Source organism: Vidua macroura, chromosome 10 (assembly GCF_024509145.1).
Source record: "Vidua macroura isolate BioBank_ID:100142 chromosome 10, ASM2450914v1, whole genome shotgun sequence".
Classification (NCBI taxonomy): domain Eukaryota; kingdom Metazoa; phylum Chordata; class Aves; order Passeriformes; family Viduidae; genus Vidua; species Vidua macroura.
Window position 1 is genome coordinate 21,832,900 of NC_071580.1, and position 116,496 is coordinate 21,949,395.

At 52.7% G+C, this 116,496-nt stretch overlaps 4 protein-coding genes and 1 long non-coding RNA gene across 8 annotated transcripts; 3 read left to right on the forward strand and 2 right to left on the reverse strand.

Moving 5' to 3' along the window:
* The first annotated feature begins 9,056 nt into the window (after positions 1-9,056).
* On the forward strand, positions 9,057-11,070 carry LOC128812033 (uncharacterized). Its single transcript, XR_008438577.1, has 2 exons — positions 9,057-9,145; positions 10,902-11,070. It is a non-coding gene; the product is annotated as an uncharacterized LOC128812033 (long non-coding RNA).
* PTTG1IP (PTTG1 interacting protein) lies at positions 10,148-19,418 on the reverse strand. Its single transcript, XM_053986146.1, has 7 exons — positions 19,322-19,418; positions 16,782-16,834; positions 15,708-15,816; positions 13,004-13,109; positions 12,834-12,899; positions 12,417-12,463; positions 10,148-10,903 (listed from the first exon to the last, which is right to left on the reverse strand). The coding sequence occupies exons 1-7, from the start codon at positions 19,392-19,394 to the stop codon at positions 10,860-10,862; spliced, it is 498 nt and encodes a 165-aa protein (XP_053842121.1). The 5' UTR covers positions 19,395-19,418; the 3' UTR covers positions 10,148-10,859.
* A 13,576-nt stretch (positions 19,419-32,994) lies between these two features.
* Positions 32,995-58,167, forward strand: LOC128812046 (diacylglycerol kinase beta-like). Of its 2 annotated transcripts, none has more exons than XM_053986167.1 (25): positions 32,995-33,192; positions 38,226-38,477; positions 40,635-40,711; positions 41,675-41,840; positions 42,567-42,797; positions 43,547-43,717; positions 44,050-44,099; positions 44,686-44,760; positions 44,861-44,980; positions 45,860-45,977; positions 46,273-46,361; positions 46,687-46,803; positions 46,916-47,014; positions 47,163-47,276; positions 47,362-47,435; positions 47,547-47,638; positions 47,736-47,795; positions 48,003-48,092; positions 48,434-48,594; positions 49,544-49,608; positions 50,499-50,589; positions 53,174-53,375; positions 54,587-54,707; positions 54,794-54,854; positions 55,316-58,167. In XM_053986167.1, exons 2-25 carry the CDS (start codon positions 38,411-38,413, stop codon positions 55,412-55,414), a joined length of 2,610 nt encoding a protein of 869 aa, XP_053842142.1. In that variant the 5' UTR covers positions 32,995-33,192; positions 38,226-38,410; the 3' UTR covers positions 55,415-58,167. The 2 variants fall into 2 exon arrangements, with proteins under 2 accessions (XP_053842142.1, XP_053842141.1); XM_053986166.1 differs by having other exon boundaries at positions 47,547-47,621; positions 47,710-47,795.
* Positions 58,168-60,121: 1,954 nt separating this feature from the next.
* ETV5 (ETS variant transcription factor 5) lies at positions 60,122-73,127 on the forward strand. 3 transcript variants are annotated; one of them, XM_053986168.1, is made up of 13 exons: positions 60,122-60,177; positions 60,713-60,849; positions 61,006-61,093; positions 61,212-61,259; positions 61,366-61,416; positions 66,269-66,398; positions 66,506-66,763; positions 68,350-68,609; positions 69,294-69,353; positions 69,750-69,818; positions 70,170-70,342; positions 71,094-71,195; positions 71,340-73,127. In XM_053986168.1, exons 2-13 carry the CDS (start codon positions 60,805-60,807, stop codon positions 71,559-71,561), a joined length of 1,506 nt encoding a protein of 501 aa, XP_053842143.1. In that variant the 5' UTR covers positions 60,122-60,177; positions 60,713-60,804; the 3' UTR covers positions 71,562-73,127. The 3 variants fall into 3 exon arrangements, with proteins under 3 accessions (XP_053842143.1, XP_053842144.1, XP_053842146.1); XM_053986169.1 differs by lacking the exon at positions 60,122-60,177 and adding an exon at positions 60,351-60,415; XM_053986171.1 differs by lacking the exon at positions 60,122-60,177 and having other exon boundaries at positions 60,595-60,849; positions 70,173-70,342.
* Positions 73,128-91,879: 18,752 nt separating this feature from the next.
* Positions 91,880-113,958, reverse strand: BOK (BCL2 family apoptosis regulator BOK). Its single transcript, XM_053986548.1, has 5 exons — positions 113,495-113,958; positions 112,239-112,604; positions 108,279-108,407; positions 98,075-98,238; positions 91,880-93,006 (listed from the first exon to the last, which is right to left on the reverse strand). Exons 2-5 carry the CDS (start codon positions 112,459-112,461, stop codon positions 92,881-92,883), a joined length of 642 nt encoding a protein of 213 aa, XP_053842523.1. The 5' UTR covers positions 112,462-112,604; positions 113,495-113,958; the 3' UTR covers positions 91,880-92,880.
* Positions 113,959-116,496: the final 2,538 nt, after the last annotated feature.

Here is a 116,496-nt window from a genome sequence, read left to right on the forward strand (position 1 = left end):
TCCAGCAAGTTCAATCCTCTTTCTAAGGCATATATTTCAAAACTTTGGGCTGACCAGTTTGAGGGTAATTTCCCTTTTCCCTTAATTGGTAAGGTCTCCCCATCTATGATGGCATATCCTGAGGCTCTTTTTCCATCTACTACTCTCGAGGAGCCATCTATAAACCAAATTTTTCCACCTGCTAAAGGCTGTTCTTCTAAATCTTCTCTTACTTTTGTTTGGAGATTAATCAATTCCAGGCAGTCGTCTTCTAAATTTTCAGTGGGTTCTCCCATGAGGAATTGTGCTGGATTAAGAGCACTTGATGTAGCCAATTCTAAATTATCTGTGTTCATTAATATTATTTCATATTTTAATATTCTAACACCAGTTAGCCACTGTTGGGCTCTTTGACCCAAAATTGTTTGGAGGTCATGTGGAGTATGTACCTTGATTTTTCCCTGTAGTGTCAATTTTTGAGCCTCCTCTATCAGGGTGGCTGTAGCCGCTACTGCCTGTATGCAAACTGGCCAGCCTCGAGACACTGGATCTAACAATTTAGAAATATAAGCCACAGGTTTTCTGCAACCTCCCCAATCTTGAGTGAGTACACCATAGGCTATACCTCCTTCTGCACTCACAAAAAGATCAAAGCTTCTTCTCAGGTCTGGTAAACTCAGGACCGGGGCAGAGGATAAGGTATTCTTTAGGCTTTCTAGCTGTTGTTCATCCTCTGCTGTCCAAGCTATAGGATCTGGGGCTACCAACTTATCATATGAGAATTTTACGCTCTGCGTGTACTGATCTAACCACAACTTGCAATATCCAAACAGGCCCAAGAGCTTTCTTACATCTCTTTTTGTTTTTGGAGCTGGAAGTGATAGGATACCTGAGATTCTCTCGGGGCTCAGCTTCTTATACCCCTCCCCAGTTATATGCCCAAGGTATATTACCTCTGATTGTACAAATTGCAACTTCTCCTGAGAAACCTTCAGTCTTTTCTCCCCCAGAAAGTTTAAGAGATGTATACTGCTGCTTTAACTTGGTCTTTCTGCTTTCTGGACACCATTAGATCATCTACATATTGCAGAATCTGTACATCTCCTTCGGGGACAAACTGTTCTAACAAACTCTCTAAAGCTTGTCCAAAGAGGTTGGGGGATTCAGTGAACCCTTGAGGTAATCAGATCCATCTAAGCTGTTGTTTTCTTTTTGTATCTGCGTCTTCCCATTCCAATGCAAACCAATCTCTACACCCCTCTGCTAGAGGACACGCCCAGAAAGCATCCTTCAGATCAATAATAGTGAACCAGGCATGGTCTCTTGGAATTCGGCTTAAAAGACTCTATGGGTTGGGCACAACTGGGTGTCTAGCAATGGTCCTCTTGTTGACCTCCCTTAAGGCTTGCACCAGTCTATATTTCCCTTCAGCTTTCTTTACTGCTAGTATAGGGGTATTGCACGGTGACATGCAAGGTTCTAAAATTCCCTCCTGCAACACTTGTTCAATCACTGTAGCAAGCCCCCTGCTTCCCTCTAGGGAAATGGGGTATTGCTTAACCCTTATGGCTGGTGTGCCATCCTGCATTGTTATGGTTATCGGCGGGATATCCAAGAGCCCCCGCTCTCCTCCTTCAGCCCATACCTTCGTATCTATCTCAACGATATCCCCTTGGGACAACTTCATTATTTATACTACCATTTTTCCCTCCCTTGGGATAATTCCAACCCCCGAATGAACCTGTAAGTCTCTCCCTAATAGGCTTTTCTCCAGTTTAGGCCGATAGATAAAATTAGCTTTGCACTGCCTTGAGTTTCCCATTATTTTGACATTCTCGATTATTGAGGCCCTAAATGGTTTTCCCTCAGCCCCTAATACCTCACAAGATTTCTTCCCAGTTACCATTCCCTCTGGTAATTTGTTAAGACAGGACTTATCTGCCCCAGCATCAACCAGAAACCCAAATTCCTCATTTAGGGGTCCCACCTCAAAATTTACCAAGGGCTCCTCAAGATGTTTCATCGGGTCCCCTAAAGTATAAAGCCCCTGACACCCCTAATCGTCACCTCTAAGGACTTTTTCCAAAACTTCCTGTTCTCTGGCTATGGCCTCATCAGTACTGAGCTTTTTACAAGACCTCCTGAAGTGTCCAGTCTCCCCACAATAATAGCAGCGCCTTTCACCAAGAGGGACTTGAGATCTCTCCGTTCCTCTAGATTCATTATTTCCCCCTGTTGGTACTGACCTCTCCTTGCTTGTTCCTGGTGGTGGACCCAACCACCCTTTCTTCGCCCTAGGTGGTGGCACAGGATTACTTACTCCCACACTCTCCCTAGCTACAGTCACCATAACTCTGGCCTTAGCTTTAGCTCTTTCCTCCTCTCTCCTCAGATACACCTTCAATGCTTCTCTCAACAGTTCATTAATGTCCTTCTCTTGCCAATCCTCCATATTTTCCAATTTCCTTCGTATGTCCGGCCGAGATTTGGTAACAAATTGGACCTTTAATAGCACCTTACCTTCCGTGCTACCTGGATCTGTCTTAGAATACAATTGGAAATTCCGCCGTAAGCGGTTCAGCCAGTTGGCTGGGGTCTCATCCTTCTCCTGTGCACTCTCAAATGCAAGTTTTGCGTTAGTTCCTTTGGGAACTGATTCTCTAATTCCCTGAATTATCAATGACCTGTACTCCATCATGACCTTCCTTCCTGCTTCTTGGTTAGGATTCCAATTAGGGTCCACTAGGGGCAATTTTTGCTCCCCGGTGGGCACTTGGGGTCCGGGTCGATTATCCTTCTCCCAAATTCTTATGCTTGCCACCCGCATCATCCTAATCTCCTCTGGGGAAAACAGTATGCTCAAAATAGAATTCATCTCCCCCCAAGTATAGATATTTGGTCCTAAAAGTTGATCCACCTGGTTGGCCATGCCCTCAGGGTCCTCAACAAGGTTCCCTAACTCCTTTTTGAACCCTCTCACTTCAGAGGCTGGTAGCGGAGCATTTACAAAACCAACACCTCCCTGTACTCCCCCCATAGGAACTTCTCTGAGGGGGAACAGCCTCTCTAGCTTTGAAGTCTTAGAGCGAGTGCAGCAGTAGGGCCCTTCCTTGGACATCAAATTCTCCACTCGAGAGTTGTTAGTGCTAGCGTGGGCCTGAGGAGAATCAGTATTTATTAAGAGGTTATTGGGTCAGAGGGCTCCCGTGCCGGAATCAGACGGAGATGAGGAGACAGAGGGAGAAGGACCTGGGTGCATAGTGGATGAAGGTGTAGAGAGTGCAGCGGGTGAAGGAAGCCCCTGTGGCGGAGGGGCAGAAGCAGGTGAAAGGGCCGGAGGGGGTGGTAAAGGGATAACAGCCGGGGGAGGAACTGACCCCGACCTCCTTCGCCAAGGCTAGTGCCTGTCCTCCCTCGTCAGGACTTGCCAAGCTTGCAGGACTTTTTACTTGCCCGACTCCTTCTTGGGACTTGTGACTTGCCTGACCTTCTTCTATCAGGACTTAACACAATTGCCTGATTTGTAGTTTTGCCCACTCTCCCTTACCAAGGCCTATGCATCAGGACATAAAAACAACTAGACCCCAGCCTCCTTCACCGAGGCTACTGCCTGACCCCCATTAGCCAGGACTTAACACAAAAACAGCCTGATTTGCTAAGGTTGCCTAACCCCCCCTTGTTAGGGCTTACCTATCAGGACTTTGGGGGTTTGTGTGCTGCTCACACTCTATTTCCTCCACACGCCTGGAGGGGGGGCCCTCTTTACCCTCTAAGGAGACGCCTCACTCGCACAGGCTCCGCTCAATTCCCCCCGTTCCCGGCCGGCCCCATCGGGAGTCCGAATACGCGGTACTAGGGGCCCGCACTCCTTTCGAGGGTCCGAGCTGCCAGCCCTCGTCTCACTCACTCCTCACTCGCTCGCCTCCTTCCCCTGCCACCGGATACTTCTCACCAGTCCGGTGCTCCCCTGTGCCGCAGGTCCCGAGCCGATCCGCCGGTCCAGAATGGCCAGCTGGACCCCGAGGTCTGAGATGGCCGGTCTTGGGGTCCTCTTCTGGGCGTGGCCAATCCCAGACGAGCCTCCACGTGATATAAAAAGGGCAGGAGATCGTTCTCCTTTAAGATGCCTTTATTAAAGTGACCAGCTCGGGTGGGGGCCCGACAGGTTGCGCGCACGCCGCCGCTGCTTCCCGGAGTGGCACAGAGGAGGAGGAGTGCAGCTTTGTCCGCTTGACACGTGGGCAGAGCCAGGGATTCCGTCCTCACGGGAGCGGCAGGATTCCGCAGTTCGACTTCTAGTCAGGGGTCCTCATTCCTTTGCAGTAGTTTGAGTCCTTCAGTTTTGTTGTGGCTCGCTGTTTTCGGGGTTTTTAGTGTAGCATTTTAGTGCTACACAGGGCCAGGTGAGAGCAGGGCAGGAGGTTGGTGCTGACAGAGCTGCCCTTGCAGGGAGGGGCAGAAAGGGCTCCGGACTTCTTCAGAGGGAACCCCCTAAATATGAGATCCATCCCGGCTGAGTCCACTTCTCCCACAGGCAGTGCCCTTGAGCCGGTGGCCACGGCTGCCTCCTCCAGCCCTAGGGGTATTGTGGGGCCAGGAGAGAGGAGGTTCTGCCCCAAACCTCCATCTCGGCCTCTGCCCTCACCCTGGCCGTGAGGAAAGCACATCCTGGTCCCTTCAGAATATGCTCAGAGTCTTAAAGGATTTTCCCTTTCCCATTCCCTTTCCTGGCTGTGCCCCCTCAGAGATGAGCAAAGTGGCACAGGAGCAAGCAGGAATGGCCTCTGTTGGGGTCTTAGGAGCTGGGTTTTTTGTTTTTCTCTAAGGAATTTTCCCCCATAGGTGTTGCCAGGACACAGAAATGACTGGATACTTAAGAGAGACAAAAGAAGTCGGCAGCTCAGGGGAGGGGTGCAGCTGGCTACTCTCTCTTTACCTGAGGCTTCCCGTGGAGGGCAGAGATACCTCGAGATTTGGATTGGGAAAACGGCGTTGGGTTCAGCCTCTTGTGCTCTCGACGTTTGGAGGGGAGAGAGGCTGCGGCCGCTGTGGGGAGAATTCGTCACCACTGCGGGGTTCTGCCTTCTGCTGCCTTTCTTCTACCGTGAGTGGAGCTCTGCTCGTAAGAGCGACCATTGCATTGAGACCTTATTAACACCCGACCTCACTAAAAGAGGGGCTTTTCACCATCTGCTCGGCGGCCTCTGGGAAAAGCCCTGGGATCCCGAGCCCGCCTTTCTTTTCCCTTCCCTTCCCTTCCCTTCCCTGCCGCTGCCCCGCCCCTGCCGCTTCTTGGGCACTGCTCCGAGCATTCCCTGCACTATAGCTCTTCGTTCCCTGCCTGCCGAGACGTCCCGTGGCTCCCGCCACAGCTGTGGCGTTTGATACATCTCGTTTACCAGCCGGGATTGTAAAGCAAGCCTTTCTTCCATCCCTGCCCGCCTCGGTCAAGCCACCATTACCGCGTGGTCGCCGAGCTCGCTCCGCAGCGCCCCCTGCAGCCGCGGGGGAATCACCGCACCTGCCCTGCCCGCCGGGAGCCAGCAGCGCCCCTGCCGGCTGTGCCCGGAACTGCAGCGAAGGGGAAAGTGCCTGCAGCCCAGAGAGGCTGGTTTGGTTCTCTGCTTCTGTTTGTTGCTGCTGCCCGAGTTACTGGTGTTTGTTGGCCTTGTAATGCGTTCGTGGCAGTCACCGTAACCATTGTGTGTACTTGCTTGTATTAACTGTTACAGCTGTTGTAGCACTTTGTGCTGGAAAATGAAGTATTGAGACTTGTCTAGAAGAGGCAGGCTCAAGAAAAATTTATTATTGATAAATAACACAGAGACTAGAAATTTTCGGTTCCCCTGAAGTTGCTGAATAGAGCTTTAGGACTAACTAGCAAAAAAAGATAACAGGATGTAAAGGTATGCGCAAAGGAGGATAAACGTAGCTGGAACCAGTGGAGAAACAGATAGAGGACTACAGAGGGGTTTTTTGCAACTTATGTAACACAAAACAATAGTACATGCCCAAAGAAGAAGTTCAAAGAAAGATCACCTGTAATATTGAAGCATTTGGTGAATATGACCACCAGACACCCCTTTAGATGCCCTCCAGGACCAAAAAAGGCTTTCCAGTAGAAGGCGAATGCATGCAAATTAGTTCTGGGAAAGTGGTGTTTGTGTATTCGTTAGCACATTGTAATGAATTAGTATGTTCAGGATGGAATAAATACCGTGTTGTGAATTTTCACCACACACAACAGATTAAAGGAGACACCCTTCTGTGTGTCCGATGCTGATAAAGAATGTCTGCTTTCTAGTGCTTCAAACGAAATAAAAAAGTTTATTTTACAACTAATATCCTAATAGCAATATCCTACCCTCTCCCCAAGATTCTACAACTATATGCTTTCCCTCCCACAGCTCCCACTCCCCCAGTCTTGAAGCGATGTGCAAACGGGCAGAAGAAACCAGGCGAGGCCCTTCTCAGCATCCTGGTTTTCAGTTTGGACGGGCCACGGAGGATCCACATCAAATCAGATCACGCGGGGGCGGTGCTGGTTGTCCCCTGCGGCCATCGCTTCATTTCCCCGTGGCAGCCGCCATCCCAGCCCGTTTCTTCTCAAGTCCTCCATCTCTCTTCGAGGACGCTGGCGGGGCACAGGGCTCGGTGCCCTGTCCCCATCGGCGAGTCTTCGGCGCCGGCCACCTCCAGGAGCCGCGTCCTCCTGCGCCTCCTGCTGCTGCCGCTGCCGCCAGCGCAGCACGAAGGGATGGAGGCGGCGGGGGCGACGCGGGGCCACCCCGGCACGGTTGTCCAGCCCCTGCAGCAGGCGGATGGCCCCAATGGGCTCTTGGCAGATCGGGCAGGTGGCAGCGGCGTCGGGGGCAGCCTGGGGCTGGATGCAGGCGTGGCAGAACACGTGTCCGCAGGGCTCCACGGCAGCAGCGGGGCTCTGCAGGAAATCCACGCAGATGCGGCAGACCCTGACGGCTCGTGGCGCTGATGGCTCTCGCCTGACCTCCGCCATTGGTGCTCCCGGGCTTGGCTCCTCTCAGCTGCTGGCAGGACTCGAAGGCTTGGCTTCCACTGGCAGCACTCAGAGGTTCCTCAGCGTCCCGTGGGACTCAGAGGCTCCTCTGTCACTGGCAGGACCGGGAGGCTCCTCAGTCTCTGGCAGCACCCTGAGGTCCCTGAGTCACTGCTGTCATTCAGAGGCTCCTCAGTCACTGCTGTCATTCAGAGGCTCCTCAGACACTGGCAGCACTCGGAAGCTCCTCGGCTGCTCGTGGGTCACAGCCTGAGTGCTCTGGCTCTGCTCCACGCTGGTGGTTATAGTTCCGCAAGTGGTGTCATAGTGATCATGAGTGGTGACATCACAGAGCTCTGAGGGACACACCCAGGAGCTCCCCCATCCACAGAGACAGGTGCTGTGGCACAAAGCCCACCTGGCAGTGGCCTGCACACCTCCGTGCTTGCCCAGCTCCCTTCCAGGCGGTCCCTGCTGGGCTGGGGCTGTGCCAGTCACACCCACCAGGACCTGCAGAGGACCTGCTCTGCAGAGCTGCTTTCCATGCCGTGTCCTGGGGCTGCACCTCCCCAGAGGCAGGACTGCTCGGCCCTTGGTTGAACTTCGGCAGGTTCCATCAGCCCATTTCTCCAGCTTGTTGAGGTCCTTTTGGGTCCTCTGGTGTCTCAGCAGCTTCTCCCACTGTAGGAAATGCAGCAAACTTGCTGAGGGTGCCCTGGGCCCCATTAATCAGGCCACTCTCAAGAAGGAAGAGGACCGGTCCCAGTACTGACGCCTGGGCTACACTGCTGATGATCAGCCTCTATCTCAGCTTCATGCTGATGATCAACATCCTCTCCTTAAAAACCAGTATCAACAGTTAAAATCACTTCCTCACAGGGCAGAGCTTATTTGCAACGTTCTGCTTCCCCCAAGCCTCCTGCTTTCTCCAAACTCATTGGAAATGTCTGGGTGGTCATTTATCAGCCCCAGTGAGCATTTTCCCTTTCAAATACAGCCGCTCTGGAATACAGTGAAGGATCTGTTGAATCTTTTGCCTCTTCCACCACTTTTCCTGAAATATACCTGGTATTTTCCTGCTGCAAATACCATTGTAGCACTACACACTGACACCACCTCTTGGAATAATTTTGTGCCCTTTGCAAAGAAACTGAGGTTGTTTGGCAGAGACTCTGCAGCACCAGGCACCTCCATGGCCCTGCTGCTGCTGCTGCTGCCACCATAGCCTTGCTGTGAATGGAATGGAAGAGGCTGTGATGACAGCAGGCCACCCCAGCACAGTTATGCACCTGCAGCTGGGCGGCCTGTGGTCACAGCTCAGTCTGTCCCTGGGATTTCACCTCTCACAGTGCTGGCTGTTTATCCCACCTTTCCTAGCACATGGTTGGAATTGGCCTAGTGCCAGCTGTTTGTGGCCTTTCTGTGCAGGACTGCAGAACTCTCCTTCTGCTCAAAGCCAAGCTCCCTGTTACATCTCATTAAGCCCTTCTTTCCAAGTTCCCTTGTGCATCCTCCTAGTGCCCACAGCAGGTGCTGGGGCACCGTCCCACTCCTCAGGTGTGATGTCCCCATCACTATCTGCTTCCCCATCCCAGTCAGGACAGCTTTCCATCGTGGCAGCCTTGCAAAAGCACAGTTAATCCTCATGAAATGTCTTTTTAGCTGCCAGGCTCCACTCTCAGTTACACTGCAGATGCTTCTTCCCACACCTGAGCTGGCACCTTGGCCACCTAAGGACACAGCTTCACCTCCCCACCATGGCCCAGCCAAGCCAAAGGGTTCACCAGCTTTTCAGGGCATCAGCGGCGTGATCCCTGAACAAAGCAACCTTCACAGGAGGAATTAGAAACATCAGGAGTAGCTTCATCCCATGCTATGGGAGGCAGCCCTTAGGATGAGGCTGCTGGAGTTCAGGACGAGCTCAGGATGAGAGCAGAGGACACAGTGCCTCTGTCCTGGGACACTGGGTGCTGCCCTGGCAGCATGGCATGGCCTCTGCTTGTCTCCAGGGCATGGCCACATTCCATCCACCATCCATCCTGGCTCCCAGCAGGTCTCTACTGCCCTGGCTCAGCAGAGGAGGACAGAGCCAGTCACAAGTGGGGTTTCAGGAAGAGGAACTTGCTTGCAGGAGTCCCCCATCCCTGATAGGTTTGGAGACATCAGCCCTTAGTGCTGGGAGCAGGGCCAGTGGGAGCACTCAGGGAACCCAAAATGAATTTACTGGTCCCAGTCCCAGGGCAGGAGGGGGACTGGAACCTGCTGCAGCCCAGCAGGGGAAAGGCAGCTCAAAAGGCTTTAGCACCAGCTGTCCCTGGACATCGCTGGCTCTCAAACAAAGCCCCCACAGCTTTCCCTGTACCTTTGGCTGGCAGAGGCACCACAGGCCCTTTGGGCCAGCCCACGCAGGATCCCTATCAGCTCTTTCCCTTCTCTTTCCTGGGCTCCACAGTTCATCTGCCATGCACAAGGAGATTCCAGCCAAACGGGGATCTCTGTGAATCATCACCTCCCTGCCGCGCACACCCGGACCCGCCGCTCTCGGCACCGCCCGCGGCTCCTGCCTGGGGCAGAAGGTGGGAGAGCAGCCACCACGAGAGCTTGGCAGAGTCAGTGCCTTTGTTCCTCCCCCCCGCGACTCTTGTGGCAGCAGCCAGCGGCAATCTGGATTAAAAGTCACCCGCGAGTCCTGCCCTTGGGGCGCGCTGGCAGCAGCCGGGGCTCCCGGCCTGAGAGGCGTGCATGGCCGGGCCTGGCAGGCACCTGAGCAGGCAGCTCCATCCTCCTTCCCGCCCCAGCTCCCTCCCACTGCTCGGGCTGCGGGCTGAGCCCCCAGGCCACCCCACATACACCGGGGCTCTCTCCTACAGCTGCCAGGGGACAAAAGGCCAAACTCTTGCCAGAACACCCAGCTCCTTCCCTAGAGAGCAGCCTCACTTCCAGCCCAAGCTCTTCCTAACACTCAACACCTCTGGCAACAGACTCAACTGACTCCTCCTTTCAAGCCCAGCAAGAGCCCGAGGCAGCTTTGCTTCTGCCTCCCCCAGCTACTCCCAATGAGGCAGAGCCACATAACAGTGACAACTCCATCAGCCACTCCTCCCAACCTGTGCCTGCCGTGCAAGCAGAATTAAACTCTTTCAGACCAGAACAGTAATTGAATCAGTTTAATATACAGTCAGCATATTGCAAATGTACTTGAAACTTACAGTCTTGCTAACAGATGTGGCCATTGAGCCCAAGACCACCTTTCTAGAAAGGCACAGAGAGGTAGGAGAGTTGGGGCATTTCCCCAGATTAGTTGCAAGTGAGAAGGTGCACATAAGACCTTCCTCCTGGAAGCACCAGATCACCAGAATCTTGTGCTCTATGAGAGGACTGCTAATGTGCTGGGATGAGTGCAGGCACCTGGAGTGACAGCCAAAGCCTCCTGCTGACCCTTCTGTCAGGAAACTCTTGCTGGCTTTTGCATATACTAAAAGGAAAAAACAGGAGGGCAGAGCAGAAGAGCCTAGCTCTGTGTGCATGAAGTGTTCGTGGTGAGGCAGGAGTGAGGGAGATGTGTGATATTGCTTTTGCCCTTGGCTGGGACAAGGACTGTTACGTGCATTGCTTTGGACACCACAACCAGTCACTGGGGGGAGTGAGAAGAAATGCTCCATCCTCCAGTATTGCCACCACGGTTTCCTGCACCAGCAGGGCAAGAGCAAAGCCCTGGCCACACCAAGCACCTGTAGTGGGGACAATCGTGCCACCAAGCATTTGGGTCATCTTCAGTGGCACCATGGTCGTGGGGGGAAGCCTGGAGACTTTTGGCTCTGCAGAAGGCACCGTTCACCAGGGTGGGTGGGTGTGTCTGGAGATGCTAATTCTCAAATTTTGCATAAGGGTTCTCTTCCTTGAACAGGCCTAGAAGAGAGGAGAGATTTGTTCAGACAGCAGCTCCCACAGTGGTCACAGCCAGCAAGAAAACCAGTCCTGGGAAACAACTCTTTGTCATTTAAGCATCCTCAAGCCTCCCAGATGCAGCTCTCCCAAAACACCTGCTCTTATTTGAGCAGTGCCCACAGTCAGCACTGTTTCAACTCTCCCCTTCTGCACAAGAGGAGACATCCACTGAGAAGCTTGACCTGATGGCAAACTCCTCTCCCAGGCAATCCATGTACAGTCCAGGTAAAGTAGCCTGCCTAAGATTCCAGAGTGCTCCCTCTACACACCCCTTCTGTCAGAGTGGACTTACAAGCAGAAAGCTCAGACCCAAATTAAATCGAAATTGTTCTTAGACTTGCTTCCCTGCTCCTGCATTGAGACTGGGAAACAGCAAGGCAGGGTATGGGGCTGGCTTTTGGGCTAGCAAGGAGCCACGTGCCATGCTGTTTGCTGCTTTCCCAGCTCAACACTTTTGAAGAACAGCCACAAAGGACAAGATTGCAAACTCTGGGGTCAGGCTGCAGCAAGACAGCCCTGACACGGCAAGACAAGCCCAGAGCACAGCTCTTCCACAGGCAGGTGCTTCCTCCACCAAGAGCTCCTTCAGGCACAGCTTTGCCTGCTCTTTCTTCCCCAAAGGAGCTGGCCCATCCAGAGGCCCTGGGATATCTTGCCTAACCTGGACTGCAGCAGGCAGCAGCTGCAGGCAGAAGAAAGGTCTCTAGCTTTCCCTACAGCCCCCTCAAAGCCAGAGACCACCAGGTGCAGCATGCATAAGCCCAACTGCCCCACAGCCAGACACTGGCAGAGTCCCTGGCAGCCCCAATGTGCAGGCTGGAGGGACCCTCCCCAGCACAGAGCAAGTGGCTGTTCCCCGCTTCCTTCCAAGCTGATGTTCTCAGGTAGGTCCAGAGCTGGCCCAGGTCCATGGGACTCACCTGAGGGACAGTCCAGCCCCAGGAGGGAGGTTGTGCACTCCCATCCCCAGGGGACTGAGACACCACTGCTGGCACAGAGGACCAGAGGGATTGGGGTGGGATTGGTGCCTGTTCTGTGCTCCTGCAGCTGTGGGCATTCTTATTCCTACCTGGCCCCACACCCAAGGCTGCTGGCTCCCCAGCCACTTGCTCACCACAGGGCTACTGGAGGGCTATGCCTGAAGGGTAACAGCATTATGATGGTGCTGTGTCTGCCAGCTTGTGCTTCTCCCCTCCAGTCAAGCTCAATCAGCTTCTCCCACATGGTAAGCTTGGAGGACACATTCTGGGGAACATTATACATTTCCTCTTCCCTGCCCAGGAAAAATAACCCTTGTGTGGGCTCACATACCATGACCCCATCATCTCTACACCTACTCTGAGCCAAGAGAAGCAGGGACCATGTTTTCCCTGCTGGCCAGGTCTCATCTACAGCTGTAACCATGGCAAGGAGCACAGTTACAGAGGCTGCTTCACCTAAAGCTTAGTTTGAATCACTCATGTCAGCACTGTACCGTATTTTCTTCGGATTTCATCATGCCGTGATTTCATCTCTGCTCTCCTGCGAGAGGCAAACAGAAAAGCCACGAGTCAGTAACTGGCAATACAAAAGGGAAAAAGAAGAGCCAGAGCTCCTTATTCCCAACCAAGGGAGCTCCAGGCTGGCAGGTTTGCTCAGCCTCCCACCTCAGGGTGGCTCTGGGGACCACACGTCAGCAGTCCTTGGGGAGCTGTATAATACACAATACTTGTGATGCTACATCCACGAGTCATCCCAGCATGACATTCCTAATGAGGCTTCTGTGTGAGCTAGGGCTGAAGGAGCCACTGACTGCATGTATTGAGCCCCTTGTGCCTCCTGGCATCACGTTTGATGGCACAGACAGGAGCCAAATCATTCTGCAGCCTCAGGGCCTGTGGTACAAACTCACCTCTCCTCCTGCCGCACTCGCCTCTTCTCCCGCTCCCTGGCTGCTCTCTCATCATCCTTGTCTGGCCTGGCAGACAGAAAAGCCCCTTAGTGCACTCAGCACTCAGCTCTGCAGCAGCACATGGCTGCATCTGAGCTGCTCCCCAATCAGGGGACCCCCTTGATACTTGCTTTTTGTTCTTTTTCTTACAGCAGCAGCAGCAGCAGCAGACCCCCAACATGATCAGAAGTGTTCCTCCCACCACGGACATTGCAATGATCAGGGCTTCAAAGTTCACTGAAGGATTTGACAAAAACGTGTTTAGCACACACAGACACAGCTGCCTGGGGTTACGATATAGGATCACAGAATCCTTAATGTTGGGAAAGCACTCAAAGATCATCAAGTCCAACTGTTCCCCCAGCACTGCCAGGTCTTCCAGTAAACCATGTCCCCAAGTGCAACAGCTCTGTGTTTTTTGAATGCTTCCAGGGATGGGAACTCTACCACTGCCCTGGCCAGCCTGTTCCACTCTCTGACCACCCTCTGAGTGAAGAATCTTTTTCTTAATATCCAACCTAAACCTTCCCTGGTGCAACTTGAGGCCATTTCCTCTTATCCTACAGCCACTGTCTCTTGTCCTGTTTACAAACATACAGCTACTGTCACCAGCAGCTTCAGTCACTGGGCTGGAGATGTGCAACCACCTGGGAAAGCAAATGGACATTGTTAGCTGTAGATATACCTGGTGTTGGTACCCACAAATAAAGACCAGCTGAGCACATGTACCTGCTAACAGGAGTGCTCAGTTACTGGCTATGAAGAAAGGCAAGGACAAATGCACTCAGGTCAAACTCCTCTGGCAGAAACAGGAGCAAAGTTATCTTAATCACTAATCCAGGTAAAAAGTAACCATCAAGGGAAAAAACCCAACAACTGAAGGCTTCAGGGCTAAGGAACAACCTCTGACAGGGAGGAATTACTGTCCATGGGAGCCAGCCTCAGAAGTCATCTCTGATGAGATGAGCACTTAGAGGTGTCTGAAGTCCTTGGGCAAGAGATAAACTGAAACAAAATCTGTTGGGATTTATCAGCTTGGGGCCAGTAGTGCTGCTCAGGCAGCTGAAGGCCAAGTCCTGCTTCCTGCACCTGACTGCCATGTCTCCCCAGGGCTGGGGGGATCTGCTTGCCCACACACAGAACAAAACCTGCTGGAACATGGTGAGGCAGCAGCCATGAGCCCTGGTCCCTGCTCTCCTACTCAGCTCCTGCAGTAATGGCAGTAGAGACACCAGCCAAAACTGACACATCGAGATGTCAAGGATTTCAGGTGGCAACAAAGAGGAGCTCCTTCCAAGTGTGATTCAGGCTGTTCAGAGACTTGTGCCTGTGGAAATATTTGTTTAGGAGCCACTTTGCACACAATAACCAGGCTACAGCAATCTCAGTGCACCTGAACCTGCTCAGAGCACTTTTGAAGGTTGTTTAGTCCAACTCCCTGCCATGGGCAGGGACATCTTTCAATAGACCAGGCTGCTCACAGTCCTATCCAACCTGACCTTGAATGTTTCCAGGAATGGGACATTCACTATCTCTCTGGGCAACCCTGTGCCAGTGCCTCATCACCCTCATTGTAAGAAACTTCTTCCTTTTATCTGTTCTAAATAGATCCTCTTTTAGGTACTCCAGCCTGAGCTGACTCCACCACTGAAATTGTTTTCAAACCTGCAGCAGCCTCAGTGCTTCTGAAACCCTTTTGGGGTTTCAGGATGAGCCTGGGGTTCAGCTCTCCCCCTTCTCACACAGAAAGGTCTGTGGCAGAGCACCAGGCACTCCTCCAGCTGATGACAGAGGCCAAGTCACACACACCAAAAATGCACACTCATGTAAGAGCTAATCTCTCACAGGACTAATCTCCTCTACAGCAAGTTTTACAAGCTAAGGAATGTGATCTTCTATAATGAAACCTTTTGTGAAGCTACTCACATCAAAACTAGTATTTCAAGGCCTTACAGAAGTTTCAGAAAAGCATACCACAGGGCTCACAAAGAGGAGATTCTTCCTCCACAAGCATAAGAGCAGTTTGAACTTTTGTGGGCAGACAGGAGAGCTCAGCCTTGAGCACAAAAGATGATAGGCAACAGCAATTCAGCTCCAGGCTCCTCATCAAGGGGGTGGGTGAGAGCAACCAGGCCCCAGCTTGCTTTCTTCCTGCTCCAGCCCCCAAAAGCTGGCTCCTGTCTGAGCATGAACATGCACTAAGCTCCGTCTAAACAAGGCACCAATCTCTCCAGAATTCCTTCAGAAAATACAAGCAGCAGGGAGGAGAGGCAGCTGTCCACCAGAAAAAGCTCCCAGAGGAGACCTGCATGTGCAGGAGTAGTTTTAGAAGAGGTTTTTTCTCAGGTGGGTAAGAGCTGAGCAGGACCACGGTACACTCGGCACTAGAAGCACACACAGGTTCCCAGAGAAGTCACCACACCTCTGGTTCCAGGAGCCCACCTGGGACAGCAGCCACGTGAAGAGCCAGAAGCGGTACACAGAGTGACATGCCAGCCACAGAGGAGAGATCTTCTGGGATTCAGACACCAGGAAGGGCTGCACAGGCCCACAGAGAGCCTTCCACGCCTGTTCCCAGGCGCTAGCCACGTCTGGAGCCTCCATCACACCAAAGCATAAGGGAGGCATTTTGTAGTAGCTAAATCCTCACGGGTCCTACTTGCCAGAAGGCAGGGAACTGCTCATACTCTGCTTCCCCGCCCACACTTCAGGGAGTTTGCAGAACCTTGACTGCCTTCAGCTTGTCATTGCTACACTGGCAGAGAGATGGGGAGGCAGGGGAACCTCCCACAGCAGCAAGCACTCACACAGTCACCAGCCCAGGCTGGCACTTACCCCAGCAGACTCCCCAGCGCGCAGAACGGAGCTCACACAGGTCGGCTGGGGGAAGGATTCTTCGGACGGGGTACTCCATGCACCTCCGGCTGCTGGCACACCACAGGCACTAGAACACAGGAACCAGGCAGCACAGCGTCACTGGTGCACTGCCAGTGACCCACGCTTTGCTTTGGCAGCCACAGCACAGGGCCTCCTCTGCTGGCTCACGAGAACCAGATGTCGCCCAGCGCAACAGGGTGCTCAGGAGTGAGAGCTGTGTCAGCACAGATCACACCAGGAGAGGCAGGAGAGGGGAGTGCAGAGTTCTAGGGCAAGTAAAGATGCTGAGAATCCTTCTCTTGGCTTAGAATCGTAGACTATCCTGAACTGGAAGGGACTCAAAAGGATCACTGAGCTAACTACTGGCCCTGCCCAGGACAGCCTTAAGAATCCCACCATGGCTTGCACAATTAATAAGACAAATCCTTTATGTTTATTTTTGGGATAAGAAGAAAGCCTTTGAGACAAAGCACTCTACACACACAAAGCTGAGAAGCAGGAGAGGTGTGCATGTGCCCAGCCACTACCAGACCATCTGCAGAGCTTTGCACGTCCTCTCCTGGTGGCTCCAACCCCCAACCCCAGCATTCAGAAGGGTTTGGTCAAACTGGTTCTGCCTACATCAGCTGCAAGATCTGACTCAAGTTCAAGTTTGCTGATATCTGTGATAAGGCAGCAGGGACTGGCAGGACACCAGTACACATCCTGCATCCACCCAGAGCCATGGCACGACTGGTGGAGGGGAACTTGACCAGCCAGCCCAGCCCTCTCAGTCCCTTCTCCAAGCACGCCACCCATCCATCAGGAAGCAGCTCAGCAATTTCATTACTCCAATCAAAAAGCATACAACAAAACCCACCCAGTTTCTAGCAACCTCCTTCCAGAGCACCAGAGAGGGATTGCCCTCTCACCCTCATAGGTGGGTGGAATTTGCAGCATGTCTGGGACAAGGGCAGGGGACCAGCCCTGCTTCCAGGAAGGAAACTTTTTCAGGCATGGTGAAAGGTTGGGAGTCTCACTGCTGCTACTCACAGTGACATTTTTCAAGCATTCTTCACAGCTCCTGTTCGTATACTGGTGACAGTCTGCAGGAAGGAAAAAAGACATCTCAGGACTTTGAAGAGCTGCAGTGGTTTAAAACTCTGGGCTCCTCCAAGCCTGCTCCTACCCACCACTGGGCCAGCAGCAGTGCATGCTACTGCTGCAAGAGCCACCAGCTTCAGCACATGCTCCGTGTCACGGTGGGAGGCCCAAATGCTAATGAAAGTTCATCTGCCTTGCTCTGCTGACAAAGCCCTAAGCTCTGAGTTCCTCTCTTGGGTTTTATTTCCCTAAAAGCCTGAGCATGTACTGTGGCAGCAGGGCAGCCAGGGGACACAGCTGGAGTTGGTCTGGAGGGACCCTATGAGGATGAGGGCAAGCAGTGGGTAGGTGATACAGACCTGTAGCACCAGATGATGGAGCAGCTCAAGCAAACAAGCTCCAGACACAGAAGATGCCACCAGGAGAAACAGAGGAGCACATGGGGACACACAGAGCTACAGATCCTGCAGGAGGCATCCTGCTGCACATGAGGGCCGTACCCTACCCCAGCCAGTTCATCCAAATTTTCCTTCAGCAAGACACAGTCCAGGCAATGGGAGCAGCACTGCAGCCAAAAATCTGTGCTCGTGTTCAAAACCTGTTTCCACCCCCATGTGGCAGAGGAAGAAGACCCCAGTTCTACAGACACAGGTGGCTCTCAGGACCAGAGCCACCATGGATGAAGGCATCCCCACAGGATGCATCCAGCTGGGCAGGGGAATGGAAAAGGTCTGAACCTGAGCACAGGACAAGTTGGCACAGTCCAGCCCCCATTCTGAGCTTAGCTACAGCTCCCAGCAGTGCTCCTGCAAAATGTCTTCACCTGCAATTCATTGGTGTGCTTCCCCAGATCTGCAGGGAGGGTGGTTTGCCAAGTCCTCAAGAATGAGCCATTTAAAACTGACTCCTGCTTAAGAGTCTAAGCAGCAGCCTGTTTGACAGTGGTTTAAAAGGAAAACTCAAATCAATTTGCCTGACCACTCACTGCTGGATGAAGGATCATTGCTTTGCAGTGTCGTAATCAGGAAAAAATCAATCCCAGAGGTGCTTGTTTTCCACTCTCACAATCAGCAAAGCTGGATTTTCTCTCACCAGCTGGCAGGAACCCTCAGCTATGACCCACTGTCAGCAGTCACATGCTCTGTATAGCCTTCCAAACAACTGGGCAATTGATTAACATAGCTCAGATAAGGGTGTTTACACACCAGAGAGCCTGAGATTGCAGATTTTAAACACTCTGAAGCTGCATCTTCCCCATTTCTTCAACTGAGGCCGAAAAAGCACAGCAGGACTGTTCTTTACCAGGAGTCACAAAACACCCTCCCACACCACAGGAGGCCAGTGGCGGGCAAAAGTAGAACCTGTGGTTTTAACTGGGTTTTGCTTTCCCCCAGGATATCCCCTCTCCTGGCATCCCTAGCTGGGGATCATCCTCCAAGTCAGAGTCAAAGGCATCCACTCATGGCTGTTTGGGAATGGGCTGCTTCGAGGACACCACAGCCCTTCAGGATTTGGTTTGTCCAAATGTCCCATTTCAGGTGACCAGACAGCTCACATGGCATGGCACAGGAAGCACTGCACTCCTCAGGGACAGCGACAGGACAGCAGCTCTTGCTGTGCTGGAAGCCACCTGGGTAATGCTTTTACAGCTGCCTACAGGAGGAATGAAGTGAACGGAGAACAGTTCCCAGCTTGGAAGAGGCGGCAGACTTCTTAGGACACTCTGAAGGCAGTCGTCCCCTCCCTTTGCTACAGCTTCTTCTCCACCTGGTGCAGCACCTCTGGGGCTATGATCCGTCCCCCAGCCACTAAGAAGGAGCAGCTGAACACCCGCTGCTCCCCACCCATCTTCTTCCTGGTCTGAGGCTGCCCCAGCTGCTCTCCCCCACCCTCCAAAGGGCCATCAGCAGGAGCCTGGCTGCCCAGTGACTGCCCCCTGGTCAGGGAAGGTAAGCAGCTCTCTCACCTGAGCTGTTACCATCACTAAACCATTGAATCATAGAATGGTTTGGATAGGAAGGGTTTTAAAGACCATCTTGTCCCACCCCCCCCGCCCACCCCCGCCATGGCCAGGGGCACCTTCCACTAGCCCAGGTGGCTCCAAGCCCCGTCCAAGCCGGCCTTGGACACTTCCAGGGATGGGGCAGCCACAGCTCCCCTGGGCATGGAAGTCCCATTGCAGTGGAAGCCGGAAAAGCAGCGAGCAAAGCTCCACTTCCAGCATCCATTCAACTTTCCCGAACTCCAAGGGACGCTCCAGGCTGCACCGGATCCCACCCTGCGGAACTCCAGCGCGGGACACGGCCTTCCCTGCCAGCCTCCCTGCCCATTCTGAGCGGCCACAGCTCCCTGACCAGTGGCCACCCGCACCCGCTGGGTGCCGACTTGCATCCCGCACCGGACATCCCACAGGAACGGGGTCCGAAGCAACTGCCCGGCCGGGATTTTGGGGTGCAGGGCGAGGAGCGCGGGCCGCGGTCACCGCTTACCTCCGGCCACGTCCTGCGCGGCGGCGGGTAGCAGGAGCAGGGCCAGGGCGCAGAGCCGGAGCGCCGGGGCCATGGCGGAGCGGGGCCGGGCCGCGCCGGGGCGGCACCGCCGCTATGTAGGGCCGGCCGGGGGCGGGCCGGGGGCGGCCCCGCGGGGCTGCAAGGCTGGGGGGCGGCGGCTGCAGGAGCTGGGGCGGGCGGAGAGACCTCCGGGGCTGCCGGAGCTTACCGGGACCCCCGCCGGCCCCTACCGGGACCCCCGCCGGCCCCTACCGGGACCCCCGCCGGCCCTTACCGGGACTCCCGCCGGCCCCTACCGGGACCCCGCCGGCCCCTACCGGGACCCCCGCCGGCCCCTACCGGGACCCCCGCCGGCCCTTACCGGGACCCCCGCCGGCCCCTACCGGGACCCCCGCCGGCCCTTACCGGGACCCCCGCCGGCCCCTACCGGGACCCCGCCGGCCCTTACCGGGACCCCCGCCGGCCCCTACCGGGACAGCGTCGGCCCCGCGGCCGCCCGCAGGAGGGGGCCAGACCCCCGCGGGAGCAGGAGGAGGAGGCTGACGAGGAGGGGGAGAGAACCGGACTTTCCACAAACTCCCCGGGAGACTCACCGCCTGCCCCTGCGCAAACCCACCCCAAAGGGTCCCGCATCCCTTCCCGCACCGCTTCATCCATCTTTATAGCATGGAAGCTCGTTAAGTGTAAATTACATATTAGTTCTCATGACACACCGCGATGTGATGAGATAGTGGAGTTTTATTGAAGATTTCGGTATTGTTTGTGCTGAAGTAAAACAAACAGCCCGGCCCTGGAGAGAAGGACTTTGCTTTTGGGAGGCTTAGAGCAGTCCCTGAGGGATAAAGAACAGCTTTTATCCCTGGGGTGACCGAGGTACCGCAGCATCCCGGGCTCTGAGACCCTCGCAGCCTCATCTGGTGTCGCAGGTCAGTCACTGCAGCCAGAGGGACTCAAGGACACCTGGATCCATGGACAAGCAGCAACAGAGCAGCTTTGCCAAGTTTTCCTGTGACTGGAGATCTGTTAGTGTGGGTGTCAGTGCTCAGTGAATCTGTGCTGTACCTGAGCAGGTGATGGATGTAAGAACCTCCTAAAAAACCCCACCTGGGTGCCCTGATTTGGCTGAGACATCTCACACCCATGAATAAATATTTACACTTGTAATTCCAAGCTTTGCATCCAAACCTGGCACCTGGGTCAGCACGGGCCAGGCATGAGTTTTGTGACACACAGTGTGCTAGGAGCTCCCTCCTGGGCAAAGCCAAACACCCCTGGCCTCACACCCGTGTGTTTCAACATTCAAGACATAAGAAGCTGCATCAATATAAGCGAGGATTTTCACATGCTGTAGGTCAAGAGTGAACTGGGTGCTCCCCTGGCACCCCAAGATGCTCCCCCTCGAGGTGCAGGCAGGAGCAGGCAGCCTGGCACAGGCAGCGGGATGGCGAGACGTGAGTTACCCTGGTACTGGCACTGTGGCCAAACTCCCCTCCCTTTAGGGTGAGGGACTAAGCAGTGCACAGGTGTTTCTCTCTGGGAAAGCTGTCCGGGTTCTGGAGGGCAGGTGGGGGCTGAGGGGTGGTGTGAAGGTACCCGTAGTGGGGGGGGGTGGGAGGCAGCTCAGCAGAGCAAAGCGTGGGTGCCAGGGAAGAGCTCTGTCTTGGAGAGTCACTGACACCTTGGCATGGAGGCAGCTCAGGGAGAAAGAAGCAAATATTTTAGATTGCCCTGAACAAAATGAAGAAGATAACTAATATTTTTCAGCAAAACCCCAAAGAAAGCAATCCCGTAGCTTGAACAAACAGCGACACTGGCCACCCCTGCTGCTGCCGGCTGGGTCGTGGAGCTCGCCATCCATCTGCTCAGAAAGCTTTGCTCTCTCTGCCGTGTTCTTGGTGTCCTTGAGAGCCAGATGGACTGGCTGCCGGTGGCAGAGCTCCTGCAGGCTGGGAGCATAAGTGGCCCAAGGCGCTCGGTCGGCTGAACCACGGGATGCGGGGGCTGAGCCTGGGAAGTGCGTGACACAGAGGTGCGTTCCTTCCTCCGCCACAGGCGAGCGCTCTGGTGCCAGCAGCCGTCTCCTGCCTGCCGTTCAGATTTTGGCAGCTCCTCATAAGAAACACGGGGCTCTTCACGTGTGATGGAGACTTGGGCTGTCAAAGACATGGGACCTGTGCATTTGCTGCTCCAAAAGCAGCTGGCGCTTGAAGCTGGGCAGGCACTAATGATCACCCTGGTGTTTGCTGGCACGGGGGAGTCTCCCTGAAGCCCCCTCTGGGGCTGAGCAGTGCCCTGACACCAGAGTCGCTGCTGGATGGTTTGGGAAGCAGGAGGAAGCACCAGCCGAACCATTTCTGTTTGCAAAGCACTTAATTCCTTTGTCCTGGGTCTATCCCTGGAGCAACAAACCTGGACTACAAATCATCCCAGTGGCATGGGCAGGGACCCAGGCAGCAGGAGCAGGCAAGGAGCTGACAGGAAAGTCAGGGGAGACTGGAAAGCCACTCTGATCCCAATGGCCTTTCCTCTCCCTCTCCTTATTTGTCTCTGAAGGGGATTCTCAAACCCTTCAAGATGGCCTCAAGTGGTTTCCAAGGCGACAGTGCTAGAGTCATCACTGCCATGGAAACCCTCTCTTTGGCATCATATAAATATTTCCCTTGAAGGAGGCTGGATGAGTGGGCGATGCACTATTTTCTAGCACTCCCTGGCTGCAACAGGACAACCTTCAGGAGATGGGAGGGAGCTTGGGAGGTTAAAATTAGCTTGCCATTCTGGCTGGCAATGGAAAGAGGTGATTGCTGATGTTTCAGCCCAGAACCTGGGGTTATTTGTGTCAGCAGGATCCAAATGAAAAAGATTTCTCTGCAGGGAGACAAAAATGGAAAGAAAAAAAAAAAAAAAGGCAGGAGGGGAGGAAGTAATGTTGAAAACTTGTGCTTTTTTGCCATTCTTCAGAAAAACTTCTTAAAGTTTTCCTTTAATCCAAATCCCACATCCTTTAGGGTCAGTGCAGGCAGATGGGTGTCTTGGAGTACTTCACCCTCACCTGGGAGCATATTCAAAGCCAAAGTGTTTTGCTTTGCTTTTAATGGTCTCCTTTCTGTCCCACCAACTCACCCAACACCTTCACATGAGCACAGGGAGAGGTGTCTGCCAGCAGCCCTGAGCATAGGCAGTGGAACAGGTAACCCCAGAATACCCTCTGGTGCTATGGTGTCCCCACACCGGGACTCCCTACAGTGGTTCTGCCATGGGCTGCAGCCCAGCAGCCCCTCCAGCCCTGCCCACCCAGGGTGCTCTGGCTGTGCTCTGCTCAGCCCTAGGGCACAGCTCTGGAGAGGCTGCTGGCATTCCCAGTGCTCTGCACGGCAGGGACACCACCCCAGCACGTGGCAGTCCCGCTGTCACCCACCATGCCAGCTCTCAGCAGGCACCAGCCAGGATGGATTTCTGAGCTGCCCTGGGAGCTCCCAGAGTGAGGAGCCGGTGTTTTCATAAACAGAGACGTCTGCCTTCATCACTGGGGCCAAGCTCTGAGCAGGGCAGGGGTGCCAGCAGCGCGGTGGGAGCTACGACGAGGCTCCGCAGAGGGCGTCTCTGCCCAGGCTAGCGTAAACACCTCCTGTCCCCGAGCAGATGGCTCCTCTCACATCCACGCTCCAGGCAGATACCAAAGGGCTTTCCTGACAAATAAAGCACTGCCGCACGCAGGCCTGGAGTGCTTCTGGCTTTCCTGGAAGAAGGGGATGCTCCCTCCTTCTTGGACTGCCCAGGCTATTTTTAGACCTGCCAAGCAACCAGAGGATGGGGAGACACCGTGTCCCCCTGCCACTCCCTCACCTGCTGGTTGCTGGCCTTTGGCAGGGGCTGGGAATGAGTGCAGGGTCCTGGCTGGGCTGGAGGATAGGGGTTCCTATGATGACCCCCCAGCACCACCCCAAAAAGTCTCCCAGGAGGCAGAGAGCTGCTCCAAGACCCACTTGCTCTCCCCACTCCGGAAGGTGCTGCCAAGGAAATTTGGAGACCAGCAAGGTCAGACCCCAGCACCTGTTTTCCTCTTTCTCCCTTTAGAAAAAAAAAACCCACCCTAAATCCAGAGCAAACAATTAAAATGTTCCAGCTGCTGGCTCAGAGCAGCGATCCCAGATAAAACCCCAAGGATCTGCCAGCTAAAAATAGCCTGAGCCCCATAAATTAAACAAAAGCTTTTTGCTGGGCTCTTGGAAAGCCAGTTCCAGTGCAGTTTTCTCTATGTAAGGTATAACTCTAATGGTATTTGTTATTATTAGCCCTACCTCCCCCATGTCACCGACCTTCCCAGCACCATTGTTTAGGAACAGGAATTTTACAGAGCCAGACTTCTTCCTCCTGGCAGTTCCTCTGCTGGAGTGGGATTCCACCTCAGCCACTTTCCTGCCTTTTTATATCAGTTTAAACCTTTTTTTCTCTTTTGGGCAACTGATTATTTGATACTAAGACATCCTATGTTTTATAGGGCCACCCTCATTTAAGGCCTGTCTCAGACATCTGCTTAGTTTTTATCCCTATCAGCTGTCCTGGGAGCTGTGGACCCTTAAATGAATTCCTGCTTGGAATGCAAAGGTATTGGGCAGTCCTTGGCAGATACTGTGCAAGCCAACATGCATGTGGGGGCTTGTCTCAACTCCTTTCTGTCACCAAGCCTATTCACAACATTTTCTCATATTATATTTTATACAGATGTGATGTTAGACAGCCAATGACTTGCAGCTCTCTGGGAGTTTTCTCCTCCAACCCTGTAAAGAGCTGCCAGCATCCCAATGCTTCAAGCACACGTGGCCAGCTCACAAGGATGAGTTCTCTCCAGTCCCCCTCCAATGCTTTTTCCCAGCACTCCATGCTAGGTGTGAGGAGCACATCCAACACCTGCTTTCCCATCCCAGATATTTAGGCTTTGTTGCTTTTTTTCCATGGGCTTTTGCAAAAGTATTTCACTTACTGCACCCGGAGCAACTGCATCCCAAAGCCACTGAGATCCCTCGCTCCATCCTGGTGCTGGGCTTCAATTTTTTTGCTGCACTTGCCAGTAGTTCTATGGCTGAGTAATCCAGCCCACATCTCCAAGAGGTGTGAGCAGGGTTGGCAGCTCAGAAAATCCACACTGCCTTTTCCAAAAGCAGTGAAAAGCATCATCTCCTTGCTGAGTTTTTCTCAGCTTTCCATCCCTGCTGACTCCCAGCAGCAGGAATGGCTCTTCTGAAACCACACAGCAAAGCTTCTCCTTGCTGAGCTGTGTGCAAGAGAGTTTCCACAGGTGCCACCCACTTGTCTTGTTCTATGTCATCACGGGCCCCAAATTTTTTGGCTCCCTGCAGTGTTTTTTAGGCTGACAGACATTTCTGGGCAGGGTGTGAGGAAGAGGACACCTCGCCTGGTTCCTGCCCAAGGACTGGAGACAGCCTGAGTGCTCTGCACCCGCATCCGCTCCACCCTCAGGACCATTCAAGGGTGTGCAGGAGGAAGGGTGATGTTCCCATTCCCACCATGTCCTTGGGTTTGTAACTGTGTTTGTAAACATGCCTCTACCTGCCCCCTCAGCGGGGCACAAAAAAAAAAAACCCTCAACATGCTATTTTAAGTCAACTCAAACAAAAAAAAAAAAAAAAAAAAAAAAAAAAAAAAAAAAAAAAAAAAAAGTCAACTCTGAGGCTGTTGTGTCTATATTTAGTTGGAACTTTTCTGTCCAGGATTCAGACTCTATTTGGAAACCCTGTGCCTTGGCATGCAGCCAAGCATCTCAGTTTTATACAGTAATCCCTCAGCATATGGCAAACGTTTCTCTTCCCCCAGTGACTGCGGCAGCAGCAGCCTGGCATGGAGGGGTTTAAGCTGAACCCAAGATAAGCTGTCTGGCTGAGGATTTGCATTGTAGACCCAGAAAGTTTTTTAATAGCAACATCTTTTTGGAAAACAAAAATCACTCAGGGTGCCCCCTACCCTAGACTCCAGGGCCAGGAGGGCTTTTTTGGGGTGCAGGCCTTGGGACATTTCTACTGGATGCTGGTCTGGGGTGATGGGGATGAAGATGTGGGACATGCCAAATCACATCCCAAGGTCTCCCTGTCTGGCTCAGCTGTCAAGGTGGGTAACAGCTTCTGGCTTATTTTGCCTCTCTCTCCACTGAAAATGTAATAAAAATGCTCATCCATTATTCTGAGATTTCACATGCCAGGACTTCTAGGATTGACACAAATGTTGCCCAGTTCATGGTGTAGTTCCCAGCATGTGTTTTGTCCTAGATGGTATTTCAGTGTCAACAATTTTGTCCTGACACCTGTAGGTGTCTGAGGGATGTTCGGGGAAGCAGCATCCTTGTGAGCCCTGGTCCTCTCCTCTCCTCTCCTCTCCTCTCCTCTCCTCTCCTCTCCTCTCCTCTCCTCTCCTCTCCTCTCCTCTCCTCTCCTCTCCTCTCCTCTCCTCTCCTCTCCTCTCCTCTCCTCTCCTCTCCTCTCCTCTCCTCTCCTCTCCTCTCCTCTCCTCTCCTCTCCTCTCCTCTCCTCTCCTCTCCTCTCCTCTCCTCTCCTCTCCTCTCCTCTCCTCTCCTCTCCTCTCCTCTCCTCTCCTCTCCTCTCCTCTCCTCTCCTCTCCTCTCCTCTCCTCTCCTCTCCTCTCCTCTCCTCCTTTTCAGATGAAACAAGTCTTGTGACAGCACCTCTCATGAAAACTCAAGAAACCTCTAATGAAAGTAATTGAGAGTAAACTTGCAGGTTTCTGAGTGCCATGCACATTTCCCCACTCCGTGGCAGCTGTGGGATAGGGAGAGGCAGAAGCCAGATGAGAAAAGGTGATCACACAGTTATTTATACAGCCCTTCCAAATATTTGAGCCTCGTGACACGCATGATGATGTATAACAGAAACATCTCCTTCAAAAACCTTCCAAGTTAAATCCCACATCCGTATTTTAATTCAGGAGTTCAAGGGATTTAAGGAAGTGTATACTTACAGCGATTCTTATCGCTGACAGTGAGGAGCTCTTCTCCAGCCAGCCCTCACAGACAGTGGCCAGGGCTGGGGACAGAGCTGCAGCCCAGCACCACGACTCTGGGGAAGGGGAGCCTCAGTAGGGACAACAGGCTGGACCACCTGTGGGAATAACACAAAGGGGAAGGGTCTGTGGGGATACACAGGATCAGCACCTTTGATTTGGGGACCCCCCCTATCCCCAGCAGAGGGGAGACTCACTGTGCCCTGCAGCCTGGTGCTCCACGCTGCTCAACATAATAGAGTTTCTGAGAAGTTTGTTTAATTTTGCTCACTCAAGAGAGGCCAAATCATCTGAGGGAGTGCTGTGAGCTCTGCAGGGCCCAAGGGCTGGGGGTGGCACCAAACATTTCCTGGGCAGGCCTGTCATGGCAAAGCTCAGTTCACACCAGCATGCCATGCTGGGACCACATGCTCCATCCCAAGGCACCCACCTGCAGGTCCCTTCCCCTGCTTCGGGGACCCCCATGGACACCGTGGTGTTTGGTTCCCCTTGATCCCACAAGGTATCCCCATCCCTGGTGAGAAAATCCTGAGAAGAGGCAGCAGAGCACGTTCCTGCATGCCCAAATGTCTGCCTCAGCTGAGCCAAGCTTTACAGAGCATTTTCAACACCCACCAGCGTGTTCCCTACAGCCCTGTGACTCATCGATAGCCACTTGACTCAGCTCTACCCTTTCATCATGCCTGAATGTGGCATTTCCTAAACCACATGGGCTTTTTCTGCTGCTATTCCACACCTACAGGCCCAGCTGCTCCCTCCCAGACACGTTCTGTGTGGTGCCCTCCTGCGCTAGGAGTGCCCGCTGCCCGGTGACACGTGCTGCCCTGAGATGACACAGGGGGTTTGTCACAGCGGATTTTATCCCCACAGTGTCCCCGCGATCCTTCTTCCCACAGACAGGGATTTCCTTCTCACAGTTATTGTTTCACGCAGCTGCCTGTGTCCCTTGGGGTGCAGCAATGCAGGACAAGAAGGGTGGAGATTTGGATAAAGGCTGGTGGAAAACCTGTTCAGTCTTTCAGTTAAGGATGCAGGATCCATGTGCACATTCCCAGGTAAGAGGGGTGTCCGTGGGAACCAGGTACATCACCAGAAGTGACCCACAGCTGGATCAACACATCCCAAAAGATGTTACGAGTTTCCCAGGAGCTCTGTGCTGCGGTGAGGATTTCTGTTGCAATCCTGATTTTCTCGCTCTCATCCTGGGATGTTGGAGCTTGTGGTGCCAAATGCTGCCCCAGCGTGTTTATTAGTGCTGATTGTAAAACCTTGGCAGTAGCACTCACAATCAGGTCTGCAGAAATCCTGCCGGATCCGCTGCCTTCCAGACAGATGGGCCTTATTAAGAGGTGTCACACCACTAATAACATCTGACAGCTCCTGTGCTCCCTTCCCTGCTCTTCTCCTCACATTCTGCCAGCGAGGCAGTAGCCAGAGACGGAGACAGGAGGCAGGATCCCTCCGTTCCCACGCCTGCCCCAAGGGTGCAGTGCTGGGGCTCTCCTTTGTGTGGATTCCTGCACTCTGAATTTGCTCCATGCTTTTCCATTGCCCTCCTCCTCCCACCTCCTTTCTCCACGATGGAGGCACCCAGCTGCACCCATGGGTGCAGTGAGGTGTCACCCCCAGCACTGAGTGCTTGAGGTTGCAGATGATACATCAGTATCTCTGTACAAGAGGGGGTTGTCCATGTATTTTGTTACATTTTGGATTTTTTTTTCACTGGGCTGAAAGAACCTGGTGCTCCCTGCCAATGGTCATGATGCTGTGACACGATCATGTTCTGTTCTTGCATTGTCTCTCTGCTCATCTCAAGTCTAGAGGAGGCCACAAAGTTGGTTGGAGGGATGGAATCCCTTTCCTATAAGGAAATGGTGAGGACTGTTCAGTCTGAGGAAGAGAAGGCTCCAAGGGGCCCTTATTGTGATTTTTCAGTACCTAAAGGGTCTCCAAGAGAGCTGGAAAGGGACTTTGGACAAGGACAGGGCTAGGTGATAGGACAAGGCAGAATGGCCTTACGCTGACAGAGGGCAGGGTTAGACAGGATTTGGGGAAGTAATTCCTTCCTGTGAGGATAGTGAGGCCCTGGCACAGATTGCCAAGAGAAGATATGGATGCCCCCTCCCTGGAAGTGTTTCAGGCCAGTTTGGATGGGGCTTGGAGCAACCTGCTCTGGTGGAAGGTGTCTCCACATGTGGGGATGAGATGTTGGAACTGGATAACTTTTAAGGTCTCTTCAAACCCCAGCCATTCAGCAATTCTATAATTCTAGGATCACCTTCTACCAGCTCTAGGTCACTTGAGGGGAAATAGGACAGGGACAAAATTTAAAGTACCCATAGGTGCTCTGACTCGCCCCACAACACCACTCTCAGTCTCCCAGCTCCCTCCCTCCTGGGTTTCCCCAGCCTGTAGTGAGTTCCTGGGCTCAGAGGCAGCCATGGCTCTCGAGGCTCCAAGCTCTCAGCACGGAGTCCTCCTCCAGCCTCGGGAAGATGCCGTTTCGCCAAAATCTCTGACTCACACCATCTTTCCCTGACAGCAGGCTGGTTCTGCAATTGGAGCTGGGCTTGGGCACGAGCCACACAGCCCTGGAGAGCTGCTGCTGGCACTGCTATGGATGTTCCCTCCGACTGTGCTGCTGCAACTCTCTCTTGCTTCCTGTCGGCCCCATGGCTTCCCAAATCAGAGTTATTTCACCCTCCAGGAAGCCATCCTGCCTAGAAGTCATCCATGCAGGCTGCTCTCCAGGTGCAGAGGCAGGGATGGAGTCAGCTGGCAGCCAGCAGCCAAGCTGTTGTTCCCTCTGTGATGCCCAGCACCCCACGGCGTGGGAAAAGCCTACTGGGGTGACACCAAGTTCTTTGGGAAAATCCACAGTAGTGAAAGAGCAAGTGGCTGCCCTGCCCTGCCACTGGCTCATCTCACTGCCTGCAGGACCCCCAGCACAAGGCCCAGGGGCACCCATATCACCACCACTGGCAGCTGGGAAGGGGCCAGTTCGGCCACTTTGGCATCTCCTGGCTCTTCAGTCAGGTCCTTCTGACATCCCATCCCATCCCTGCAGTGTTTTCTAATTTCCAACCTAATCTATCTCTCTCCAGGCTCACTGAGACTTAATATAACACTGGCAACCACCCGTGAGCTCATCCTTCTCCCAGGGAGTAGAACTGTACTGAGCAGAACTGTGCAAAAAATTATCCTGGAAATTTCTTCTGGTTTTATGGGGTTTTATGACCTTTCCTGTGGTCACTGAGAAATAACTGGGCAGTGAAGGGCTTCCCAAGCAGCTGTTTGTCTTTGGAGGAAGAGCTGGGATCAGGAGAACCTGGGCTCATTTTAATTTTATCTTGACTGCAGTGCTCGTTGCTCTGCAGTTCCCATTTGTAATCACACGTTCAGTAAAATAATCAAGTTATAATTGCTTGGGATTCCTTCTCTCCTACGTCACAGAGCCCAGGAGGGGAAGCAGTGCTACAACTGAGTCAGCAGCCAGCCTTGGCGTTGCCTTGGGCCAACATTTCACGAGAAAATTAACCAGAGTTAAACCAAGAAGAGAGCTGATAAAAATCTCCCAAATCTGCCCAGGTGATGAAAAGACATTTTTAACCTCTCCTTTTCTTGTCATACTGAAAAAAACATCTTCTTCCCTCTGAGTGTCCCCAAAATAAGGCTGGATCAGTGCCCATCCCTTGCAGGGCAATCCCCTCCGTGTGTCCAGGGTGGTCAGGGAAGGCTCAGCCCTTTCTCTGCTGATCCCTGCTGGGTTTGGGCTTTGCCAGGGGCACCAGTGAAAAAGAAAGAAAAAAAAGAAGAAATCACTGAGCATCAGAACAAGGAATCATAAGTGACTCAGGTTTAAGAAGAACAATTTTTGCCAGGCAAAATGTAATGGCTTTTTTGGACAGGGATAGAAAACAGGGCTGCAACTCTCATTAACTCATCACTTGCCTTAATCTGGAGAGTAAGGCTTGGACAGACCTGGCCTTGAGGCACTGGGCTTGGCAGAGGTGTTGTGCCAAGGGGCACCTGCGGACACACCTGGGAGTGGGGGGTGGTTGGTGGGTGGTGGGTTATCCAAGAGAGCCATTAGCAGAGCAGAGAGAATACTGGGAAACTGTCAGGGAGGCATTAAAAATCCCCAGGGTGGCATCCCCATTCTGGCACCTTGTCCTTCCTGCTTCTCCAAACTGGGCTTTTCCTCCTGCCTGTGCAGAGGCAGCGCTCAGAGGCTTCACAGCTCCTGCCAGCACCCTTGGCCCATGGTCACTGTCACCCCAGCAAAGGGATCTTGCTCCTCCCTCAGATGTGGAGCACCGTGGGTTGCATGGTCAGGGCTTTCAGACTTGGATATCAGTGCTAAATAGGTCTCCCCCTCCCAGAGCTGACGCTGGTGTCCCACTAAGGGAATCAACCTGGGGGTGAATCTGCTGCTCAGCCCTTTTAGGGGCTGGGAGCGTGTCAGGACACAGCATACAGATCTGCAAGGAAGACACATCATCACTGGGGTTTGTGCCTAACAACAATAATTATTTGGTCTTTCAACCCTTTTAATTTACTAATTAATCCCTGGAAGGGATACTTACTCTGATGCAGGGAAAGAATTAAACTCTCTCATCTGGTAGTGCTGAGAATTTTACCAACAGCCCTGGCAGAGCATTAGCAGAGTCAAGGCAGAGTGGAGGAGTCCAGCATCTCACTGGGCCAGCAGCTTGTCATGATTGAGCCAGCCACTCTGCCTGGAAAAAATATTCATTCCCCACTCCTGCAGGGCAATTTCAATGGCTGGGAAACTGGTGAGAGTTCCTGGCTGTCTGGAAAGCCCTGGGAGACTGCTGCTGGCTGGAAATGATGGCAGGAGGTAATAATGTCCTGAGTGTGTTGCTCCTGTGAGGGTTGGGATCAGCCCTGAGCTGGGGAAAGCATCATCTGGTGTGAGTTTTCTTTTGGGAAAATGGCTCTGTGTCTACCAGCTGAGCCCTTGCAGGAGGAATTTCACCAGCCCTCGCCAGGTCTCTTCCTGCCCAGCCCAGAGACCACGTGCCTTGGCACCCTGGATGCAGACAGCAACGAGTGTTTGGCCAAGAGACTTCTTCATCTTCATCTTCACCCTCCTCTCACCCAGGTGTTAGGCAAACTGTTGCATCCATGCAATAGCTGATAATGATAAAACTAATTTATTATGCATTTCCTACCCTGCCTCCCCCGTGGTGGCTGGGCTTCCCCTACATCCCACCCCAGCCCTGCACTGTGCCCTGAGGCCCCACTTCTCCATCCTCATCCTGGTCCCCAACCCAATCCCCATCCCTGGCATGGAGAAGCAAGCCAGGAAGGATGAGGACAGGGCTGGGACACTCAGGGGAGAGGAGATGTCACCTGCATGGATGGGAGCAGGGAGCTCAGGGTCCTTTCCCACTGCTCTGGGATGTGAGACTTCTCTGTGCTCCAGCACAGCCCACCATCAGAGACCAGCTAGCTCTTCGAAGGGATTCTCCTCTTTCCCAGGCACAGATGACAAGTGACACTGTCAAAGTTAATGGCTGGACTCAGTCTTAGAGGTCTTTTCCCACCTAAATGATTCCATGATCCTGTCTCCCCTAAAACTGGTGTGGCTCTGGGGACTCCACCATTCTCAGCATCTGAGCCAAGAACCCCAACCCATCTCTCTGGGGTTCCATCCAGAAGAGAGGGAGGGAAGATGGGTCTGGGGCTGGAGAGATCCCCCACATAGAGCAGGAACATCATCAAGGACTGAACAGCTATGGCTGTGGAACCTGCTTCTGTTTCTCTCAAGAAAGTTCAGTCCCAGCTGTCAGTCCCCTTCTTCTGCTTTTTTTGAAGTTGGAGAACTACGTGCATGGATCACTTCTCTAATTAATATAAATATAGCGAAACATAAATAATAGACATGCCTGAAATAGTGTCACTCCCAAGCAGGCAGGCAGACGCGTCATGGAAAGAAAATAAAAATGCTTTTTATCTGTTTTGGCATTTTTTGTTTGTTTGTTTTCAGTGGTTTGTTCTGTTCCTGAGGAAAGAGCAACCTTTGCCAGGGATGAAACTGTCTGAAAGTGAGAGACTGAGGTGTAGGGGGAGGGAAGGCCCAAGGAAGAGTCCCAAGGGGACCGGGATGGGACAGAGACGGAGATAGGAACAAGGATGGGATGAAGATATGGATGGGGACAGGGATAGGGATGGGGACATGAACGAGAATGAAGATGGGGACGTGTGAGGGGATGGGGACAAGGATGGGGTTAGGGCTGGGGATGGAGATAGGATAGCGTCAGGGCTGCGGGGCACTGTGCGTGGTCATCGGGAAGTGGGGAAAACCCTGCCGCTGTGGGGAGGTGGGAATTCATCGCAAATGAGTTTTATCATGGAAACACGTCTCCCGCCGCCCCCGCAGCCGGCTGCTCCCGCCCCGGTGCTCCCCGGCCCTGCCCCGGACCCGGCAAGGGGCGGGGGCGCGGTCGGGGCCGCCGGGTTCTTCCCTCCAACTCCTCCTCCTCCTCCTCCTCGTCCTCCTCCCCCTCCCGCCCCGGCCGCCCGGTGCCGGCGGAGGCGGGCGGAGCGGAGCGGCGGGGCGGGCCGGGCCCGCTCGCATCCCCCATCCCCGCCCCGCCGCGGAGCGCGGAGCCGCCGGGCTGAGCAGCGCTGCCAGGCATCGCCAGCCCCGGAGCCGCCGGGCTGAGCAGCGCTGCCAGGCATCGCCAGCCCCGGAGCCGCCGGGCTGAGCAGCGCTGCCAGGCATCGCCAGCCCCGGAGCCGCCGCCGGAGCGCCCCGGCCGGTCCCGCCGATGGCACCGCGCTGCCGCCGCCAAGTAAGGGGACAGCGGCGGGGGGACGCGGGGCTGGGCGGGGGGGGGGGGGGGGGGGGCGGCGGCGCCTGTGGGCTCACCCCTTTCCGTCATGGGTAAAACCCCCGACCCGCGCGAGATCCCCCTCAGCTGCCCTCGGAGTCCGCGATCCTCCCCAGGGCCAGCCCTGACCCCCTTCCCCAGCGGTTTAGGGAGCGGTGCCGGCGCTGAAGGAGTGGGGCAGCGCTGGGGTTGGGGAATCGGGGTTCCCAGGCGTGTGGCTCCGCTCCTGAGAAAAGCTTCCCGAAGGGTGGAGAGAGGGCAGCGTACCCTTGTCCGCAGGGTGAGGAGGATGGCAACCAGCCCCTAAAGCAGCCCAGGGGGCTCCACCACCCTACACCACCCTACACCACCCTACACCACTCTACACCACCCTACACCACCTTCACTGGTGTCTCAGCGTCTGTTAGTTCTCAGCTTGGCTATAAAACCACCCGTCCTTTGGCTGGGCAGAAGAACAGCCCAATCCAGCTGTTCCTGTGTTGCCAGGCTGGAAAAACTCGTTAGTGTCTTTCTTGTTAAGTAGAAATTGCCGGGGCCGTTGGCTTTGGAAGACGGGAGGGCTGAGGTGGTGCTGCTGTGGCTGGCCCGTGGAAGGGGGCTGGATGTGACTTGTTCTGCAGGTTGTGTTGGGGGATGAAAGGGGAGAAGGCATTTCAAAGCTACCAGGAAGCAGCGTTATCCCGCCCAAGGTGTGGCTGTAAGCCACGGGACTCGTGGCCAAAGGATTCCTGCAGGGAGAGAGAGCCAGGGCTTCCGTCTGACAGGTTTGTAGGTGTCCTGAAGTCCTGGGCTTACATGTGCAAGGTGATGGAGGTGGGATCCTGGGGTGGATCCCAGTCCTTAGGCTGCAGGCCCAGCATTTGCTGCCTGTCTGGTGTGGGAAAGGGCTTTTCCATGAGACAAGGTCTGGTTTGACTGGGACCTGCAGGGCCAAAGGGAAACGTCTTGCTCCGAAGGCATCCTAGCTCAGATCCAGTCTGCTCCGAACTCAGCCAGCAAAATTATTCTCTAAAAATCCAACAGTAGTAAGTCAGGAAGTTGTTGGTGTCTCTGGGGTACGAGCTGAGCTGTCCTGCCCCTGGCAGGTGGGCGAGTTCCAAGGGAGGCTGTGCTGGGTCCCCGCTGTCACAGGGTTGAGCCAAGCTCTCCCGGCACCCAGCTGGGAGTTGGTAAAGCCACAGCCCAGCCCTAGGGCTGGAGGGCTGGCTATGGCCACCCACCTCTCCCTGTGTCACTGTGGGGGAGAGCACGGATGCTCTGGGCACCCCTGCCAGCGCCTTTTATTGCCCTGGTGCCACGAGGGTGCAAAGTTGGTGTGAGGTACCTGGACAGCATGCCTTGCTCTGTGTGGGTGGTGGTCAAAGGGTCAGGGGAATGTGTAGTCAGCAACAGGTTTGGAGAATGGAAAAAGCCGATCCTGAGTGTCCTCTTGGGCTGGCAAAACGCAGAAAAGCGCCTTCTCCTGTCGCTGCAGAAAATAGTTTGAGCGTGACTTGGTTGGGGTTTGTTTGCTGCAGTGGGACAGGAGGGATTTATACTCCACCCACCGCCTCAGGGGCCTCTCCCCATCCAACACAAAAATAGGCTGATCTTTCCAAAAGATGGTGGGGGAGGCCTGGAAAATGCCATTCCTGCAGGGACCTGCCATGCTTCTGCCCCAGGAGATGTGGCACGTGACTGTGGCTTCTGCAGGCCCGGGCAGGGAAGTGGGGAAGAGCCCGGCGTCCTGCCGCGCTGTATCCCACTGCTGCCAGGGACCCCAGCCTCTGCACGTGTGTGTGTGCTCAGCAGGAGTGTTGCCTCCTCGTGCCACCTCCTGCAGCTCAAGGAGCCGATGGTTTTCCTTCCCAAAGGGCATCTGGAGCAGAAATCTCCTGCGGGGCAGGTGCTGCAGCCCCATCCGCGTGTTCCTGTGAAGCCGGTCGGAGGCTGGAGGCTCTGCCAGCACCTGGAAGCTGCCAGCCCGTTGTCTCTGGTTCTGTGCCCCTGTGGGCAGAGTTAGGTCCCCATCAGTAGCTGTGGTCCTGGGGGGCCGGGCGGGTGGCAGTGGAACAAGGCCTCCCAATCCCACGGTGACCCCCCGAGCACCATGCTGTGGGATGCAGGAGCTGGGTCCTCCATCCACAGCAGCACTGGGCAGCCAGAGCCTGGGGACTGGTGAAGAGGCTCCAGACAGGGATGTCTGGCTGGGAAAACAGCTCCTCTGCCATCCCTTCTGGGATTCCCCATCCTTGAATACCAGAGGTGCCCACGGAGAGCCCTTTCTTAGGGATATGGAGGTGTCCCACTGCCTGTGGCTTGGTCCTGCCACATGTCCAGGCTCCACTCGCCATTGGGGGCTGGCCCACGGCTAACTCCCGCCTGGCATTTCCCTTGTTGACGTATTTCAGGCCCTACATGGCTGGGCCCTGGCTCCCATGGAGCTGCACCCATCGATGCTCCCAACAGCACCTCCTTCATCACTGCAGCTGGCAGGATGTGCCATGCAGCTCCCCAAGAGCTCCAGCACTGCTAATTCCCCCAGGAAGGTTTGGGAGGCTCCAAGGTCCCCCCTGTCCGTCCTCCCCTGCCCTGAGTCACGCCATGCCGGTGCCCACGCGCACGCCGGGCACGGAGCAGGGAGGGGAGAGGGGCTGTGCCCGGTGAGTGCCTCCAGGCAGGGTAATCCAGTGTTATTTGTAACACTAGTAGGGAGCTATTTTTAGCGAGAGGCAAATTTGATTTAATAGAACATAATTTGCCGCTGACAATTCAGAGGGCGGCCAAACGAGGAGCAGCTGGATTCCTGAGGAGGCTTTTTCCTGCCCTTCCTGAAATCCGAGGCTGACTTGCCAGGAGTGGCATTTGTTATTCCAGCAATTGCTCGGGGAAAGCCCCTTGGGATGGCCCAATTAGCTCTGCTTTGCTTTCCTTCTGGTGCTTTGTGCTGCCCCATCACCCATCAGTAAAAGAAGCAAGGGAGATTTTTGCTGCCCTCAGTGCCCCCAAACTCCTCCTGGGAGCTGAAGCCAGCCAGGTCCCCCCGCTTTGCCTTTTCTTCTAGCTAGTTCTGCACTCTCAGCCTCTCCTTGGATAAGTTTAGGATAAAAAAGAGCTTCTGATCAAATCAAACAGCTTGTGTGCCAGGAAACACAAAGTCTGTCTGCGTTCCTGGGCATTTCTTACAGTCTGAGTTCTCCTGGACCAGCCTCTGAGGTACTTTGGGACGAACCCATTGTCCAGGATAGGAGCAAACACCATGTTCTTTCTTGTGTTTTCATCAAGATGAAGATCCCTCAAAACCAAAGCCAGTGTGTGAAGACATTGGGTAGCTCTTCCCTAGCCATAGCGCTGTTGTGTCCAGCCTGTCCCCAGCTGGTGGCATGGGGACAAAGAGCTGCCAGGACGAGCTGGGATAGCCACAGGCTGGAGGCGAGTTGCCATGGGGCTGCAGGGCCCCAGTGAGGGTGGGAAGGTGAGATTTTCCCCAGGATTGTATGTTATCCTACCAGGAGTGCCCCAGGGCAGGGCAGGGAGGGCACTGCTCATCCCCTGGGCAGGAACAGCATCTTGTGGGGTCCCCAAGCCCCACAGCTCTCCAGGGAGCCTTAGAGGCAGCCAAGAAGTCCCAGGCCATGGAGGGGTGGAACAAGAGCCCAGTGACTTTGTCCTCCTGGGAGGAAGAGGACTAAGGAGGGTTGTGACGTTTAACTCTAGCAAATGCGTAGCCAGGGTTTTGTGGGCTCCTCTCTGTGTGCAGTCACTCCTTGCAGCTGGAAAACCCTTTGACAGCCATCCAGGCAGATGCTCATCCCTGTGCTGTTTCCTCAGGGCTCACCATCCTCCCCACAGCTCCAAAGAGGGTTTGCTCCTCCCTCTGCCAACACCAGGCTTTGCCCCTGGGACCATCTCTTGCCCTGGAGCATTTTCAGCAGCTGAATATAGAGCCAAAATAGCATTAGTACTGAAATGTGGGCAAAATCCTGAGGATGGGGGGTTAAGTGACTGCTCCTGGTGCACCCCCATATGTGAATGTCCCTAGGGACTCTGTGTGGGGTTGGTGTGGCACGTGGGACCCGACGGCTCCCCAGAATTACTTGTTCCTCTTAATCAAAGGCATTTTCCTGTGAATGGAAAGATGCTGGGGCATGTGGGTGCTCCCCAAGCATCATCCCAAGTCCTATGATCTTTCCCAGCTCATCCTTGCTCTGCTTCCTCCAGTCTGTCAGCTTAGGCTGGTGGAAACTGGGAGCAAATATTTAGCAGGGAAACACCCCTTAAATGGAGATCAAACTCCTTGGAGAGCAACCACCCCCTCCAAATGCTGCCCTTTGCCTGATGACCAATTTGCTTAAATGAAAAAGAATAAGAATTTTTGAAGCCTAAGAATGGGTGGGCTGGAGAGAGCCCTTTGGTCAGGGTTTTTCTGTGGCACAGGTTTTTCCCTTGCATCCAGTTTTGACTACAGATTTTCATTTACAATGATTCTCTGGAAGTAAACGCCAGCTTCAAAGGTGCAGGAGTAAGCTGGAAGTTTCTACTCTCTTGTATTCCCTGCCCCCAGTTTTTGCATCTTCTTTAAAGAACTGTGCCCTTCCTTCTGCTCACCTTGCTGGGTTCCCCTGGGAAATGCTGGGGGTGAGAAGTTCCTTTCCCTGCCCAAGGCATTTTCTTGACCTCTGCCAGCCACATCCTCTGGCCAGTGAGAGCTGTGGCTCTTGTGTGTGGCACCAGGCTGGCTCCGTGGCAGAGGAGCTTTCCCAGGGACACCAAGCCCCGAGAATGCTCACACAGCAAGGTGCCCTGTGCTCCTCCTTGTGCTCAGCCCCGTTTCAGTGCAGCCCACATGCTCTGCTCCCTGGAGTACGGATTCCCCAGGTCTGCAGTGGGGCAAAGCACCCTGGCACCCCATTTCCAAGCTCACACACCCACTACTGAAGGTGACTGTCCCCAGGGACAGCAGGACCCTGTCTCTGCCTCCTGCTGAGCCCCTCCTCTCTCTCTGTCCCCTCCAGGGAGAAAGGTGCTGAGCAGGTGCCCCGAAGCTCTGCAGCTGGCTTCTCACAGGCTCAGGAGAATGATGCCAGCAGTCCCAGAGCCGCCTGTGCCGATGTGACCGAGCGCTGTGTGGGACCTGTGGCACCGAGGCTGGCGCAGACGCAGCGGCTGGTGGCCCCTGCCGTGTCCCTGCTGCCCAAAGATGAGCGATGGCATGTGGATCTCGCTCAGCCCCACCGAGTTTGCCCAGCTCCAGCAGTACACAGACTGTGAGTACCCTGGGATGAGAAGAGCCGGTTGGATGTGCTGAACAGTCCTGTTGATCTGTGCTGGACTGGTGTCCTACCTTTCCTTAGTGTTCTCCTGGAAAACTAGGTGATTCCTTAGATTTTTGGGCAAGTCCCTGCCCCCTCACCCTGGCTGGTTGGGGTCCCCCTGCCTGCCTGGGCGGGAGGATGGAGCTGAGCTTTGGGGGCCGGACACGTGAGCGCAGCTCAGTCCGTCTGAAGGCGGCCAGCTCCCACGTTCCTCAGCAGAGTGAAATGCCAACCAGGAAAGCAGACTGGCTTTTCCCAAACACACAGAGCTGTTCCACAGCGTGCTTTGGGCTGCCAGCCCTCTGCGGTAATTTTCCTTAGTGCTTTTGCAGAGCAACGCTCTGCTGCAGCTCCTGCTGAGAAAAGGAGATTTGCAGCAGCACCGAAGGGGTCCTGGAGCTGGGGGAAGCTGGAGAGAGAGCCTGGGTGAAGCCCAGGGCTCCAAAACCAGGTCCCTGAGGTCCTGCCTGCCAGAGAGCTGGAGTGTGGGTGTGCTTTTTACAGCAGTTGATGGAGAAGCGGTGCAGCTCGTGAAGGTGCTGAGAGCAGGGCAGGGTAGGGCAGGAAAGCCACAGGATGAAGGGAGAAGGGGTGTAAAATCACAAGGGCCTTGCTTTGCAGAATTGGCACGACCCTGGGGTGAGCAGGCTGGATGGGAGACAACTGAGAGCCAAAGGGGACACGGTGAGCTCTCTGAGGCTGTCCTTGGGGACGCTGTACATCAAAAGGGTGAGGCTGGGGACAAGTTCCTCATGTTCCCCAGTGGGGCCATGCTCCTGCCCACCAACCAGAGACTCAGGCAGGGCTGCAGGCAGAGGTGTGTGTGCAGTATCCCTCTCTGCATCTCATTCTGCCTCTCTGGAGGATGATGGACTTTGCTTTCCTGAATCCCAGACCATGAAACACCATCTGCAGCGCTGGACTCAGAACAGTGATGGCATCTTAGTTTCATTAACCAAAATGTGGCCAGCAAGGCTGCAGCAGGGGCAGCTGCCTTCTCCCCTGTAGGATGGCTCAGCAATGGGATCTGGGGCTCCTCTGAGGAGGGCCAGCATCCCTCTCCTTGTGTGCCCCTGACATCCCAGACAGCTGTGGTCCAGTGCCAAGTTCTGTCCCCAGCAGAGGGCTGGGGGGATCAGAGCCAGCTCAGCCCCCACATGGAGAGAGGATTTCCCGGTAATTAGCAAGGCTGGTGTGTCTGAGAACTTTTAAATGCACGTGCCCAGGGATGTGTGTGAAGGTGAGGGCTCAATGTTCACTCACCTTGATCTTTTTTTCCACTTTTCCCTCTTTTCCTATTTTGAAATGAAGATTGTCCCTCCAGACGCTCCAGCCTTAAGGACACTCAGCCAGGGAAAGTCTTTACTACTTGTGTGGAAGTTTGCATGGACCAGTCCAGTGATAGGACAAGAAGGAATGGCCACAAGCTACACTAGGGGAGGTTCAGATTGGATATTCAGGAAAATTTCTTCTCCAAAAGGGTAGTCAAGCACTGAAACAGCCTGTCCAGGGCAGTGGTGAAGTCACCATCCCTGTAGGCATTTAAAAGCCATGGAGATGTGGGACATTTCTATCTTAGTGGTGAACACAATTGTGCTGGTTAATGGTTGGACTTGATGATCTTAGAGGGCTTTTCCGACCTAAATGATTCTGTGATTCTATGAATACAGTTCTATTTCTGCCTCCTGGCACCTCCTGGAAATACCAATGAGCAGCCCAAGGCAGCCTCTGGGATGAGTGGCTCTGCCAAGGGGTGCCAGCAGCCACCTGCACTGGGGCAGGGACATCCAGGGTGTGTTTAGCACACCAGAGCAGCTGGGACTGGAGTGTCCATGCCTTCCTTGCTTTGCTCTGGCTCTGTGTTTATTTTCATACTGGTAAGAGGAAGTTCTCTATATATGTAAAGCTCCCAGGCCAGTTTTCCATATCTGCCCTGCCCTCTGAAGGTGGAAGGGGAAGCAGGGCATGGCTGGCCTCTTCCAGGCACGGAAGGATCCAGAAATTGTATATCCAGCAGATAAACCCCTCTGCACCACCCTGCTGGTGGATGACAGAGGCAGCCCAGCGGGGCCATGCTCAGCTCATGCTCGGGTGCCTTTGTCTCCCCAGACTCCACCAAGAAGCTCAAGGATGTTCTGGAGGAGTTCAATGGGGATGGCGTCCTCTCGAGGTACAACCCCGAACAGGTATGGCCCTGTGCCCGCCCGTGTCCCCCTGTGCTGCTGGCAGCTCCCAGCCCCCTGCAGCTCCCCCCAGCCCAGCTCCCCCAGCTGGGGGCAGCCAGGAGAGGGCAGGGCTGGCTGTTGGTCCCCACCTCTCCCCGTGCTTTTGCACCCAGGACTTGATTCCCCGGCCATCCCCGGACCGTGCCCGCTGCATGGCCATCCCACCCCACCTAACCCTGCTGAAAGCTTTTTGGGGCATTGCCTTGCCAGGCAGAACCTGGGAGGGATTTACTCTCCCCCTAAAAGCAAATGACTTGGCCAGCATGGGGATGGGACAGCTCTCTGCCTTCTCGCTCTCCTCCAAAGAAGGCTGGGATTATTTTTTTCCCAGCGGTGCTTTCAGAGGGACCTGTTGGTGTGCCAGCAGGACAGAGCTTCTGTGGGGCTGTAATCACCAGAATCAAGGCACAATGAGAAAAATCAGTGGGCTGAACATGCAAGGAGGGGCACAAAGGTACCTTGTTATTCCAGGGCACCACAGCCCACCTCACTCCAGCTGGGGCCACAAAAGCCATTGAGAAGTCATCATCCTCACACAATGGCAATGCCCAGCGGGGAAGGAGGAGGCAGAGTCCTCAGGAGGAGGATAGTCCCCATGGGGCTGGGGCTGGGCTGGAAAGTCCCACTGCTCTGCCCTTTCCTGCCACTCCCCCAGCTCCTGCCCTGGCTGCTGTCCCTTCTCCCAGCACTGCTCACCTGGCTCAGCCACACTGGCACTGGGCATTTCTGGCTGTGCTGCCTCTGGGTCCCTTTAGGTTACCTCTAACCACTAGGATCTGGGAAAGCAGCAGCTCTGGGGAGGGCTCTGCAGCTCATGTGCCCAGTGAGGGGTGCCCAGGGCATGCAGCCCCATGCCCACTGGCAGCTCTGCACCCTCATGGTGGCCCGGGGCGCCTCCATCCTCCTCCTCTGTCCGTTCCCCAGCCCATCGACTACGAGGGCTTCTGCCTCTTCATGAAGACCTACCTGGAGGCCGATGTGCCCGAGGAGCTTTGCCAGCACCTCTTCACTTCCTTCAAGCGTAAGATCTGCCAAGCCTCCCCCGAGGGCCAGCAGCAGAGCCCTGGTGTGGCACAGCACAGCAGCCTCGGTGAGCCAGCCCTGCCACCCAGCTGGGCCCCGGGCAGCACGCTGGGCTTGCTCCCACACTGCTCACAGGAATGAAGGCTGGGGGGTGGCACCTGAGGAGGTGGCACCTGAAGGGGTGGCATAGGGGACAGCTCACAACCCCCTCTGTTGCCCCTCTGTGCTGCTCCAGGGAGGGATTTCTCCAGGATGCAATGGCACGTGCCCTTTCCTGTGCACATTCAGAGCCCAAGTCACTCTGTCAGCATCTCTGTGCAGGCTGAGGTGGCCTGCGACTCTGTCACAGGCACTGGTGCGAGCAGCCACCCTGCACTCAGCTGCACCCAGAGCAGGCTCTGTGTGCCAGGCACCCAACTCTGCCTCCCCCAGCCCTTCCCGGGTGGATTCGTGGCTCGTGGAGACATCTGCTGAAAGGACTATAAATTGCAAAGGGAAAGGGAGAACATCCCCCAGCTCTGGCTGGTGATGGAGGAGCACATCCTCCCTGCCTGGTCTGAGCACTGTGGTGCCCATCACCCAGGGATGTGGGCACTGCTGGGGGCTACTGGGCCAGGCAGGAGGGTGAGGGGCCACCTGTGGTGCTCCTCAGAGAGCTCTGGGGCTGGGATGCCAGGGCAGAGAGGCATGGGGCTAGCAGAGGGGACCCAGGGCAAGCACCCAGCACCAGTTCCTGGAGCAAGGGGCACGGACACCCTGGGGTCACTCTGCCCTTGGGCATGTCTGCTTGCAGGGATTAATGGGAAAACCCTTCGAAGTGCTCTGGGACGACACACTCCCGAGCCCAAGAGCAACACTGCTGAGCCACAGCCAGCATCCCTCACCCTGGCATCGATCCCCAATGCCTCCCCCAGCTGGTCCAGATCATCTTCCCAGAAATCCACCACTGGCACCACTTCTGCTCACAACTCCTCAGGCTCTTCCAAGATCTCCCCCGTGTCTCTGCTCAGCCCTCAGTCACCAGGTGAGCTTGGCTGGGGCTCCACTGGGAGACTGGGGCAGTGACAAACCCTCCCCAGTTTCTGGTCAAGTCCCCAGCGTGGTGGCAGTGACCTCCCAAACTCACTGGGTTCCTGGCATCTTGACACTTTTGCTTGGCAAACTTAAGCTACAGATCCCATCCCACAGAGCCCCCATCAGTCAATGTCTTAATTACCTGGCAGCATCTCGTAGGGAGGGGAAATGGGGCAGTGAGTCACAGCTGCCCCTGGCCCCAGCCCCTGCCAGCCCCCGAGGAAGGGCCCCTCTGCCAGGAGCATCCCTCCTGCTATTGCCATGGGCATCAGTGAGCGTGGGCTGTCCTGGCACCCTGGCAGCTGCCTTGCTGCCCACTGAGCTTCTCCCTCCTTCTGGGTGGATGCTTGTTCCCATCAGGATACGTTTCCATGGACTCCAGCTGCTCATCCTGCCCATAGCGGCAGTGATGGAGGTGTGGCAGTCTGCACCCCGAGGAATGAGTGGCACTGCCCAACCCTGAGCCTGTGATGGCACCAGCCCCACATCTGCTTCGTGCCCCCAGGCCTGTGATGGCACCCGGCCCCAAGTGCCCTTTTAATGCCCATTCCTGTGTCCCCTCTGTGTCACAGCCTTGGCCCTGTGGTGTCACTCAGTCCCACGCTGAATGGGTCCCTCCCGCAGAGTTTCCGTGTCCCACCTGGTGACAATTCCTGATCCAATGTCATCCCTGTGTGTGGCCTCTCTTCCTGCCCACAGGCACAAGGAGCGTGGAGAAGAGGTTGCCCTTCAGCCTGCGGAAAGGCCCCAGCTCCCTGAAAGCCACCCCACCTCCTCCTCCCACCCCCGTGGCCCAGGTGGTCCACCTGAAGGACATTGTCTGCTACCTGTCCCTGCTGGAGAGGGGCCGAGCAGAAGACAAGCTGGAGTGTAAGGGTGACCCTGGGGACATGCTGTGTGGAGGGGGACAGTGGCTCAGGGCGTCACCTGGCTCAGGGTGTCACCTGCAGGGGGTTTGCCTGAGGACGAGTGCAGGGCTGGCTGCTCCTGGGAAAACCCCTGGGCATCCCCTTCTGCTCCTGCCTGTGTCTGCCCAAGGGGCCTTGACACTCCACAGCCCTGGGGTCACATCTCAGCCTGGCTGAGCCAGCACAGTGCTGCTCCCACCCTGAAGCTCTAGCAGCCTGAGCAGGGTGCTTGGGGCACCCCAGGGTGCCCTGGGGCTGGGCTCTAATTATCAGCAGCTTCTCTCTTCCCTCCAGTTATGTTTCGCCTCTATGACACTGATGGAAATGGCCTTCTGGACAGCTCGGTGAGCCTTCCCTTGGGACAGAGAGCAGGAGCTGCTCAGGGGCTGGAAACCTTTGGGACACTGTTGGGCTGCCCACTGCCCTGCTGAGATGCTCCAAAAGTGGGCAGGGATATGGGAAGGGAGGAGGAAAGCAGCAGCTGGACTGCAGAGCTGGAGATCACATGGCAGCTCTGCTGCATCCAGCAGGAGCTAGGAAAAAAATCCACCCACCAAGAACTGTAGCACTACATCAGGTCATGGTATTTCAGGGAAGAAAAAAATCCTGCACAGCTCCTTCTCCTATGATGTTTTCTCTTTGTTCTTTGGGTATCGCCCGTGAAACCTGTTGCAAATAAAATCTGGTTTATCAGAATAGTTCTTCCAAGGAAAACCCAGAACAGATTTTCTTGCAGGTTTTCAGGGCAGAAGGCCCTGAAAAAAGAAGGAGCACCCACTGAGGACTGGGGTGTTGCTGCCCCTCCTGTGTTTGTGGGGACTGGGGTAGCCTTGGGCATATGGGAATGTAGACCTTGGGGGCTTGGGGCTGGACACTGCTCATGCCTGGGGCCATCCCTAACCCTGGGCACCACTTTCTGTGTGTGCTTAGGAGCTGGATCGTATCATCAACCAGATGGTGCATGTGGCTGAGTACCTGGAGTGGGACTCCACCGAGCTGAAGCCCGTGAGTGCTGGGGCTGGAGGCAGCAGGGGCAGCTGCAGGGGCTCTCGGCCAGAGCCCTGGCTGGCATCGCTGTGTCACCACATTTTGTGCCCTCCTCCAGATCTTGAAGGCTATGATGGAGGAGATTGATTACAACCACGATGGGACCGTGACGCTGGAGGAGTGGATCCGGGGTGGCATGACCACCATCCCCTTGCTGGTCCTCCTGGGGATGGAGACAGTGAGTGTCTCTGAGAACACCTGGCCCAGCCTACCCCCAGCAACAGACCACGCACTCATACGGCACCATACAGCCCCACGCTGGCTCTCAGCCCCTGCTGACACCCCCACCCTGCCCCTTCACACCCCAAATCTTCCCAAGTTCATTTTTGAGCTGCTGTGCCCAAGCAGGCTGGGCTTGCTCCTTGCTATCGCAGTGCACTCCAGTTCGGTGAACATTTAATCAAAACCTAAGATGAGTACCTAAAATGGCATCTCCTCTTGTAGAGTGAAGCTTAAAGAGCAAAGGTGGGGCTGTTGGGACCCCCATTATTTCTCTGTCTTGTTTTTTCATCCTTTTGGCCTTCATTTCTTTCAAGTGCATCCCCGGCCATGAGGTAATAATTTGCAGGGAAAGATGTTTTTGCTCATGGTGCCCACGGTTCCCCTGGAGAGGTGGTGTGGGGGACAGGCTTTCTGGCAGAAAAAAATCAAGAAAGCAGGGAATTTAAACTGGCTCCTGCAAAGCACTCATGCCTGGCCCCAGATGAAGAGGTTTGTGCTTTTGTCACCCCATGGTGGCGGTGGTGGCTTGGCCCCAAATGTGAAGTCACCTTCCTGTCAGCTGCCAAGATCTTCCCGGTGGCTGGGCTGTGCCAAGGGTCCATGGGAGCGGGAGCTGGAGCTGGACGTGCCCAGGGGGGTGCAGTGGCAGGGATGCTCTGGGGAACACCAAGAGAGAAGAGAAATAGGGGGAGCCCACAATCCTGCCGGGAGCAAACTCCCAGAAAAGCCATGGGGTTTTTAGGGGAGGGAAAGTTGATAAAAATGACGGGCTGAGGGTGCTGGGACTCTTGGCAGCGGGGGAGTGACGTCCTCCCTCCACTCCCCTGCCCTGCAGAACGTGAAAGATGATGGGCAACATGCCTGGAGGCTGAAGCACTTCAAGAAACCTGCCTACTGCAACTTCTGCCGCACCATGCTGCTGGGGGTCCGCAAGCAGGGCCTCTGCTGCTCCTGTGAGTCCTGCATCCTTGCCAGAATGTTGCATTCCCAGATTGGTGGCTCCTGCCACAGCCAGTGGTGCCCTGGGGAGGGAGGACTGGTTCCTGTTAGTGCTGAGCCCCGTGGGTGCTGCAGGCTGAGTGGGGAGGGGGCAGCTCCCATGCTTGGGAGTGATGCTGACCTCCTTCTTGGTGGCACTTGGGGTAGTGGTGCCCTGGTGGTATTGGGGTAACAGTTGGACTTGAGGGCATTATAGGGGTTTTCAAACCTAAATGATTCTGTGGCTCTCTGATTTTTCTCTCTCACCAGTCTGCAAGTACACGGTCCACGAGAGGTGTGTGTCCAAAGACATTGCTTCCTGCATCAGCACCTACGTTAAATCCAAGAAAAACACAAGTGTGAGTAGGCAGCTGGTGCATTTCTGAGCCAGTGGGTGTCCTGGCTCCTGGGGGGAGAAGACCCTCACATCCTGGGCAGCAGCTCATGGGCATTCCCAGCATCCAAAGCCTTGCAGGATGCACCCCATCCTGAGTCCCCAGGGACCCACACGACCTCCAGCTCCAAGATTTGCCTTGGCTCTGCACAGGGGCTGTGCAAGGGCCAGGACTGGATCAGCAGCATCCCTGCAGGACAAGCTTCCAAAATCTTGATGGACACCCTTAGCAGGAGGGAGGTGCCTGCGGGTCAGTGGGTGCTGTCCCACAGTGTCCCCGTGCCTTGCAGGTGATGCAGCACACCTGGATCGAGGGCAATTCACCTGCCAAGTGTGACAGATGTCACAAGAGCATCAAGTGCTACCAGGGCATCACTGGCCTGCACTGCGTCTGGTGCCAAATCACGGTGAGTACCCAGGGCTGTGGGCACCCACAGTGCCTGCATGGCCAGATCTGAGCTCCTGGTCAGGGGAGGGCAGGTGTCCTCTGCTCCACATCCCTTCCTCCCACCCCTCCAGCTCCACAACAAGTGTGCCTCCCATGTGAAGCCAGAGTGTGATGGGGGTCCGCTGCGGGACCACATCTTGCTCCCATCCTACATCTGCCCAGTTGTCCTGGTAAGTGCCCCTCTTATCCTGGTTAGTGCCCCCTCCTCGCTGCCAGTGATAGGGACCCAGCAGGGCACTGCTGAGGCTGATCTGCCTGCCCTGGCTGCTGGCACTGCCTCTTGGGCAGTGTGGGCACCCACACCTCGGTTCCCCAAAGGACAGGCAGTCCCACTGCCGACGGTCGGAGAGCGACTCCCCTGCCAGCACCAGCCCCGAGGACAGCCAGGGCTTCAAGTTCAACTCCACCACAGTGGATGGGCAAGGGCTGCAGGTGGGTTCCTGCACCGGGCTGCAGGTGAGCTCTGCCACTGAACTCAACAGCTGAGGAATTCACAGCTGCATTTTCTGCCCTCCAGATCAGCCCTCAGCCCGGGACACACCCACTCCTCGTATTTGTGAACCCCAAGAGTGGAGGAAGGCAAGGGGAGCGGTAGGTGGTCCTGCCTGGGAACAGCTTCCCCCCGGGGCTGCTGGTCCCTCGGGCATCACTCCTGGTGTGGGAATCACCTTCATGGCATCCCTCACGTCTCTCTCTTCCCAGGGTCCTCCGGAAGTTTCACTACCTGCTCAACCCACGCCAAGTGTACAACCTGGACCGTGGCGGGCCCACGCCGGGGTATGGAGCAGCTGCAGGTGATCCTCTGCCCCCTCCCACCGGGCCCTGCTCTCCCACATCACCCCTTGTCTCTCCTGGCTTTCTCCAGGCTGAACTTCTTTCGGGACACCCCAGATTTCCGTGTGCTGGCCTGCGGAGGGGACGGCACGGTGGGTTGGATCCTGGACTGCATAGGTGAGCAAGGCACAGCTGTGTTCCTGCTGGGCTTCGTCCACCTGCATCCTTGGTGATCTACCACAGATTCCTGAGATCCCCCCAGGGAAAGTGGGGTGGTGATCCTGCCAGCAGCATCGTTCCAGGCTGCTGGCTGAGGAGGGACATGAAGAGGAGCAGGGAATGAGCCTTGTCAGCCCCAAACTTCTCTTCTCCCTTGAACTGCAGACAAGGCAAACCTGGTGAAGCACCCCCCGGTGGCCGTCCTGCCCCTGGGAACGGGCAATGACCTCGCACGGTGCCTGCGCTGGGGAGGAGGTGAGAACAGGCGAGCACTGCCCAGGGCACGGCCGGCCCTTGGGAACCCCTCAGCGTGGCCATCCCCAGGGGAGGGAGGACTCCTGGGCTCCTGGGATGGAGTTCAGAGCTGCATCTAAGCCTGGTGCCTCTAACTGCTTCCAAAAAAAGCAGCTGCTGCTTTCTGAACCCTTCGAGGCCAGGTCCTGCCCAAACTTTTCCATTTGGAGAGCCCTGCCATGAGCCAAAATCTCTGCCACTGCTGCAAGAATGTGCCATAGCAGCAGCCCCCAAGCGCTTGGCACCTGGCTATGACATGGCTGTGCTCCCCTTCATCCTCCTTCATCCTCTTTTCCTTCCAGGCTATGAAGGAGGCAACCTGATGAAGGTCCTGAAGGACATAGAGCACAGCACAGAGGTGATGCTGGACCGCTGGCAGATTGACATCATTCCTACTGACAGGGAGACCAACGGAGATCCCGTCCCATCCACCATCATCAACAACTACTTCTCCATTGGGGTGGTGAGTTCCATGGGGCAGGAGTTGGTTTCTCCCTTCCTGTTCCTCCAACCTCCTTCCATCTCCTGGGTTTTCTTTTTTTTCTGGTTTTATTGTCATTTGTAAAGGCAGCACCAAGATACGTAAGCAGGCATGGGTTCTTTATCTTCCCAGCAGGAATGTTGCAAGAATGAGTGTGAAAGGAGCTTAAACAGGATTCAGGGAAGTTTGGGGTGCCAAAGACAAGGACACCCCACCTGCCAAGACATCAGCAAAGCCCTGCTTTGGGTTTGGACCCATGTTCCCCCACATTTTCCTGACCAAGAGAGGTTAGGGAGCTTGGGGAGGTTGACAACCCTGTGCCATGGGGGTCAGTCCTGAGAGCAGGAGTGTTTTGGGGAAAGCCCTTCTCTTCCCAGGGACCTGCAGCATTTTTGTCCTGTGCCAGAGGTGCCACCATGGCAGAGGTCACTCACCTGCAGCACTGCAGGATGCTTCTGGGCTCACATCGGCTCCTGCTAATGTAGGTGGCATTTGGTGACAGCTTCTGAGCTGGGCTTAAACACCCCCACTCTGCATAAGGAGAGGTTGTGTTGATTTTCAGGAGAGCTGCCTGCTCTCAGGGGAGCTGTCAGGGTGCAGGGCCTTGGGGTGTCCCCAGAGCGCCACTGCTCCATTGGTTGCCTTTCCTCCCCTCTCATCATCCCCTCCATGCAGAGCCCCTGTGATGAGGGAAGGAGGCCAAGTGCACTAATTATGTCCCACCTAACAAGCTTTGGGAAGAGCCTGGCTGAGGGTCCCTCCATCACCTTGGACCATCAATGTCATCCTCAATGGCACCGTGTCATTGTGCCACAGGGACCAGTGGCAAGCATGAAGAGCTGAGCACCCCTGCCCTGGCTCGTGCCCACGGGGCACAAGGTGGGGACTCTGTTCCTGTGCTGTGCCACTGACGTCTCTGTGCTCTCCACAGGACGCCTCCATCGCCCACCGCTTTCACATCATGCGAGAAAAACACCCTGAGAAATTCAACAGCAGGTGAGGGCATCCCTGAGAGCTGGGTGTGGGGGGACTCCCTGCCACTGCCATGCACCATGCCAAGAGGATTTGGGGTTTGGCCAAGCTTAGGGGACAGGCAGAGCATGCACCAGGCGTGGTGGGGGTCAGACCAGGCATGGTGGGGGGCTGGGATGCTTCTTCAAGTCCCGTGCGCTGTGGCAGGCTGCTCAAACTGGGCCACACACCCAGTTACATTCAGTCATGCCTTATAATTAGTATGGAATTCCAGGACAGGCAGGAGCAGGCCAAGCAGGGAGGGCAGGGCAGGCAGCAGGTCACAGCTCGTTCCCGCTGTGCTCAGGGTGCATGGAAATGCGGTGATGGCAGCAGGAGCCCTGGCTTGTGACCCCCATTCCCAGGTTTAGAAAGACCTGCTAGAAAAATCCCTGAGTGCACCAAAGTGTCTGACTCTGCCCTCAAGTTCAGCTCCTCTCGGCTTACAGCCTCTCCCAGCTTAGAGCTCCCCTTCAAAGCCTGGCTCAGCAGCTGATGCAGGGAATGAGCCACGGTCAGAGGCTGCTTAGAGGGGTGCTGAGGCTGCTGAGGTGTGGGACATCCCCTCCACAGGGTGGCCTGTCTTTTGACACTGCATCCCATGCCTAGGGAACACCCAGTACCCCCTCCTCCCCCTCAGATGGGTGTCAGAGCCACCCTCTGACAGACCCCAACCCCCAGACACATCCTCGTCCCACCACACAGCTCCCTTGGGCCAGGATGCTGGTCGTCCCTCTCCACAATGGCTTGTGTCCTCATCCATGGCTCATGTCCCCATCACAGCAGCTCCAGACAGTCTCTGGCAGCCTGTCCTGCTGCTGGTTGGGGCAAGATGCTGCTTCCAAGTGGGATACTGACATGTCTCTGTGCCCCAGGATGAAGAACAAGCTGTGGTACTTCGAATTCGGGACATCAGAGACCTTTGCAGCCACCTGCAAGAAACTCCATGACTATGTTGAGGTTGAGGTGGGTTTCCTGGCATGGTGCCTGGCTCCAGCCATGGCACAAAGGCTTTTTGGAGCCGTTTCCCATGGATCCCTCAGCTGTTTGAGGAGAGGATGCCACCATGGCTTTGACTTCTCACTGTGGCAGAAGGACATGGTGGCTGGCAGGACCCCTTATTCCACCACACAGCGCTTGCTACAAAGCCAGCCAGCTGTGGGCAGAAGAGTAATCCTGTATTCCCCACTTCCAGCTGTATTTGAGAGCATGCCTGGAACATTCTCCCTGTAAATTCTGCTCTGCTCCCAGCCCTCATTGGATGACATGGAAACAGCCTTTAATTAGAGCTGGGAGGAGGGCCCATGGTTGCTAAGAGTGCTGTCACTTCTCTGTGCTGGGGATTTGGGCTGTAAACTTCCGTCTCTCCCTATCTCTGGATAATCCACCCTTTTATAACTTAGGCTGGAGGGTGAGGGGAGAAGACAGCACTTGCAAGAGGTGCTGGGAGTCAGAGCAGGTGGTGGGTGCAGGGTGCTGGTGGTGGGCACAGAGCAGAGCTGGCCCTGCAGACGCGTGGCTATGGGCAGAGGGATTTTGATGCCTGTTTCTATACGGGGAGTTTCTTCCCTTTCCCAAAGCCTGGGGTGGGTAGCTGCACCCTTGGAAACTTGTGGGAAGGGGCAGGACCAGCATCACAACCGTCTCACCCCCTTGCCCATCCATGCAGCGCTGTCCCAGCGTGGACAAAAGTCCGTGTTTGTGGAGTTGAATGCTGCTGGAGATGGGCACGAGGTGCACCCCGTTCCTTCTCGGGGTGCTCCCCACCAAGTGTGCATCCCCACCAGCTGAGCCCATGGCTAGGAAAGTGTTAATCCCAGAGCATTTGAAGTTGAAAGCAGCCGCCTGTCCTCCCTCCAGCTCCCAGGCAACTGTCAGCCTTGCAGAGAAATAGCAGTTTTGTTTTGGAAATTGGCACTCGTTCCCCCTACAACTCCTGGAAATGAATTTGCTTTTTCCCCCAGCTGCAAATTTCTCCTTCCATCCCCGCTGCCAGCGCGCCGTCAGCTGCCCCTGCTCAAAGGGCCCATTGTAGCTCTCTGGCACCGAGGGGAGGGCTCTGCAGGGAGAGTTGCTCCTGCCCGCGGCCCTGGGCAGGCACAGGCTCCTGCAGCAGCCCAGCATTCTGCACTCCTGGCAGCCAGCTCACCCCCACCGAGGCTGGGCTGGCTGCCTCGCTGGCAGGTGGGAAAGGTGCCTGTGGCTGGGGGTGATGCTCCAGGTGTGTTGTCCATCCCGCGAGGAATCGGAGCCCGCTCGCTTGGTAGCCGCTGCTCAGAGCATTGAGGTCTTTTCTCTTCCTACAAATCACAGCATCATTACCATGTACTGAGAATGAAGGGATTAACATCCTTTCCAAGCCTTGCAGAGACAGCTCTTCCCTCCCAAACCAGAAGATTCCTGCTTTTTTGCTTTCAATGTGAGGCTAAAAATAAGATCCCGCAGCACCAGGGGAGGCAGAAAGGATCTGACACATCGAGGTGTGAGCGCCCAACGGGGTTGGTGTCCTCAGCATGGGCCAAGGGGGTGGGAAAAAAAAGCTCTAGACCTTTGTTAAAGGAAAACAACCAGAACTGGATCAGCAGAAGGGGCTTATTAGCCCATTTCGTTCCTCTCAGCACAAGAAGTGAGGGCAGAGGTGCCTTCGCATCACCAAAATGCAAGGAAAAAGCTGTGCTGGGATTTGCTGAAGCACAGAGTGGCAGGTAAAGAGCAGATGCCTCAAGGAAAATAGGAATGCTTTATAGAAATTCAAGCTGGATGGAAAAGTGGCTGCTTTCACCAGAAGTATTTAGGAAGAGGATCTACATCTGGGTAGTGTGAGAAGATCTGAAGTTAAGAAATGCATTTCCATGGCTGTTGTTTTCAATCCTGTGGGAAAGCTGCAGGCAATGGATATTTTAACTTTCACAGGGAATTTTCAGCTGAGGCACTCCTGCTGCATGACAGCAAAGCCTGGGATGCCAGTTCTGTGTGCTGTGCTTTGCTCTCCAAAACCTGACATTTTTCCCTCTGACACCTTCTCCTAATTTCCTTCCAGCCTTATGTCTAGTTTCCAAATGTCACTTGAAGACAAATTGGTTTGAGCTACATTTTGGGCAGCCAAACTTTCCAGTCCTTTGGAGTCAGTTTGGATAAGGAGAAGGGGGAAGGCAGGTGTTGGGGCTCCTTGGGTGGAAGTCGCTTTAGGGTCAATGTGGTGTTGCCTCCCATTTGGGTCACAGCACCAAGTCTAGCCAAGGTTTTATGTTCTCCCCCAGGAATTTCCTTTTTTAAACTGTCATTTTGGACCTGTGGTAAATCTCCTATGGAAACAGAGGGGAGAGCAGCACAAGGAGTATCAAGGAGTTGACAATAACTCTAGGAAAAAGTGGGAGCGTATTTGCATCTCCAGCCCCAGCCACTGTGGAGCTGCCAGTGTCCCCTGGAGACCATCCAGTGTCACTCTGTGCTCAGGGACCCACACTTCTGTGGTGGGGAGAGGAGGGGACTCCATGTGGTGGGCACAGCTCCCCCCCCCCACCCCTGACACCACCTGTGTACCCGGCAGTGCGACGGCACCCTGCTGGACCTGAGCAACACGTCCCTGGAGGGCATCGCCGTGCTCAACATCCCCAGCATGTACGGGGGCTCCAACCTGTGGGGCGAGACCAAGAAGCAGCGTGGCTACAACCGGCTGGGCAAGAAGGTGCCAGAGAAGGTGCCAGGCATGGTGGTCACCGATGCCAAGGAGCTGAAGTTCTGTGTGCAGGGTGAGTGGGGGGCAACAGGGGAGTGTGGGGTCAGCACAGGGGCACTGGGCAGCCACCACCTCTGGAGCAACAGCACTGCAGGAGTTGTGATCAGCTCGGTGTCGTTTGGGGTGCTGGGGTGACTTCGCTGTATGGCAGAGGAAGAGCTGGCGCCCAACAGCAGAGCTGGCACCAAGGGCTTTTGTCAGCACTGTGCCAGGCTCCAGCACAGTGCTGCCAGCCTGGATGTGGGGTTTGAGAGCAGCAGGACCCACACTGAGCCCAGCTGGCACCTCCCACCCACTGCTGAGGCCACCAGAGCCACCCCGTGGGCAGGGACAGCCCAAAGTGCTGGCAGCATTGCCCAGTGGGGAGCAGTGGGGTAGAAAGTAGCCAGCAAAATAGACAAAGTGCCTGGGTTTTCCACCAACCACCTCCCACAGCGTGGGGCTGGGCTGGGAATCAGCCCACCCGGTGATGTGGCTGCCAGAACAGCAGTGTCACATCCCAGACTGTCACTGGCTCTCCCTTGCTGCCTGAGCCAGTGGCAACAGGCAGCAGGGAGCGGGATACAGGGCAAGCCAGTCCCAAAGGGACTGCAGGGGACAGCAGGGTTGGTACCCTGGGGACAGCAGGGTTGGTACCCTGGGGACATCCCCACTCGTGGGTGGGTAAGAGGGGCATGAGAGGCTCAGAGGATTTCTCAGGGCTAATAGGGGTGTATGTGAAAGAGGAGCCTGAGCAGAGAGCTGTGCCATTGTCAGGTGTCCTTGCTGGTGGCCCAGAGGAGCAGGATGAGCTGTGAGAAGAGGCCATACCCTGGGGTTTGACCAGCTGTTCTGCCACGTGTGCTGGTGTCTGGGGAGCTGCAGCACCCCAGGGCACCCAGGCAAGGGGTGCCATCATTTCACACACTGCAAACAAACAGGCCAAGGGCTGGTGGGGATCTGGGCTGGCACTGTGCAGCTATGCAGGCCCAGGTGCTGTTTCAGACCAGGAGTCCTTTTGCTCCAAAGATTTTGGCTAGCAGCATTGCCCAGCGCTGGAAACACCCAGTTTGGTGGTCTCGGGACACAGAGGACATCAGGATAAATCCCCTCAGTGCTACCAGCCCTGCTGTGCTTCAGGACAGCCAGCAGCCCTGGTGTGCTGGCCCTGAGGTTTCCAATGAGGGCAGAAGGTGGGGGATACCTGGGGATGGGGAGAGCAGCTCAGATCCCTCTCTCCTGCAGACCTCAGCGATCATCTCCTGGAGGTGGTGGGGCTGGAAGGCGCGATGGAAATGGGGCAGATCTACACGGGGCTGAAGAGTGCAGGGAAGAGACTGGCCCAGTGCTCCTCCGTCATCATCAGGTATTTGTCCCCTTCACAGCTGAGTGCCCGAGCAGCAGCGAAACCTGACACCTGTGTCACCGCCTTCTCTTCTCTGTGCCTTGCAGGACGTCCAAGCTGCTGCCCATGCAGGTGGATGGGGAGCCCTGGATGCAGCCGTCCTGCACCGTCAGTGCCCAGGGAGGGGCAGGAAGGCGGCTGGGCAGGGGCTGGCAGGGTGTGGGGATGGGCAGCAGGGGCTGGAAGCACAGCAGGGTGGGACAGCCTTGGCTCCTGCTGGCAAAGGCTGGATTTGGAGGGAGGCTGGTGCTCTTGCTGCTGGGTGGCCGCAGAGCCCAAGCACTGTGACTCCGTGCCCTGGAGTCATGATGTGCCCGTTTCTTGCTGGATGGGCAGAGCAGCATTCCTCCCTGGGGGAGCTGCAGGAGGGTCCCCTGATGTTTCTCCTCTTGCACAGAGGAGAAATCCTCTTCCCATCCCAGCACTACCTGGATGTGATTCCAGAGCTCTTCACCCTGGTGCTGAGCCGCTCCCAGCTTCAGGGGTCACTCCTGAGAGTCCTGGGGCTGGAGGTGCCTGGGAGGCCTCAGGACTCTCTTACTGAGCTGAGTTTTTCTACTTCTTTTTAGATCAAAATTACACATAAAAGCCAGGTGCCCATGCTGCTGGGCCCCCCCCAGAAGAGCAGCTTCTTTTTCCTGAAGAGGAGGAACCGAACTCGGGATTAAAAGATCACCCAAGGATCCACAGCCTGGAGACACTCAGCATCCCAGCCACCTGCCTGATGCAGGGGCCCCCAGATCCCCATCCCGTGGTGGGGACAGAAACTCCCCCTCCAAGCCCACTGGGGATTATTTATCCTGAGAAGGTCTGGTAGGCTCCTTCCTGATCGCCAGAAACATCCTGTCAAGCTGGGATGGAAAAACGGGGAGAAGTCTGGCTGGCATGCAGCGAGCACATTTGCTGGAGCAGCACTAGGACTGGGATTTTTTTCCCCCCTTAATTTAAATACCCTCCAGCCAAGCTGCCAGTGAATGTGCTCCTGAGGCAACACTAAGCTCCACTTATTTATTTATCCTCCTCCTGAAGACCACTTGATGTCTCACTGGCTTTCTGTCCCCCAGTCCTTGCAATGGGAGGAATTATTTATTTCCTTAGCCTAGAGGAGCCATCTCAGCCACTCACCTCTGTGCTCTGGGGTTTAAGAGAGATGCAAAGAACCATTGCTGCCAGCCCAGTGAGCCATGAGCTGTGGGACAGGCTGGGGACAGACAGTGCACAGGGACAAGTGTGGGGTGGATGGGAGGAGACTGTTTTTACAGGGAAATGGCAAAAAAGGGGATTTCTGGGGAAGTGGCCCCAGCTCTGGGCTTTGTGTTCATATTTATATATTTATTTAGCAAACTTTGGACAAAAAGGGGACTCTGGGGGTCACCTTTTTAGGAGCCCAGATTGGACACAGACACCACCTCCCTTCTCTGCTGGCTGTCCTCCATGGCACCTCCTTCCACATGGACTTTCCTTTCTCCTAAAGCCTGCCAGCCTGCTCTGGGGGCTGGAGACCCTGGAGACAGACATCCAGAAACTCTTCTCACTTTAAGGTGTCCCCAGCACCTTTTACACATCTCCCAGTGTGCTCTGCCAGGCTGGTGCTCTCCCTGTGTGACAGGTGCTGCCTCTGATGCTCCTGCGCTGCAGGGAGTGGGGCAGAGTGGTTGCACCTCCCTTTCTGTAGGGCCAGGTCTCCCCACAGCCCTCTCCAAACCTGAGAAGCCTCACAGATGCTGCTGCCTGTGTGACTGCTGGGGCCCACTGGGATGCACAGACAGGTTTTGGTGGCATCACCCATGGATGGACAGATCAGGGGATGCAGATTCTCTCCAGGATGCACAGGGACCAGAAAACAAATGAATACACGGAGTTTGTGGTGGTCTGAATGTACTCCCAGGAGCCAGGAGCTGGCAAGGCTGGCCCATGGGAAAGGCTGCTGGTTGCTTCTGCAGCCACCCAGTGCCTCCAGCAGTGAGCCTGCATGCAGGACACAGCCACATCCTGAATTAAACCTGCTCCCAGGCAGCTCCCTTGGGGCTGATGGAGGCTCCTAAGCTGCTGGGAGCAGTGTGTGCCCCGTGGGTGTCACTGCAGGCAGGAAAACTCTTGCTTGTCCCCACTGCGTCCCTGCCACAGGGCTGGGACAAGTCACACTGTCCTCCCCAGTGCCCACTCAGTCCCTCCTGATGCTGCAGGTCCCCATTCAATAGCATTCTCCTGGCAGAGGGTGCTGCCATCACTGTTCCAGAGTGGCTGGAAGGGACCTGTTTGTGACCTGTGTACACAGGCATGCGTCACCGCAGTGCATAAATCCACCCTCCTCCTCCTCCTCCTCCTCCTTGTCCCCCAAGGCAGCTGTTTATGAGTAGCCAGGTGAAAGCAGATGGAGCAAGGCCAAACAAACCCCAGGTCCCACGAGCCAGCTGCCTCCATCTCCCCAGCCCATTGCCAAGGGCAGCAGTGCTTCACAGCCCCACCCTCGGGGAGGGTGAGAAAACCACCTCAGCCATCTGCAGAGCTCTGCCAGCAGCAGGGTGACAATCTGTGGGATGGCAGCACGCAAGGTCAACAGGTTTGGTTCTATTTCCCTGCCCACTCAGCCTCAACCCAGGGTTTTATCCCAGAGCCTGCATGGACTCAGCAGTGCATGGGGAGTCAGCAGTGGTTTTCCTGCTCCTTGCCCCCGTCACAGTTTGCTGGGCTCTGGGCAAAGAGCAGCACTGAGGTCTCTGCTGTGGTTTGCTGTCTGTGGTGGCAGAGCTGGGGGAGCAAGAGGGCTTTGTGCCTGCGCCTGCACCCTTGGGCCTGGCAGTGCCAGGGGTGAGCAGCTGAAATCCAGGGGTGAACACTCAGCCACGTCCTGCAGGGCACAGGGAGCCCAGGGCCACCACTCTGGGCCAGTGGGACAGTGATACACCAGCACCACTCTGCCAGGCTCCAACCCAGACGTCCCCTCTGATGGCCCAGCACCAATGTGCTCCCACACTGCCAAAGGCATGGTTCAACGGGCCTGCCAGCTCCCCACCTCCTTAGTCTGATGGTGCAAAGGTCCCGAGCCCAGGAGGGACTCATGGGGGCTGGGACTTCAGCCCAGCTGTCCCTGGCTCCAGGGAGGAACAAGCCATGCAGCTGAGGGGCACTCGAGGCCTTGATCCCCCATTCCCCAGTGCCTCCCAGTTCAGCCCAGTTCCCAAGTGCGTGGGATGGAACCAAACCCCCAAACAAGCCCCGGGGCACTGGTGCCAGTGCTGCACTAGGGAACCCCTGAGAGCTGGGGAACCCCATTGCCACAGGAGCCTCAGCCCACTCCCCTCTGTGTGTGTAGCCGTGGTTGCCTGCATGGAATGGTGTCCGTAGCGTAGCGTGTGTTGCCGTGTACACCCGGACTGCTGTGGGCTTGCCTCCAATAAAGATGGTCATGAACTCCTCAGCTGCTCTGGGGTGCATGGGGGTGATTCCTGGCCAGGTGTGGCCCTCTGGGGACTAAAAGAGATGGTGCCCACTCCAGGATGCCGGGGCTGAAGGGGTGCAGGCAGCAGCAGCGCAATGGAGTGGTGCTCAGTGGGAGCTGCATCCGGCTAAATTTGGAGCCTGCAAATTTTTTTTTTTTTTTCCTTCATCAGTGGGGTCTAAATTTAGCAGGCACCGGTCACCATCCCCCCCTGCCAGCCCTGGCTCTCCAGGGGTTTCAGCTCTTCCTGTGACCTCCCATCTGCCCGTCCCATGGCTGTGCTTGGCCTCGTCACCTCTCCGTGTCCCCAGGGTGCTGAGCAGCCCCCAGCCCGTGCAGATCTGCAGCTGCCCTGGGTTCCCCATTGTGCCCCCATCTCTGCAGTGACCCCCTCATCCCCACTGCCCACTATGCTCCCCAGCCTGGGTTTTGCACCTGCCTGCCCATGTGTCATCTGCTAATTTTACCTGCAGTGATTTAAGCACGGTTGCCTCTGTGCAGAGGGGAAGTGAAAGCACGAGTGCCTGCAGAGCCCCCAGGAACGGGCTCCAAGCAGCAAGGACACCCTGTGCCCTCTGTCCTTCCTGTCCCCAGCAGCCCCCTCATCATTCCACCCGGGACAGGACGACCACCGTCATCCCTGGGGGGCGGAGGTGGGCCTTGGAGGACTCCGGGAGCTCATGAGTAACCCAGCATCACAGAGAAGCTCCTACCAACAGCCCAAAGACATGCTGGGCAGCTTGCCCAGGACACTGACAAGCCCATGACCTGAGGATTTCAAGCTGGCCAGGACATCTCTGTACTGACAGGCTTCCGAATGCCTGGGCAGCTTCCCAGTATCCAAGCAGAAGGTTCTTCTCCTTCCCAAGCTGAGATGTGCAGTGTAACCAAACACCTTGTTTTTGCCTTCTCCAGCAATAACTTCCTAGTCTCCCTCCACCACAACGTGAGGCCTCCACACAGCCCATTTATCTTGTGCAAACTACTGTGTCCTCCCTGAGCAGCCACTGCCAGGTCCCCACGGCAGGTCTCACCCCCTTGTTACAGGTAGGGAAACTGAGGCACTTAGCAGGGAAATGCTGCAGTGGGAGGCCTGGCAGGCACTCAGCAGCACCATTCTGACCTAAATTCATTCCCAAACCTCTGGGACCTTTGGTGCCCTTCAAGGGTGTGTGTCCATGAATCTGCTTGGAGGGATCCATGGCCCCAGAGCCCTTGCAGGTGGGAAATATTTTTCCCATGCCCCTTTTTAAAGGCAACTGTGGCTTCAGGGGAAGGCTGCCAAAATCAGTACTCAGGCTTCGGTTACTGGGCCCTGGGCTCGCAGGGACGCTGCCTTGTTTGTGTGAAACCACGTCCCGAGAAAGCAGAGGGGACCCCACGGCCTGTGAGGCCCGAGGTCGGTACCATCTGCGTGGCTTGCTGTGTGGCAGCTTCTTGGGCCCGTTGTGCACGGACCCGCTCCTTCCTCACCACCCTGAACCCGGACCCGAGGGCTGTCCCCCCCCCCAGTTCTCCGACCCACAAGGCCGCCCGTCAAACCCCCATCCGCGCTCCTGCAAAGGGCCGCGGCCCCTTTAAATCCTGCGCTGCCCCGGCCCCACCCGTCAGTCTTTTCCCCCTTCTATTTTTTTATGAATGAAAAACGCTCGGGGAGGAGCCAGGCAAATCGCGGCGCGCCCATTGGTCGCCTCCGCCCCCGCCCACTCAGCCGGTCTCAATGGTGCTCGGCGGAGCGGCGCGCGGGCGGGCGCGGAGCGACGCTGCAGCCAATCAGATGGCGCAGGCGGCAGAGCGGCGGCACGCCATTGGCCAGCGCGGAGGGTAAACAAGCGGCGCGGGGCGGGGCGCGGCGGAGGCCGCTGGCTCAGGGGCTGCGGGCCGGCGCAGAGCGGCAGCGCGGTGGCCAGGCTCGGAGAGGCGCCGCGTCATCCCTGGCCCCGCTCCCGGCTCGCCCCGCTGCCGCTGAGGCTGCGGCGCCCCGGCCGGGTACGTGGGGGCCTGGCGGCAGGGCGCAGCGCGGCCGGGGCCCGGGCTTGGGGCGGGGGCGGTGTTTATGAATGGCGCGGGCCGCGTGGTGTGAATGGCGGGGGGCGCGCGCCAGCGGGCGCTCGAGCGCGCGCTCGGGGGAGAAGCGCGCGGGGGGGGGGCGGAGTTTATGAATGGGGCGCGCGGGGTGGCGTGGGAACGAGCCTGGCTGCGGCGCGGCCCCGCAGCGGCGAGAGCGGTGAGGGGCGGGGGAAGGGAAGGGAAGGGAAGGGAAGGGAAGGGAAGGGAAGGGAAGGGAAGGGGGGCGAGGCGAAAAGAAGCGCGACCCGCCCCGCTGCCTCCTCCCGCTCCCACGGCGCGTGATGTCACGGCCGTTTCTATAGAAATTAGGTGACATCACGAGCTGGGGGGCTGCGACCCGCCACGGCAGGAGCGGGCCGGCTCCCCGGGGAGGCGTGGCGGCACCGAGCCAGCCCTGGGGGTGGCAGGGGCCAGGGTGTGATCCCTCCCCCTCCTTGTCCCCTCCACCCCCCAGCCGCGCACCTGCCGGAGCCCGGGCGGGACCCCCCTTCCCGGGCCGGCGTCGATGCTGAGCGGGCCGGGGGCACTGCCCGCTTCGCCTGCACCATGGACGGCTTCTACGACCAGCAGGTTCCCTTCATGGGCCCCGGGGTAAGTTTGCTCACCCTGATTCCCCGTTGACACCTTCCTCCCCGACCTTGGGGTCACCCACTCCTCATCCTTGGGAATGCCCCCCTTGTCCTTGGGGGCACCCCCAGCCTTGGGGGCTGCCACCCTCACGGGCAGCTGTCACCCTGTTCCTTGCAGAAGTCCTGCACAGAGGAGGGCCGAGGCCGGCCGGGGTCCGATAGGAAAAGGAAATTTTTGGAGACTGACCTGGCCCATGACTCGGAAGGTAGGCAGGGCTGGCCCCTGGGACCACTTGCCTCGTGTTGTTTTAGAAATAATCCTGCAAATAATGGCAGTGTTATTTATTCTTCTGTGGAGCACATAAGTCTTTCACTCTGTTCCAGAGCTCTTCCAGGATCTCAGCCAGCTCCAAGAGGCCTGGCTAGCTGAAGGCAAGTCTTCACCTCCCCCTTTTGCCATGTAAAATCTCTCTGCGAGCATCTTTTTGAGAACTGAAAATGCCATAAACCCACTTTTTTGTTTGTTTTTTTTTTTTAGCTCAGGTCCCCGATGACGAACAGTTTGTCCCAGATTTCCAGTCTGACAACTGTAAGTGATTGTTCCGGGTTTTTGTTCTCTGGGGGTAGACGTTTGGGTGCCTGTGCAAACATTTGCACTGGGTTTGGAGTTGCTTCCTTGGGAAAGCAGTTGTTCCTGGGGCTGAAAGGTGAAATCATGGGCTTTTGGGAGAAAGCACGTGTGGTTTGGGTTCGTAGAGATGCAACGTGCAACGTCCTGTCTTTTGTTAATGGGGAAAACTATGGCCAGATGTATGGAAATAGCTCTAAACTGCTCTCTGGGTTCCTCTGAGGCGTGATGCTTGTTCCTAGTGAGGTGGATTCGCTTCTAAAAACTCCTTTTCCTTTTCAAGTGGAAGAGATAACCCGTGCTGGGCTGCTTGTTAAGCCACAATCTCTGCAGTTTCTAGAGCTTTTTAGAGTCCTGGCCCCAGCGCTGTTGGCAAGAGCGAGCCTGAGCGGTGAAACTTGAGCCGCTTTAAGCAGCATTAATCACTGGCAAGCGAGCGTCTTTAAAAGGAGGCCAGTGAAAATGCAGTCCCTGGTGAATTGCATAAGAGCCAGAGTTGGTTCTGAGCCGTGCTGTGTTGCCAGAGCGGGTTAGTGGCGAGGGCAGGGGCCAGGGAATGGCGTGTGGGGCTCGCACAGCTCCGGGAGCTGCTCTGGGGTCGGCTGGGGGAGAACGGGGGCGGAATCAGGATGTTTTGAGTTGTTACCTGGCAAACACAAGTAGTGGCTTGGTGTCAGTGGCTGGGTTTTGCTGCTGAGCCAGACAGCTACGGAACTCGAAGGAAATCAAATTTAGCCTGCAGTCGAACAGATTTTTCATTCCAGCTTTGTCACAGCATGCAGCGGGGTATCTCCTCCGACAGCAAATGCATGTTAATTATTGCTCTTCGGTTACTTCGGAGCGGGAAGCTTGCCATTTAGCCGGTCCAGACAGCCCAAGCTTCAGATGTGTTTTTTTTTCCCCTGTCTCCCCTGAGATAAAAGGCGAGCCCGGAGTCAGAAACACAACGGTCTGTTGACATCCCCAGCACAGCCCAGCAGCTCTTGCTCGGAGCAGTAGAAACTGCAGTGTGCGTGGGAGGGTGGCTCTTGAAGCTGAAGCTGTTTCCAGTGCCTTTTGGCAGTCTCTTTTTCCTTGTAACCTGAAGAGCTCAGAGAGGAAAGACAAACTTTTCAGGGTGATGCAGGAAAAAGAGAAGAAGAGAAAGGCGTTTATTTAGTCAGGACTCTTAAAATGTTCTGATCTGCTCAGCCTGTGGACCTGGTGTTAAAATGATTTTATCACTTGAAAGATCTGCCTGTGTGACTCCCTGCAGCAATAACCTTCTTTAACTTGCCTGGGGAGAGAAAGCAGAGGTTTCTCTTGCTGCTGCAGTGCTGGCTGTGCAGGAACTCAGACTGAGGGGAATGGGAAGCCGAGCTCTTGCATCCCTGCACTAGAGAGAGTTTACAGAGCAGAGAAACTCCAGTTTTGAGCTGTGTGCCATGTAGAAAGGGGGAGAAGGACGGCTCTGGTGCAGCTGAGGTCTGCACCCAGCTTTCACTAGCGGAGACATGCTGCCTTCCTGGGCTGGCAGTCAGCATCCGTTGGCTTCTGAGGAAAGGTAGATCCCTCCTTAGTCCCTCGGATGTTTTAGGACTCTGTTTCTGCAGTTGTGTGGCTCCACGCCTTTTCCCTGAGGAAACTCCTGCTCTCTTATCCTGAGCAAACCTCGATCTTGTGCCCCATCTTGCATTCCCAGGGCCAAGCTTCCTTGGCACAGCAGCAAAAAGGGACAAACCAGGCTCAGTTTGGACCCTGCTGCAATGGGGAGTGTTGCTACATGTGCCACGTGGAGTCTTGGAGATGCTCAGAATCCTTCTTGCCTTGCTAAAACCCCCTCATAGCTGCCTGCAGCTCTGCTACTGCCCACTCTCTGTTCCCAATTCCTTAGCCAAGGTCCCTGGCAGACAGGGTCTTAAAGTTGGGGCTTGGTAGCAAAGTAATCTGGGGGGCAGCAGGTCACTGTGCTGGGGAGGAAATCCCACTGTAAGGAAAGCAAGGCCACTCCAGATGAGAGATGTATTGTTCTTAGTGCCCTGGACCGAGTGGCACGAGGCCAGATTCAGTGCTTGTAAGTTGCCCAGGGAAGTGGTGGGTCCTTCCATGGGAGCCAGGAGGCTGTGGTGACTCCACAGAGCTCACCATGCTGGGGCCCTGGCTGGGCATGGGTGTGAGTTCACCAGCAATGTGGTCCTGTGGCCAAGGGTGCACATACAGTGTTATGTCTCCACTGATTGTTTAAGTACCTGAGAAGTGATGGGATCATGCTGAGAAGATCAAGCACCACAAGAAGTGATTTTTTTTTTTCCCCCCAGAGTACCTGTGGTCTCCCCACGCAGGCAGCACGTGGCAACAGCCACAGGCAGGGCACGGAGTTTCTTACACACCAAAATGAAAGAGGGAGGTTTGTTTGTGAGGAAGAGTTGTTTAAACAAAGGAAAGCAGGATCCTGGCTTCTATTTCTGGCTCCTCTCCTGGTGTGACCTTGGGTGCGTCCTATAGTGCCAGGGGATGGAGGGGCAGGCACAGAGCTCAGCTCCCAGGTGACAGCTTGGGTGGGTGCCAGTGTCCCTGGGCTGGAAGTGGTGGCTTGGTTGCGTTCCCTTGGCTCATTCAGAGGAAGCCAGTGCTCTCTGAGCTTAGTCTCATGGAGGTCCAGTCGTGTTGATGGGTGGGAATAAGCTGCCCTGTCCTCCATCAAGGGATTCACTGGGAATTCAAGGCCTCGAGTGGCTTTGTGATGTCACCCATTTCCATGGGAGATGTCTGATGGTTGGCACTGGGGGCATTTCCAGTTCCACTGCTTGTATGGCACTGGGAGGGTTTGCCTGAGCCTCCCCTGCCTCCCCTCCTGGCTGGGCACAGCAGTGGCACATGTGGCTGGTGCCTTGCCCAGCCTCCCCAGGGTCCTTCCACCTCGAGAGGCTAAAGCAGCCCAGAGGGGCTGTCAGGCACCCTGGGGTGTCCTTGCTGCTGCCGTGGCTCAGCCTTGGTGTGGATCTGCTGACACATCTGCTCCAGCCCTCTCTATAGCTGAGCTGCTCCCTCTGAGTATTTTTATATATTTTTTTAGCTTTTAATTATAGTGCCCAGGGCAGGACCGGAAAGGGTAAAAGTGCTTTTGCACCCGGTGTTCCTTTGAGGTGCAGGGTGCTGGGGCAGGGCAGCTCCTCCCACCTGGCTGCTCTCTGCCCAACCAAACCCAGCCCCTTCCCCCCCAAAAACTGCACCCCAATGCCCCCCCAGACTCCTCCAGCCTCGCTGGCCATGAGCTTGGCGTAGGAGCACGCCGTGCTGAGCAGCGCCGGCCAGCCCCGCTGTGTTTGTGTAAGGAATCCAAACGTTGCACAGAGTCCCGGCTTGGACAGCTGGTCTCTGTTAGGATCTTAAGGCTCATTTCCCTTTTTTTTTGAATGGCAGTGCTAAGCTCTGGGGAAATTTTTCCTTTCTTTTTTTTTCCCTCCCTCAGCCACATGAATGGAGCGCTACGAAGTGTTTGTGAATGGAGGGTGGTGCCTGCTCAGGGACTGGAGGCTTTTTTTTTTTCAATGAATAACCAGACCCCATTGTACGACTGGCGGAAAAACAACTCGCTTCAACAACACGGAGCCTGTTTGGGAGAACCATGCCCGCGATAGGCAGCTGGAGCCCTTCCAAAGCCAGTTCCCTTTGCTTTCCCATGGCTCACGGGGTGCCTGTGCTTTGCTGCCACCGTGCTGGCCCCCTTTTAAGGCTGGAAGTGCTGAGAGTGGCAAAACCTCGCTGGGGAGTGGGGAAGGAGGAGTGGGATAAATCCGGCTTGGGTGGAAGGCGTGTGGGGGGCTGTGCTGGCTCAGCGCTGGGCTTTGTGTTTCAAATCCTTCTTCTCGGGGAGGGGGGGGGAGGTTTATGCCCTTGGTACCAGCTGTATTGAGGCCTTTCGAGGGGGGGGATGGGTAGAAAGGGGAGTCAGCAGCTCTTTAAAGGTTTTGACAAATTAGGGGAGCAGCTAATTACCTGGCAAGCTGTGAACAGTTGTCCTGGAGCTATTTGCTCCTCTCCAGTGTAGCTGTGCTGTGTTTAGGCTTCACATGAAGCTAATACTCCACTTCCGATTAGTCTTGGCTCTCCTCTGAGGCACTATTTAGGTACAGGTCTCTGAGGCGCTTTCCCTTTCCTAGGGCGCCTGCTTTTAGGAATTAATTAGCTTAAGCGTATATTACTCAGTTTATAATTATATATATAGCAAGAGAGCTTGGGAGAGGGTGGAGAGAATTTGGGTTTAATGGGATGTTTGTCACCTGAGCTCATACAATTGTGGGACCCTAGGCCTAGATCCTGTTGGACCACCCTGGCTACAGCAAGGTGGATCCTGCTTAAAAACTCTGGAAGGGGGTATACCCCTGTGAGGGCGAGTGGGTTGCTGTTTATGGGGCCTTGGAGCTCCAGTTTGTCAAGCCCCCTCACCCTTTGCTCCATGTCTCAGGGAGGCAGTCACTGCCTGTGCTACCTGGGCTCTGCTCCACTTGCTGAGGGGCTGGTGGACAGCAGTGTCTCATCTAAGGCTGTTGTAAAGCTTCCTCACAGCCCTTGTAGCAATTCCCCGTCTGAGAACAATGTCCTGGGCTGCTGTGGCTGTCCCAGCTCTGCCCTCCCTTGCCACCCTGGCTCTCTTCTCTGCCAGTGCTGGGGTCTGGCAGGGCACCGTATCACCCTGGTTCAGTTGGTGAGTGCTCCCAGGGCATTAAGTCAGCACCTTATTCCCAAGCAAAGAGCTGATGCTTGCAGGGGTGATGCTCCCATCGCCCTCTCCCCTGTGGGTGAGCCTGTGTCCCCCTCGGTGTCCTTGCAGTGGTCCTGCACGCCCCACCTCCGGCAAAGATCAAGCGGGAGCTGCCCAGCCCGTCCTCGGATCTGTCATCCTGCAGCCATGAGCAGGCTCTCTGTGCTGGCTATGGGGACAAGTGCCTCTACAACTGCTGGTAGGTAGCACGGGCACACTGCTGCCTGCAGAGCCCTCAGGGACTCTGTGCCACGCGGTGCTGTCCCTCAGTGTCACCATCAGCCCCCGGCCCCTCTCCCTTGGCAGTGCCTACGACAGGAAACCCCCCGCCGGGTTCAAGCCATTAACGCCGCCCGCCACCCCGGTGTCCCCCGCGCACCCCGGGCCGGCCCTGCCGCCCCCGCCGGCCCCCGCCGCGCCGGTGGCCGCCCATGGGGCTGCCCCGGCCCCCCACGCACTGCAGGAGCAGCGGCAGCAGCCGCCCTTCGCCGTGCCGCGGCCGCCGCACCCGCCCGTCCACATGCCAAAGATGATGTCTGAGAACCAATTCCCCGCAGAGCACAGGTAAGCCCTCACCCCAGTGACCTCAGGAGTCCTCCGGGGCTTTGTGGGGGCTCTTGGGGTGGGTCGGTGGTCCCAAAGTGTGGGGGAGAAAGAGAAGTGCTTGTGCTTTTGTCCCCGCGCTGTGGTTGCAGTTGGTGGGCCAAGTGTTGTCACCTGTGGTCCCGTGTGGCAAAACTTGCCGCTTCCTACCAGGATCTTCTGGCTCTTTCTCTTACTAACAGGGAACAGCTCCTTCCAGTCCCTGAACATCGGGCAGAGCCTTTGCTTCCCTTTTGGGAAAGGCAAGGGAGGCAGAGGCTGACTCCTGCATCCACCCCAGTTCCTACAGGTGTTGGTCCTGAGTCAGGGCTCTGCTCTCCTCATTCCCACCCACTGCAGCTCTGCCTCCCAAGCCAAGCCCCACTGGGCTGTGGAGCTGTGACCGTCTCTGTCCTGCTGTGCACCCCGGGCTGGGGGTGCTCCAGAGCTCCCCATGCACTGCATGGCATCACCATGATTTTGTGGGCTGCGGTGTGAAACCCCTGTTCCTCTCTGGGCGGTGGCTTCATTCCCAATCACTCCCATGTCCCTGGAGGCTCTGACAGTCCCTTCCCTTACCCTGGGTTGGCTCCTATGAGTACTCTCAGTAGGTGCTCTGCTGGAAGCACCTACTGGATGGCCTTTGCTGTGACAGCCACCATGTCACCCCTGTGGGCATGGGACAAGATGTGGCAGCCTGGCAAAGGCCATGCAGTGGGGCCAAGGGAAGCCCTTGGAATGTGCCCACAGCAGGCAAGCATCCCTCCCCAGCAAAGCGGGGCTCCGTGTGACCTTCAGGCTGTGCAGGGGGCTGGCTGCGACCCCTTGGGAAGCACTGTGCCAGCACGGGGCTTGGGTTTCATTCAGGAAGGGCAGAGGGACATGGCTCGGAAATGGAGTAATCCCAGTCCGGCAGCTGGGAGAGCTCGGGTTACAAAGCCAAATGGTGCAAGGCCGGCTGAGAGGAGCCGCACGGAGATCCAAGATCACCTTTCAAGGTGCCGGAGGACGAGGGGATGTGGCAGCACCCCCTCGAGATGGTCCCTCATCCATCGCCACCAGCAGAAACCGTGCTGTCAGAGCAGTGGTGGCAGCACCATGGAGCCCAAAATAGTGCTCCCTGCTGTCGAGTTCAAGGTTTAATCCCAGCTGCGCGGGCGGATTAGCGGCCGGCTGGAGCTGCGGAGTGGATTTGGCTTTGCGTAAGCGCCCACCCATGCACAGCATCCCTGGCCCCTGCCCCCCACGCTGGGGACAGATTTTACTGGTTTACAGAGATATCAGTGTTGGGGGTGGGTTTTTGTTCCTTTTCTCATTCCTTTCCAGATACCTGAAGGCCAGAGTGCTTTACTGTGGTGGCCCATGTGTTATCCTGCTGTTCCATCTTGGGGTTCTGAGCATCCCGCTGGGTCCCCATGGGATGAGCCCCTGTGGTGGCTGTGCTTCTGAGGAACCATCCCAGCCTGCTGTGGGGGCAGCCCAGGCTGAAGGCACAGCTGCCAGGCAGTTCTGGTTTGGGGTGGGAGCTGACCCCCACTCCTCAGTAATGCCACGTCCTTCTCCCCCAGGTTCCAGAGGCAGCTGTCGGAGCCCTGCCACCCCTTCCCGCCGCAGGCCGGGGTCCCGGGGGACAGCCGCCCCATCTACCACCGGCAGCTGTCGGAGCCCCTGGGCCCTGCTGCACCCTGCCCCCCTCAGGGATTCAAGCAGGAGTACCATGACCCTCTCTACGAGCACGGCGGCCCTGGCCTGCCCGGTCCCCCCGGCCACAGCTTCCAGCCCCCCATGGGCATCAAGCAGGAGCCCCGGGACTACTGCATTGACTCAGGTGGGTGTGAGTCAGGGGCAGCCAGGGTGGGGTTACACCAGTGACACTCCAGGGAGCAGAGCATCTCTGCCTTCAGCACAGCAGGGGCAGGGTTGAGGCTCAGGCAGTGGATGCTGTGTCACCCTGGAGCTCCTGTGGTGCTGGGGTACTGCTTTGCCTTTTTCTTTCCTCTCTGTCCTCCTTTTCCAAAGCCAGGGGATACAGCAGGAGTTCACCTGATGCCAGTGGTGTGGTCAGGGCCGTGGCCACAGGCTGGGGTGTCCCACAGCGCCTGGTGGGTCCCCACTTGGCTCTGGCCTGGGGCCAGCTGTGATTGCTGGCTGCTGGACCCTACCAGCATCACGGAAAAATCCTCTAATCGCCTTAGGACCTAAAAATACCCCAACCTCAGGATGGAGGGTGGCACAGCCAAGCAGATGGTAGGGGAGGTGCAGCAGTGACTCCCTTCGTGTAGGGCCTGTGAAAACTTGAGCTGCTCCAGTCTAAATTCCAGTGCCACCCCAAATCATACTGGGTTTCTTTTCCCCAGTGTTGAGGGTGGATGTAGTGGACATGGAAGCATGGGGAGGGGGGAAGGCTCCCAGACTTCACTGCAGGACATGCTGGGGGTAAAGAATATGCTACCAAATCCATGGTGGCACCCACAGGGTTTACAGCCTTAATGTCATTTCATTTCCCCCTCAGAAGTGCCTAACTGCCAGTCCTCGTACCTACGGGGGAATGTCTTCCCCAACAGCCATGACGGTGAGTGACTCCCCCACTCTCCTCCTGTTGTGACCCCATCCCACCCCTCCCTTGTGGCAGGCAGCACTCCCTGGGCACCCAGAAAACACCCACGAGAGCATAATGGGGCCCATGAGAGCTGCATGTGCTGGCACCAGCCCCAAAAGCAGCCAGCAGCCCCTGTGAGCGTGCTGTGAGGGCACAGCAGTGCCATGGAATCTGGGATAATGCAGAGCTGCTAATAAGGTTTGGGAGCAGTGAGGGGGGGCAGAGCTGCACAGCACTCAGCCACTGAAGTAACTGGGAACAGGTCTGCTCCCAGAGCTGTGGATGGGGTCCTGTGCTGGATTCAGCCAAGCCAGGGTTTTTTGGGGTAGTGGAGGGGCCCTATGCTCACAAAAGGTCTTTTCCCCACAGGATTTTCATATGAAAAGGACACACGATTGTATTTTGATGACACATGCGTGGTACCCGAGAGGCTGGAGGGTAAGAATCTGGCCCCAGAGGAGGCCTACAGGGGAACCAGGGCTCATGGAGGAAGATGTGGGGGTGCTGGGATCTGCAGTGCCTGGCTTATGAAGCCAAGCAGTGTTGGCACGGTGCTCTTGAGAGCTGCTGAGCATCATCCCAAGTGGCAACTTGGCATCGCTGCCATGCTCCATCTCTGTCACAGACACCTACCTGCCTGCAGCACCATCCCCAGCACTACTCCCACCCCATGGCCTGATCCTTGCTGAGACATAGGGATGACCCATGTTTTTGTACACATCTCCTGCTGGTGACACAGCCTGGGAGAGGGGCAGAGCCAGGCTGTTTAACCAGGTGTCTTTGTGCCAGCAGGTAAAGTGAAGCAGGAGCCCACCCTGTACCGTGAGGGCCCTCCCTACCAGCGGCGCGGCTCCCTGCAGCTCTGGCAGTTCCTGGTCACCCTCTTGGATGACCCTGCCAACGCCCACTTCATCGCCTGGACCGGCCGGGGCATGGAGTTCAAGCTGATTGAGCCTGAGGAGGTATGAGAGGTCCTGCCCTGGTGCTGGGGAGTGCCTGTGGGGATGCAGGAGTGCCTCCTTCCTGCACAACAGAACCTTCCCACTCCCGCTTGAGGCGAGACACATATCTCTGCTCTCCAGTCAGCTGTTGAAGTTTGCCTTTAGTATCTCCCCCTGCCTCTTGGCGCGGCATGTGCTGGCTCCCGAAGCTGGCAGTGGTCATCAGCCAGTGGTGGTGTTGCCTCTGTGCTGTGCCTTGCTGAGTTCTGCTGCTCTGCTGAGTTCTTGCTGAGTTCTGCCACGGCTCCCTCCTTCCCAAGCTGCTCCCATCCTTTGCCCTGCATTTCCAGCAGCAGCTCCGTGCTGGAGCCACACAGCTCCACGGGAGGGTGACACAGAGGAAGGAGCTGTTTGGGGAGTAATTGAGAGCAGCTGTAGCCAGCACCGAGCTGCGCATTGTGGGTAATTACCCATAATATCTCTTGCACCACGTATGGAAATTGTGGTATTTTGAAGCAGCCTTTTTGGCAGGCTCTGCCTAATGAAATGACTTTTGATTTGGCCCCTGATCTGGTGGTGGCTGTGTGGTCACAGCTGGAGCATTTATCATGGCAGGCGGGGAACTGCTCCCAGACCACAGTGACACCTTCTCCCCAGCTGCCCCAGCCCCCTCAAACAAACCTCTAGCCTGCATTTCAGTTGTGATTTCCTCTGAGGATCCCTGCTGCAGCCCTGGCTGGAGCCCTGATGGCTGCCACCTCTCTCCCTGTAGGTAGCACGGCGCTGGGGCATCCAGAAGAACCGACCAGCCATGAACTACGACAAGCTCAGCCGCTCCCTGCGCTACTACTATGAGAAAGGCATCATGCAGAAGGTGAGGTCACAGCAGGGTGTGACGGTCCCCTGCTGTCCCAGGGTGCAGCAGGAGAGGGATTAGGTCCCATGTGAGGTGTGTGGTGCTCCCCCAGGGCAGGGGTAATGCTCAGGGCCCCTCTCACCCTGTCCCTCCTCCCTGCAGGTTGCCGGCGAGCGGTACGTCTATAAATTCGTCTGTGACCCCGATGCCCTCTTTTCCATGGCCTATCCCGACAACCAGCGCCCTTTCCTGAAGACAGAGCCAGACTGCCCGGTGCCAGAGGAGGAGACGGTGCCCCTGACACACTTTGAGGACAGCCCGGCGTTCCTCCTGGAGATGGATCCCTGCGGCAGCCTTCCCTACGCGGAGGGCTTCGCCTACTGACTCGGCCGGCTGGCAGAGCCATTGGCACTAGCGCATCCACCTGGGGCAAACACGGTTTTCTAAAGAATATTTTTGGCTGTCCATAAGAGGAGGAAAAAAAAAAAAACAACAAACCCCAACGACAAACAGCATGGGTGCACACACAGATTTGAGGAATTTAAAACGCCCCACTGTGTTGCCGCCGAATTCCCACCCTTCCTTTCCAAGGGCTAGTGCACAGGACTGCCCGTGGCTGGCACCTCCTGCCATGCATCAGTGTGATGTCTTGGGGCGCCGGGAGCCTAAAGTTGCAGTCTCTTCCCCAGGGCCTGGCCCCGGCAGTGCCCCGGGGCTGGGCTGCGTGGCTACCGAGCCAATTGTCACGACAATCTGCTTTGCATCGAGCACAATCCGCGTAGCTGCCTTGTGTGGTGGAAAGGGCTTTGATTTGCACAGAGAGGAGGGATGCGGGGGGGCCGCCCGGGCCAGTGCCCCGGGGCTGATGTGCGCAGCATCCTACCCCAACCCCGAGGAGCCTTCTGCCTTCTTCCTGAGCCCCCTCCCCATGTAACCTGTTGTTCCCATAGAACCTCCTGCATCCTCTCCGTGCCCTCGATCCTCCCCAGCTCTGGCTATGGGCCATGGGTTGCATTTTGGGGGAGGAGACCCTGACACTAACTTCCTCTTTGTTTGTTTTTGTTTTTGTTTTTTTTTTTTTTTGGGATGTTTTAGGAAAATACTAAAGGTTTCTAAACTGATTTTTGTAGAGTTTTTGTATTTTAAGGCAAAGCTATTTTTTGCAGCTCGGCTGCTGTCCCTGGGGACACCCCTGTGGCTTTCCTGGTGGCAGGGGGGAGCCCTCGATGCCCATGGCTTCCTGGGATGGCTGCCGAAGGATCTGGTCCACTCCATTTCACTGCTCCAGTCCTCTTTCCCAGGGGAGCCAGGGCTGAATCCCAATACTGGCTCAGCTACGCTCCCCCTGCTCGGCATGGCCTCGGAGCTGGGCCGTAAGGCTGAGGTGGGCAGGGATGGGGGACCCCACCCCCTTCCTCAATGCCCTACTTCCCTCCAGCTCCCCCCACCCCTTGCTGCACCTCTTAACACTCCTCCACCACTCATATATCCATACCTGCCTCCCCTGCACCAGGCTACATGTTTTGTTGTAAATGCTGTATAGGATTTTTTTCTCTTCTTTAGTTAGCTTTGGTTGGAATTTTTGTTTGGTTTTTCGGTTATTTTTAGTTGTGGGTTTTTTTTTTTTTTTTTTTTTTTTTTTTTTTGTCTGATTCTTCTTTTTTTTTGTTTTTTGGCAAGTATGAAGATTAACTCTACAATGACTTGGTTGTTCTCCCCATGGTGGCTGCACTGGCCTGTACCCATGGGGAGCACTTGGTTTTGGGAACCCCAGCTTGGGGACAGGTTTTTAACCATTTGCTCGGTGTGGCAGGTCTGCAGTGCAGGAGGAGTTAATCTGAGGACTGATTTGAAATATCTTTATTCAAGCAGGGCTATGTATCTCCTGCAAAGCTGCATTACATTCTGTACTGTGTACAATAAAGGATCTTGCTTCCTGTTCCTCCCTGACTGCCTGGGCTCCTGCTTTGCCTGCGCTGTGGGATGCTGCCTGGGCTTGGAGGAGCCCCTGGATGTGCTTGTGGGGTCTGTAGTGGTTGGGTTACAGCCCATCATTTGGGACCTGCAGCATGGTGTGGCTGGAGCTGAGACCAAATCACCAAGGCTACTCTCTCCCCAGCCCCCCTGCCCTCTCCTCAGTTCTGGATTTGTTGCTCCCAGGTGTAGATAGTGCCATGGCTTTCACAAAGCCACATCCCATGAGAGGATCCATTTTGAATGGGAGTGGCTTCTGCCCAGTAGGTGGAATTTAATATTTCCTCTTCCCAGGGTTTCTCAGTGAGTCCTCAACTTCCCTGCAAACCCAAGCACCTGCCATCAAGCAGGGCTAAAGCTGGTGGGGACCTCTCAGAACAGCCCCTCCACAAGCTACTGGCAGCAGTCCCCCATTGTCTTCATTTCTAGGCTGGGAAAGATTCAGGGTTTGCAAAAAGATGAAGGAGGTGGGTGGAAGGCAAAGGCTGTTCTGTGAGGACTTGATTCAGCTGAAGGGTCTGTGTTTCTCCTGACAGGCTGGAGAAAAACTCAAACACCCCAGAACTGCCCACTGCCATTGGCCTCAATTCTAGCTGGGCTGAGCCAGGCTGTTGACGGGCTCCCAGTCCATCCCATGCAGGGGCTTGGTGTGATGCTGTTGGAGATACTCTGACACATCTTCTCTTCCAGCTTATTTTCACAGCCCCGCCAAACCCCATCCCTAGATGTGGCAGTGGAGAGATGAAAGGTCCTTGTGTGCCATGATGCTTTTTACCCACCCACCCCGCCTCGCCTGGATTCCTGGCTGCCAGCTGCAATCCTAATGGGTTCTTAAGCTGCTCTTCCATCATGCCTGGAGCATTAAGCTGCATGGGGAAGTGTGGCTGTCTCCCAGCCCAGGCAGGGCAAAGCAGGACCTAAAACATCCAGCAAAACCAATTCATCTGGCACGAAGCCTTCAAGGAGGTAAAGCAGCTGTTTAGCCTCAGGAGACATCTTACACTCCCAACCTATCCCATCTTTATTTTCCACAAAGTTCTGTTCTCTGCCCAAGACTGCAAAACCCAGGTGATCTGAGCTCCAGACAGTGCCTGGTAATCCCACCTCACTGGGGATTTCAGCAGGCTGAGTCCTGGTGCTCAGGATGGAGCAAGGGGAAAACGGGGCCACCGGCAGCGCGGCCGGCAGGCAGATGGCCGAGGGGGCAGAGAGATGTGGGACCAATTATGGACAGTGAGGATGAGGATGAGCAGATAAAGCAAAGCCTTTCAAAGCCTTCATCAAGCATCTTGTTACACCACAACCCTGACCCTGGCCCTGCAAATCTTACTGTGGGCAGGGCTGGGGCCCCAAGGGCGTCTCTCACACTGCTCTTACCAAAGGGAGAGGTTAGGAAGAGGGGTTTTTCTGTTCCAATTTGTCAGTGTGGGACAAAAGGGTTCAAGCCCTAAAGGGTTTGATACCTCACTGGCTTTTATTACTTAGGACACCAAGAATTTGCTCCTCATCTGATCCTGCTGTGTGTCACCCCTCCCTGTCCTCATGCTCCATGCAGAGGGGATGGAGCTGCCTTGGGTGCCTGGTCCCATTTGTCCCCACCCTAAGGATGAGGGACAAGCCAGAGCTGTTCAGTGTCCTGCCTGCAGCCTCCCAGGGATGGGGGCAAGAGCTCCCAGGCAGAGCAGGGGCTGGACTAATGTTTGCCAGGAGTTGGGGAGATGGAGGGGAAGCAGGTGGGGAGGCATGCGTGCTCCCTTCTCACCTCCTGCCCCATCAGACGCTGCTTCCAGGCACTGGGATGTGCCCCTTAGGACATGCTCCAAAATGCCATGGGATGGGAGCACTGCTGCAGCTGCCACCACTGCCGCAGCTGCCACCACTGCCCCCAGGACCAGGAATGGCTCAGGCTATCACTGCTCCATCCCCAGGACTCGCCACTTGGTCCCCTCCTCCCATATTCCCACACCATTTGCCTCCTGCCATCCTCCCAGCCAGAGGGGAGGATGAAGAGGAGCAAGCAGAGAGGATGGTAAACAATGAAGAACCATTCTGGGGAGGATTCAGCTCTCCAGGCTGGGAAAAACCTTGGTGCTGGTGTCCAACACTGTCTCCAATCCTCCAGCTCACAGCTTCCACCTCTGTGTGGTTGTTGTGGTAAAGAGCCCATCAGCACCTGGGGGTGAACAATGACCTGTGACACTGGGTAAGCAAAAATAAAATGGCAGCTGGCATTGAATGGGGACCAAATGTGGGTTTTTTTCTATTTTCTTCTTTTCACAGTCTTTATAATGTGCCCCAAGTTACCCCCTCCCTGGAATGAGAGTTTGGAGTTACCAGATGCTCCAAGAGGCACAGGTTAAAAAATCATTTGGAAAAGAGGAGCCTGTAAAAGGGAGAGGATCATTAAAACCCTCTACAAATCCATAATTCATGGAGTACATTTCTGCTCTCCCTGTCCTGGAGGCATATAGCAAGACTGGAAAATGTTCAAAAAGCAACAGAGACAGCCAAGGGTCTGCTATGGCTCTTACATGGGAGTGTATAAATAGTCTGGCACTTCCGACTGGGGCAAGATTTGTGGCTCAGGGGCTCCATATTTAATAGCCCATGACGGAGTTTTCCATTGCTGCCTGGAAGAGCATTTTGGGGAAGAATTACTGCCCACGCAGCTTGCTCTTCTGGCAGGACTGACAAGGCCAGAACTTGAGACTAGAGGTGCTGCATGGCCCACCACGGGCACTGAGGCACAGCTCCCACCTGGCCCATGTCCCACTGCCCATCGTGGTGGCCTCATGCCTGTGCTTGGCAGCTGGTTCTACCAGAGAGGTAGGTCACATCACAGCAGCTCCTCTCTTCTCCAGCTCTTCACTCAATGTTTTCAGTAAGTGGGTTGATTTGGCTCTTAAACACCGGGAGCAACATGAGTGGCTCCATGTGTGGAGCCAACTTCAATATGAGTCAACTCCAGAGGGAAAAAACCAAAAATAACTACACCAAAACAAAACAAAACAACAACCAAAAAGATCAGGCAAGCAAGATCTGGGCTGGTGAGTAAGGAAAAGTGAGGAACTTCCACCTGGGGGTGTACAGGACACCCAGCTCCCTTCACACTGGTCTGGCACCACCTCGCGGATGTCCAGCTGCTGCTTCTGGCCACCACAGGGTTTTGTGGTGGCCCATCTACACAGGTCTTTGGTATCCAAACGTGGTTTATACCTGTGGGCTGGACACTCTGTGGTAGGAGGGCTTTAGCCACAACTCATTTCCCAGGGCTTCTCTCTGCTTTGTGCTGACTTTCCTGGGAGATGTGGGTCTGTATTACTGACTCCAAGCCTCCCACTCCTGGCAGGCTGCAGGAAAAGGGACACCACTGACCCCACCTTCTCCTGTGCTCCACTGAGAAGGGAGCCAGAGCTCCACTAACACCCCAGAGCCTCTGAGCCCTCCAACACTGAGCTCCCAGCCTCTCACAAGGCACTAACACTGGAATAAGCCTTTAAGTAGCTCCTGAAACCATGAGCCAATTGCTGAATTAAAGGCTCTCAGAGCTGCAGGGAAGGCTCCATCATCCTCTTATCATTAACTATGGCAGTAACTGTCTGTGTTATTCCTGTGTTCTGTAGGTGCCCATGGACAACTCCCAGCCATGGGTCACCTACACAGGTTTTTCTGTCTGGAGAACCTGAGGAACCTGCAATCCTGAGGCAGGCAACCTACTTAGAGGGAGGTGTCACTGCCCATGGCAAGAGGGTGGAAGTAGGTGGTCTTTAAGGTCTCCTCCAACCCACATCATTATAGCTTTCTGTGATTTCTTGGCCACTTTTTAGAGAGGCAAGCAATAGGACCCCAGAGGCTCAGATTTTGGAAGGAGGGTGTCCCCACTTTGTTGCAGAAGTAGGAGATCCCTCCTGCATTGAAGGGCTGGGTGCTCACCTGGCTGATGCCTCCCTCTGGCCAGGAGGGGTTCCTGGGCAGGGGTCAGCCTGGGTGAGACAGGGCAAAAGGTGCAATATGAGGTTTTGTTCCAGCTGGCAGTGGAGCCAAGGTGAGGGGCAGAGCTGGGAACTTGTCTGCAGTACAAGGAATCAGCCATAGCCTCTTATCTAGAAGGCTTTTTAGTTTAATATAAAGAAAACCATCCTGGACAGAAGAGGCAGCAAATGAGGTGAGAAACCCTGAGCTCCCACAACACGGGGTCAGCACAGCTGTACCTCTGCACTCCAAGCTGATCATGCCATAAATTGTGCTGGGATTCCTGAAGGGATCTGACAACAGGCCTTCAAATGGCACAGCCAGGCCAGCCCTGTGCCAGCCTGGGCAGCATCCCTGGGCCTGGCACCCTCCAAGTGCTGCTCCCTGCAAGGATGAAAGAGGATCAGCCAAGGGTGGCATGAACCCAGGCTTGAATGAATCTCTTTTTAAAAATAATCTCTTGGTTTCTCGGCCACCCTGGACCCAGGAGAGGGCAGCAGCAGCCCAGGCTGCAGCCTCGGCTACCCTTTCCAAAGCTCCTCTTCATCTCCCTAGGCTGCTCAGAGACAGCCAAGAAAGAAAAGCAGTGTATGGAGGGAGCAGTGAAGAGCAAAAAACCAGGTGGGTGGGCTAGTGGTACTCTCCTGGGCTTCAAAATATTTTGCTTTCAAGATGGAAGTGAAAAGAAAACAATATTTCTTTGAAAACATTTTGGAGTGCCAGGGCTTTCCACAGCAGTCTTTCATTATTTTGGTACCAGTGATCCCTATGGATGCTTGTCATGGCACCAAAAAGTTAGGTGGTGATACTGGGGATGTTCCCAGTAGAGGTGGGAGGAAAGTACGTGCAGTGTGTGCCCATCACTCTGCTGCAGAGATGCTAAAAGCCCATGAGAGCCCCGCTGTGGAGCTCTCATAGCTTCACTCAGAGCCCTCCAGGGGCATAAAACAACATTACCAGTACTGCACAGGCATGCTGGCTGCCTTGCCCTCCCTGATTTTGTTGTGCCTGAAGGAACAGGAAAGGGAAGGCTGGAAATAAGGAAAATTTCTACTTCTCCACCTTGGCACACCACACAAGGGCTCCCCCCAGCTCGGTGCACTGCTGAGCACTGTGAATCTTGGGCTCCCCACTTCCACTGGCAGCATCACAGGTGAAGGTCAGTATCTCCCGGGGCAGCTGTGGCATTTCCACCCAGCCAGGCTGGCAGCATCCTCCTGCTTTCCAGGATGAGCTCACCGGGATGAGTCACAGAGCAGGTGAGTGGGAGGAGGACATACTTAGCCCGAATTCCTGCAGTGCATTCCCAGCCACCTGCTTTGACAACAGCCAGCCTGGGTTTCGTTGAGGCAGTTCCATTTCTGCCTGGGTTGGCATGCCCCGAGGCACACAGGCAGCAGTGTGCCCCACTCCTGGCTCAGAGCACACAGCTAAGACCTCAGCTCTGTGGCCTCTGTTCTCAGTAGGGCTCAACTCATGGGTTTTTTGGTGTTTTTTGTGTTTGGTTTGTTCTTTGTGGATTTTTTGTGTGTGTGTGTGGTTTATTGTGGGGTTTTTTTTCCTTTGGTTTGGTTTTTTTTAATACACACCCTCTGAAATCACAGAAACGCAAAATTATTGCTTACCAAAGCTGTTCTCCTGAAATGAGTCATGAAACAAGGAGTTTTGTCACTCTGCCAGACACAGCCTGGCTGCTTTTCTAAATTGAATGGCACCAGAAAACAGCTTGCTCCTCCCTTTGGGTCTCAAACCACCTACACCCGCTGTTACCAGCCTCTCTCCAGAGCCTGGAGAGAGAATTATTCCCACCTGCATTATTCTCCTGCATTATTCCCACCTCTTCAGACCACCATCCATCCATCCATCCACCATCCATCCATCCACCATCCATCCATCCATCCATCCATCCATCCATCCATCCATCCATCCATCCATCCATCCATCCACCATCCATCCATCCACCATCCATCCATCCATCCATCCATCATCCATCCATCCATGCATCCATCATCCATCCATCCATCATCCATCCATCCATCCATGCATCCATCATCCATCCATGCATCCACCATCCATCATCCATCCATCATCCATCCATCATCCATCCATCCACCATCCATCCATCCATCCATCCATCCATCCATCCATCCATCCATCCCGGGTGGCACCATGGCAGAGGCTGTGGAAGGAAGGAGCAGCAACACCATCTCCACATCCAATGCTATGTCCATGCCAGTACTGAGAGACATATAAATATTCCAAGCCAAGGCCTGAACCTATAAGGGCCAGCAGATTTATGCATGACACAGAGCCCACCTTCCTTTTCCCCCCTCAGATGATGTTTCATGCCCTGAGCCGAATAGAATGGTGCATTCTTGGTGCCTGAGAAAAGCCAGCCTAGAATATCAGCTATCTTAGTGCAATTTGCAATTTAATCCCTTACTTTGAGGTTTTGAACTTCTCCCCAGTATGAAAGGTGGCATTCTTTTGAAATCACTACCAGACAAAGGAGGCAGACACGGGGCTATTGGAAATGCCCCTTGTGTCTAGTGAGGGACATGTTAAGCCAGGGCTACTTTCCATGACTGCTCTTAGCTCCTTCTGTGGTCTGGAGCTGACATAGCCCCAAAAAGAATCGCTAAGGTGCCTCTAGTTCACCTCCAGCCTGTTGTAGGCAGATCAAAGAAAGCTGCAGAGGACAGATCCCTGAATTTTCTTTCCTCATTCTTGTCTCTCCTCTGCAAAGACTCCCCAGACAAGCCTTGGGATGCAGCCCCTGGCCTGGATTCTGTGCACCTGGCTCTCAACCCTCCCTACAATGAAGCCTGCAAGAAATGCACGCCCCTCACATGGGGCAGCCCATGCTCAACTTCTCCCAAGTCCAGAGATGTGTTGGCAGCAGCTGTTGGATGAAGCAGGTATGCTTCCAGTGAGATTTGTTGGCTTCTCTATTTTTTTTTCAGCAATAAAGTAAACGGATTCCATCAATCAGCTGAGAGGATTTGACAAGTTCTGTCCTGGTTATTTAATTTTTCTTTAAAATTGCTGCTCGTTTGCAGCCCCGTTGAAACATGCCTGAGGCAGCACACCTGCAGGCAGCCTGAAAGCAATGCCCATGGAGCTGAGCTTGTCAAAATGACCTCATAGCTTTGTCGTGGAAGAGACATCAGTGGGCAGGATCGGCATGGTGATCATGATTAGAAGCCTGGGGCATGGTATGGTGAAAAATATTGCAGGTGAAAATAGTCTGCGAAAAGCAGCAGAGGTGTGGCAAGGCAGCTGAGCAGCAGAGCTCTGTGGCACCACACATATTTTACAGCTCCAAAGCTGCCAGAATGGCATCACCACCAAGCATCTCCACCAACAGTGGAACCATCAGCAGGAATTGCATTGTCACCACTGAGGACATCACCTGGACTTTCTCAGTGCCAAAACTAGGAGCCCAGAATTGGCCTTGGCTATTGTTTCAGCAAACACGGTCCATGCCAGCCTTCAGAAGACCAGTGGTCACTGAAGTGGAATTCCATGGGACTGTTGCATGGATCAGGCCACGGAGGAGATGTCCAGCATCCCCACTGTGTGACAGAGGTGTCAGCCTGGAGTGGGGTTATCTTTAGCCTGGTTTCCACAGGAAACAAAACCCCACCAACCTTGCTTGGTGTGTCACACCCCACCCCCTGCAGCTTTTGACAGTGGCTGTTTTGAAAAACCTTTTATTTTGTGGGGGACATACAAATAAATACATCTATTATGGAGCTCCAAAATACACACACTTAGAAGCATCAGGGAAACAGGCAGCTGGGTAGAGGTGGAAATCCATCTCCTCCCAAAGTCATGGAGATGCTGCCAGCTGAACACCTGGCACTACCACCTCCAAGTACCCACCTGTTGAAAAATCCTCATGGATGTTAACCCCACATTGGGCTTGGGACACCAGCATCAGAGCTCATGGGTGGGAGGTATGGTCCCCAGCACAGGGATCCTCCACTTCTGGCACATCTCCTTCCCTCTGCTGGTACAACTGTGTGGCCACGGTTAGGAGGAGACATCCTTTGTGTACAGGCAAACATAAACAGGGGGAGGAATGTGAGTATTTGCCCCCCAGGCATTCTGGGAGGATGCAGCAGCTTCAGGCACCTGACTTCCTTCTTAAAAGATTGTGTTCACTGTACTCTCACTCACCTTGCTCCACAAACTGCTTGCTGAGGCATCCTGTGCCAGACCTGAGCTCAGCCTTTGGGAGATGCTGGTTTTGCAGATTCTTCACACAAGAAACACATTATTTCCACTTTTCAGCTCACAATATTTCCGTCATGAATAATTTCTCCCAGTTTGCTACGTGGCAGCGCCTGGACAAGACCCTTGGTCTAGCTCTTGGGTCTGTTGCACTTTTATCCCATTGGGGTATGATGGAAACAATAAGAGAAATGAGATAATAAGCAAAAATATTCTTGAATTAGCCAATAATAATAAGGATGCAGTAGCAGGGTAAGCCCAGGCCAAGAGGATATGGAGGCATCCAACTTCCACCAGCACATCCAAGCTTCACCCTCTTTACTGAAGACCTGCAGATTCAGCAGTACTGTAGCACTATAATGCCAATTTTACTTAGGTGTAGCATTTTCCAGCCATGATCTGGGTGACCAAACACACAGCTGAAAGGGATTGGTGGGTAGGGAGTGGTGAATTTGACCCCAAAGCCTTTAGTTTTGAGGGGAAAGGAAGAAATCTATTGCCTCCATCAAGCAACAGAAGAAGGCCAGCCTTGATGCTGCAGAGTATTTCAAGCATGGACATCAATAACCACACCTGGCTACAAGCACCAGCTGTGCCCAAAAGGGGGCTTTCTTCTATGCATTTTATGCCTCCCAGCTTTGAAATATTATTCTCCTGGAGAATCCAGACATGGAGGTGTTTCTTTTAATCCTACATCCATTATCTAAGGACTGTGAATGATCATGTGTTTGAATGAAAGAACATTTCCCTCGAGACAAGGCCAGGCCATGCATTGTGGGATTTTTGCACCACTACAGTGTTTTCGTAACCTGATTCTCTGCATTCAGCCAGACACCAGCAATGCAAGGCACCTGAAATGCAGATTCATCCACTTCCAACCTGGCACGAGGAAGGCAGCCACCAGCAGTGCCCTCCTGACACATGGGTGCAGTGGTGACAGCAGTGCCATAGGAGGAGCAGTGTCCTGTAGTGCTGGAAAACTACTGGATTTCTCAAAATTGCCCACCCCTCTATTTTGGCTGTGGGCTAAACACACCTTCTGGCACTAACTGCATCACGTTTCCCGGGCTGGCTGTGTACCTTTGCTCAGAGCATTTGGCTCAGTAGCTCTCTGGCCACAACAAATCACAATTCCACTCATGAGAGAAACAAGGAGAGTCTTCTCTCCTGAAATGACAGGTTGGTATTTCCAGAAGTAATTTGGAAACCAAAAAATTACTCAATGTGCAGCAGGAATTAAAATTAAATATAGGTTGGAATATTTTTTTGCCTCCTAAACTAGGAGGATCTCCCTCTGTCTGGAAGTAGTACCTTAAATGAGGGTAAAGATTTAATATTACTGCAAGTGAAAGAACTTTAAGATCCAGCTGACACCAAGGTTTGGATCTAATTACATTGCCTTCATGAGGAACTATTGCATGGCATCCTTGCTTATATTCTCTGTAACAGTCTTCAGAAGATATTTCATGGATTACAGGATGGAAAAGGATCATTTAGAGGGCAGGTTTAGATTTGATATTAGGATGGTGGCAAGGCTCTGGTACAGAGAAGCTGTGGCTGCCCCATCACTGGAAGTGTTCAAGGCTAGGTTGGACAGGGCTTGGAACAACCTTGGATAGTGGCTGCTACCATTGCAACACCACTGCCAGCATCCCAGCATCCCAATATCTCAATATTACAACATCCCAGCATCCCAGTATCCCAGCATCCCAAAATCCCAATATCCCAACATCCCAGCAATCCAGAATCCAAACATCCCAACATCCCAACATCTCAACATCTCAATATCCCAACATCCCAATATCCCAACATCCCAGTATCCCAGCATCCCAACATCCCAATATCCCAACATCCCAGCACCCCAGTATCCCAGCAGGCCTGGCAGAGGCCAGAGCTGGAGGATCAGCAGCTGCTCTTGAGGCTGAGTGGTGGCAGAGAAAAGCAGGAAGAAAAGCTAAAGTGGGAGTTATCAAAAATGGACACAAGTATGTTCTTGCATCCACTTTGCTTTCTGGAGCATGGTGTTGGCTGGGAAAGCAGCGTGGCTGCCATCCAAGGGACACAAGATTTAATTTAGAGTTTGAGTTTGTGTGGATAACTCCACTCCATGGATTAGCCAGAGATCGCGGTAGCTTGCAAGAGGCGAAGAACGAAGCCGCGAAGAAGCCGGCTTGTGTGCGAAACTCGCAGACAGCTGCAGGACGGTGGCTGCCGCTCTCCTGCCTCTTGAATTCACTCTTGGCATGCCAATGGAAGGTGTTCCAGGACAACTTTCCTGGGTTTTGACGTAGTCCTCATGCATCCCTCCTTGGAAAGTTTTGCTGTTCCCCAGAGGCTCCAAGATGCAGAGAACATGATGGCAGCTGCTGAAAAGAAGGGCAGCGGTGAGTTTGTCAAGAAACAACAACATAGGCAGCTGCCTGTGCTTGGCAAGGAGAGGCTGCTGGATTCTTGCAATTGCCTTCAGTGCGCACAGAAGCCCAGTGCTCTGCTGCTGCGTTTTTTGCATTCAGTCAATTGCACACTACTGAAGCTGAGCCAGGCTATGCAGCTTTGCTGCTTTTCAGCATCTCAGCTGCCCTTATGCTCTGCGACAGCTCTCGAGGTTTCTTGCCTTCGCCAGGCTGGAAGGTGCTCGCTACTACCAAGAGCTGGGCAGGAGTGGGCAGAGAGCACGCTCATCTGCCAGCAGTTTGCAGCTTGCCCAGGAACGTGCAGCGTCCTTGGAATGTGCAGCAAATCCAATTTCATGGCAAGTTTGGCGTAAGTGAGCAGCTGCATTCACAAATCCATGTTTGTACCTGCAGAAGCAGAATCCCAGGCCAGGAAAGGCAGTCCAAACTGTGCTTCTTCCCAAAGTGCCTTTTTTTCCTGGCTTGTTTAGTTTTTCAGGAGTTGCAGCAATGCCTCCTTTATTTAATGGCTTTATTTTCAGTGCTTTATCGGACACACATCATTGGGGAGCCAGAGCTCTTAATTACAAACATTTCAGCAAAAAATGGACCATCTCACTGTGTGGTGGGTCTCCTCAGCATCATGCTGTTGCCTTGGAGGCCTTCCTTCCTGTGGGCATTAGAGCTGGCTGGGAGAGGCTGGAGCTACAGGGATAAGGGTAATGTTTAAGTTCCCAGACTGTTTTTGAGTCAAATAATCTATTTTCAGCAGGTTGAACTGTTACCAAAGGATGAGATGAAAGTGTCAGAATTTTTTCCTACTTCTTATGTTCTCCCAGGAGTGCCTGGAGAGCAGGCACATTTGCAAATGTTTGTCCCCCTTTAGAACTGTTTTTCTCAGTCTTCTGTGCACTCTTGACACTCCTGCTCCTGGAAAGTAAGGCCAGGAAGCTGGCGCCTGTAAATCCCATTTGTCTGTGCTGTGTATACACACCTCCATCTGGGACCCAGGGGCCCCTTGAGATGGTGACGTGCATGAGAGGTCTGAAGGGACACAATCCTGGGATTTTGCCCACCTCCTGGAGCTCCAGACTCTGGGAATCAGCACTGGAGGCTCTCCATCACACCAGGCTGCTACAGCTGCCCCCTTAACCTGCACATTTTAAGGGGCCAGGTTAACCCTGCTCTGCTCTCTCTGCCTCTCAGGATCTGAGAGTGAGTGAGAGCTCACTTTCAGGAGCTCTCAGCCATGCAACATGGGATTAATTAGAGAATCATGGAATGATTAAGGTTGGAAAAGCCCTCTGAGATCATTGAGTCCAACTGATAGCCCAGCACTGCCAAGGCCACCACTAACCCATGTCTCCAAGGAGCCCCTGTCCCAACACCAGCCTGTCCCAAAGCCACCACCGTGAGCACCAAGCCTCCCTCTACAGAGTCAGCCTGGGAGTGACACGTCCTGCAAATGCAGAGGTCAACTGTGCTGGCCTGTGTTATCCCAAGAGGCTGGGTCTAGGATGTCAAATCACCATGTCCAGTCCCTTGGTTGCTCCACTCTTCCTTCTTCCCTTGGTTTCTGGTCATGGGATGGGAATGTTCAGCTCTACAATGGTAACAGGGCAGGGAGGGCCATGCACATGTCTGGCTTCCTTCAGACAAGTCTCCCAGTATTTCACTCCCTCACAGCCTGAGGACATCACTTCAAGAAGTTTCTGGAGTAAATTGGAGGCACTTTGCTAAATCTTTCAAGTGAAAGATGGCAGGATTAAACTCCACTCTTGATATAATCCTTAACTCTCTCTTCAAGGGAAATGCAGCTTTGCCTCCAGCTCTGGCTGGTGCCTCCATGCTGAATCACTATGATCCCAAAGTAAATAAAGCTCTTTGAAAAAGGGCAAATGTTTTCTCAGCTGCTCTTCTTCCCTTCAAATGCAGGGCTGAGTGAAATTTTTATGTCTGCAGACAGAAATATATGCAGTCAACAAATGCTTCTTGCGAGGAAGCTGTCTCCACAAGATAACTGGGTTTTGGAAAGTACACTGAGAATCCATGGGATACTCCTGGACCACACTGTTCTCCTTACAGCTTTCCTTTCTCCTCTCCTTAAGTGCTTTGCATTTTATGAACTCCTAAATGAGCAGATTTAAGCCACTGCACATTAATCTTGGCATGTAGACAGTTCAGGCTCCTGGTGTCCTCAAGAATTTGTTTCTGCTCAGCCCTGGAGCTGTGTTTGCCGTGGGAGACAGCAAACAGAAACAGCCCTTTGTCATGAGAAGCAGCAGTGATCTGAAGGGCCAGAGCCCTGGTGTGGGGACCAGGCTGCCTCCTCCCAGCTGCTGACCCCTCACCCATCCCTGCATGTCCGTGTGCTCCTTCTCCTCCACCTCCAGTTCTGAGAGCAGAGCTAAAGGCTAAAACTGACAGGAAAACCTTTCTGCCAGCTCTGATGGCAGAACATCCCACTCAGCTGCCCCACACATTCTTGCTCCATCCAGTCTTCCCTACAGAAACCCTCTCAAGGCTGTGAATCCAACGTCAACACCACAAGCCATTCTACTAACATTTTATTTTTATTAAACCACTTAAATTTAAGCAAAGCTGCTGTGCAAATTTTCCAGTCTTCCCCCGATGTGCTGCAGGGTTTGGGAAGGATGCCTCATAATTTAGCTCGAGCTAGTTCCAACCCCCAGCAGGTTTATTGCTTGTAATAATACACAGCCTGAGCTTGACTCTGAGAATTCATTGCTCCCCCCAGAGACAAAACACTGGTTTGAACATGTAAGTATTTTTAATAGTGCTGTTCTCCTCCTCCAGTTAAGCCATAAAACCCAAGGGCACAGATATTCCAAGCACCTTTTCCCAGCTTCAAGCAATCTACCATTAGGCACAGATTACAGGCTCATGGCAGGCAGCAGCCACTGAGTGCCAGTGTACCCAAACCTTGCAGGCAGCAGCCTTTCAGCAGCAGGAGGGGCTTTGAACACAATCCTTGGAGTTTGCTCCCTTCCAAAAGCCAGTTGAGCTCTCTCTTTTCCCACTCTGTAGAAACACCATGTGCCAGCCCTAACAAAAGGGCAAACACGCCAGGCAGTGGGGCACAATGCCATTCAGGGGAGCACCCAGCTCTGCTGCAGCCCCCAGGTGCTTTGGACAGGGTTGCCTTGTCTGGGGGAGAAAACAACCTGGGTCAGGTGGCCACAGGGATCAGCCACCTTCACCCAGGACCAATGCCAGCGAGCTGAGAGGGAAAGCTGACAGCATAAGGCAAGGGACTTAGCTGGCAGAAACTTGCCAGGCTTAAAAAGGGCAGTCTGCCCACTTCTGGCTGAGGAACTGAAAGCAAAGAACATTCTAGCAGCTTAGCAGTGATTGAATTGTTCTTTTGAAGTGACAAGGAGATCAAAATAAAAGGCTATTTTGGTGTTTTGGTTTTTTTTAATCCCCTTAGATTACCAGAAAATCCTGGCTCAGTTCTGGTGGGAAACAGGTACAAACTGTACCCAGTCACCACTGCACAGCCCCCAACTCACACCTCCACTATAGGAGTAAAATGGCAACACCACAGTGTTGGGAGGGCTTCAAGATCAACTTTCAGGCGGTTTTATGTTCCTTGGACAGTGGCACAGAGCACTGGGAGAATGGATCTGCATAGCAAGGACCAGTGCAGGATCTCCAGCTCCTGCCTAATGAGAGTTAGGTGAGACACTGTGAGGGCTGGTCCTACGAAGTAGCCCATCCTCTCAGTTCCCATCACAGCAGTGATGCTGAAGGTCCTTGGTGCTGCCCATAGTCCTCCAAAGTCCAAACCAGTTGCCCTTGAAGTGGCTGAAAAGGACTCAAGAGCAAGCCCAGTGCAAGTCACACTCCAGCAGGGAATGGGGAATAAAAGTTTATCTTGCTTAAACACAGAGCTCAACAAAAAGCAAGAAAGAAGGTCACGAGATAGGGACAGGAGTGGAAATTTGAAACAACAGGGGATTGTATTTGACACCAGTAGAGAAGTACACCAAGTCTTCCTGCAGTGATGGAGAAGACTCCAGTGCTGTCTGCTGTCCTCTACAGAGGACATTTCTCCTCAGTTAAAGCTCTGAAATAAACACTCTTGTAAGGAAGCTGGAAATTCCCTTCCCAACTCCTTCCTTCTTATTTTCTTCCTTCTGTGAGAGGGGAAGCTTCTTTTTCATCTGACCTTGCCTGGACATGGTCTGCATGTTGTGTGATTGACCCAGGGGCACTCCCTTTCCCACAGGCTCTGCTTGAACATGCAGTGCATTTCCAGGTCCTGGCGACAGTGTAAAGTTCAATTGAGGATTGCTCTGTTTAGCTGTGCTGGAGGCTCATAATCCCAGTGGGTCAAAATGTTTAGAGTTAAAGAGGTTACAGGCTTTTCTGAGGGAGTATTTAAACTCCAGCTGTCAAACCATTTGCATAGAAGAAATTTGTAGACTTGGCCAGCAGTACATTCAATTGCTATTTTCTTGTCATTAATCTAGTAATCTGCATTGTTTTCCCACTGCCATAAGAGAATAATTAATCTGTGGCAAATTTATGCCTATATTATTATAAATAGTAGGTCTAAAAAAAAATAAGACAGTGAAGAAATTCAAGAGGACGCACATTGATGAGAGCCTCATCAAAAATGCTCTTGGCAAAGCCCTTGGAATGCCTTCAGGGTCTGATATTTTCAGGGTCTGATCTTTTCAGAAACCCATCTAAGGGACTTGCAATCTGCTTCATATTCATTTTAATTATGCACAAAAAAGAATCCACTTGCAGACTTTGCACATTAAAAGGAGAATTTAAAAAAAATTAGAGCTTTTTCTTAGGGTCTATATAATGAGTCTGAAAATGAGGAAGTTTGGTGTTGCAATTTCCTGGGAAACCTCAATCTCACTCCCTGTCACTATTGTTCTGTACTTTGGTCTATAATACGATGCAAGTCTGATAAATTACGGGCGTCAGAGACTGTTTTCTTTCCGTTTGCAGGAGAAAAAGCAGTGCAGGAACAAAGGTGACATCTGCTGCAAGACTGAGATCACTTTCTCTAGCTGCTTTGAAGAAGGGGAACCTGCTGCAGGTGTTTGATATAGGAGAGGTACAAGTCGGGCTGTGACTGGGGCAAGGCCATGTCTAGGACACTATAAGTACTGCTCAAATGCTTATCACTGAAACTCCCAAGCCAAGAGGGCTTTCCTGCTTCCCTCCTTTGTGATAAAGATTTTTCTGTTGACTGAATGTAGGTTCACTACAAAGAAACAGAGAATGAGGTTGGTGTTGGAGGAGGAGGAGGATGGTGGGATAATCCTTAATGGAGCAAGTTCTTCTGTGAACAAAGGCAAGATGAGGCTCAGGTTCCTCCAGGCTCTACTCTGCTGTAACCACAGGCAAAACTCTCCACTGCAAAACATTCCACAGCCACAAAAATACTTAAGGTGCCGTCTTGCCACTTCCATCCAACCCTTTCTTCCTCCTCCCTAAGCACCTCCTGCGCTGCCATCTGACCTTTCCTCACCTCTTCCCTGAGCCCCATTTTTTCTGGTGGGACAGAAAGGCAGGAGATAGCTGAAGCTTGGCTGGACTCTGCAAGTGCCTAAGAGGGTGAGCAGTAGCCACATCTCCCTGTGCTGAGAGGAGGTTTGTCCCCTGTCACTGTGAGTGCTGCCCTTCAGCAAAAAGGGATGAAACTGGGCAGTGGACTGAAAGGTCACTCTGGATGGGGAACAGCCCCCCAAGACAGCTTGTAAATAAGTCTCACTTGGAACATTCAATGTGTGGGAAACAGCTTAAAAAAATGAAGGCAACTTTTACTATAAGCAGATTTCTCAAGCAGACAGATTGTGGGGAAAGAGTGAGGTGGTTAGTTTGGGGGTTTCCAGGATTTGATGCTGGAAGAGGAACAACAGACAGGGGTTTTGGTATGGAGGAGCACAATAGTACTAACCTTGGTACTTGTTTTTTTCTTTAACAACTAAATTAATTAGATCTACTCCTAGGACCTTCACCAATCATTTAAAAGGAAAATGTTTATTATGGTGATAAACAACCAACCCTGATGTCTCCCATCAGGTAGGACTGGCAAAAAGAGAAGAGGGAATAGAAAAATCGCAGAGCCCAGAACAGCTGAGATTGTAAAGGACTCCTGGAAGTACTCCAAAATTACTAAATATTACAGATAGGACTGAACACAACATAAACATTTGTCTGTATCGTGCTCAATACTGTTAGTTCCTAAATGCACAGTAGTGTGTGCAATTCTTTCTGCTTTGTTGTTCATTTTTGGTGACGAGGCTGGTGGTGATGTGATTATTACAGGAGTGAGAAGGGTTAAAAGACCCTCCTTTAACACCAAGTGCAAGGTGAGCAGCACACTGTTCAGTTCTGGCATGTATTTTGCAGGGACTAGCAAATACAAGAAGACAGATAGGAGTCAGAGAAGTCTGAAACCTATTGAGGGGAGCCCCACCATCTCTTCATTATCAGCAGTTTCCAGGCTGAGCCTTTGTCTGCCTCTTGTAACCCCCTTCCCACCCACACACATTCCTTTCCAGCAATGCTGCTTTATTTGGCTTGTCATTATCTTCTTGTTAAATCCACTTAATTGGTGCATTTAACTCTTTGTGTTCCTTAATAGATCCTCCGATATCACCTGTTTACTGAAAAAAAAAAAAAACCAACAAACAAACAAACAAAAAAAAACCCACAAAAAAACCCCACAGCCTTAAGTATTACATTTCAAAACAGCATCTGAATTGAGACAGGTCTCAGTCCCAATAACTCCCACTCACTCCATGAGACACAAGGCAAGCTGGACTGGATGAGCTGTGAAGCTGTCCAAATCAAAGTCTGCACACAGCCAGGGTATTTCCAGAAATCCAAAGTCTCCTTTTCCTTTAGCTCCTTTAGGACAAAAAATCTGCACCCCCCTGCTGTGGACTATAAAGCTTTTAGTGCCTCTGCTGCAGACTGGAAGGGAAGGGATCCTCTCTCTGCTGCTCAAAGGTGATTAATGTAGCTCTCCATGTGTTCTGTACCTGCTCTGAATTTCCATAGCCAGATCTACCAAGAATCTAAGGAAGAAAATCCTAACTGTAAGTGATGCCAGCAAAATCCCTAATGCCAATATGTCAGGAAATTTAAAAAAAAAAAAAAAAAAAAAAAAAAAAAAAAAGTTCCTCTGGCAATTTGGTTTTATCTGGGGATTTGCTGCAAGCTTTACACACATAAAAATGCCCCAACTTCATGGCACCATCAGCTGCATCTACATTGGCAACTTCATCAGTGTAACCCACCCCAAAGTCTCTGCAGCCACTGTCCAAGGCAGCACACAGCTCTGATGTGGAATGGGAGGCTCTCTCCTTCTCAGAGTGTTTCTGTTGAAGGATTGGGGATGGGGGAGGTTGCCCTCGAAGGGCTTTGATCCACAAGAATTGCTTTGCTACTGAAAATGTACTCGTAGACCAAGCTGGCACAGCACTTTTCACTGGGGTTGCAGCACTAGGGGCAAGGCTGGGCCTGGCACCTCCACACCAAGGCATCACCCAAAGTGCAAAGGGCTAGAGCAGAAAAAGCAGGAATGTGCAAGGATCTAACTCCTACACATCCTCTGCTAGAGTTTCTGCTGGTCAGAGCACAGCACTACTATAGCCCTGGCCCACAGATAATACACAAAAGTAAAGGTTTTGCTTTATTCTCCTTCCCCTCTGTAACACCTGGAGGAAGAGCAAAGCCCCTCTAAATGTTTGGGAGGGAAATCAGGGGGAAAAAAAATCAGCAAAACCCCCTATACTGCCACACGTTCTTAATCCACGTTTTTTTCCTGTGCCTTGTGCCGCACTTTTGGGAGCAGGGCACTGAGCAGGGAGTCTCCAGAAGGCTTTGGCAGAGAAGAGACTGCTGACATCAGGGAGGCCCTGCATCTGTTGGTGGAAACAGCATGTTTCTGACATGGCAACAACATGGGTTAAATTCCAGGCATGAACCAGGCAAGTCATAGTTTTAACATGTTAACATGCTCTACCAGGGGAAAAGCTGAAATATTTTTAGCATGGCCAGAGTGTTTGTCTCTGTACTGTTCTGGCCTTTTTTGGAATTGTCAACTCTGCTCTGGAAACAAATACAATAGTCTTTGCAGTAATGAAATACCACTTACTTTCTTTTATTGTTTGCCATAAAGAAGACTACGAGTTGTACTTCAAAGAGATTAAAGGAGAAACATACATCAGCTACTTTCAGCACAGCTCACTGCTTTTACAATGCCAGCCAGTTCACTTGCTGCTTCCCTATTTCTGCCCATGCCCCCCAGCCTTTCCTACTCACATGCTTAGTTCTGACAGAATCTCAGTGCAGAAAACATTTTTCTTCATGATGAAATTCCATCCTGAGCTGTTGCTTGAAGGCACTGCCCCTTGCTCTCCTGTTTGACTGGGGTGAGTGCAGTAAGAGGGGTCAACAAAACACACATTGCTCTGTCATCCTGCCCCTCACACAGCTACTCAGACCAATCTCCAGGACATGTCAGGGAGAAGCATCTCTTGACAGATTATTTGGTTTTATGTCATTAAAAACCCACCATGCTGTGCTGGGGCAGAGCCCAGCAAGTGAGTTAGGGATAAAGGAGGAGATGAAGTTTAAGCACAAATGTTACAACAAGAATCAACACAAGGCAAGTCTGAGGACTGAAAGGGAAATCACATGGAGTGAAGGAGGGACTCTATCCCTCTCCTGTTTTCTTATCCCATATCAAATAATGTTGCCTTCCTCCTCCCCTCTGCCTGGTGCTAGCAGAAGCATGCAACACAGCCATGAGGAGCAGCCATCTGACAGTCCCACGCTGCCCAGGGACCAGCTACACTTAGGCCACACATGCAGGTTACCCAGGGAAACAAGATTCTTGGAAGGATTAATGGTGAGAGAGGCTCGAGTGGCTGCAAACAGGAGACTGTGGTTGATCATCTGCTCCCACTTGATGGGAGAGGAGAATAAGCCTTTTTTTTTGTCCCAGTTCTTCTCTTCCTCCTCTTCAGAGATTGCCCTTACCAGTCTGGAATTACTTCTCCAGTTACTTCTTGTTGCTTCTGGAGTGGGAGAGAAGATGGGGCAAGGGGGTTGTGCTTGGCAACTCAGACTCATCTCTCAGGCAGCAGGACGAAGAAGATGGCCTTGAGGAAGTGACCAAAACTGCAAACAGCAGCCACGAGCCAGTGGGAGCGAAGGCTGGGGTCAGTATTCACCACACATTTTGTGATGTCTGCCTAATGAGGAGGAAAGAGAGATTGTCAGAGAGATCCTGAGAGACCACCTGGCTTTTGCACCCTAAGGAGCAACTCAATGTCACAGCACAAAAGACTAAAGCTTGAATCAGTTATGTAGTTGGGTCTAGTACATGCTATACAGTAGTTGATAAACACTTGTCATGTGCTGTATAGGTCCAAAAACTATTTTGGCAAAACACTGTGGAACTATTATCTTTCCTATGGTCCTGGAACACTCCCAGTATAACTTTCATAGGTTCAACTGCTTCAATGCCTCATACGAGAGGTTGATTAAATCTGTGACTATCCCCAGCCAAAAAGATTGAGCTACTGCACCAAAATCTCTTGTGCTGACTCCTGATAACTTGCATTTCCTTTCCTCAGCCTTTACAGCTTCTTTCTTTGACATTTACTGCCAGTGCAACTGCTGCCATTGCCAGGTCAGCCACTTCTGCAGGCTGTCCCAGCCCCACGGCATGGCACCACCCCTGCTGCAGCACCACCAGGTGTTGGCTCTGACACTTCCACACACTGAAAGTTATTAAATCAGGCTCAAGAGCCCTGCAAAACACATTTTCCTAATTCCCCACCAATGAGGCAAACTGTCCCCCTCTTCAGCCACCCCTGGGGAAAGAAATGCTACAGGAAGATTATCCAGCACTTTCCATTTTGGATAGCTAAATACAACTTTCTTTCCCTGTTCAAAAGGTCTAGGAAGCCTCAGCAGTACCAGCATTCCCATCCTTTTCTGTAAAGCCAGATGCTTCCCAGAGGTTGTCCTGTTTAATATCAGCTCAAGTTGCTTGTACATTTTCTCTTGCCCTAATGCTTTCTTTGGAAGACATTCAAGCAAGCCATCCCCCAATTCAAATCTAAAGCAATGCAAGCTTTGTAGCTTTGTTTGTGGAAATACATATGCCAGCAGAGATACCTCCCAGATGTGTGGGCCAGATTTGAAGATCACTTGTGCAGCCAGTTTCAAGTATTAATGAGAAGCTGGACTGCAATGATTAAAAAAAAAAAAAAAAAAAAAAAAAAACCAAACAAAAAAAAAAAAACCCACATCAAATTGATAGAAATAGGTTCTCAGCTGGCATAGGAAGAAGAAAATGGAAAATATTGAGAAGATGAAGTGAACAGGACAGAGGTAGAGAGAAAAATGCATTTTTCTGGTGCAGGAATCAAAATTAAAAGCTTTGCCCATGATGTAACTGAGTTCTGGTTAAACTCCAGCCTAGCACAACAAGATGTGGACTGTGGTTGTAACAGGGTTACAGGGGGTACACTGTTAGCACACCAACCCCATGTGGTTTTCAGAAACAGCTTTTAGGTACCAAATGGGAACAATAATCACATCACAAGGATGGCAAATGTTCACAGCCCCAAAAGTTTTTTTCTTTACAAGCTTAGCTCAGCAGTCTTCCAAATTTACCTTCTGACATGAGTCTCTCATTGACTGAGCACAGACAAGTGAGACTCTCAACCCTGAGGTGTTCCTCCCCAAAACAGGACACAAGAGATGATGGATGCTCCAACAATCTTCTCTATTCCTTTTGCTTGTGCTCAAGACATGCATGAGCCTTGCCTGACCAGCCTTGGTCATCACAAGAAAGGAAAAGGGCTGAAGGGACAAATCCCAGAGTCTGGTTAGTGAGTACAGCCACACTAACCAACCCCATCATTATCTACAGACCAAAGCTGTGCTGCCAGCAGCCTCCACATGCTCCAGCTCTTCCTTGTTCACTGGATCTGGAAAGCTGGCCCAGTGCACCTCACCACATTACTGATCTCCTGGGAGCATCAGGAGAAGCTGAGCTCATGAATAACTGAGAAGCAGAGACTGCAGAAGGAAGGAATATAGAGCATGCAACGATGGGAAGGAACAGGATGACAGGAGAGAGCTGAGTCAGCACCAAGGTGTGGAAATATGCTGCCTATAGCTGAAAAACACAGGCAAACATAGCAAGCAGAGCCAAGACAGTTATCAGAGGATGCTGCAATGTGGTACCAGTGATTACAGGTATTGATCTGTATTGTGGAGGAAAGTAAGGTGGGTCTCCCTGAATACTGCCAGCAATGGCGTAGCACACTCACCCTATTTGCATTTGAAAACAGTCTGAACTGACTCAACCTGTCAGATTCTAGCAACCTGCATGGGGTCATGTTCAAAACACACTTGTGCCAAACTGTCCCTTTAGCTGAGATGGTCATGACACCCAGGTACCTGCCTGAACACCCATTTTGGGGTACCTGATCCTTGAGAAACATAAGCTCCAATGGACTTTAGTGCCTCATGTGAGCCAGTACAAGGCCCATACACAGTGGGCTGGTTACAGCTGTAGGGGGTTAACTGCCAGATGAGAAAACATGAACTCCTTAAAGCCCTGCTCTGTTCTCCCAAAGGCAATGACCTCACTGCTCTAACCAAGAGGAGCTGCACTCAGAAGCACTTACAATGGGGGGCTTGCTTAGATAAGCAAAATTGCTCAGCTGTTTAACAACTGCCTTAGCTGCTGTTATCCAAATCAAGCCTACCTGATAAGGCAGTGGAATTGAAAACTTCAAAGCCACTTAGGGCTTTTTGCCTGGTCAGGCACTGATAAATTGTTGCAATGGCAGTTTGATAGTCTATGTTAATTGTTCAAACAAATTCAAGTCACGTACACTGTTTTGTAGCAAATGCTGCTAAAAAATTTTAGATCTTTCTATTCCACTGTAAAGCCACTACTGAGGCTGCAAACTCTTCCCAGGAAGAGATGACACCTCAAAGGTTCTTTCTTGCTCTTCCTGTGAAGTTTGCATTGGTTCTGCAGTCTTCTCCACCCTATGGTAGCAGCATGGGAGCCTGCTGCTGAATGGAGAACTTCAAATGCCTATCCAAAGTCTCCATGGTGTCTTTCCTGGACCAGCTCAGGGTATGGGGGTTACTCTTGGCAGCCTCAACCTAGGCTGATGCATAAGAGATGGGGGCCATGTGAACAAGGATGGCATGCCAGGACACACCAACACAAGCTAGGCCTGGCAGTGGGTGGGAGGGTGCCACCAAAGAGCTGTTTGGTCTGGCCTGTGAGTGAACAAGGCTGGGAAATTCCTTGTTGCAGTGCCTAGATCAAGAGGAATAACATTCAGGGAGGCACAGCACAAGATGGGATTAGCAGCCTTTCCCCAGACTGAAGGGACTCCTTGTTTTTAGAGGGAAAGCATTTCCTTTTCACAGCTCAGAGCTGCTGATAAGGGTGTTGGAAATGGGCTGTAATCAGAACAGCCCAGCAGCCTTCACAGTCTTGTGCTTGATGAGGGGCAGTGAATTTGGCTTCCCTTCCTTAGGGCCAGATCCCAAGAGCAATCAGCATGGATTCAGCAACTCCAATAGGAATGTGCTGTCCATCTAAAGAGGGATGGCTGGCAGAAGGAGCCAGTGGTGAACTTATCTCCTCAGCTGCACAGAACCAGTGCTGGTCTGGAAATGGGTTTTGCAGCTTGTTTGCTATGCAACAAATTTTCCAAAAATATCCATTTGGAACTATCCAAACATTCTGTTTTGAGCTCTAATGAAGCAATACAAAAATTAAAACAAGATGCTGGCTTATGAGAGCATGCAAATTTTACCAAAACAAAGAAAAAATAGCTGGAAACTAGAAAGAGATGTGTTCCTACACAACAGTTCTGTTTTAATGAAACTACATTTTCGGGAAAAAAAATGTTTCAGAGAATACATTTCAAGCAGCTCTACAGGCCTGCAATTAAAGTAAGACTCAAATGGTACTGAGGCAGGGACTGGCATTCACAGGCAGGAACAGTGTTACTTAATCTCAGGATATCCTCTTCACCTGCCTCGGCACAATTAATTTTTGGAACACAAAATGAAACACATCAGGGCATTCAAATCAAAGGTTACTTTTAGCCCAGCCAAACAGTTCCCTGAGTCAGCTGGCCTCGAGGTAACAAGTTTTAGAGAGGGCAGGGATGATTTAAGGTAGGATTGGTACTTAGTAAGTTCAAGGGCTCCAAAATCAGAACAATTATACTTTCCCAGTTCTTCTTCACATTCCTGAAGACATCAGGTAACTGAACCAGCTACTGACACAGCTGGGAAGTCTCAGCACAAAGGAGCAATACTGAGTTTGGAAAAAGACAACCCACTCTCTCCAGATCTCTATGGGTGAGGAGCCTGACCATTTCCTGACAGCTTAGGAATAAATTTCACCTCTTGGTGAAATACAGACATCACCCAGCTGCCAGCCACTAACACAGCCAGCCAGTCTCTCCAGTCAGCTGGGGAGGTGACTGGAAAGGTATCTAGCTATGCCACAACATCAAAATAAATTTCTTACTATGAACCATCCTCCACAGGAACCAGTGCTTACATTAAGTACAGAGAGACCAAAGAAATCCAGTGCTTAGAGGTGAAATGAGAATTAAGCTGTCAGGCCTCATTTTTTGCCAGTTTCTAGAAAACAGCTGGCCAAGAGTATCATAGAATCAAAGAATGGTTTGGGTTGGCCACTACAGGTTGGAAGAGACCTTAAAGATCATGCAGTTCTACCCCCTGTCATGGGCAGGGACACCTTCCTCTAAAATCAGCCTGCTCCAAGCCCCATCCAGCTTGGCCTGAACACTTCTAGGGATGGGGCAACCAAAACTTCTCTGGGCAATCTGTGCCCGTGCCTCACAGGAATGACCCCTACAATGTCCCACTATGACTGGCTGTTAGCTCTGGAGAAGATCAGGAACACAACAGGTGCTGGTGGGTCAGGACTGAATTATTATTATTATTATTATTATTATTATTATTATTATTATTATTATTATTATGTCTCAGCTATGCAGGAAGCTGAGACAAGAATAACTGATGGTTTTGAGGATGGGACCATGAGGCAGTAACTGAGTTAAATAAGCACAGGTGTAAGGTGTAAGTAGGACAGACGTGGCCACAGCATTGTGAAAGGAAATCTCATACTGCCTTTTTCTGCATAAAGCTGCAGAGAACGTGCTCTCAGTTTCATTAACTGGGATATTTTCTGGTCTGGACACGGAGAAACAAGTGCAATAAGACAGCATTTCTTACCCAGCCTCCTCTCCTTTTCAGCCATGTCACCAAGGTCTTGCGGACAAACTCTCCGAGGCAGTCCACGATGGTGTGAACCATGGCTGGCTGTGCGTGCCGCACACAGTCCACTGCCAGCCCAGCTGCCACGGCGTAGAGAGACACCACCTTGCCCCATGTGATGCCTGTGAGAAGGAAAAAGGCCATTCATATTTACACACACACTCAGCTCAGCCTTGAATAATCAGAGGAATGGCTCTGACTCTCATTACATGTGTCCGTGCTGCCCGCGTGCAGCCACAGTTCTGTATGCTCTCCACGTGGGGGAGAAGAAATAGTAGGGGACCAGAATTAGGGAAAACTTGTCGGGATCTGTGATATTTAAATGCTCCTGAGATTGTAGAAAGTCTCTGTCTTTCAGCCCCGCTGCCAAAGAAGGAGTCGTAATTTGTCTGTGCTGGTTTTCAAGGTTGTTTATTTCTTCTTATCTAAAATATTTTCTCTCTGACCTGCAGCAGGTCTGTCTTGCAGGAACAGTGTGTGGGGCTCTGCCCCTCAGTGGGATGTTACAAACATTTAGACTAGAAACTACGTGTGCTATATTTACAATAATGTGCCAATCACCCATGTTGAACAGTTTGACCCGAGCCTAAACCAACAGAAAAATGCCAACACCACAGTGAAAGATGGAGGGCATGAAGAAGAAGAAAAAGGACAAGGCATGCCCAGTTTTCTCCATCTTGCCTCCTTTGAACCCCTTATCTAGAATCCTAAAATTCTATTTTTGCACCCGTGCCACACTAATTACTACTTATATCAAACACTCAGAGCTTGTAATTCATCCTGTAAGATTGAAAACTCTTTTCCACGGATAGAGATCAGAGACAGTGTCTCTCGGGGCTCTGTACAGGGGGGTTTCTGACCCCCTGCCAGGGTCCCAGACCTTCCAGGGCAGCCAGAGAGGGATGCCCTGGATTCTCACAAAAACTCTCCACATGGAGAAGCAGAATGAAATAATATGAGCTTGGTATGGTTTGATTGCCTCTCAGCAATGGCTGCACAGCTTTGGAAAAAAAGTAGCCCAAAGGAACCATTGGGACAGGGGAGATGTGCACTGGTATGTTTTGTATTGCCACTGGCTCTCAGCCATGCACATGCTGCACAGGAGGTGACAGAATTCAAATAATTTGAACAACCTGGGGTTTTTGTCTTCAACATAAAGCTTAAACACCCTTAGACAAAGCATTCCTGTTTTTTTCTAATCACTGTTCTAATGTGACACTCAAAACATACATGATAAACATCTTCAGTTCTACAATGGCACAAAAGCAACAAAGAGAGGCAAAGTTATGGGGCCAAGATGGTTCACAGAATCAGAGCTGGAATAGAGCAGTCGTAGAATCCTGAGCTGGGTGGACCCACAGGGATCATCAAGACCAGCTTCTGGCCTGCAAAGGACACCCCAACAATCCTACCCTGTGCCTGACAGCTTTGTCCAAATGCTTCTGGAGCTCTGGCAGCCATGGGGCTGTGACATTCCCTGGTGTGCCTATTCAGTGCCTGACCACCCTCTGGGGAAGAATCTATTCCTAATAATATCCAACCTAACCCCCATACACAGCTTCATGCCATTCCTTGGGTCCTGTTGCTGCTCACCAGAGAGCAGAGTGCCTATCCCTCCACTTGCACTCATGAGGGTTGGTGTCCTCTTCAACATAAGGACCAGGCCTCAGTGTCCACCTGAAAAAGAGGTAGCTCCAAGGATTTGGCCACTGCCTACCTAACATTGCCTGTGCTACCCCACTGAAGACAGTGCAGGGGTGGAGAGTCAGTCAGCTATCTAATCTCCCAGAAGACAGCCTTCCTGCCAGGGTGACCTGCCTGCAGCAAGTTTTCCACAGAAGTTGTCCCAGCAGTAGTGATCTTCCTGTTGGTGTCAGCAGCAAGCGCAGAGCCCAGCTGAAGGTACCAGCCAACCTCCCGGGGGCTCCCCTGCACCTTACCAACACCTCTGGGCATAAATCTTTCATGCTCAAACATTGCAGTCATAAATCCTTCATGCTCAAACACTGCAGTCATAAATCCTTCATGCTCAAACACTGCAGTCAGCTGCCCCTCATCAGGCTTCCCTCAGGACCAGTGACCTGGAAACACAACCCTTTCACTCCCATGCAGAACTGCTGCACAGTGGCACATCCCCCTTGCGCTTTATTATCTGTAATAGCCGTATTTCTCACGCATACTGGGAAGTATTTTACAGTGCTGGGTCTCTATGGAATCTGTCCAAAGTCTCTCCCAAACACAGTCAGAAGCCTGGTGAAGTTCTAATATTTAAAAATCACAGAGAACTGTTTTTGCAGGGTTGCAGCAAGGTGAGAGGATGGAAAGATGTGTGCAATGACTAGATCTATGGATCAGGAGGGGTTAAACACACCATTAGAAAACTGGATGTGCTCAGAGAGCAAAAATACAGTTTAAATGGGGTAAAGAGTCTCCCTCTTTCCTTCCTTGCACTCTCAGATCCCCAGGTAGCCCAAGCCAGCTCTGGGATGGAGCTCCAGCCTCCTCACAGCAGTTCTCATTGCAGCAGAATGTCCTACATTTCTTTAGAAAACATGCAGATTTCAGAGCATTTCCACAATTCTTGCACTTGGTTCTTCAAAAGGGACATTCACACTAACACTTTTAGGAATTGCTTGTTTTTCTTTTCCTTAAATAAAAAAAGAACTAAACTTTAGAGGAACTCTTCAAATGTCAGCCACAGGAATACCATGTTAGACTGAAGAAAATCAATTCAGCGTTACAAAAAAAAAAAAAATTCATGACTAATGTAAGATAAAAATCTACAGATTAACCTTTTGTGAGACTCTCAAAGCCTCTGTGATACTCTGTCTTTCCCCAGAACTATCCCTGAGATCAGAGGAAGTTATTAACGTAGCTAAAGTGACTGTTCTTCTTTTGGTTTTATTTGCTGAGCAGACCCTGCGGTGTCCCTGACACCAGTGCTGTCACTCAGGAAGCTCACTGCCTGTTTGGCATTCACACTGTTTATCTGCCTTTCTCACATTGTGTGTCACCATGACAGCCAGCAGAACGAGCCAGGAAGGGGCTATGAAACCACAGAAGACTAGACAGAGGGGTTCTCCCTGCAAGGAAGAGGCTGTCTGAATGCAGGTCAATACAGTTCTACCTAATGAAAAGAGGCTTTAAGGTGTTACACTCCTTGCTGATGATATACTCAGTACCAAAGCCTCAGCTGGCTTGTATTCAGCTTTAGTATAAGTCAGTTTTACAGTTCTCCATCCCTGCAGAAATGTGGTTCCCTGCATCTTGAGTTACATAACAAAAGTTACCCAAAATTCCAGGGAAGAGTTCACTGGCTTACTCCCAAGCTTTTGCTGACAGCACTCTTCAAATATATGAAGCAAGTCCATTAGCTCTGAGTTGTTTACGTGGCAGTAACAAAGACTGACAGTACTGAAGTCACTCCGGTACAGAAAGACAGCTTCAGTCTTGGTTAATGTTGTTTGAACTCAAGTTTCACTTTCCAATAGAAGAAAAGTGTATCCATAACCTGTGAGAGGCTCAAGAGACCATGACTTCCCCAGCACACAGGAAAGCAGTTTGCTCTAAGGCACCTGAGTCCAGAGAGGATGGAGAGGAAGTCCTTCAGCTCCAGCTTCCCTGCCAAGATTGTTCCATAGTGGTACCTGCTTGCATGAGGACTTGCACGAGGTAAATGCTTCCCTGGCACATGGAGAGACCTTTCTCCTTTTCACAGCAGAAAGAGAACAAGTTCTTGGTTAATGCTTATAATGGTGATGGATGTGGAGGGCTCAGGGGTCACATCCTCTTTCCAGAGCATGCCCAAAGGGGTCAAACCAATCCTTCAGTCTGCTTTTCCTGTTACTGGAAGAGTCAGCCCATGGGGGCAGGAGAGGAGGACATCCCTTCCTGATTTCCATTTGTCTGAAGTCCCCTTGCCACTGCTGGAGGCAGAAGATGGAGACAGCAGGTGGGCTTCTCACTCACAACAGCAGGGCTCAGCTTATGCTCTTCTTCTCACTAGATATTGTAGGAAGCAAGGGAAGAGCAGGCACCTCCAACACCTGTCCATGCTTGTGGCTGGGCCCCCTGCCCAGGAGGGCTCCAGCACCCATCCAGCCCCAGGCAGGAGAGGGCAGCAGCCCCAGCAGCCCTCCTCTGCACTCTCCCAGGACACCAGGTCCATGAACTTTCCTCTCTCGAGGACTCCCTTGGCAGGGGCAGAGGAGCACAGTTACTGGGAGGGCAGTGCCTCTGTCCCCCGTGATGTCCAGGCCAGGTTCAAAGTGACACTAGTGTCACTAGTGCATCTCAGCATAAGCTGGAATTGCATCTGGCCACTGCACATGAGAAGTAAAAACACATTGGCTCGCTCCAAATTCCTCAAAAGGCCTGGCTGTCATCCACACTGGGTGAAACAGGCACTCATCACCAAGCAAGACAATCCATTCCCAGCTTCCCACTGCATGGACATGCACAGGAGCTAACAACAACAGGGAATGGAAAGCTGGTCCAAAAAGGAGCAGTCAAAAGAGAGAAAGCTCTGCTCACAGACATGGAACAAAAGGATACGGAAAAAGTGAAGGGCTGCTTAGAAGGCATTATAAAAAATAAGAAATATAAGTTGCACTCTTTAGGCCAGCCATGGAGCTGAAGGTATGTAAACACTGCTGAGCCCCGGGTAAAATGAATTAGCAGGAGAGGAATGCTCTTGAAAGTGTTCCTGCTCATATGAGCTTGTCTGCCCCAGGGGAGAGATGAAGAAGCCATGAGACATGACTGTGCAGTCTCAGGGCACCACACAACCTGAGGTTATTCAAATAAACTTCCCTTTGCTCCACTCAGCATCAAAGTCCTGCTCACAAATCAGACCTTAAAGAAACACTATCCACTGCTGCACTTCAACATCTGGGAGAATACAGCCAGACACAACAAGCTTTGGTGGAGAGAAAAGCTGAGAGGGGTGTGCATAAGGCAGGAAGCTCAAGCCATAAGGCCTAAGTGATGAGGGAGCAGCAGGATGCATTTCTAACAGCATTTCAGAGAAACCCAGAATGGTCTGGGTTGGAAGGGAGCTCAAAGCTCATCTCATTCCAATCCCCTGTCATGGGCAGTGTTACAGCCCAGTCACTTAATTCCAGGGTTAAAACCAAGGTTCTTTTGCTCTGCATAGATGCAAAGGAGAAAATCCCAACCAGGAATTTTCAAGAGGTAAAAAACACATGAAAGTTTGCTGGCAAACTACAGAAAATTAAGGAACATTGGCAAAAGAGTAAATGCAACATAACATCACTTACCATTGCATAGACTTAGCCCATTGAACATAGAAAACCTTTAAACCCATGCAAGGTCATGTTCCATGAGAAGAGAGAAGAAGAAAGGGAGAAAAACAGAAAGACAGGAAAGATGGAGAAAAACAGACATATAGCTACTAACTCCAGTTTCAGTGATGTAAAACTCCAAAATGAAGGTAGGGTTAAAGGACAACGTGCTTGCCTCATGGTCAGGCTTCTTAAAGCTTTGGCCCATCCTGGGCCTTCGTCCCAGGTGGCACTTGCAGTTTTTTTGACACACCTGGAGCTGCCTTCAGTGTGCCATGGCTGACAGACATTGCAGGGTTGGGGGTACAGGGGCCAGGGCACCACCTCACACAGCAAGGTCTGACCCACCCCTACCATGCATTCCAAGCATCCTAAGATGTCTTAGGATTCCTTTTTCCAGTCTCTGACAGGCAGGGATACCTTCCACTATCCCTGGTTGCTCCAAGCCCCATCCAACTTGGCCTTGAACACTTCCAGGGATGGGGCAGCCACAGCTTCTCTGAGCAACCTGTGCCAAGGCCTCACCTTCCTAGGGAAAAATTTCTTCCTTATATCTAATCTAAACCTACTACCTCTTAGCATAAAGCAATTCCCCCTCATCACTCCAGGCCCTTGTAAAGAGCCTCTCTCCAGCTTCCTTGTTGGCTCCTTCAGGGGCTTGGAGGCTACAGTGAGGTCACCAGGAGCTTCTCTTCTCCAGGTGAACAATCCCAGCTCTCCCAGCCTTTCCTCCCAGCAGAGCTGCTCCATCCCTCTGATCACCCTGGTGCCTCCTCTGGACTCTCTCCAGCAGCTCCAGGTCCCTCCTGTGCTGGGACCCTCAGGCTGGAGATAGGTCTGAGAGGGGCAGAGGAGCAGAATCTCCCCCTCCCCTGCTGATCCACAGGGGGATCAGCCCAGCACACAGGTGGTTTCTGGGTCCCAGTACACAGGGTGGGGGCATGTCCAGCTCTCACCCACCAGCACCCCCAAGTCCTTCTCCCAGGGCTGTTCTTGATCTGCTCATCCCCAGCCTGGACTGATCCCAGTGGCTGCCCCGACACAGATGCAGCATTAGCACTTGGCCTTGTATAACCTGATGAGATTCCCACGGGTCACTTCTCAAGCTTGTCCAGGTCCCTCTGGATGTCATCTCATCCTTCAAGTGTGTCACCAGCACCAGTCAGCTTGGTGTCATCTACATCCATTTGCTCCTGCAGGGAAAGTGCTTTCTCTTCAGAAAGAATTTACCCTACATTCCTGTCACACAGGGTTCACTTCAGCCCAGGCACTCCTGATGAAAAGCTAAACCCAGTAAAAACAAGGTTGCAAGCTTTTAAAAAGCCCTCATGCCTAGCAGCTCTCACCAACAGGACAGGACTGCTTCCTTTAGGAAAGGAAAATGCCTCTCCCTTTTCTACTTCTGTTTTTCCACCAAGTGACCTCTTATTTCTGGCATTTGTTTTAAAATGGAAGGAAAATGTCAGCTTAGCCAGGCTCCAAACCAAAGCTTGTTGAAGTCAGGGGAATATCTCCTGCTACCTGCAGAGCAGCTTTGGACCAGTCGTAAAATCACAGAGATGATGCTGTTGCAGATTCTTTACCATCAAAAGCAGAGCAGGGCTCTGCAGTGCTTGTCTCCACACAGGTGGGCTCACCTCACCCTGAATACCTAATGAATTGCTTGGAAACAGGGGAACTAAATACAGCTTGAGCCTAAAGTCTCTTCTCCCAAATGACAAGCCATGAGACAAGAGGAAATGGCCCCAAATTGCACCAGGTAATGTTTAGATTGGGTGTTAGTAAAAATTTCTTCACTGAAAGAAGAGGCATTGAAACAGACTGCTCAGGGCAGTTTGGGGCTCAGTCGAGACTTGTAGACAGTGTGGACAGGAAGTGAGCACAGACAGAGCTACAGTGTGAAGACTCAAAACCAGACCAGAATGTGGAAGATAGACATGTAAAAGATGAAGGAGAAAACCTCTCCAGAAAAAAAAAAAGGGTCAAAATCCCATGCTTCCTTGCTAGAAAGGCATTTTAAGTGACTAGTGGGGCTCCCCAAGCTGTCTAAGCACTGTAGTGTCGGACTGTAGCTGTTTTCTTAATAAACTTGGTAATTGGCATGAAAACTCACCCTAAACTTGAGTGTCTGGTTTCCTTTGCTCAGTAAGAGCCTCTTTCCTCTGAAGTATGAAAATAAAAAAAAAAAAATAAAAAAAAAGAAATGAATGTCTGGTTGCTACAGCCAACTCAAATTTGCTGGATTTATTGTTAAATGCTGAGTTTTGAGACCGCAGCAGGATTCAGGAATGTTAAAAAACAGCAAGTTCCTACCCCTCTGCCACTCAGCAACTTTCTACCTAGGAGAAATTACAATAACAAGTGGATAAAAGCAATTAAATACACAACTTCCAGCAGAGATGAGAAAGAATTAAGGACAGAGCATGGAGAGATCTGGGAAGGTTTGAATCAGCCCCTGTGCAACCAGCACAGCCATCTCTGCAGCAGGGTGGCTCCAGAGGAAGGGCTGCACTGTCAACAGAGCTTGAGTCCAAAGTCTCCAGCATTGTCAGCCTCAGAGGGCTGAGTCCAGATTCTATTCTTAATACCCTGAAAACCCAGGTTTAGAACTATGAGATACGATTTCTACTTTAATTTTAAACTACCCACACATTTGGCTCCTGAGCTGAGAAGTTGAAGAACACAAAAAAAAAAAAAAAAAGCAGCTCTCCATGAATTTGTCAATATACACTGAGAGCAGAATTCCCAGGAGGCAGCAGGGTTTCCCCCCAGCATCATGGTTATGGAGCATCACAGCACACTCAGTCTGCTCCACCTTCAGCATTCCTGGCTTTGCTCTCTGTGTCACTTCAGCTCTGGAGGTGGCCCAGTCCCAATGCAGTCAGCTGTAGTCACCTAAGATCACCTGCAATGCAAATTGCACCGAAGCCTGCCAACCTGACTGTTGTTTTCCTCTCAGCCTTGACACCAGTAAAGCTCAGCACTAAGAGACAAGACAGGGCACCTGCACTTTGTGCACAGCCACACTGAGACATTCCTGCCATACTTTCCCAGCTCTTGCTTTCTCAGCTCACAGGCCCTCCCAAGCCAGCCCAGTGCAAAGGCAAGCTGCAACCCAGGCATGCTCTGAAAGGCTGTTGAGGGCTGCAGTACCAGCCACACAGTCCAATTCCATCCATTTCCAATGATACAGCATCAATTTCCCTAATCTAGGGAGCAAAATCTGCCCTGCTCAAACTGCCAGAAGCCCTGCTTGGGCAGTTCCTCACAGAGATCTATTTTGCCATCTGTTATGATTCTGGGGAGGATCTGTGCTCTCCACCACAGGTCTTCAGACCTTCTGCATGTCAGGGCTTCTCCAGAATGTCAGTGGTACCAGATAAAGAAGCACAGTTGATTGTGAGGATTAAAAGGTTTTGAGTGAGGTAGCCTATTTGAAAGTACAACTGAAACCTGGACTTCTATCCTGTAACAGCTACTGCCAAAGTGACAGGAGTCCCTGCATCCTGTGACATTTCCCATGCTATTGTCACTGGTTCCAGTGGTTGCATACTGCTGTGCTGCTAGCAAGTTGCTTTCTTTGGGTTTTTTTTCCCCTTTTTCAATTTTGTTTCCAATCTTTAATATCTACCATCCCTTCCACAGACAAGACATTGCAGAAAACCTATAACCGTGTCAGAACCTGCCTGACATAAATCCCTCTAAAATGTTTCTCTTCCCTCAATTCCCACAGGCTGCTTTTCCAGTTGTGAGCAGGGATTGTTTCCAGGAAAAGCTGAATGCTTTTGACCATCATCTCTGGAACCAGTCTAACAGCAGCAGCAGCACATTCACATCTAAGCAGAGAGAAAGCTCAAAGCACCTGCTCATGTGGAACAGCCTTAACGACCAAGACTTCCCCAGCATGAGAAAGGAGAAGCAGCAGGTCTCATTGCAACTCTGGGTGTTGCTGTGGGAAAGGAAGCCAGGAGGAGAGGAGCTCTCTTGTGATGAGTTGATTCTGGCTCCCAGCACCAGCAGCGTGAGCTGGAACAAGGGAAACTCCCATGCGATGAATCTTCTGCAGTTGCCAATGGTGAGCAAAGAAGCTTGGAATGAGTGACCTCCCTATGCAATGAGGTAACAACAACCTCCTAATGAGGAAGGGCAGGAGGTGCCTTCTAGAATGAGACAGAACCTACTGGGAGGATATTACAACCCGGGATATTTCCCTGCCAGAAGACAGCAGAGAGGAGCTCTCATTAAATCATTAAAGCAAGGCACACTGCCAAACTGCCCATAGCCCTTTGAGAAAGCAGGCCCCACCTTGCAGGCTATGCCTTCTCCGAGAAAGGTGTTGGATAATACCCTTTTCTTGACTCAGAGATGGGGCAACTGAGAGGCATTTTAAAAACTTTTATTCTATTTTCAGTCTCATGAGAAGGGTGAGACAATACAGATGTTATAATTCATGCCATCACAATCAGAAGTCAACTATTTCCTAATTACAGTACATTATAAGCATTTTTTGGCCTCTCAGCTTTTTACCACATCATGCTATAGATGCCTTAAAAACCAATCATCTAAAACTACTCCTAGTGGGTCCCACTATAATGCATCTTTCATAGTTTTATTTCTCCAAAGAATTTAGTCTTATTTGTAAGGCTATTCTTTGAAACTTTTTTTTAGCTCTATTTCTCTCTCAACAACATCTATCCTATTCCATGGCATTTCCAAATCAACATTTCTTGTCTCAAAGTCTGTATACAAACACACAGTATGCGGCCCTGCGGACTCTCTACAAATCCATTTCCCACAAGAGGTGGCTCCATCCTGCTCCTTTGCACCCAGCCCTGCAGGTGTGTGTCTGGGCACCGTACCTGCGCTGAAGATCTGCGCGGCCACAGCCAGGAAGGCGTCCGACACCACGGTCTCGGAGTGCAGCGAGATGTTCAGCTGGCGCGCAATGTTGCGGTAGACGTTGGGGCGAATGTACTCCAGCTCATCCCCTGCCAACAAACAGCCAGTGGTCAGCACCACAGCACCCAGCCCTGCTCCCACCGTGGAGGAATCCCAGCTGGGGGCACTCAGGCAGAGTCTGAAGCCCAGCTCCACCTGAGCAGAGTGCTTAGTGTTGTTTAGATGCAGTTCCCCATCACCTGCACCCTGGGACTCCTAAAGGGTGCTGAGGAAAGGCAAGCAGTGGCCCTGTCCCAGTGGTGTGGCTGCAGCAATCCCTGATAGAAATGCTGTTCCCAGGCTGGCTGCCTGCCTTTCCTCCAACACAGGAGACAAGGCCTCAGATAAGGAAAGCCATGTCATTTTATTTCAGAAGTGAGAAGGAGGCATGTACATCCATGTAAGCTTTTGAGAGATACGCCCTTCCTCAGCACCCCATCAGGCTTGTACAAAAATGCCTCAAGTGCAAGAGAGCAACTCAAGAATGCTGAAGGCTGATGAAAGCCAAGGATCCACCCAGAGCTGCACAACATTAATTAAACAAAGAGGCTGTCAGCTATTTTATGCTCACACAGGCACTTGAGAGTCAATCTGGAGTTCTTTCTCCCCTCCAAATGGTTAAAGAGATGTTCATTTGCATGGCTGACTGCTCAGCAGCAAGGTACCTGACACACACAGACATGCACTTTTACCTCTAGAGTGCTTTCTGCCCAGCTGGGAAATGGCAGAAGGTGTTAAGCCAGCTTGAAGACCAAAACAAAAAACACCAAGGACAAGCAGAGAACCTCCTCCTAAAGGACTGAGCTATGGAGCTTGAGCAACAACAGTAAAGCTTTTCCTTTTGTAGCAAAACAAATAATTTTTTGAGTAGTAGAATTAATAAAGCCCAGTTTCCAAGGGATTTCTCTCTCTGTAGAGGTTTAGGGATATTTAATGAAGGTTGCACAGCTGCTGTAGGAGCATGACACAATGCAAACACCGCATGGGACCAAGCTCCTTTGTGCACAGAGAGCCCTTTTTGGCTTAGATTTAGGACATTCTGTGCTCTTCTCCTGCACAAGGATGCTCTGGGAAGAGGAAGAGGTAGCCCAACAGCTTTATATCCCACTGCAAGACCCAGGTGACTTGGCCCAGCCAGAAGGCAACTGATCATCCTCAAAATTTCATTTATATGAGAGGTAAAAAGGAAGATGTCACTGCAATCAGGATCTTGTTATAGAGCTATTAGCTACTGATCCTTAATTCATTTATCTGGCACTCAGCACAGGCAAAAGCCAGCTCTACAGAATTCCACAGCTGAGCTCTCCCAGCCCTTTCTGAGGAAGGGATTGTCCCTGTTTGACAGCAAGAGGAAACCTGCCAACACATGGTCAGCCTTGATAAGAGGAAACCTTACTTGGACAACTCAACAGCTGTTTTCTCCTCACAGGCAGCACACAGGCTTCCTGGTAAATGTCAGGAAATGGGGATAGCCCTGGTTAGCTGAGAAGGAGGCACAGGAGCCTGGGATCGGCACTTGGTAGCCTGCCGCTTCTCCAACTCCTAACAAGCAGTTCCTGGAGGCCCCAGATGAGATCAGGGTTTGGTAGGAGGCACATATGCCCTGTTCTGCAGCAAGGCACACGGCAGGCAGGAGCATCCAGGGAAGGAAAGCACAGGAAAGCAATCCCACACTTGGAAGCCTCCCCGCCCCAGCAGCCCCAGGACCTCTACATTGCTGCTGGTCTCCAGTGTCCTTGTTATGATGCCCAACTTTGCAACATTTAGAGCAATCTGGGGGCTTCTCCTCCTTTCTCCAGTGATTATGGAGGAATTAGCAGGGCAGCAGTAGCAGTTTCCATGTGCAGAAGCTCATTGCAGTGGTCAAAGGGCACCTCCCTAGGCCTTGGCCAGAGGAAATACAAGTTCAGATAAACCAGACCTATGACAGACACAGCAGGTTGGTCTGGGGTGCCTCATTTGGCTACACCATTAGGTTTTACCTGTCTGACTCATTAATTGCACTAATTAGCTGCTAAGCCTCACTGAGCTGATGGAGTCTCCCTCCCTATGACCTCCAACAGCATTGCCTGTGCCCAGGACTTCTGCTGGCCCACCAGGCAGTTCATCAGAGTCTCTGTGTGCAAATGGGCTAGGAAATACTCCAACTTCCCATCTCCACAGGCTTCTCAGCACTATCATGAAGGAAAACACTGGTCCTGCTTGTTGCACTGCTTAGAAAGTGGCTAAGGATTACCATTCCTGGCAGGTGGCTGGATACCAGCTGGCCTTGTGCTGGTTAGAGCAGCAAAGGGGAAAAGAAAGGGATGGGCCATGTGACAAGTGGCGTTTCCAAAGAAACAGGATGGAACCCATTCTTCGTCTTAATGAGGAGGACTGCTCACCTTTCTGGTTGCATGGGTACCACATGGTGCTCTCCAAACAGATTTGCTCAGAGAAGGCACCAAGTTCCTGGGACTATCAGCCAAATCTTTCCATCTGGACAATCCAGGAGACGCCTTCAGATCCAGTGAGCCACCTGCTTGCCCTTTATCATGTTCCTGGCCACCCACAGAAGATTGTGTTGAAAGCACATAAATCTCAACCCCCAATGCAGGCAGAGAAGAAAGGGAGTACAAATAGACAGTGAGATTGACAGAAGAACAAGAAAATTCCCCCAAAGACCAAACAACCACTGGAAACAAAAGCTGCATCAGCATAGAAGAGAAAAAGTGAAAAAGAATTAATAAAAAAAAAAAAAACCCAAAAGTCTGTTAAAACAAACACAGCTATGCCTTAGAAAGAAACTTGGGATAACTGATAGAAAGCAAAGAAAGTGGGAACACCAGCCCTGGTCCTGACTTTGTTAGGCCCAGCTAATGCTTACTTCACCAGACCTGTCTGAACTCTGATGTAATTAAATCAGATGCAAATACTGGTGGTAGTTTCCAGCCAGATGTGAACTAATATACCAGCCTGCAGGCAAAGAGGGATGTTGGAAGCAGCTTCCAAGAATAAAGGTGCTGGGTTCCCAAATGGCAAACAGCTAGACTTGAGCACACAGGATGCTACACAACCCAAAACAATGGGCCAGGCAACTGGTAACATTTAAAGGGTGCTCCTGGTACAAGCTCTAAAGCATATATATCTTCATGTCCCAGTCTCCAGGCATGACCTTCAAATTGCTCTCCCTGAAGCCCCCATAGTTGCTGTGCTGTGAAGGTGGCACCAAATGGCAGTGTATGCCAGACAACAAAAACCGACTCCTTCTTGCTCCAGCAAAAAGCAAGAAAACTCAGGTCTTGCTGAATAACTAAGGTAGACAAAGGAAAATTAAACATACTGTCATTTAAAAGCAGCTTTTATAAATTCTCCAACAACACGTTTCCTAAGCAACAACCCCCAAATTAAAGCTGGGTGAGCTACTGCTGAAGCCCAAGTCCAGTGGTAGCAGTGCCCTAGAACATGCCAGATGCATTGTGGCAATCAAGTCACTCACTCTGGAGAAAACACTGCAAGTCTAGTTAAAACACCCAGCTGAGAAAGACTGCTCAAAGTATTGAGAACTGTTACACAGCTGGCGACCCATGCACACAGAATCAGTTTGCTGCTGGGCTTTATTAGACTGCTTTGTGATTTTGAGTTGTTGCAAGTCCTCAAAAAAAGGCAACTTTGCAGAAACCCTGTGCTGAGCAGTGCTCCAAGAGACTGAGGAAACTCAAGCAAAGGAGCTGTTTAGGGAAGATCACCAAAACCAAAACTAAAAGCCAAAAGCAGAGAAGGAAAGCCTCTGTATCATCACATGAGAAGCCTCTTCCAGAAGCCTTAGTCTAAACCACTCCATCCATCTGGTCCAAATCACTCCATCCAACCTGAGTTCCCCCCATGCCAGCAGGACTCACCAAGTCGTAGCAGTATGGTGGACACCTCGGCCAGCTTACCCCCAGGCACTGGGGCATTGTACTCAGGTTTGCTCCAGCTGACACCCGCCTGAATCAGCCTTGAGTTTATGTAGTCTCTGCAGAGAGCCTTGGCTTGGGATACAAGCTCTTTGTCAGTGGGAGACCTGTCAAAAACCTCCATCACCTCTGCAGCAAAGACTGAGGAACGACGTAGCACCTCCATGCTGGACTGCTGAACCCACAGCTCTGCATGCACTCACTGGAAGGCTGAGCCAAAGCCTGCAATCTGCAGGAGCTGTCTAGGAGTCCTCAAGGTCTGTCAGAGCTCCCAGCAGCTCTTCTCCACAGGCCAGTTTTTCGTTTTAGCTGGCAAATAAAAGCATCTGTAAGTCCCCTAGCATTGCAAAGATGTAAATCAGAAGCTCAAGAACAGAGTTATGCTGAAGTCAGTAGCATCACATTTGCAAAACATTTGTCTTGGTCCATCTTACAGACAGGGGGGAAAATCTTGCATCTTTCAGCCACTGACTATCCCTGTCAGCATGGTCCACAGAAGGGCTGCAGTTTGGAACTCTCAAAGTGTTTCCTCTTTTCCCATTCAGACTTGGCAGTTCTGGAATTACCCATCAGAGAGACTAGACAGTCAGAGCATGGAAACACTTTATAGAATGCGCAGACAATCTCAGCCTGTTTCAATTAAACTGAAAAAAAAAAAAAAAAAAAAAAAAAAAAAAAAAGAACAACCCCAAATACCAGTTACAGCAACCTCTACCAGATGTCAACAGACATTCCAGCTCACTAGGTCATGGATCTTTCTGAAGAAATGGCACTATTGCAACAACAAGGGTATGGGAGCATTGGAAATGTCTTGTTGGAGACAGTTTTCTGAGACATATTCTCAGTTTAGGTTTTGGTTGTGCCACGCTTTTTCCCCAAAATAATATGCATACTACTACTTGAAAACATCTAGCAATAGCAAAGAAAGCAAAACAGAAAAGTAGATTTTTGAAAGAGTTTAAGCTGTGAATGCCTAAAGGGAAACGTAAAAATTTCTTCAGAGGCACCTGAATTCATCTGCTGATCTGAGTTTTTAACCCAGTGCTGCTTTTGAAGTCAGAGTCAGATCAGTCTTTATTCAGAGGTTAATAAATGCATTTTTCAGTCTGCATTTCAGTTTCAGACACCTACTTACAATGACAATTTTCAAACAAAATACAGCCAGTTATCTCAGTTTGCCCAAGGAAAAATATATTTACCTCTCATGTTGCACTTTTTCCCCCTCAGTGATTTCTTTTTGGGTTTGGTTTCATGTTTCTTTAGAAGATCTGCATCACTGGACACCTGGTTTAGGATTCATAGGTTACTGTCACACTTCTCTGGAGAGCACCAGCCTCCTCTGCTGTGCTTTCCACAGCGCTCCTGCCAGCGCCTCCTTCCCGGTCTCTGTCAGCCGCACATCCCGGCTGCGCTCCACCGGGATCCTTGGGGATTGTTCTCCTGCTTTTAAGGGACCCAGGCGCAGAGGAAAGCTTCTGGCTTTAGCCTTGTAAGGAAGATGAAATAACCGGGAGGTGGGGTTGCTATACCCAGAGAGAGACGCTCTCTCCTCCCCTTTCTTCTCTCTTAAGGAGGCTCTCTGCCGTTCTTCACTGGGCTTCGTTCAAGGACTCGGCTTCAGGGTGAGGGTGGGAGCATCATTTCATCCATGTAACAGAAAGTGATGAATGCACTGCTGAAAAGGAATAATTCCTGCTGGATTCCCAGAGCAGCTTTTGCAGAGTTGATGTTGGCCAGTCCTTTTCATACGGTAGCCAAGTGGGGGGATTGTATGCTGTCATATTCAGCCGAGGGTTAGTCCTACTCATAAAGTCACTTCCATCATTTTGGACTATGTCCCTGCCTATGCAGGGGGTTGAAAATAGATGATCTGTAAGGTCCCTTCCAACCCAAACCATTCTGTAATTGTACAATGATTTTATGATTAACATAGAGAGCCACAGCTCAGGGCTAAGGTAAGCAGTGCTTGCAACTCCCCCCAAACTATGAGTAGCTTGGTTAAAAAAAAATGAAGTGACTTTGTTGATAGGAAAAAGTTTATCCACAATGAAGTGTATTGCAGGAACTTGCCCACTTTATCTCAATGTATTATGAAAAACATGTCAGTGAGTTCCAATATATTTATAAATTAATTTCAACGTCAACTTCTTGTTGCAACATTATCATATTGATGTCACAATGTTCAGCTTCTTTCCATGTGCATGTGTTATACCATTTCATCTCAATAAACCACATACAAATACTGGCTTTCTGTGTTACGATTTGAAACAAAAAGAAGTTTTAATAGCAGAAGTTTCCTGCAGCCAAGAAATTCTACCAGACCAAACACAAATTCTCCCCAGTAATACTTTGTATATTAGCAGCTGGGTATTGGGCATGTCTGAAACACAATTTTCTGAAAGGAGGTGAGAAGTGAGACTTAACTGTTGTCATCTTGTTGCCTTCAAGAAAAGCCAGAAGCAAGTACACCTCCCCAAGGTGTTGAGCACATAAATCCCTCCAGGAGTACAATGTGCACCAGTGCTGGTCTCCAAATCGAGGGATAAAAAGGAACGAATTAACTGCATGAAGAAAACCTTATTATGTGACGTATTGAACATTCTGGCCAGCATCCAGCACACAGCTCAAGCACAGATTAACACAAAGCATGTTGGCTGCCGTTAACTGGATTGCTGGAGCCTGCTCTGCTGTCTTGGAAAAGGGCTGAGGTACCTCACACCCTTCAGCAATTTCAGATCTTTTTTCTGAGCTGGCTTTTTCAGGAAAGGGGCAGGGTTAAGGAGGGGTACATGCATGCAGTGATGCCAGCTGGGACCCCAGCTCAGCTCGGTGTGATCAGGGCAATAGTGACTGTGCAGCTCCAGCACCAGATGTGTTTGCTCCAAGATTCTCTCAGAAATTTTTTATCCACCGTAGCTTTACTAAAATTTAAATACAGACAAAGGCCTGTCCCGCAGAAGCTGAAATCAAGACTCCAGAGATTTTGTGCTACTTCCTACCCTTAACCCACCTATTCCCTGCAGAGTGGGCCTGATAGTGTCTTGGAAAACTGTATTTTTGCCTTTGCCACCTTGATGGCTGAAAAAATCATTAAAAATTAAGCCTTAACTTCCTGCAGCAGCTGACAGCTTGACATAGGGGCCCTATCTAAACTGTTCCTATTCAGCACGGCTATGAAATGAGGAGGAACGCTTAAATATCAGTATTGCTTAACTAATGAGAATTTTTCCCAGAAATCTGGCAAATATGCAAGTACCACAGTGCTTCCCAGCTCCCCGTGAGTGCCAATCTCATCCCACATGTGTTCCCTGCCCAACTGTCACAGCATGCAGCACCCCCTCAACTTCCACCCTGCAGCAAAGACACAAAAACTAAAAGCATGAGGGGGTTGTGTATAAAAAAGCAAACTTTGTATTACAAAACCCCCACCCAATAGTGTATGGTATTCTACCTATATTATTTACACATTTCTATTAAAAATACAGTTTCATGCTGAATGATGCCTCTATAAGTAAAACCAGATGAAACCACAGCATACAGTGCTCAGCTGACCAGAAAAGAAGAGGGTGTTACAATCCAAGGTGCTGTCAGAGCCCTTTTTTCCATAGAATGTTTATGCTTAGGGACTTGATCTATAATGGGAAAAACCCTGTGGCAAAGGAATGACAGGCAACAGTGCAAAAGCAGTTTTTATCACCCCAAAACACTGTTTCCAGTGTAGCTGTTCCTAGCAGGACAGTGTTCCAGCTGGAACAGGCTCCACACCACAGCTACTACCTCAGGTGGGGTGACCAAAACAGCTTGGAGCACTCCTTTAGTAAAACCAGGAGACCTTAAAGATATATTTTATAAGCATGTCAAGTGGGAACAAACCCTGGAGAAGCCACATCAGCAAGAACATGGAGATAGGTTAATTGTGAATAGCTTCTAGCTACATCTGGGACTTTGATGAGACTGCATCATCTTCTTCAGAACCTATTTCAGTAAATATAATTCTTTTGTCTCTTGTCTCCTAATTTGCTTAAAAGTGACACATTTTACTGAATGGATCAACCATCTCATAGCCAAGAAGGCAGCAGACACAAAGAAATAAAAAGTTTTAGGTTGTTTAACAGCTATAGCTTTGTTTTGAAACACAAATATTTACCACCAAAAAGAAAACACCAGATGAGGTCACTGTCCCCAGGAGATCAGAGTTCTC

What these genes read in the sequence shown, in the direction of transcription:
- PTTG1IP (XM_053986146.1), bottom strand. Translation starts at nt 19,394, where the DNA reads ATGGCCCCGGCGCTCCGGCTCTGCGCCCTGGCCCTGCTCCTGCTACCC. An exon ending in CGCGCAGGACGTGGCCGGAG is followed by an intron (nt 16,835 to 19,321) that starts GTAAGCGGTGAC and finishes TCCTTCCTGCAG; the next exon opens with ACTGTCACCAGTATACGAAC. An exon ending in TGAAATCCGAAGAAAATACG is followed by an intron (nt 10,904 to 12,416) that starts GTACAGTGCTGA and finishes CCTCTCTTCTAG; the next exon opens with GCCTGTTCAAGGAAGAGAAC.
- LOC128812046 (XM_053986166.1), top strand. Translation starts at nt 38,411, where the DNA reads ATGAGCGATGGCATGTGGATCTCGCTCAGCCCCACCGAGTTTGCCCAG. An exon ending in GCAGGGCCTCTGCTGCTCCT is followed by an intron (nt 45,978 to 46,272) that starts GTGAGTCCTGCA and finishes CTCTCTCACCAG; the next exon opens with TCTGCAAGTACACGGTCCAC. An exon ending in CGTGGCGGGCCCACGCCGGG is followed by an intron (nt 47,622 to 47,709) that starts GTATGGAGCAGC and finishes GGCTTTCTCCAG; the next exon opens with GCTGAACTTCTTTCGGGACA.
- ETV5 (XM_053986168.1), top strand. Translation starts at nt 60,805, where the DNA reads ATGGACGGCTTCTACGACCAGCAGGTTCCCTTCATGGGCCCCGGG. An exon ending in AGAGGCCTGGCTAGCTGAAG is followed by an intron (nt 61,260 to 61,365) that starts GCAAGTCTTCAC and finishes TTTTTTTTTTAG; the next exon opens with CTCAGGTCCCCGATGACGAA. An exon ending in GGACTACTGCATTGACTCAG is followed by an intron (nt 68,610 to 69,293) that starts GTGGGTGTGAGT and finishes TTTCCCCCTCAG; the next exon opens with AAGTGCCTAACTGCCAGTCC.
- BOK (XM_053986548.1), bottom strand. Translation starts at nt 112,461, where the DNA reads ATGGAGGTGCTACGTCGTTCCTCAGTCTTTGCTGCAGAGGTGATGGAG. An exon ending in CGCGCAGATCTTCAGCGCAG is followed by an intron (nt 98,239 to 108,278) that starts GTACGGTGCCCA and finishes TCCTTCTCACAG; the next exon opens with GCATCACATGGGGCAAGGTG. An exon ending in TGAAAAGGAGAGGAGGCTGG is followed by an intron (nt 93,007 to 98,074) that starts GTAAGAAATGCT and finishes CCTCCTCATTAG; the next exon opens with GCAGACATCACAAAATGTGT.